Source organism: Lampris incognitus, chromosome 14 (assembly GCF_029633865.1).
Source record: "Lampris incognitus isolate fLamInc1 chromosome 14, fLamInc1.hap2, whole genome shotgun sequence".
NCBI lineage: Eukaryota > Metazoa > Chordata > Actinopteri > Lampriformes > Lampridae > Lampris > Lampris incognitus.
In genome coordinates this window covers 48,618,510-48,730,178 of record NC_079224.1, presented here as the reverse complement: position 1 = coordinate 48,730,178, position 111,669 = coordinate 48,618,510, and the positions used below count along the sequence as shown (strand labels likewise).

At 46.0% G+C, this 111,669-nt stretch overlaps 4 protein-coding genes across 7 annotated transcripts; 1 reads left to right on the top strand and 3 right to left on the bottom strand.

The window, feature by feature from the left end:
- Positions 1–7,331: 7,331 nt before the first annotated feature.
- Positions 7,332–8,524, bottom strand: dusp28 (dual specificity phosphatase 28). The gene is made up of 2 exons (XM_056293743.1): positions 8,177–8,524; positions 7,332–7,436 (listed from the first exon to the last, which is right to left on the bottom strand). Exons 1-2 carry the CDS (start codon positions 8,522–8,524, stop codon positions 7,332–7,334), a joined length of 453 nt encoding a protein of 150 aa, XP_056149718.1.
- A 5,410-nt stretch (positions 8,525–13,934) lies between these two features.
- Positions 13,935–60,695, top strand: wdr33 (WD repeat domain 33). Of its 3 annotated transcripts, none has more exons than XM_056292835.1 (21): positions 13,935–14,118; positions 20,600–20,817; positions 21,591–21,659; positions 21,910–22,014; positions 23,203–23,298; positions 24,136–24,287; positions 28,707–28,804; positions 30,911–31,037; positions 31,659–31,813; positions 32,816–32,894; positions 33,666–33,776; positions 34,010–34,104; positions 42,507–42,593; positions 42,722–42,861; positions 47,384–47,536; positions 47,749–48,396; positions 50,546–50,603; positions 54,388–54,706; positions 56,988–57,148; positions 59,163–59,351; positions 59,744–60,695. In XM_056292835.1, exons 2-21 carry the CDS (start codon positions 20,614–20,616, stop codon positions 59,890–59,892), a joined length of 3,195 nt encoding a protein of 1,064 aa, XP_056148810.1. In that variant the 5' UTR covers positions 13,935–14,118; positions 20,600–20,613; the 3' UTR covers positions 59,893–60,695. The 3 variants fall into 3 exon arrangements, with proteins under 3 accessions (XP_056148810.1, XP_056148808.1, XP_056148809.1); XM_056292833.1 differs by having other exon boundaries at positions 42,719–42,861; XM_056292834.1 differs by lacking the exon at positions 13,935–14,118 and adding an exon at positions 15,426–15,563 and having other exon boundaries at positions 42,719–42,861.
- A 375-nt stretch (positions 60,696–61,070) lies between these two features.
- Positions 61,071–62,896, bottom strand: sft2d3 (SFT2 domain containing 3). Of its 2 annotated transcripts, none has more exons than XM_056293541.1 (2): positions 61,494–62,896; positions 61,071–61,458 (listed from the first exon to the last, which is right to left on the bottom strand). In XM_056293541.1, exon 1 carries the CDS (start codon positions 62,824–62,826, stop codon positions 62,179–62,181), a length of 648 nt encoding a protein of 215 aa, XP_056149516.1. In that variant the 5' UTR covers positions 62,827–62,896; the 3' UTR covers positions 61,071–61,458; positions 61,494–62,178. The 2 variants fall into 2 exon arrangements, with proteins under 2 accessions (XP_056149516.1, XP_056149517.1); XM_056293542.1 differs by having other exon boundaries at positions 61,530–62,896.
- Positions 62,897–74,875: 11,979 nt separating this feature from the next.
- si:ch1073-184j22.1 (erythroferrone) lies at positions 74,876–99,923 on the bottom strand. Its single transcript, XM_056293409.1, has 8 exons — positions 99,067–99,923; positions 96,500–96,616; positions 92,532–92,646; positions 88,961–89,088; positions 87,943–88,054; positions 85,062–85,143; positions 80,238–80,316; positions 74,876–77,205 (listed from the first exon to the last, which is right to left on the bottom strand). Exons 1-8 carry the CDS (start codon positions 99,223–99,225, stop codon positions 77,107–77,109), a joined length of 891 nt encoding a protein of 296 aa, XP_056149384.1. The 5' UTR covers positions 99,226–99,923; the 3' UTR covers positions 74,876–77,106.
- Between the last annotated feature and the right edge of the window lie 11,746 nt (positions 99,924–111,669).

Sequence of the window (111,669 nt, the reverse complement as noted above, 5' to 3'; positions counted from 1 at the left end):
CGGTCAACTCCCTGGTCAGCTCCGCCACCGGCCTCTCGCCCTTTGAGGCATCCCTGGGTTACCAGCCGCCCGTCTTCTCTGCACAGGAGTCCGAAGTGGAGGTTCCCTCCGTGCAGACTCATCTGGACCGCTGTCGTCGTGTCTGGGAGATCACCAGGGCTGCGCTGCTCCGTGCTACGGAACGTGCCAGACGAGGAGCTAACCGTCGCCGATCCACAGCACCAGCTTACCAACCCGGACAGAGAGTCTGGCTGTCCACCAAGGATCTCCCCCTTCAGTCCTCTGCCAAGAAGCTGAATCCCCAGTTCGTTGGACCCTTCGAGATCCAGGAAGTACCCAGTCCTGCAGTTGTGCGTCTTAAGCTCCCGGCCTCCATGAAGATCCATCCGGTTTTTCATGTGTCCCGAGTAAAGCCTGTCTCCGAGAGCCCCCTTATGCCTCCGGCCCCAGCTCCGCCTCCCCCTGAGATTGTGGATGGGCATCCACAGTGGAAGGTCCGTCGGCTGATGGACGTCCGACGCAGGGGACGGGGGTTCCAGTATTTGGTTGACTGGGAGGGCTATGGGGTGGAGGAACGAAGCTGGGTATCCCGCAAGCTCATCATGGACCCTGGTCTGCTCGCTGAGTTCTATCGCCGTCACCCTGACAAGCCTGGCAGGTCGCCTGGTGGCTCCCGTAGAGGGGGGGGTACTGTTAGGGCTCGGTCTGTTGACCAACCTGGCAACCAGCAATGAGAGCGGGGGAAGGGCGCGTCTGAAACACCTGCAGCCTACCTACTCGTTAACCACTCTAGTATAAGTTTGTTTGCTTTCCAGAACTCGTCGCGAGTTCGTCCTGAACAGTCCCGTGAGTAAATTCTTCGTCTCGAGTTTTGTGACATTTCTGTGTCTCCCGGTGGAGTACAGATTGTAGTATTCTCCGTGTTTTTGCTTGTTTGATTATTCCCTTGTGTCAGTTCTCCTTGAGAGCTTGTTCGGAGAAGAACTCTCTTTGTGTTTTCCCCATTGGATTTTCCCATCGTGATTTTCTAGTTGAGATCATGTTTTTGATATTCTAATTTCTCCTCTCTCACTGTGGATCTTATTACTCGGTTGGACTTCTACCTTAAAGGAGCAGTTTGTGTTTTTTTTCCCTTTCGGACTTTAAAGGAGCAGTTTGTGTTTTTTTCCCTTTCGGACTTTAAAGGAGCAGTTTACGTTTTTTCCCTTTCGGACTTTAAAGGAGCAGTTTACGTTTTTTCCTTTTCGGATTAAGGGGGCAGTTTACGTTTTCCCATTTTTAAGAAGCTATTCTCAAGTTCCGCCTGAAGCGCCTCCCCCTTCTGTCCAGGCCCGGCCGGCTCTCCTCTACGAGTCCTGCCAGGTTGGTGCTTTACTTTGTCTTGTGTTGTCGCTATTGGGTTCGTTCTACAAACCTTAACACCATCTACGAAGTAGCACAAATCAGCACCCTCTATAGGTTTTAACCCATCATCGTCCCTGTAACAGGAGCCATCTACGAAGTAGCACAAATCAGCACCCTCTGTAGGTTTTAACCCATCATCGTCCCTATAACAGGAGCCATGTACGAAATAGCACAAATCAGCACCCCCTGTAGGTTTTAACCCATCATCGTCCCTATAACAGGAGCCATCTACGAAGTAGCACAAATCAGCACCCTCTATAGGTTTTAACCCATCATCGTACCTGTAACAGGAGCCATCTACGAAGTAGCACAAATCAGCACCCTCTGTAGGTTTTAACCCATCATCGTCCCTATAACAGGAGCCATGTACGAAGTAGCACAAATCAGCACCCTCTATAGGTTTTAACCCATCATAATCCCTATAACAGGAGCCATCTACAAAGTAGCACAAATTAGCACCCTCTGTAGGTTTTAACCCATCATCGTCCCTGTAACAGGAGCCATCTACGAAGTAGCACAAATCAGCACCCTCTGTAGGTTTTAACCCATCATCGTCCCTGTAACAGGAGCCATCTACGAAGTAGCACAAATCAGCACCCTCTGTAGGTTTTAACCCATCATCGTCCCTATAACAGGAGCCATCTACGAAGTAGCACAAATCAGCACCCTCTATAGGTTTTAACCCATCATCGTCCCTGTAACAGGAGCCATCTACGAAGTAGCACAAATCAGCACCCTCTGTAGGTTTTAACCCATCATCGTCCCTATAACAGGAGCCATGTACGAAGTAGCACAAATCAGCACCCTCTATAGGTTTTAACCCATCATAATCCCTATAACAGGAGCCATCTACAAAGTAGCACAAATTAGCACCCTCTGTAGGTTTTAACCCATCATCGTCCCTGTAACAGGAGCCATGTACGAAGTAGCACAAATCAGCACCCTCTGTAGGTTTTAACCCATCATCGTCCCTGTAACAGGAGCCATCTACGAAGTAGCACAAATCAGCACCCTCTGTAGGTTTTAACCCATCATCGTCCCTATAACAGGAGCCATCTACGAAGTAGCACAAATCAGCACCCTCTATAGGTTTTAACCCATCATCGTCCCTGTAACAGGAGCCATCTACGAAGTAGCACAAATCAGCACCCTCTGTAGGTTTTAACCCATCATCGTCCCTATAACAGGAGCCATCTACGAAGTAGCACAAATCAGCACCCTCTGTAGGTTTTAACCCATCATCGTCCCTATAACAGGAGCCATGTGCGAAGTAGCACAAATCAGCACCCTCTGTAGGTTTTAACCCATCATCGTCCCTATAACAGGAGCCATCTACGAAGTAGCACAAATCAGCACCCCCTGTAGGTTTTAACCCATCATCGTCCCTATAACAGGAGCCATGTGCGAAGTAGCACAAATCAGCACCCTCTGTAGGTTTTAACCCATCATCGTCCCTATAACAGGAGCCATCTACGAAGTAGCACAAATCAGCACCCCCTGTAGGTTTTAACCCATCATCGTCCCTATAACAGGAGCCATGTGCGAAGTAGCACAAATCAGCACCCTCTGTAGGTTTTAACCCATCATCGTCCCTATAACAGGAGCCATCTACGAAGTAGCACAAATCAGCACCCCCTGTAGGTTTTAACCCATCATCGTCCCTACGACAGGAGCACCCTCTTCTGACAATGTATTCACTTCTACATCACAGTCCTGCGGTATCCCGTCTGTTGGCAGCGGGATTGAATCAGCTGGGTTGACTGTCTGACAATGTTTAATTTTCACATCTGAGTACTGGAGCAGGTTGTAATAGGTTGTAATAGTTCTTCAATCTTTGGGTAGTTTGTACAAATTTGCCTTTCTCAATCAAATTTGCGAATTTTCATACGTGAGGTAGGTTGCAGCTAAACCCTGATAACAGGGTGGCAGTCCCTGTTCCGCCGGTGGTAATGCAGTGGAGTAACACGCTGCAGGTTGTTTTGTGTTTCCCACCCCTGTGTGCTGCATAAGAATAGCTGTTGCATGATTTTGCCTGTGGGAAACATACAGGTGAAATGATTTTGTATAATCTGGAAGTGCTAATGCCGGTCCCTGCTGTAGCAGTTGTTTTATAGTCACAAACGCCGGTTCCCCATCTATTAAACTATTAATCTATTAAACTATTAACCTATTAAACTCTTAATCTATCCAACTATTCATCTGTTAATCTATTAAACTATTAACCTATTAAACTCTTAATCTATCAATCTATCCAACTATGAATCTGTTAATCTATTAAACTATTAACCTATTAAACTCTTAATCTATCCAACTATTAATCTGTTAATCTATTTTCTAATAATCTATTAAACTCTTAATCTATTAAACTCTTAATCTATCAATCTATCAAACTATTAATCTATTAAACTGTTAATCTATTAAACTCTTAATCTATCAATCTATCAAACTATTAATCTATTAATCTATTAAACTATTAATCTATTAAACTATTAAACTATTAAACTCTTAATCTATCCAACTATTGATCTGTTAATCTATTAAACTATTAACCTATTAAACTCTTAATCTATCCAACTATTCATCTGTTAATCTATTTTTTAATAATCTATTAAACTGTTAATCTATTAAACTCTTAATCTATCAATCTATCAAACTATTAATCTATTAAACTGTTAATCTATTAAACTCTTAATCTATCAATCTATCAAACTATTAATCTATTAAACTGTTAATCTTGTTTTGTGTGTCAGTATGGAGGCTTTGTGTGTCAGTATGGAGGCTTTGTGTGTCAGTATGGAGGCTTTGTGTGTCAGTATGGAGGCTTTGAGACGTGTTTTGTGTGTCAGTATGGAGGCTTTGTGTGTCAGTATGGAGGCTTTGTGTGTCAGTATGGAGGCTTTGTGTGTCAGTATGGAGGCTTTGTGTGTCAGTATGGAGGCTTTGTGTGTCAGTATAGAGGCTTTGTGTGTCAGTATGGAGGCTTTGTGTGTCAGTATGGAGGCTTTGAGACGTGTTTTGTGTGTCAGTATGGAGGCTTTGTGTGTCAGTATGGAGGCTTTGTGTGTCAGTATAGAGGCTTTGAGACGTGTTTTGTGTGTCAGTATGGAGGCTTTGAGACGTGTGTTGTGTGTCAGTATGGAGGCTTTGTGTGTCAGTATGGAGGCTTTGTGTCAGTATGGAGGTTTTGCGTGTCAGTATGGAGGCTTTGAGGTGTTTTGTGTGTCAGTATGGAGGCTTTGTGTGTCAGTATGGAGGCTTTGTGTGTCAGTATGGAGGCTTTGAGACGTGTTTTGTGTGTCAGTATGGAGGCTTTGAGACGTGTTTTGTGTGTCAGTATGAAGGCTTTGAGACGTGTGTTGTGTGTCAGTATGGAGGCTTTGTGTGTCAGTATGGAGGCTTTGAGACGTGTTTTGTGTGTCAGTATGGAGGCTTTGAGACGTGTTTTGTGTGTCAGTATGGAGGCTTTGTGTGTCAGTATGGAGGCTTTGTGTGTCAGTATGGAGGCTTTGAGACGTGTTTTGTGTGTCAGTATGGAGTCTTTGTGTGTCAGTATGGAGGCTTTGTGTGTCAGTATGGAGGCTTTGAGACGTGTTTTGTGTGTCAGTATGGAGGCTTTGTGTGTCAGTATGGAGGCTTTGTGTGTCAGTATGGAGGCTTTGAGACGTGTTTTGTGTGTCAGTATGGAGGCTTTGTGTGTCAGTATGGAGGCTTTGAGACGTGTTTTGTGTGTCAGTATGGAGGCTTTGTGTGTCAGTATGGAGGCTTTGTGTGTCAGTATAGAGGCTTTGTGTGTCAGTATGGAGGCTTTGTGTGTCAGTATGGAGGCTTTGAGACATGTGGTGGTTTAAGTCACCTTAATGTTGTCCATATGTCTCTAAACTACACACACACACACAGGTTTAGAGATAAAATGCTACACATTCTTTTTAGACAAGAATAACTTAAATGAACTTCAATACTCAGTTTCTCAAAAATCTAGGGAATATTGTTGATAAATTGTTGCCTTTTTTATTTTACTGATTTCACTTATTTTTCTTATCATCTCCTAAAAAGCAGCGTTGTTTATTTGAACGTCGTGCTCTTAATACGTTTCCAAGTGTGACTCTATTTAAATGGAGGGGGGCAGCATTTCATCTCCTTTTTTTAACTTTAATTTGGGAGGTGGAGAGAAATGAGCAGCAGCTGTTTACAGGAAGTCTTCAGAAAGCGTTCCCCTTTCTTGAACCTTTCCCCATTTTATTCCTCTTCCTCATCAAATGTTTCATGGATCGAAATATTTATTTTTCCCTTCACACACATTTCAACACAACCCCCCCCCCCGTTCTCCCCAATTGTACTTGGCCAATTACCCCACTCTTCCGAGCCGTCCCTGTCTCTGCTCCACCCCCTCTGCTGATCTGGGGAGGGCTGCAGACTACCACATGCCTCCTCTGACCGACCAGAGGAGGCGCTAATGCAGCGATCAGGACACATACCCACATCCGGCTTCCCACCCGCAGACACGGCCAATTGTGTCTGTAGGGACGCCTGACCAAGCCGGAGGTAACACGGGGATTTGAACCGGTGATCCCTGTGTTGGTAGGTAACGGAGTAGACCGCCATGCCACCCGGACGCCCATCTCATCTACTTTAGTATAGAGGTTTTTAGTTTCTAGGTGACAACAATAATAAAATAGAGAGCACTAGATTATGTTTGTTTCTCCTGATTAACATGAATATAACATCACCTGGACTCATCTACTCATAAAGAGTATTATTCCAAGGTAGAGAGTATTATTCCAGAGTAGAGAGTATTATTCCAGAGTAGAGAGTATTATTCTAGAGTAGAGAGTATTATTCCAGAGTAAAGAGTATTATTCCAGAGTAAAGAGTATTATTCCAGAGTAGAGAGTATTATTCTAGAGTAGAGAGTATTATTCCAGAGTAGAGAGTATTATTCCAGAGTAAAGAGTATTATTCCAGAGTAGATAGTATTATTCCAGATTAGAGAGTATTATTCTAGAGTAGAGAGTATTATTCCAGAGTAAAGAGTATTATTCCAGAGTAAAGAGTATTATTCCAGAGTAGAGAGTATTATTCTAGAGTAGAGAGTATTATTCCAGAGTAGAGAGTATTATTCCAGAGTAAAGAGTATTATTCCAGAGTAGATAGTATTATTCCAGATTAGAGAGTATTATTCTAGAGTAGAGAGTATTATTCCAGAGTAAAGAGTGTTATTCCAGAGTAGAGAGTATTATTCCAGAGTAAAGAGTATTATTCCAGAGTAGAGAGTATTATTCCAGAGTAAAGAGTATTATCCCAGAGTAAAGAGTATTATTCCAGTATATACCACAGTTCTTAAAAAGCAAATTTTCTAGAAAGTTTTTTTCCCAGTTTTCCAGATGTCCATCAGAACCGGGGCTACAGGTCCGTTTCCTCCTGTGGAGACGCTTGTGTCTCCAGGTGAAAAGAGTGCAGTCTGTGATGTAGCACAAGAAAAACGGTCACCTGGGAAAAGTGAAGCCGCATCCAAAAGAGAAGGGGCCACCTCAAAGGGAACGTTATGGAGTTTTTTGGACATTTATTTAGTTTATTCTCGGTGGAAGAGTCAAGTTAACAGCTGTAGAGAATGTTGACATCTGTGACCCCCATAATTTAGACTGGTTTGTCACCAAAGTTAGCCTTTAGCTGTCCACTGCTAGCAAACAATACTACTGAGAAGAGTGAGACCAATTACACATTCATTTGTTCCTGAATTAAGACAAAGCGTAGAGGTGGTTGGCCCTACCGAGCATACAGATAAATGAAAGATGTTTTGAGGAGAAAACATAAAACTTCGTCCGTGGGTTAAAAAACTGCAGATCTGAAGGTTTAAGGTGAGGTACAGGGGATCAGGGTTGTATAAAAGATGAGGGTGAGGAGCTCTAGGCCTCAATGTTGACTGTCCTCTAGTTTAGGTCCCGGTCTTTCTTTTTAAGCTCCTGTTCATATCTCTCCAGCTGGGCCATGAAGCCCGGGTTGGGGTCGATCACCTGACGAGCTGTCTTCACTTTCTAAGAGTGAGAAGGAGAGAGAGAGAGGCGGGTTGCTATCTGGATGTTCACTCTCACAGAGTTGCACTTTTCAAATGGAGGACATTTTATCTCCTGGATAAAGAGGCTTCATTTCAAAGTGACTCCAAGAATAAAACAGAATAAAACAGAAAGCGCTAGATGCTGATTTTTTTTTGTTTAAATCTGAGCTAAAAGTTAGAACCCCATCTGGACAGTACGTCTCCGGACTGAGGATATGAACTCCAAACAGCTGACGACACGTTAACTTCTGCTGGACATCACAACATAATTCCTAGCACGGTGATAGTAAGGAATGAAACGCTTAAACCACTGCATAATTACATGAAATGCGATCTTCTCCTATTGTGTCTAACAACCACGTAATCCAGACATGACCTGGGAGCCCTCCCGTCAACACCGCCCGTAGCTTTGGCCCTCGTATCAATATCAATTCTCTGCACGACTGCACCTTATCACCTTGTCTTTCCCCTGTATAAGTCAGTCCTTGTGTATATGGTGAAGACTGTAGAGTTGTTATTCTATGTGAAGTACACTCAGAGAGCCACGAAGCCAGAGTCACAGCCATGTACGTGTGTGCAACTCTCCATGGCCAACCAACATGACTGTGACTCTGATGAACATGGGTCTGACTTGATCACCGTATATTCAGATGTTCTGGGGGGCCCTGATGGCCAGGGGTCATGAAATGACGTCACACAGTCAGTCTCCTCCTCACCCACCTGGAGGGCCTCCGTCAGTGACAGCTTGTGGTGTTTCATGAGGTACGCCACACACACGGTGGCAGAGCGGCTGCGGCCGTTCTTACAGTAGACGACACTCCGTCCACCGCGCCTCGCTTCCTCCTCGATGGCGTCAGCACAGCGATCAAAGTGGACGTACAGGTCCTCGTTGGGGTCGTCGTAGACGGGGACCCGCAGCGCGGCCATGTCAGATGCGGCGGGAAAGGGCTGTTGTCTAGACACATTGATGCACAGCGTGACAGCCTCGCACCGGATGAGCTCGCCGTCGCAGGCCGAGCGGGCGTTGCTGATGAACAGCGCCTCGGTGACTCGGCACAACTGGAGCATGTTGGCCGGTGGTGATGTCATAGAGGTTGATCTGCTTCAGATAACTGACCTTCACGGGTGGTCTTACTCTGTCGGAGTGGGAATAGAAATAAACTGCAGGAAGAATAGCCTTCTCTCTCGTCAGCAGTCAACATTAAAGGGATGGTGACTCCCACAATCCTCCCTCAGACAGCAGGAGGTGAAATTCCCCTTCTTTTATACACCGGAAGAAACCAAAACCTGTAGTTATGTAAAGGGTCAAACTGCCCAGGGAGAACCCTCTCTCACATTCTCCCTCCTACGTCCACATCAAGGACCTGTCTTCCTGTTGGACACCAGAAGTTACATTCTCATCACAGTCTGCCGCTTCCGTAGGAACTCCTTCTGTTTCTACGTTTCAAGGAGATCGTCAGTCAGTCTCTTCTTCCCTGCTCTTGACCTCGCAGTGGTCTATATTTACAGCGGGCGATAGGCGACCTACTCCTGCTGCTCCTGGGTCCTACTGCCCCTGCCGGTCAGCAGAGCTGCTCCTGTAGAGAACTTGCTGTAGCAGGAGTTGAAACAGGAGATCTTTCTGCTTTGATGAAAACAGAGGAGGCCTACACTGAATGCAGGAATTAGATACCAACAACCCAATACACGAAAACACGAGAAAATAGGCAGCTATTATTTGACATTATGCAGGTGGGCTGACCAGTATTCAGTTCAGTTCAGTTCAACTCTTTTCTATTTAATCCAGTTCTGTTGTCTCTGAACCAGCACATGTATGTGAACAACCAAAAGCTGAATACACTCTGTGCATAACTGCAGTCCACTGACTTCCGGTTTCTACTGCAGCGGTCGTACCACTTTCCTGTGTGTTGGCGTGTGTGCTGTTGACAGTGGCATATGTTTTGCGACGCCTGCCAGATTTACCATGGATACATGTCAACTGTCCGCTCACCCTCCTAACTGTGGACGTAACTTGATATGGACAAGCTGAAACTCTCCCCCCGTGTGCTGGGAGGTGCAGGTGGAAGTGTGTGGACAGTTGTGGGCATGTGGTTGACATTTATCCATGGTAAATCTTGCAGGCATCGCCACAAATATGCCACTATCAATAGCACGCGCCAACAAACAGGAAACTGGTACGACCGCCGCAGTAGAAACCGGAAGTCGGTGGACTGCAGTTATGCACAGGGCCGACTGCATGCTCACAGTGAAAACTACAGCGTTAGGAGGCGTTATTGGCTACCAATGCTACTTTTAACACAAACGCTATAGTTAAAATATAAATGTAATATAATGTGATATAAACTCTAATAAAAATATAACATTGATATAAATGGAGTGATGAACATTTAAACCAGAGTGAGTACTGACGTGAAAAATTGCAGATGGCTGGTTGAATTTGGACTAAATTTACAAACCATTTAGAATTATTCCGATCAAGTCAAGTAAAAAATCATTTGTTTTGCCCTAAATAACAATTCGGTCCCATAAGTCAAGTCAAGTCAAGTCAATTGTATAGCCCAATATCACAAATTACAAATTTGCCTCAAGGGGCTTCTCAGCAACACAACATGCTGTCCTAGGGCTTATAAATCACATTACATTTACATCCTCCAACAGGTAAAAAAAGCAATAGTCAACGTACAACAACAGCGCCTATCCTCAGACCCTCGACTCCGATCAGCAAAAACTCCACAGAATAAAAACAGATACAGTAGAGATTCGATTCAATTCAATTTTATTGTCATTAAAAACAATGTGCAGGAGGCACATGTTACAAATGAAATGAGGGCTGTGGCCTCACCAAACAGTGCAAGACAGACACACACAAACACAGCAAACACAGTAGAAGATACACACACATGAAGACCAAAGCTAAACATAAGTTAAAAGAGAGCTGGAGTACAAAACATTCAGACATTCAGTGGGTTGCCAGGCCCAGGTGGGCAACAGCTTGTGGATTGACCGGACCTGAACTATTCCCCAAGAGGATGTAAATCCTGTACATGGAACTTTCCCTGAAGCTGTTTTACACCTGCCAGGTCCTTTAATAACCTTCATCTGTATTAAGAATGTCCCAGAAAGTGAAGGATTCTGGGACTGATTGTCAGTTGGATGGTGTGGTTCGGTGGAGGGCGAACGTTTCAAAAACGACATTCACCTCTTAAACTGTAGTCACAGGCCAACAACATATCAACTGTGACAGAAGCTCATACAAGTTTCTTAGAAATAAAAAAACATGATTCGAGAGTTCAGCCTTAGAGACAGGGTGAGGAGCTCGGAGTAGAGCCACTGCTCCTTCATGTCGAAAGGAGCCAGTTGAGGTGGTTCAGGCATCTGATCAGGATGCCTCCTGGGCACCTCCCTCTGGAGGTTTACCGGGCACGGCCAACTGGGAGGAGGAGACCCCGGGGTAGACTCAGAACTCACTGGAGGGACTACATGTCCAATCTGGCCTGGGAACGCCTTGGGATCCCCCAGGAGGAGCTGGAGGGACTACATGTCCAGTCTGGCCTGGGAACGCCTTGGGATCCCCCAGGAGGAGCTGGAGGGACTACATGTCCAGTCTGGTCTGGGAACGCCTTGGGATCCCCCAGGAGGAGCTGGAGGGACTACATGTCCAGTCTGGCCTGGGAAGGCCCTGGGATCCCCCAGTAGGAGCTGGAGGGACTACATGTCCAGTCTGGTCTGGGAAGGCCTTGGGATCCCCCAGGAGGAGCTGGAGGGACTACATGTCCAGTCTGGCCTGGGAAGGCCCTGGGATCCCCCAGGAGGAGCTGGAGGGCGCTGCTGGGGAGAGGGAGGTCTGGAGTGTCCTACTTAGCTTGCTGCCACCGAGACCCCACCCCGGAGAAGCGGCTGAAGATGAATGATGAATATTTGAGAGTTTAGGAAAAAACGTGTCTCTGGTCGTATAGTTTAGTTTTGAATGTGTTAAGAATGAATTTTATCATAACATTCATTCACTTCAGTGTCCCGAACATGTCATATACTTCATGAACTTCAAGCCCAAAGAACACATTATGCATACCAGATTGTAGCAATCTATAACAGATTAATATTGATATGCTAATGTTCCTTGAATGACGTATATCCCATCTTGCCACTAAATCAAAGGGGATTGAAAGGGGGATGGCAGTTTTACAAATGGATGATTTGTGTTAATTTGAGATGGGGGGATGGAATCATCTTCCATCCCCCTCCAAAAAATATCAACCCGTTTATCATAAAATCTTTTATGAGGGTGTTGTTCTTTTCCATTTGTTTTTCCATTGTGCTGTTATTTTATATGTTTTCAGTGTGATTTAGTGTGATGTCATTTATGTAGTGTACCAGCTGTGAGCCGTTTTGTCGTCATTCACAGGCGTAATGAGTCAGCACCTGGCCCCAATGCAAGATGGTTGAAGCGGGCCCTGGCCTGCCCGTCACAGTCAGATGTACTACAACATCATATCAGGAGTCAGTTAAAGGAGTGAAAGCATGCGGCTTTAAAACAACCAGCTACAGTGACCTGCACTGCACAGCCGACACCTAAACCAAGCGACTACCAGGAAAATGGACCGCCGTGCTACGGAAGAAGAGTCATGGAGGCGGCACGGTGGCCCAGTGGTGCTGCCTCGCAGCAAGAAGGTCGTGGGTTTGAACCCCAGGCCGTCCCAGGTCCCTTCTGTGTGGAGTTTGCATGTTCTCCCCGTGTCTGCGTGGGTTTCCTCCGGGTGCTCCGGTTTCCTCCCACCATCAAAAAGACATGCATGTTTCTTTCCTATTTTCAAAAACGACCTTTCCAAATATTTAGTAAGCATTCAAAAAAATACCAAGGCCGGTAAGTTATTGCATCTACGAGAATCTTTTAACGTAGATTGTTAATTTGTTTCTGTAAAATAATGCTCCTTTACTTTTGTACTTCGCTTATTGTATGTTTTTATTATTTTTCACTCTTCTTGTGCCCTCTGTCTATGTTTTGTTCCTGCTGTTTTGTTCAATAAAAAAAAAGGATCTCGTTTTAATGGCAGCTCCCTTGTCCCATACAGTACTCGTTTATGTTGCCCCAAAATTATTGCCGAATAACGCCCCCCCCCCCCCCCATGTCACTATTAAAAACACCAGTCTTATTCACGGGCTCACAGTCAGTCAGTCAATAAAATGGTCGTCTACCCAGTCCGAGTCGAACACCCCAACAACACAACACAACAATAACCAAAACATGAACTAAAACAGCAATTTGTCTCCCCGTCTGCCGCCCAAAGACTGCTGGGATAGGCTGCAGCATCCCCGCGACCCTGAGAGCAGGACAAGCGGTTCGGATAATGGATGGATGGATGATGTTAACAGTCCCAGAATCCCTTGCGCTCCCCCAGCGCAGAACCGTCGCTAGTCAGAGCGACTGCCATGTCCGGTCGCTTTACCCAACAGAAGCATCGTATCAAGCTAAATATGAACAGGAACATTGTATCAAGCTAAATTAAACAGGAACATTGTATCAAGCTAGATATGAACAGGAACATTGTATCAAGCTAAATTAAACAGGAACATTGTATCAAGCTAAATTAAACAGTGACATTGTATCAAGCTAAATATGAACAGGAACATTGTATCAAGCTAAATTAAACAGGAACATTGTATCAAGCTATGTAAACAGGAACATTGTATCAAGCTAAATTAAACAGGGACATTGTATCAAGCTATATAAACAGGGACATTGTATCAAGCTTAATATGAACAGGAACATTGTATCAAGCTAAATTAAACAGGAACATTGTATCAAGCTATATAAACAGGAACATTGTATCAAGCTAAATTAAACAGGGACATTGTATCAAGCTATATAAACAGGGACATTGTATCAAGCTAAATATAAACAGGAACATTGTATCAAGCTAAAAGTAGACAGAGGCGACTTCTTGGTCCCCCGACAGGCAAGATGTGAATGTTTGAGTGTGTGTTTTTGTCTGTGTATATAAGATAAATTAGCTGTATTGAAAAAAAAATTAAATAATTAACTAAAATTAACTAATTAATTTATTAAAATTTAGAAAATGACATAATTAGGCATATTGAAATTATGTGTCGACATGAATTAGGTCTATTGAGGTTATGTATTGAAATAAAATGAATGAGGTGTATTGAAGTTATGTATTGAAATACATTTTTTGTCGATTATCTTAACGTTTGCGTTTTAATCTTTTTTCGGGTGCTATATGGAGCCCGAACAAGATATCTCCAAGAATGGTTAATAGCGTATTAGTGCCGCATTTTGATTATTTTTATTGTTGTTCGTTCTTATTTTTAGTGTCGTCCTCGCGGTTATTTGTTATTTGTTCGTTAACGTTGCGTAATAAAGTTTCAATAAAAAAAAGACTAAAAAAAAGACATCGTACGAACCAGCGGCCTAAGCGTGGTGACGTCATCTCCCGCCGTTGTAAAACCCCTTCCCATAAGTCTTTGCTCAGAACGAGAAGGGGGAAGCGCCAAGATGGAGGCCGCGGGTGGCTAAAGCGACTAAACCGTTACTATCGCAATAAACATTAAGACGTGTATGGTTCTTGAAAAAGAACGTTTTAAAGAAGAACCTGGCTCGCTGTTGATAGCTAGCTAGCTAGATAACTCTGCATTGGATATTGTTGGTGAGTTTTTTATTAGCAGCGCGTTGTTGTTCCGCCGGGCCGCCATTTTCATTCTGCCGTCAATCAAGAACAGAAACACGGGATGGGGAGCAAATCCCAGATCTGCCTGGCAGATGCCGTTATGTGTTATCCAACTAGCAACACTTGAGCCACAACGGCCCGATTTGGTTCGATAGGGTGACGGGGTTCACACGTCCCCTGGTGCAGCGCTAGCTAGCCGAGGCTAGCCCTGCGAGGCTAGCTAAGCTCCGTGCTAGCGGCAGCGTCCCGAGGAGGAAAGCGCTCTCGGGTCGGGTTGTTTGAATAAATGCTCCTCTCCGGTGTCAGACCACAGCAGACAGCTCGGGGGGTTAACTTGTTTCCTCGCATTCCCGTCATAATTCGGGCGGCCCCCTCATGGCTTGTGGTGCCGCTAGTGTCAGCGGAGAGCCCGGCAGCGGTAGCGGCGGCGGCGGGGAGCCCTCGTGTTGCTGTGTAACCAACCTGTCGTGTGTAGCGAAGCTTTATCCGAGTTCCTGCTTCTGGACGCCGAGGCGGCGTGGTAACGTCGCCACTCTCAGAGGGGCAGGCAGATTTCAAAGTTTACCTTTACGAATGATGGCGCAAGATAATTATTTCACTTTTCTTTTTTTGTGTCGTGTCGGTTGCATTAAACCGCTGTTCCCCTTAAAGCAGGGGTGGGCAGTCTTACCCAGGAAGGGCCGGTGTGGGTGCAGGTTGTTGTCCCAACCCAGCAGCGGGACGCGCCTGGTCCCCCGGACCAACCTGTAGACTCTGCCGAGGCACTGAGTAGGAGACGCAGGTGTGTAACTGCTTGGTTGCAACAACAACCCTCACCCTCACCGGCCCTTTCTGGGTAAGACTGCCCAGCCCTGCCTTAGGTAGAAGGTTTCCCAAGGATACAGTTACACCCGATATGTGAAAGCTGATTGTTTTCATAAAATTTGCTTTGTGTATTTTTGTCAGAAGCTTGTGCAAGGTAGCAGTACATCTGTCTGTCGATAGTTGTTGCTTCATTTGGAGATTAACCAAACCCGTTCATGCTAGCTTTCCACACTTTGCATTTAGCCACCCTGCCATAAATTACTGAAGTGGTCCAAAGCAGGGATGGGCAACATGGTCCAGAAAGGGCCGGCGTGGGTGCAGGTCTTTGTTCCGACCAAGCAGTTACACACCTGAGTCTACAAATCAAGGTCCTTAGCAACGACTGTCGGTTGACTAATAGACTCAGGTGTGTAACTGCTTGGTCGGAACAAAGACCTGCATCCACACCGGCCCTTTCTGAATCATGTTGCCCATCCCTGGTCCAAAGCCTTTAAAGTAGTGTTTTACATCGGGTGAAAATTGTTCCTTTTCCGTTGTGCACTCCTTTATAGACTACTACTTCCACCATCAGACGACCTGGGGATTATGACTATCTAAATTAAGGATACAATTACCGTTTGGTAGGTAACTACAAAGAGGCAAAATTATATCTTGAAGGGAGGTTCTACGCTCATGTTCGCTTAATATCACCTGGTGTAATAATGTTAGAATTACAGCTTTTGGATGTGAAAAAAATTCATAATAAATCGGTACCCCTAATATACCTAGAGACTTTGAACTGAACCAACTCCCGTGGAGGTATGTGCAGTTAAATCTGAATGTTTTCAAAGTGAAATGTATGTTTAAATGTGCCCCGAATCAGTGTATTAGTCAGATTTGCAGGTCTTAATATGAAGCTATTCTTTATGTGAACGGTCCCTGGCCTAGCTTTCCCTTTTAATGTAAACGTTTTTTGGATTTTTTTCCCCAAACCTAAATTGATTTGATTAGGCCTGTGTGACCTTTTGGGGGTAACAATGACCTGGTGGTCTCAAAGGCCAACACATCACTCTGATACAGTAAACTTAGAGCCAGTCTTTTCAGAAGTTTGTCATTAGCTGAAGTGTCATTGAACAGACACCAAAGCCCCGTGGCCTTCAAAGAAGCAGAATGTTTTAAATACATAAATTGATCGTTTTATATATATATGTAAATGTATGGTTCTAGGATGGCATAGAATTGTATCTGAAGTAACCTTTGTAAAGTTGTGTGCTCTGATATTCTCAACAGCGGTATACATAACATAACATAACATTTATGTACGGATTAGTACATAAATGTTATGTTGTATGCTAATATAGGGCAACATCACTCTGGTATAGGACAATTGGGTGACACGGTGGCCCAGTGGTTAGTGCTGTCGCCTCACAGCAAGACGGTCCTGGATTCGAACCCCCGGGTTGTCCAGCCTTGGGGGAGGGGGGGGGGGTGTCATCCCAGGTCATTCTGTGTGGAGTTTGCATGTTCTCCCCGTGTCTGCGGTGGGTTTTCTTCGGGCACTCCAGTTTCCTCCCACCATCAAAATAAATATGCATGTTGGGGTTTATACTCCTGTCTGTGCCCCTGAGCAAGGCAATGGGAAAAGAACTGGAGTTGGTCCCCGGGCACAGCATGGAGGTGGTACTGCTCCTAGCTACACAGACCACAGCTAGAATGGGTTGATTTGCAGTAACTGAATTTTCTCAAGGGGATTAATAAAGGAAACTTAATGAATTACACTCATTGTGCTCCTAAAACCATAACCCAGCAACATGGCTCAAAGTAAACGTGAGTGGTGTCAGGCTGTACCTTAAGGCCAGCATTCTAACACGGTCTAAGTTGAGGTTTTCCCTTCAAGATGCTATCTATCTGACCTCTTAACACAAGGCAAACTAAATTATTATGAAGTAGGATTACTACGTTGGCTGTTTGTAATTATGACACTTGGAGGTCAGTAGTCTATTAGCTTACCGGGGGGCATGACTGGTTAAAATGTTGAGGGAGGTGGCGAATCCCAACATTCATCAGTCACTGGGCGTTTGGGAAATAAAATCATCATGTGCTGTTCAGAACGTCTGTCTGACGGCTCTCTGGCTCACTGTGAGTGGTGAGGTAGCGGCAGCCGGGCCTTCCTGTATATCCAGACCTGTTTTTTCTACCGTATTGTCCCTGAGTTGCATAGACTGTTTGTTTTTGTGTGAATGAATGTTCTTTTTCCTGAAGAATTGGGGGATACACAGGCTTGTGTTGTAATACTTTGGAAAAACTGTTGTAGTAAAGAGAGTCCTTTATTGAACCCTCTTAGAGAGATTTAGGATTAAGGTATTTGGTAATTTTCCTCAACTTGATTTCATTTGATTGTCTTTCTGTCCATGGCTTGATAATTCACTGCCCTGGTTTTGTTTCTACATGTTTAGGTAGGCTGTGTTGGTATTTAAGGCTTGTGGTGCTGTGCAAAGCACACATCTTCTGTAGATACTCAGATGGATTTTACACAATTTTCATCTTTTGAGAGAAGATTGAAAGCTTTTTGCTAATCTTTACTTGAAGTTCTGGTTAAAGTCAATGTAGCCGACCTGTCTCAATTGGTTCTTTCAAACTTTTATTTGATGCTGTGCTAAATGCTATTTTATACCACAAGTATCACTGCTTACGTGCATATTTGTCTTCAGCTGGGTTTAAATGGACGGCGTTGGCTTGCTTTGACGGTGAGGGAAAGCAGGAGGCTGGTTCATAGGACCACACTTTTCTTCTCCATAACTTGTTGGATGTCATGAAAACTTGGGTCCATAGAGTAGCCTCGTAACGCGGAACTGAATGTAAACACATCCACTCAATGTTTCTTTTGCTAAATTATCACTTTTTCAGGAAGCGAAGTGACTCAAGAGAGTCCTCGTTCATGGCTGGACTGTATGATTTGTACACTTGGTACCTCGGACCTGTTCTCTGCATTTGAATTGCCCCTGATGGATTCACCTGGGGGTGGCGCCGTGGTTAGCGCGGTCACCTCACCGCAAGAAGGTCCTGGGTTCGAGCCCCGGGGTAGTCCAACCTTGGGGGTTATCCTGGGTGGTCCTCTGTGTGGAGTTTGCATGTTCTCCCCGTGTATGTGCGGGTTTCCTCCGGGGGCTCCGGTTTCCTCCCACAGTCCAAAGACATGTAGGTCAGGTGAATTGGCCGTACTAAAGTGTCCCTGTTTGTGTGTGTGTGTGTGTGTGTGTGTGTGTGTGTGTGTGTGTGTGTGTGTGTGTGTGTGTGTGTGTGTGTGTTGGTCGGCCGGCCGGCCGGCCGGCCCTATGATGGCCTGGTGGCCTGTCCAGGGTGTCTCCCTGCCTGCTGCCCAATGACTGCTGGGATAGGCTCCAGCATCCCCGTGACCCTGAGAGCAGGCAATGCGGTTTGGATAATGGATGGATGGATAGATAGTTGTTTCCCTTTGTTTGAGGAGAAATGTTGGGTGTGAAACTGATCTCCTGATGTCACAGTGGCTTAGAAGTTAGACCAGACCTTAAAACAACAACCTCAGAATGGGTCTTAGAATTATTTACCATTAAGAGCAAAAGCTGCCCCGAGTTCTGTTCTCCACCCCGGTCTAGATACCTTGCCCGAGCCTGCCGGTCAGCTGATAAGCTGTGAGTTTAGGTCTTTGTGAACTGATTGGAACTTGTGTGTTCAAATGTTTTGCACAACACAGTGTTGTTCAGCCCCGCGTGCACTCAGTCACCAAATCCTTTACAATGACTGTCAGCCCTGTGCACATCACACAGGTCCTCTACACTCTCATCACTGTACTGAGGCTGGTTACACAGTGCAGCATGTTCATGTGTTCTTGCTGACTGTTGTAGTAAATGGTGTTTAGGTGAATGTGTTGCAGAATAACAGGTCTTATGTTACCATTACAGAACATTATTGAGTGTTACCACACACGTGTTTGGTTTGAAAGCACTGTTTGTGTGTGTGTGTGTGTGTGTTGGCCCTGTGACGGCCTGGCGGCCTGTCCAGGGTGTCTCCCCGCCTGCCACCCAATGACTGCTGGAGTAGGCTCCAGCGTCCCTGTGATCCTGAGAGCAGGATAAGTGGTTCAGATAATGGATGGATGGACTTTGCTGGTTGCCGTGGGCCACCTGGTCAGATGAGGTGGAGGTGGCTGTCCACCATCATTGAAAATTACTGTAAAATAGTTGGATGGTTGCATTAAACGAGGGACTTGTTCATGGGCGATGCAGAATGAAAACCGAGTGTTCCCTCACTCAGGTGATGTAGTGATTGATTTTATGCAAAATGTCCTCCAAAATGGAAATGTCCTCACAATGGACTGATTTCTGGAAGCCATCATAACGTTGTGACAGTGGGAAATGTCATGATATTTGCATCTTCATTTAGAAAATCCTGTTTAGATTGTGATGTTTTTTATCATCCAGGCAAACATTTTAATGCATCATGTGGTTTGTAGGATACAGTTTACTGCAGTGCACGCCAACAGCCATTTAATGCATTCAGTAAAGTAATCTTGTGAGTTGTGTAATGATATAACCAGTGAGGGCGCCATTCCTGGTTGTTTGGACTTTATATTTTACTGAACAGAAATGATAAAGTAGATTAACTTTTATAAAAAGCTCTTAAAGGTTTTCGCTGAGGGGCGTCCGGGTAACATAGCGGTCTGTTCCGTTACCTAGCAACACGGGGGTTGCCGGTTCGAATCAGGTGTCCCTACAGACCTAATTGGCTGTGTCTGCGGGGGGGGGCTGGATGTGGGTATGTGTCCTGTTCGCTGCACTGGCGTCTCCTCTGGTCGTTCGGGGCGCCTGTTTGTGGGACTGGGGGGAATAGCGTGATCCTCTCACGCCCTACATCCCCCTGGTGAAACTCCTCACTGTGAGGTGAAAAGAAGTGGCTGGTGACTCCACATGTATCGGAGGAGACGTGGTAGTCTGCAGCCCCTCCCCAGATTAGCAGAGGGGGTGGAGCAGCGACCGAGATGGCTCGGAAGAGTGGGGTGATGGGCCAAGTACAATTGGGAGAAAAGGAGGAATAACACCCCTCCCCCAAAAAATTTTTTTTTTGCTTGAATGGACAAATCTTTAATTGATTTTGTGAAACTAACTGTGGAATACCGTGTGTAAGAAGTTGTCGGAACATGTGTCCTTCTGATTTAAAAGCTTGCTGCCACGTGTGAGTTGGGACATTGGAAGTGTGGGGTGCAGTTTTGGTGGATTTGTGGTGCCGCATACTGTCTGTGTTTGATCCTCCTGATTGTAACTTGTGCCACACTGTCTTCACAAATCCACACCACAGGTTGCTACATTACCTTTTATCCCTGCACACACACACACACACACACACACACACACACACACACACAGTCAGTCACCGGTCCTTTACAAAAAGACTCATCAAACTTGTTAAGTCTTGTGTTACAAACGAGTGTGTTGGTTTCATGATAATCTTAAAGCGATGTGTTTTTTTTCTTTTGCCTCTGTGTTTAGTGTTTCAAGGTGTTTGCACTGTTAACCCTTCTTAATGTCAGCTCATTGTGAAGCACTTTTGTGCTACATGAACCGTGCAACACAAAGTCAGAAATAATGATGTCAGAGGCTGTGAGCTGAGCGCCACTAACCGCCTGTCTCTCTGACTGTAGTTTAGCCAGTCACCATGGCGACGGACATCGGCTCCCCGCCGCGGTTCTTCCACATGCCACGGTTCCAGCATCAGGCACCCCGCCACCTCTTCTACAAACGGCCTGACTTTGCCCAGCAGCAGGCCATGCAGCAGCTCACCTTCGATGGTAAGCGCATGAGGAAGGCTGTCAACCGCAAGACCATCGACTACAACCCCTCCGTCATCAGATACCTGGAGGTATGCTCCCCTGTCCGCTTCAACAGTCACGCTTAGCCTTAATGGTTAGCCGGGCCTCAAAAGAAACACATCTTTCTGTTTGAATAGGTTATTTCTCCACCTTTTCAGCTGCCGCTGTCAAACCCCTGGCCGACAGTGGAAGACAGGGATTGTATGCGTCAGCTCCCAGTAGGGCTGCATGATTATGACTAATATCATCACAGTTGTTTTGCTTAATGTTGCAATCATGATTTGTCATGATAATTGGAACAGAATTTTTTTTTTTATCGAGCATTTTAAATCAACATTAAATTGCCAACACTTGATAATTTATTCTGCAAACCTATAAGGAAATAAACATTTGGATGTGCAACTCTTAAAATCAAAACAGTACTTTCTTCACACCGGGGCAACTAAACCCAGCGTGAATAATCACCCCGGCCGTGATCAGTTAATATGGAAGCCAGTATTAAGGTGGAAGCGCAGCCTTAGCTCCCAGGTTTGAATGTGTAAGTGTCTGGCTGAGAAGCGTGGTGCTATTGAAAGAGCTTACTGTATCTTCTCAGAAAAGCCTTCCCTCGATAGGAAAGGCTTTAAAATTGCCGTGTTTCATTTAGTCATAGTCTCGGAGCTCTGTCTCGGTCTGTTTTCAGGCTCTTCTGAATAGTTTTCGTGAGATTCACTGATTCTGTCAGTGTTTGTTTCTGAATTAAACCGTTCTGTCATCAACGTGTTAACCTGTTGAAGACAACACACACCAACGTTGTTTTATCCATCCCATGATTCCTCCACAGAATCGATTGTGGCAGCGAGACCATCGGGATTTTCGCGCCATCCAGCCTGACGCCGGATGTTACAATGACGTAAGTGCAGACTTGACCAGGAAACAGGCAGTGGTCTAAATCAGTTCAATAGCATTTAAAGAGCAACCTCACATTAAAAAGGGTTGGTAAAGGGTCTACGTGAGAGTTTCTGTCAGTCGTGTGAGTAGGTGACCAGCCATTTGGAGAGCTTCTCCTGTAATGAACACTTGGTCCATGAAAGCCGGCCGAAGAGGCGAGTCTTATTGGTCACTAGTTAACTGAACTCTCCTTCTGCTTTCTGTTCCTGTAGCTTGTTCCACCAGTTGGTATGCTGAATAATCCCATGAATGCTGTCACCACCAAGTTTGTCCGAACCTCCACTAACAAAGTTAAATGTCCTGTCTTTGTCATAAGGGTGAGTTTGTTTTTTTTTTGTTTTTGTTTTTTTTGTTATATCCTGACTGATTTACAGGTAGTGTATCTCAAAGGTTACAGGCAACATACAATCAAGAATACAAAGGTGTGAAAATAAACAATATTCATAGAAAATAGACACTTGCAGGGCGTCCGGGTAGCGTAGCGGTCTGTTCCGTTGCCTACCAACACAGGTATCGCCTGTACCTCCAGGTTGGCCGGGCGTCCCTACAGACACAGTTGCCGTGTCTGCGGGTGGGAAGCCGGATGTGGGTATGTTTCCTGGTCGCTGCACTAGCGCCTCCTCTGGTCGATCAGGGCACCTGTTTGGGGGAGAGGGGGAACTTGGGGGAGTAGCGTGATCCTCCCGCGTGCTACGTCCCCCTGGTGAAACTCCTCACTGTCAGGTGAAAAGAAGCGGCTGGTGACTCCACATGTATGGGAGGTGGCATGTGGTAGTCTGCAGCCCTCCCCGGAATAGCAGAGGGAGTGGAGCAGAGACCGGGACGGCTCGGAAGAGTGGGGTAATTGGCCAAGTACAACTTGGGAGAAAAATGGGAAAGAAATGGACACCTGTATGGGAATGAAGGCTAAGTAGAATGTATCCTTACCTGAACCTGTCCTAATCAATCAATCAATGAAGTTGCACTTTATACAGTGCTTTTCTAGCTCCAACAGCCACTCAAAGCGCCTTACAATTCTAGTCAAATCTCAATTTCCGACACCTGTTGTAACAGAACACAAGCCGTTTTCTGTACCATCGCTACCCATTTCTTATGCGCAAGGCCAGCGAAATGTGATTTACAACGATTAACTTATGTGATTATTGTTAGTCACTTCTTCCATGTGATATTTCTAGATATACAGATATGTAGATCCTCTTAGATTCCCAAATACTATTCTCTAGATGTTCTTAAGTAATCTAGGTCTTCCTACTTTACAATACTGCCTTATTTTTCCTGTCCATTTTGTGAGGCTCATGCCTAGTCAATTAAAGCTAAACATGTCAGCTAGTTTACTCTGTATGAGGGATGTGTCTTTGTGATGGAGGAGAGGGATGTGTCTGTATGAAGGATCTGCTGTAATACGTCACATGGTGATTTAACGCTGCATATTGTTTAATGTGTGATTCTTATCTTTCTCTGACACCATTTCCCACTCTCTCCTTGTCGTCCCTTTACTCCTCCAGTGGACTCCTGAGGGCCGGCGGCTGGTAACCGGGGCCTCCAGTGGAGAGTTTACGCTGTGGAATGGGCTGACCTTCAACTTTGAGACCATTTTACAGGTTAACATTAAACCCTCCATCTAGCATGTGAAACACCAGGGTTTCTACACAAGTCTGGAAAAATACAAGGAAGATCATATTCCATATTTGATGCAATCCTAAATCTTCTTTCATTTCACATATTGTGATACTAGTTCAGTTATAGCGTGATATGGTCTTGCAACAGTTGATATTGCATTGCCACAAATAACATAAATTACATTGAAATTTTACAGAAAAGAACAATTTTGTCTGAAAGTGGAGTTTCGGTGTTGCAAATCTATAAAAGCTGTCACAAACATGATCCTGTTGCTAATGCTGGTTTGGTAGTGAAAACCCATTCTAAAGTAAACAGTCTATGTACTGTGTTTGCTTTAATGTCCTTTACTCCTACCTATTTCATTCTAGCGCTGTATACCATATAAATTTTACATGGAGGGAGTGGAAGGAACCCTACAACTGTTGTCAGTACTCGATACTACATAACTGACCTCTACAAACCACAGCTTGTATGGGAAAAGCTGTGAAGTAGTGCTGATGTGTAAATTGTGTAAACACAACATCCGTTGCACGTGTGTCCATTTTGGGAGAGAGATCCTCTGTTGCTCTCCCTGAGGTTTCTTCCTATCTTTTCTCCCTGTTAAAAGGGTTTTGTTTTTTGGGGTTTTTTTTTTTTTTAGGGAGTTGTTCCTTAAGTGATGCGAGGGTCAAAGGACAGGGTGTTTTATTGCTGTAAAGCCCACTGAGGCTAATTTATGATAATGGGCTATACAAATAAAGTTGACTTGACTTAATGATAACTGATTATGATAAAAATTGACACACATGCGTCCATATCTGTCCCTTCCTCCTCTCCAGGCACATGACAGTCCGGTGCGTGCTATGACCTGGTCACACAATGACATGTGGATGCTGACGGCCGACCACGGAGGCTACGTGAAGTACTGGCAGTCCAACATGAACAACGTCAAGATGTTCCAGGCTCACAAGGAGGCCATTAGAGAAGCCAGGTTTATACACAATCTACCATTTTCTGTAGATAATCCAAGTCTGTTGTTGTTATTATTATTATTACTACTACTACTACTACTATTCTTGCCACCCTACCTGCAGTGTTGGGGTCTGGCCTTAGCGGGCCAGTGTAGGATATCCTCCACATCCCTACTTGGCTCCATGTTGTTGTCCTCCATATATATGACAGATGTAAGTGTGTGCTGTTGCAACACTGCATTAATCTGTTTTTGATATTCGTCCTATTGCTATCATTTCCTGTGGCTGATGAGCTGTTGTCTCTCAATGTTTTTTCTATACATAATTCCTATGTACAGAAAAGGTTGATTTTTATTTTTCACGCTCTTGTTGAATAAAGTTATTATATCCATTTAAGATAAAGAAATGCTGGTTTCCACGGCCAGGTCCAACGGGGTTCAGTTTGACAAATAAAGTTGAGTGGAGGGTTGTATTAATAACCAATAAAATCCCAGGCATTAACCAATAAAGTTGAGTTGAGGATTTTAGCAATGAACAATAAAAATGGAGCAGAGGGTTACCTGATAAATAAAGTGATCTCTACGATATTTTGGAAATATCTCCTCAGGTAGAGCTGTCCCAACACACACAAATTCACCAGAGACACTCCCACATGTAGTCACCAACCGAGTCACACTGCTGTTCAGAAGCTCCGTGTCCATTCTGTTCAAATTCAGTGTTTTGCTCTTCTTTTGATCCTAGACTTTAACCAATTAGCTGTAGCTTTTTAAATAAAGTTTAATTTTTTATGTTTTGCTGAAAACATGCTAAAATTGCCTCTTGGGTAGGAGCAGTTGGCTTGCTAACATTACACGCTTCAGTCTCAGTCGTCTCACACCACCAACACCGTCTCTATCTTCTCTTTACTACTTCTGAGATACGGGTCTTATCAAATAAAACCCTTTGCGCTTTGGTAACTACCATTTATGGTGGCCGTATGGGGGATTTTATTCACCGAGGCTGGGAAAGGCTGCTTTTCGCTCAGGGCCACCAAGCTCGGTAGCATTCTTGCCGTATCGCTCTTCACTCGTAGTGTCCCAATAAAACCACTTTGTTTGTTGCTGATCGTGAGACTTACCCTGATTGATTTTGTTTTTCATGTATAATTTGATCTACCAAGTCAACTAGAAGTGAAATGTACATCCTAGCAGAATGGCGCTTTTCTGTGAGGGGGTCGGTATGGACTCGGTGCCATGGCTAATGAATGACCATGGCAGTGATGAGGCTGGCCAAGTATGAAGATTGGATATATCTTCCTCTTGACTCAAGTTTGTGTTTTTGGTGTAAGGTCCTTGTGACATTGTGTCTCCAACTCTGGGTTGCATTTCTGCCATGCTGCATGATCACTGGTCACTCCACTAGAAGTCCAGCAGGTGGAGCTATTTTGTAGTCTTAATGTCAGTATCATTACTGTGGAATTGGATACAGTGTACGGGACAGCCATCAAAATTGTCCCAAGAAGACGACGTCCCCTTTGGAAAAAATTGCCCTTTTTCAGTACAACTGATTTAGGGCAAAGAAAGCTCCCTGATTAAGACTAACAAAGCAAAGTCTCCAGTATGTGTGTCAGTTGTCAGAATTATAAGGTAGGGCGTACAGGTGGCGTGGCAGTCTATTATGTTGCCTACCAACACAGGGATTGCTGGTTCGAATCCCTGTGTTACCTCCGGCTTGGTCGGGCGTCCCTACAAACACAATTGGCCGTGTCTGCGGGTGCGAAGCCGGATGTGGGTATGTGTCCTGGTCGCTGCACTAGCGCCTCCTCTGATCGGTCAGGGCTCCTGTTCGGGGGGGAAGGGGAACTGGGGGGAATAGCGTGATCCTCCCACATGCTACGTCCCCCCTGGTGAAACTCCTCACTGTCGAGTGAAAAGAAGCGGCTGGTGACTCCACATGTATGGGAGGAGACGTGGTAGTCTGCAGCCCTCCCTGGATCAGCAGAGGGGGTGGAGCAGAGACTGGGGCGGCTCGGAAGAGGGGGGTAATTTGCCGGGTGCAACTGGGGAGAAAAGGGGGGGTCTTTTTTTTTTTAAGTAAGGTACTGCATTATATCAGCATTTTGGAATTTAGTGCCTCATACAAAGCATTTTTCATTGAGGCTTGAATGAATCCTCACTTTGACCTCATCAAAGCCTCAGAGCAGCTTGTGTATATGTAGAACCGTATTTAATATAAACCGTTGTTCCACTGCAGGTCAGCCAGACTAGTGGAAACCAGCACTGAAACAGAACGTCGTCTTGACAGATGGACAGTTCTTCTTCAGCTAAGCTTTAGCTGGGTGCTGATGCTGTATTCTTATCAGGACAGTTCAGACGCAGTGATCACAGGACAAGGAGACTTGTCCTCCGAAACATGAATGCTGCCTTTTCACTCTGCGTCAATGCTGAGAGGTGGTTAAGCTGAGTACATAAATGAAATAAATCTGGCCAAAGTTTAGAGTTTAGCACTGGGATTTGGTCGTCCAACACAATGGAAGGTCCAGTTCTTCTGGTCATATAAATGACCTCACAAACCACTGGGAGGGCAAGAAAAAGTTCATTGGAAAACACCTCTCAAAGTTGACATCTTTTCTCACGCTGACATGTGGCAGTATCTCTGGAAACAAACGTTCTGCTTTGGAGAGTAACTTTGACACGTCAAAGTGGATTTGTTCGGAAGTGACACGTTCTTTTTGTCAGGCATCGGTTATATTAGTTGTGTTGTCAGCTTTGCCTAACAAGTAGAAAAGTGTGCTTCATAAAAGTGGTTCACAGCCCTGGCCAAGATTGGTTCTGTTTCCCTGTGGTCCGGGTTGGAAACCAGGAAGTCTCTTATTCCTATATGTCTCTCTGTCATTATACTCCCACTACAGTAGAACCCAGACATCGTCACATGCCCAGTACAAACAGGTAACATCCAGTGTACCACACCCAGTCTCACTGGGCGGGGGCGCTGTCCTGATAAAATCCATGTCATGTAAATAACAAAGTACATGGCCGATCAGTATAGAGTGTATCGTCTCTGCAGCAGAACATGCATTCTGCCACCAGATAAATACTTGTTTATTGGCATTTTATAAAGTCCTTCTCCTTTACCAGATACCGGCGGGGGTGACGCAGCAGTCAGCCCTTCTTTGCTGGAATTGATGTGGTTGGCAGGCAACCAGCTGCTGTTGTTCCACCCAACAGATTCCGTTTCAAATCTCTACTACACCCCCGACCGTTAGATGAACGTGATGGGTCATAGGAGGAATGAGTACCTGGTTGTGGAGATCAGTTGTTTGGTTTACCTTGAATTAATACAGGTTTTGCCCAAAGTCGTGGGATTTCCAGCAGTGGAAAATAACCCATTTGGTTTTGTTTAAATGTGGTTTTTGTGGTACAGTGACGTCTTGTTTCAAACCATAAAATTGAAAAATATCTCTGTCCACTGATGCCCAATTCTCGTTCAATTCAGCACATTTTGGGGGCGTCCGGGTGGCGTGGTGGTCTGTTCCGTTGTCTACCAACACAGGGATTGCAAGATAGAGTTTCCATGTTACCTCCGTCTTGGTCGGGCGTCCCTACAGACACAATTGGCCGTGTCTGTGGGTGGGACGCTGGATGTGGGTATGTGGCCTGGTCGCTGCACTAGCGCCTCGCGCCTCCTCTGGTCGGTTGGGGCGCCTGTTCAGGGGGGGGGGTAGCGTGATCCTCCCACGCACTACGTCCCCCTGGTGAAACTCTTCACTGTCAGGTGAAAAGAGGCGGCTGGCAACTCCACATGTATGGGAGGAGGCATGTGGTAGTCTGCAGCCCTCCCTGGATCAACAGAGGGGGTGGGGCAGCGACTGGGACGGCTCGGAAGAGTGGGGTAATTGGCCAGGTACAATTGGGGAGACAAAGGGGGAAAAAATTTTTCAGCACATTTTGGACCATAGAATCTCTCTTCTATCAACCATGATGTGGATTTTGGATTTATTCCCACTACAGATCCTTGCTGTTCAGAGCCGTGGTCAGTTGTGTTGATAGTTAGATGCACATGTGTTAGATGTCATTCAGAGTGTCGGGTCCTCCGCCTTTAGTACTGACCACAACATCCGTAGTGTGGTGTTTCTTGCAAGTGAACATTACTTGCTGACATGAAAGGAAATCTAACATCATCCTTTTCTTGTCGTTCAACCAATACTCAGAGGACCGTCAGTGTGTGATGGACTCGGTGGGCGTGGACGGTGGTGAAAGTGGTTGGTAGCTTTCAGGATGTCCGAGTGGGGGACAGTAGACCAGAGTGATGTTTCTGGCCAGCTGACAGCAGGAGGTTTGCTGCAGGGACCGAAGCTATTAGGCTGGCTCTGTACAGGTCTGCTGCTGTGAGCCCTGGTGGTGAGACGGGTTGTCTTCCTGCCTTGTTGATTGTCTTGCTCTCCCTGCCTATGTCTTCAGCTTCTCACCCACCGATAATAAATTTGCCACGTGCTCAGACGACGGGACTGTGCGAATCTGGGACTTCCTACGCTGTCATGAGGAGAGGATCCTCAGAGGTACGTGCCTGTCAACAAGTGAACTGTCACCTGACGAACACTGGACACACACACACTCACACTCACACACACACACACACTCACACTCACACTCTAAGAATGAACACACACTCTGTTTGGGCACTTTTGATTTAGGACGTATTACCAGAAGTCCTCAGCCAGTTTCAGTTTATCACAAGAAAAGTAGATTTGTAGGATGAGACGGGGCCTATATATTATATATGTTACACTTTCTGATCATGGAGAGACAAACTCTGAGCAGTGTTTAACTGCTGGCTCACCATGATTACACAAAGAGATGCCGTCCGGAGCGGATATTACCACCGCCTTTAAAACCAAGTGTTGTTTCTGTTTGGTTCCTTCTCCTGAACACTGGCAACACAAGGCAGCTTGTGGGTCTGTTCAGTAAAATTGTGGAAATAAGGGGCCAGACCTGCATACTGTCTTGCACTGAGACCTGTGGAGGAAAGTTTCCAAACCTCCTTCCTGGTGGACTTTTTTTTAACATTAAAGATGTGAGTTTTTCTGCATAATCAGTATTAATACTGCTGGCAGTATTAAAACAACATTGGGAAGACAAGTTCAATAGTTTTGTGCCTCAGGACTTATGACTGTTTGTTGTGTAGAAAGTATGACCAGGATAATGAGTGTCTTATTGCTGACAGTGCAGGAGCTCTAGGTTCTGGTTGACCTCATCAGGAATACAACTCAGTTTCTTGAAGCCATTTCTCCATCGCCTCTTAATGCCACGTCCACACCATTTGGAAAATATTTTAAAAATGCAGTTTCATTTCCTGGGTCAAACCAACGGCCTCTATAAGGGCGGTGTGTTTCCTGGTATCAGCAGTCGGCATACTTTGACCTGACATTGTCCAGCTGGTCAGTTATAAAGCGTCTCTTTAGCACGAGTAGTTTAACTTCATGTGGGGAAACTGAGCTGGTCCTATGTTTTGCTCCAGCTAAAATTAAAAAGCCGTGGTTTTGCTTTGGCTCATAACACACGGGTTGCTGCTCATCAGGTATTGAACAGTAAGGGGTGATATTGAGACACATGAGTAAATTTAATCTTGCTTTTTAAGAACTTAATGCAGGCATCGGGGTGGCGTGGTGGTCTGTTCCATTGCCTACTAACACGGGGAACGCCGGTTCGAATCCCCGTGTTACCTCCGGGTTGGTCGGGCGTCCCTAAAGACACGATTGGCTGTGTCTGTGGGTGGGAAGCCGGATGTGGGTATGTGTCCTGGTTGCTGCACTAGCGCCTCTGGTGGGTTGGGGCACCTGTTCAGGGGGGAGGGGGAACTGGAGGGAATAGCGTGATAGTGCCACGCGCTATGTCCCCCTGGTGAAACTCCACTGTCAGGTGATAAGAAGCCGTTGGTGACTCCACATGTATGGGAGGAGGCATGTGGTAGTCTGCAGCCCTCCCCGGATCAGCAGAGGGGGTAGAGCAGAGACCGGGATGGCTCGGAAGAGTGGGGTAATTGGCTGGATACAATTGGGGAGGAAAGGGGGGGGGATAAAAAAAAACCTTCATGCAGAACTTAGCTTGTTGTACTCCGGTTTAAACGTGGATGATTTGTCAGTGATCAGTTAGATGACTGATGAAAATAACCATACATAAAGGTTAAGCTGAGAGACGAGAAATGAGAAAAACGTAAAAAGAAATCTTTACCACCCTGACCACTTCATAGCGTTTCACTGAGTAAACCGTTACAGCCCATATTTACCACCTCCGTTCTCTTCTTGGCTGTTTGGTCTTGAAGGAGAGGGCTCGGCTCGGGTGCCTCTGAGGTTTCAGTCACTAAAGGATTACATGCAGTAGAAGAAACGTCGTGCTAAAACCATGGCCACCTAAACAGGCTGGAGTCGATGTCTCAGTGTCTCCTGTTTCCACCAAACCATTTTAGGGTAGAGAGTAGCTTAATGAACCAGAATCTACCATTGCCGTGGCAACTGTAAGCCCCAAACCTGATTTTAATACCTCAAACACAGGCACACTGGTGCAGACACATACATTTCCTGTCATGTTAAAATATTAAAAAAAGAATACTAATTTGACTGTGTTCCTGAGACATCAACACCAGTGCTTCCTGTCTTTCTTTGCAGGTCACGGTGCAGATGTGAAGTGTGTGGACTGGCATCCGACCAAGGGCCTGGTGGTCTCTGGCAGTAAAGACAGCCAACAGCCAATCAAGTTCTGGGACCCAAAGACAGGCCAGAGTTTGGCTACACTGTGAGTTCCTCAAATGGCTGCATATGAATGCACCGCCAGTGACACAGTGACGGTGACTGTTCTGCACTGCACGTGGACGTGAACACACCGCTCCATCAGATGCAGCACACGGGAGCCAGCCAGACGTGTTACTGGCTGTCTCGTATGTCAGAGCACTATCGCTGTCACTTGTTAAAATGGTGCAGCATTCCTCAATGTAGAGCCAGTCTCTGAACACATGATTTAATGGTGACTTCTTACTCTTTCCTACACTGCAGGATTTTATGCTTAAAAGTTTCACAAAATCATGAGCACATTCATTTGAAGCAAAGGTGGCCCACATGTGAATTTAACCCCTAATCCTGTCAGTGTTCATGACAGACAAGATTGTGTTGCATGACGACTTACGCTCATGTGGTATATGGCTCAGATTATAATCTTTTAGTCCTTTCTCTGAATTTAGAATGCCAATGTCCGTCAGCCTGCTAGGCTGAGCATTCAAGTCATGTTTTAGTAATTACGTGTATGTCATGTGGCTACGAGTTACATAAATGAATTGGTAAACACAAGCCAGGATCCTTTGGGTTCTTGTTGCTTGGAAAGGAGAACAGATTTGGAGTCATTGTCTCTGACCCTCCTCAGCCACGCCCATAAGAACACAGTGATGGAGGTGAAGTGGAACCTGAATGGTAATTGGCTGCTGACGGCATCACGTGACCACCTCTGTAAACTGTTTGACATCCGGAACCTGAAGGAAGAGCTCCAGGTGTTCAGGGGACACAAGAAAGAGGCTACAGGTAAGTTCAGACATGCAGGTACACAGTCTGTCATCAGACAATAAGAATATTAAATGTTCATGTATGTGCTGTCTAGAGGTAATAACCATTATCATACAGGTGCATACTTCATCTAGAAGTAATAAAAATGATCATACATATACACACTCTGTCTAGAGGTATTGATAATCACTATTTAGAAATATACATGGAGATTATAATCATATTAAAGGTTATTACAAGGGTGTGTGCTCTATGTAGAGAGAATGATCATTAACCCTGTTTGTAATGCACTTATTGTAAAAATATGCAAAATCTTTCAAAACAAAGTGAAGCAATAGACAAAAAAGTTAAGTCAGAGTATAGTCGTAGGTAAAATGTGAATCAGAATGACGTACGAGGTAAGCCCCCACTAAATGGATAACTATTACACAAAGCCGCTGCTTATTTTTACATTTCTTTTGTTCGTATTCTGTCCCCCTCGTGTGTTATGCCTTATGTAGAGCACTGTCAACTGGCTTTGTGTATGAAATGTGCTACACGGTTATATTTGCCTTACTGCATCACAAAGCAAGTTAGTCTTTAAGGTGGCTTTTAAGTTTTCAGTTGGTTCCCAAAGAAATTGTTGGATTCCCTTTTTCTCTGCCACCATTCTCAGCAGAAGGGTTCTCAAATAGATCTAGGACCCTGGCATTAGTACCACCTAAGGAGGTGTTCCTGGACCGACTGGGTGGAGCTAGCAGTGATGAACATCACTGATTGGTTGAATACTGTGTTAGCCTCCATCTTTAAACACAGATACTCTCTTTCTGGTATTAGTTATATATGTTTCCCAGGCACTGTGGCTCTTACCAGTGATGTGCTTTAGTCAAGGCTGAGCATGACAGACGTTCGTGTCAGTGTACTGTCTGAACATGTGAACATGTACCTTCAGTATCAGTAAATAAGAAAGATGTGATTCTGAATATGTGTATGTCAACTACTTACATTAATATATGTTAACTGTCTTCTCCCTGACTCTAGCTGTGGCCTGGCATCCTGTCCATGAAGGCCTGTTTGCTAGCGGAGGCTCTGATGGATCCCTCCTCTTCTGGCATACAGGGTAATGACATCTGCTCCCTTGTTAATAATAATAATGGGTGGCACGGCACGGTGGTGCAGTGGTTAGTGCGGTTGCCTAACAGCAAGAAGGTTCTGGGTTTGAGCCCCGGGGTAGTCCAACCTTGGGGGGTCGTCCCGGGTCGTCCTCTGTCAAAGACATGTAGGTCAGCTGAATTGGCTGTACTAAATTGCCCCTAGGTGTGAGTGTGTGTGTGTGTGGTGAGTGAGTGAGTGAGTGAGTGAGTGAGTGATCGATCCCTGTGTGATGGCCTGGCGGCATGTCCAGGGTGTCTCCCCGCCTGCTGCCCAATGACTGCTGGGATAGGCTCCAGCGACCCTGAGAGCAGGATAAGCGGTTTGGGTAATGGATGGATGGATAATAATTTTATTTATATAGCACTTTTCTGTTAGTGGAGTCATGTACATATGTCGAAGTGTGCTTGAGCAAGACACTGAACCCCCAACTGCTCCTGATGAGCAACTTGGCACCTTGCAGTGGCAGGCTCTGCCATCAGTGTATGAATGTGAAGCATACATTGCAAAGCGCTTTGAGTGGTCGGTAGACTAGAAAAGCGCTATATAAATGCAGTCTATTTATTTGTTTGTTTATATGGATGTCCTACTTAAGTCGAACTGTATTTAAACAACAGTCACCGTGAAAGCATCACAGTGTGCTGTGAAAACTGAACATGACTCAGTTAAACAGTCTACTGTTATTCTGATTTCCTGTGTTCCCCACCACCGTGGCGTCACCGTTGTTTCTGGCTGGCAGGGTGGAGAAAGAGGTGGGTGGTATGGAGATGGCTCATGAGGGAATGATCTGGAGTCTGGCCTGGCACCCACTGGGACACATCCTCTGCTCTGGCTCCAACGACCACACCAGGTAAACCAGCACAATGAGAACCATTGGGAAGACGTGGCAGTATTGTTGTGCTATTTTGTGTAAACATTGTTTCAAAACTGGGAAAAAGTCAAGAAAGTAGAGCAAATTAAACTTAATAATTATTTTTCTAAAGGATGATGGCTAACTTCTGTTCATTTGCCTAACTGGGCTGGATCCTATAGACTTTTTGTCACTCCAGTGTCCCTTACTTCACATTGTGTTTGGTACCTTAGTAAATTCTGGACGAGAAATAGACCAGGTGACAAGATGAGGGACCGATACAATCTCAACCTGTTGCCAGGAATGTCAGAGGACGGTGTGGAATATGGTGAGTGAAGAATATAGTTACATTAAAATGAGAAAGGGGAAGAAAAGTTTATTTATTTTTATTTCCCCCTTTTGTCCTCCCCAATTGCACCCATCCAATTACCCCACTCTTCCGAGCACGTCGGTGTAGTGGGTAGCACTGTCGCCTCACAACAAGAAGGTCCTGATTCGAACCCCGGGGTAGTCCAACCTTGAGAGTCGTCCCAGGTCGTCCTCTGTGTGGAGTTTGCATGTTCTCCCCGTGTCTGCAGTGGGTTTTCTCCGGGTGCTCCGGTTTCCCCCACCACCAAAAAGATTCAAGATCCTTTATTGTTACGTCTCAATATACAAGTACAGGAGAGTAAAATTCTTGTTTCTGCTCCTCAACACTGCAGCAACAATAGTAATAAAATAAAAACAAAACAACAAAAACGCAGTAATAATAATAAATAGTGTGTGGTGTATGTAGGGTGCTGTGTGTGTGTGTGTGTGTGTGTGTGTGTGTGTGTGGGCCCAGCCTTAATAAATCTGCATATGTGTATGTATGTAGTTGTTTGTATATTTGTGTGTTTGTGTATGCCAAGCTACGTCTGTGTGAGTGTGTTTGTGTGTAAACTGATGATCCACTGAAGACCATAGTTCAGTACCATCAGTCCGGCACCAGGCTTAGTGTCTTTAATGTTCTTTGTTCAAAAGCCTGGTTGCTTGGTGGAAGAAGCTGTTCTGGAGCCTACTGGTCTGGGCTTTGAGGCTGGGGTACCGCTTGCCTGACGGTAGCAGATGGAACAGTCCATAGTTCGGGTGGCTGGGGTCTTTGATAATCCTACGGGCTTTGCTGACACAGCATCCATTGTATATGTCCTGCATGGAGGGAAACTCGCATCCACTGATGTCCGGGGCCAGCCGCACAACCCTCTGCAGTGTTTTGTGGTTGCGAGCAAACACCACAGAGGGTTCCCATCACTGCCTGGCAGTTCCCATGCCAGGCTGTGATGCATCCAGTCAGGATGTTCTCAGTTGTGCCTCTGTAGAAGGCCCATAGAATCCTGGGCCCCATGCCGAACTTCTTCAGTTACCTGAGGTGAAAGAGGCGTTGCTGTGCCTTTTTCACCACAAGGCTGGTGTGTTCATCCCTGGTGAGGTCCTCAGTAATGTGGACACCGAGGAACTTGAAGCTGTTGATTCTCTACAGCAGTCCCATTGATGGTGATGGGGTCCAGCCTCCCCCCTCTCTTCCTGTAGTCCACAATCAGCTCCTTGGTTGTGTTGCCGTTGAGGGAGAGGTTATTCTCCTGGCACCACTGTGTTAGGTTGTTGACCTCTCCCTTGTAAGTGGTCTCATCATCATCGGTGATCAGGCCCATCACCATCATGTCGTCAGCAAACTTTTTTTAAAAAAAATAAATGTATTTCTAGTTTTTCCCCTTATCCCATCCGATTAACCCAGTGGCATATGGCTGGAGCTCTTGTCGAATAACTCCCCTGACTCACGTTTCCACAGGAAGGAGATAGTCGTACCACCAGCTTCCTTCAAAATCGTGTCAGCTGCTCTCACTATTTTACACGCTGAAGCCTCGCATGGATTGCATTATCTTCAGGCCGCGAAGGAGACGTAGGGAGAATGCTTTCGGTTGCTTGGCTGCAGGCGCCCGGCTGGACCAGAGGGGTCGCAGGAGAACAACGAGTCCCCGAACACTACACCGATCTACACCCACTATCCCTCGGGTAAGGGTGGCCTAATGATTGCCTTACCCCGTGGACGCTCTGGCCGTGACCGGTTACGGCGAGTCTGGGATACGAACCTCCCAGCCACATGACGAGCGGACTGGTCGTCAGCAAACTTTATCACCAAGTTGGAGCTATGTGTGGCCACGCAGTCATGGGTGTACAGGAAGTAGAGGGGGGGACTCAGGACGCAGCCCTGGGGGGCTCCTGTCTTGAGGGGCAGAAGTGCAGAGGTGTTGGAGCCCATCCTCACCACCTGGCGTTGGCTCAACAGGAAGTTCAGGATCCAGCTGCACAGGCTGGGGTTGAGTCCTAAGTCCCTGAGCTTGGTGTAGAGTTTGGAGGGGACTATGGTGTTGAATGCTGAGCTCTAGTCTACAAACAGCATTCTCACATAGGAGCTCCTTTTCTCCGGGTGGGTGAGGGCGGTATGGAGTGTAGTGGCTATTGCGTTGTCAGTGGATCTGTTTTGTCGGTAGGCAAATTGGTGGGGGTCGAGGGTGGGCGGTAACATGCTACAGATTAGTCCCTTAACAAGCCTCTCAAAGCATTTACTAACTGTGGGAGTGAATGCAACAGGACGCCAATCATTCAAGCATGTTACCTTGGTCTTCCTTGGCACCGGTACGATGACTGATGATTTAAAGCAGGAGGGGACTACACACAGGGAAAGGGAGAGGTTGAAAATATCCGTGAAGACACCCGCCAGCTGCGCTGCGCACGCTCTGATCATCTGGCCTGGAATGCCGTCCAGGCTGGTTGCTTTGCGGGTGTTCACGCGCATGAATGACCTGCGCATGTTGGACTCGGCAATGGCCAGTGTGCTGTTCATATCGGCAGCGGTGGGGGCTTCTCCCAGGAGGTTGGTGTCAAAAACCTCAAACCAAATGTACAAACTATTAAGCTCGTCTGGGAGGGAGGCAGCGGCGTTGGCTAAGCTGCTGGGTCTCCCTTTGAAGTCCAATATTGTGTGTAATCCCTGCCACATGTTAGGGGTAATACTCCTGTCTGTGCCCCTGACCGAGGCATGACAAGACGAACTGGAGTTGGTCCCCGGGTGCTGCACGGCGGCTGCCCACTGCTCCTAGCTACACAGCTAGGATGAGTTAAATGCAGAGGAAGATTTCCCTACAGGGATCAATAAAGTATCCCAAAATCAAAAACAAATCTTGAGTCGCCTAGCTCTGGTAGTGAGAGGTGCAACTGAATCTAGGAGAGTAGAGAGGGGCCACATTTAAGTGACTAGTCAACAGAGTCAGTCTCTACAGTGAAAGGAGCCAAGACTACAGTCAGCTGCTGGCCAAATGCAGCTAGAGTGGACGGACCAATGTGGAAAATGGCAGTTACATCTGTGCCGACATTAACGGGACAGGCCAGTAATGCTTGGTGGACGTAGAATAAGAGCCTCAACAGATGGGAATTTAGAATCCAGTTTAGAAGTTAAATTGAAAACAGACTTCTCTATTAACACTAGAACGAAAGTCTACCAGTCGTTCTAGTGTTAAGGCGACACCCCATCTGGTTTATTTGCCTGAGCTACATGGGCATAAGTATTGTCAGGTGGGGAAGCTTTATTTAACGCTACAATGACCAGGATTTCACTCCTACCTAAAACGACCATGGGCTGCCGGTTTTTAAACTCTATATTCTACCAAGATAAATACCCAGTTGAGATATTAATGCATTGCATATGTTAGTATGTCTGTTAAGAAATGACTGACACCAAAATTAACATTTTAACAACTTTAATACTATTTTTCAAACAATTTAAAATCACCGCTGTCTACGTTGGGCTTGGTCGGACGTCCCTACAGACACAATTAGTCGTGTCTGCGGGAGAGCAGCTGGGTGTGGGTATGTGTCGTGGTCACTGCAATAGCGCCTCCTCTGGTCGGACAATGTGCCTGTTTGGGGGGGGGGATTCGGGGGAAGAGCATGATCCTCCCATGTGCTACGTCCCCTTGGTGAAACTCCTCACTGTCAGGTGAAAAGAAGCGGCTGGTGACTCCACATGTATCGGAGGAGGTGTGTGGTAGTCTGCAGCCCTCCCCAGATCAACAGAGGGGGTGGAGCAGAGACTGGGACGGCTCGAAAGAGTGGGATAATTGGCCGGGTACAATTGGGAAGAAAAAGTGGGAAAAATACAATAAAATGGCCGCTGTCCAATGCCTGTAAATACTGCAGCACCTCGTTCATGGTGCATCTGTAACGGCGTCTGTAACCAGACATGTTGGACATAATCACACATCAAGTTTAGACTATTTCTCTACACTGCAGAACGCTAGTGTGTTTCTAGGACAGAGCAACAAACTTCACGAAGGAAATGACGCCACCAACACACGTCATAAATACTGACATGATGCACACGATCACACACACATTATGAGACGTCTTTTTGACAGCTCATGGTCGTTTTAGGTAGATCTTATAACTTTTTTTTTTTTATTCATTCATTCATTCATTCATTCATTCATTATCTTAACCTCTTTATCCTGCTCTCAGGGTCACAGGGACCCTGAGAGCAGGATACGCCATCACCCAGAGTTGATCAATTACAAAAAGTTTTTTTGTAACTGGTCTAAAACTCATTTTAATGCAAACATGCAATTTTAGGAGAGTTCAGGAGCGGCAGGTCTGTATCTTTTTTTTTCTGCAAAGTTATTAAACTTTGAAAATCCAAAACCGTGAAAATTATGGCCTTGGTCGTTCTAGTGTTAAGGGAAGGAAAACATTTGGTTTCAGCCATGTTTCACATAACTCAATCATATCAAAACCATCTTCAAGAATCAGATCATTTATTAGTAAGGCTTTGGTAGACAGTGATCTGATATTTAAGAAACCAAATGTAAGCATCTTGTGGAAGTGATCAGTAGCAGGCAGAACTTTAGAGCTACCAATAGGTGAGATATTAATTGAAATTAGACATCTTGTATTATTAGTTGACAATTTTGACGACCTACGCTTTGGATGATGTGTGGTCACACTTTTGATAACATCAGATGTTTGGTTCTGTAATTTATTAGATACTTTGTTGCACATTTCACCACCACCAGTGGTAGCAATTATTATTAGATTATTGTGATTCACATATTTAGGAGAGGAGAAGAGAGCTTGGGTAGGGAGACGGTCTCAATGTTATAGACCAAACTGTTAGTCTGATTATGAGTATACAAGTATAATCTGAGTACAGATTCGTACTATGAGAAATTCCCTGACTAAACACATAAACTAAACTAGTTGACTCCACATCTGCACTAGGTATAAACCTAGCAGGCTCTCTAATCATCTGCAACCTGCTGAATGATAAGTCCCTAGTGTCAAACTACATGTACACAGCGATATATGTTGCTCAACAAAAGAGCGGCGCCGTCCCCAATAGGGTGAATGCCATCTGCTTTCAGCAGGTAAGGGTGGTCCCAGAAAGAAGTCCAGTTATCAACAAAGCTGAATCCCTGCTCATTACAGTAACAAGCCAGCCAGCGGTTCTTTGAGGTGAGCCTCTACTGTCCATCTCATCATTACCCCTCACGGGTAAGAGACCAGAAACAATTGATGCCGACACATCTTTCTGCCCAACTTGAGCATCTGATTAGGCTGGCTTTTGTGATCTCTGATTGCTTCATCCTAGCATTATTGGTTTCGACATGAATAACAGTGTTGCTAAAAGTAGTGGTGCTGTGTGCCTGGGTTTCCTGTTTCTCCCTCCGTGATGCCAGCACCCTAAGATTATCCTCTATGTCGGAGACTTTGGCCCTGGCTAAACAGTGAACCAGGTTGGTGAAGCTAATCTGATATTGCGGTAATGGAGTCTCCTATCACTAGCGTGTGCTGCTGTACTCTGTCGACGGGCTGGGGAGTTATGCTGGCCGGTAGGACTACCAGCAGAGCTGGCGAGTGGTGAAAATCGGTTTGCAGTCAGGAGAGATGACTGCAGACCAGCCTACACGACCTATGGCTTGCTTTTGTGAGCCTTCCCATGCCGATTAACAGAAACAAACTGCCACATCTGCCGATGAGGCTGAGCTACTGCTACCAATAGCAGGTCTGCTGTCAGGCTTGGGGCTAAAGCTATCGGGTGTGTTTGTCAGGTCTAATTTAATCCTAACCGAAAGAAGCTGCTCTAACTCACAGATGCGTCTCTCTAGTAGATAGAACTTTTCTGTAACTGCGGAACAGTCACCACATACCGTCGTTTTAACGAGGCTGCTTTCACTGCAACCGCAATAGAGTTAACTGCTAGGCTAAGCTCGAAGCTAGTAAGCAGACTAGGAATGAAAGGTTGCCTACTAAACACAAGAGTCATTTGATAAAGAAAACTAGAGAATTTAGTGATAAGGGAACTACGCACAGAAAGTAGTGAATCAGTAGGACAAATGTGAAGCGGTTAGGGCAGAATGTAGTGAAGAGATAAGAGAGTAAACAATAGCCATCGATCTCATGAAGCTGAATCTTACGAAGGCGGAGGCTGGAAACAGCTGGCAGTGATGAGCGAAGCAGGAGATGGTCAGCTCTCCCTCCTTCTCTCCAGATGACAGACCTTCCTAGCTGTCAGCTGTCTCCCTCACTATTTCCGCAGTAGTTGCCCAGCCATTCGGAAATTCTTCACTACCACCCGGTGCCGGTTTTAACTCCTCTCTGAACTCCACACAACAGTCTTGCTTCTTCAACTTCCACCATTTGATTCTTGGCTCTGCTTTCACACTCTTCCTCCTCTTCATCTCCAAAGTCATCCTACAGACCGCCATCCGATGTTGCCTAGCAACGTTCTCCCCTGTCACCACCTTGCAGTCTCCAATCTCTTTCAGATTGTGCCTCCTGCATAAGATATAGTCCACCTGTGTGCACCTCCCTCCACTCTAATGTCACACTGTGTTCCTCCCTCTTCTTGAAATAGTATGTATTCACCACAGCCATTTCCATCCTTTTCGCAGAATCCACCATCTGTCCTTCCACATTCCTCTCCTTGACACCATACCTACCCATCACCTCCTCATCACCTCTGTTCCCTTCACCAACATGTCCATTGACGTCTCTTCCAATCACCACTCTCCTCCTTGGGTACAACCTCCACAACTTCATCCTGCTTGCTCCAGAATTCTTCTTTCTCTTCCATCTCACACCCAACTTGCGGGGCATATGCGTAGATAACATTCATCATCACACCTTCGATTTCCATCTTCATACTCATCTCTCTGTCTAACACTCTCTTCACCTCCACCACACTCTTGACATACTATTCCTTCAGAATTACCTCTACCCCATTTCTCCTCCTATCGCTCCTGGCCTTACTCCCCTTCCACCTGGTCTCTTGCACACACAGTATATCTACCATCCTTCTCTCCATCATATCAGCCAGCTCTCTCCCTTTACCAGTCATAGTGCCAACATTTAAAGTTCTGATTCTCACCTCCACACTCTTACCCTTCCTCCTCTCCTGCTGCCTCTGCGCATTCCTTCCCCCTCTCCTTCTCCTAACAGTAGCATAATTTCCACCGGTACCCTGGGCCTCTACTGTTCCAGTATGGAAATCTGATTTATGATCCGCATATTTGATTTAGCAAAGGTTTTACGCCGGATGCCCTTCCTGACGCAACCCTCCCCATTTATCCAGGTTTGGCACTGGCACTAACAATGCACTGGCTTGTGCATCCCCAGTGGCTGGGTTGGATATCTGGCCAAGAACAGTTCCCCCAAAATGTCCTCAGATTGCCTTATACACATCCTGAAGTATTTCCTGAAGCAAAGGTTGCAGAGCCTTCATTCTTGGATGAGATGGTGAAAGTTACCATACTCTCATCTCTCAAAAATAGGTGTACCCAGTATTTTCTCTATTTTCTAAAACAAAAAAAACAAGAGATCATTATGTGTGCTGACTGAACTTCTAATTTGTGGCCAAGATAAAACAAAATAGTACATGAAAATTATTTGGCATCAGACTTAAGATGGTCACAGACTGCTCCCAAACTCTACAGTATCACCAGTGTCTGAGCATTACTTGTCTTTGAAGGTTAAAGGATGAGAATTGCAAGCTAACTTTATAGCCACCGTCTGATGGATTCCATTAATCACAGAATCACTCTTTTATTAGACTAATGGGATTTTTTTTGTGGCTTCCCCCCCCCTTTTCCCCCCAATTGCCCTTGGCCAATTACCCTGCTCTTCCGAGCCGTCCCGGTCTCTGCTTCACCCCCTCTGCTGATCCGGGGAGGGCTGCAGACTACCACATGCCTCCTCCCATAAACGTGGAGTTCCCAGCCGCTTCTTTTCACTTGACAGTGAGGAGTTTCACCAGGGGGACGTAGCACATGGGAGGATCACACTATTCCCCCCAGTTCCCCCTCCCCCCTGAACAGGCACCCCAACCGACCAGAGGAGGCGCTAGTGCAGTGACCAGGACACATACCCACATCTGGTTTCCCACCCACAGACACGGCCAATTGTGTCTGTAGGGCGAACTGGCGATCCCTGTGTTGATAGGCAACGGAATAGACTGCTACGCTACCCAGATGTCCCCCCCCCCCCCCAATTAGATATTTTAGAGTGGAACAAGATGTCCAAATGATGTTTCTGGAAGAGTAACCTAACCAACCACAAACAGATCCCTATCTTCAAATAATCTGATTTTTGTGTGTGTGTGTGTGTGTGTGCGCGCGCGCGTGTGCGTGTGCACGGATGTGATTCCCCCTCCTCCTCCCCCAGATGACCTGGAGCCAAACAGCATAGCGTCCATTCCTGGCATGGGGATCCCAGAGCAGCTGAAAGTTGCCATGGAACAGGAACAGAGTGGTAGGAACACACACCCTCAGTGAAGTCTCACTGAACTCAGAATTCACCTGCATCAGACAAATGAAATGCAGTGATGAGAAGTTGCATGCATCAATCTCATGAACGCACACTGTGTTTTTTGTAAGCAGGCAAAGAGGCTGCTCCTGAGGTTGAGATGTCCATCCCAGGTCTGGACTGGGGCATGGAGGAGGTCATGAATAAAGACATGAAAAAAGTCCCACAGAAGAAGGTTCCCTATGCCAAGCCAATCCCCGCCCAATTCCAACAGGTAAACACACCTGTTCTCATACTGACCAATAGTTTCAGGACTGTTACTGATAGGGGTGGGGAAAAAATCAATTCACGTAAGAATCGCAGTTCTTATCGTCTATGATTCTGAATAGAGTAAATTGACTGTTAAAAACTTTTTTTCAGTCTTAATTAGCCTCCTCGCTGCTGGCAACGTTGACTTGCCGTGCACCTGTTCCGGCTTCCGGAAAACATGATAGTGGCTAGTCAGTCGCTGCTAACGTTAGCTCTTGCTAGCCTTTCTAAACACGGAGCAGCAGCAAATTCAGCCAGTCAGTTCCGTCATCACTGAAGGCAAGCATTTGGTCGCATTTTGGATTTTACAACCTCCTGGGGAAGAAGGAGCTCAACATGACTCATTCAATATGCAAGATTTGCAAAACCAAAGTTAAGTATTTGGGGAACTCTACAGATGTTAGGGCTCACATCACACACCATCACCCAGAGTTGAAAGAAGTGGAACAACGACCTCCTGCAGCATGAACAAACAACCAGCGCACACTGCACCACTTCACCAAACTCCCAGCCGATTCTGAACGGGCAAAGAACAAAATACAACAAAAAACTAGATTCATCACCTGTTTCATTTCAAAAGTCCTGCGCTCCTACAGCGTAGTCCATAATGAAGGCTTTAGAGTTATGATCCAGACCAGGGGTGGCCACAATTTTTTGACTCGTGAGCTACTTTTAAAATGACCAGGTCAAAATGATCTACTCATATTAAAAATAATAATAATAAAAATACTCAATACATGTTTTACATATATATGAACACTTATATGCAGTGTGTGTATTTATATACATGTTGTGTTACATATACAGTATTGCAATGGATTTGCATTCATATTGAACCTTACACAGGCAATAATCATACCAAGCATTTGCTACTACACTATGTTGAAATTGCATCACTGCATGAACCTTTACAGCTGTGTTAAATAGATTTGTGATCTCTACCTCTCTACTCTGAGGATGACCTGCACTGGAGGGAGTCAGACAGGGTTGCATAGTTCGGACAGTAGCTGCTGGTAGCCAGCCTCAAGCGGGCCTCCAAATGATCATCTGTCATGGTGGAACGGTATTTGGCCTTGATAATCTTCATGTGAGAAAAGGCTGACTCACACAAAGAAGTACAGCCGAATAATGCCGTCAAGGAGGTTACACATTTCCTCATGTTTGGGTACTTGTCCTCTGTAAGTAAGTTCCAAAACTCTCCATGCGCCGTGGACTTAAGCTGAATGTCAGCCTGTACTGTCAGCATCTCATCCTCCACTGCAGACGAGTTCAGGTGAAACAGTGTTGCCATTTTTGAGGCGAGGGAATCCACCTCTGTATCTTCCCCAAATGGGTAGCACATAAATGTAGCGATTGGCTCAAGCAAAGCAAAGTCTTGAAACCGTTTGTCAAAGTCTGACCGGACATTTTCAATCTGCTCTGTGTAGCGTGCACTGTCAAGTTGTGCACACGCCCTCCCTTGCTTCTCCAGCTCTGCTGCGAGGTTTCGGAAGTTTCCCAAATCACGGCGCTGCAACTTTGAGGACAGAAGTTGCATTTTCCGTTTGAAAGCGTTAACTGAGCTGATCATGTTTACCACGCTTTTGTCTTTTCCTTGCAGCTCTAAATTAAGCTCGTTCAACATGTTGGTTAAATCAGTTAAAAACGCCAAGTCTAGCAGCCACTGATTGTCATTAAGTTGCTTGTGTTCCGCATGTTTAGTGATAAGGAGAAACTCCTTAATCTCCGCACAGAGCTCTCGAAATCTCTGCAAGAATCTCCCTCTACTAAGCCTTCTCACGTCAGTGTGTAGCAAGAGGCCAGAGTAGTTACAGTCGGCCTCTTCCAAATGTGTACCAAACAACCGTCTTTGAAGAGACCTTGCTCGAATAGAACAGGCGGGTTTGGTTGCCACATCCATGATCTCTTTCATGTTTAGCATTTTTGCACATAATGCTTGTTGGTGTATTATGCAATGGTAATTAAGGAAGTCAGGGAAAGCATCGTCCTCCCTGTACTTGGCAATAAATCCATTGGAGCGGCCAACCATAGCAGGTGCACCGTCCGTGGTGATTGACACCAGTTTACACACTGAGAGCTGGATTTTATCCACAAAGTTTTTGAAGATCTGAAAAATGTCCTCTCCCCGCGTGTGTTCCTTCATGGCTAGTATTGTTTACAGCTCCTCTTTTGCTGACATATCTTGAAACACCATCCGAATGAAAATTCACAATTGGGCCGAATCACTTATGTCCGTAGACTCGTCCAATTGTAGTGAGAAACACTTGCAGTCCACGATGTCCCTCCAAAGCTGCTGTGTCAAATCATCGCCCATCACTTCACAGCGCCTTGTGACTGAATCTCTTGATAACTGGAGAGCTTTGATTGAAGATATTATTTCTGATTTGTTTTTAATGTCCCGAAACAACGAATCTGCTGCCTCAAGGAAGGCCTCTTTCATCATCTCTCCATCTTGGAAGGCCTTCTTATGCTTAATGATGGAGTGACTCACCCGTAAAGATGCTTCGGTGGCTGCCTTTACCTTTGAATTTGGCTGCGTGAAAAGTGACTGCTGGGCTGCGATTTTAGTTCCCTCACCTTTCTCTTTCTCAGCTCGCTTTTCGGAGGGAAGTCATTGTCATAGTTTTTATGAACAGTTCGAAAGTGCCTCTCCTCATTTCCTTTTTTTGGGATAGCAATGCTAGACTGACAGATGAGACAAACGCATTTGGAATAAGAAATGGTGAAAAAAAAGTCCTCCTCCCATTCCACATGGAAATGGTACGTTTTTTGTTTCTTTCTAGGTCCGGCTCCCCCACTCATTTTTGTTTTGTTTCACTTTTTAGTAGAATTTTTTTTAGAGAGTTGAACTAGCTAGCTCGATGCAGCTCTACATTAGCTCACGTTGTGGGCATGTGAACTTCAACGTACATTAGAGAAGGGCTCTGGTTGTTATGGTAACCTAATGTGACAAAGTTTCAGGTTCCACTCTAGAATCTTTGGTTTTAGGCAACAGCAGACTGGCCGTCCTTTACGTCAATCAAAAGGCAAATGCCAAATGGAGGACAGATGATAGGCTAATGTCTTGAAAAAAAAAGTTTTTTTTTTTTTTTTTTTTTTTTGGAATGTCATGGAGATCTACCAGCACTGCCTTCGCGATCTACTGGTCGTTCGCGATCGACGTAGTGGGCATCCCTGATCCAGACAGTTGAGCCAAAGTACCACATACCATCGTGTCGGTTTGTTACTGAGAAAGGTTAGGTTTGCCTTTGTGTGTTCACAGTATTGCAATCAATTGATATAACTGGTTCAATATAAAAACTACACAATCTTATACACACTTTAGTCTGCTTTCATGCCATAGTTTGCCACACCGCCTTTCTTAGCGCACAGCGGGCTGGAGTAGATCATGAAATTAGCACCCCTATGTACCAAATCTAAAATTGATTTTGAATCGGGCATCCTTCTGAATGGAATCGAATCGTGGCCCCAAGAATCGAAATCAAATCGAATCATGAGATTCCGAAAGATTCCCGCCCCTAGTTGCTGGAAGGTTCAACAGGTAAATGCACATCACTGGGCCATTTCCTTTATTCCAAAGGTCTTGGAAATCCCTGAACAACCCTGGAATTTGGGAATTAGTGTTGTTGGAAGTAATGGATGTCATAAATGTTTTGTGTAAGTGAAGAGTTAAACAATGGCAATAACAATTGTAGCTTTTTTGTGTGAGGGATATTAATAAAAATAACTCACTAATAGCTAACATGATGCATACTATAGTCATGTTAGATGTGAGACAAAGAAATGTGCGTCGTATGAAATAATATCACTGACATTGAATACAAACCTTGTCAAACTCAGTGCTCTGTATCCTGCCTTACCTTCCAATAGAGGTGGAGGTGATGATGGTGTGTATCCTTTCACAGCCCCACCTGCTTCACATTCATATAGGTCCATACATTCACATCAATAGTCATCCAGTAAAACCATTATTTTCTATTGTTGGCCACTGGGAGCTGCCCAAAGGTTCTTCCTCATCCCTTGGGGTGACCCGGTGGCTCACCTGGTAGAGCACGTACCACATAAGGCTGAGTCCTTTTCGCAGCAGCTTGAGTTTTAATCTGGCCTGTGCTCTTGGCTGCATGTCAACCCTTTTTGGACAGCACGGTGACCCAGTGGTTAGCACTGTTGCCTCACAGCAAGAAGGTCCTGGGTTTGAACCCCAGGCCGTCCCAGGTCCTATCTGTGTGGAGTTTGCATGTTCTCCTTGTGTCAGCGTGGGTTTCCTCTAGGTGCTCCGGTTTCCTCTCACCATCAAACAGTCATGCATGTTAGGGTTAATACTCCTGCCTGTGCCCCTGATCAAGACAGTGGAAAGAAGAACTGGAGTTGGTCCCCGGGCGCTGCAGCTGCCCACTGCTAGGCTGGGTTAAATGCAGAAGACAGATTTCGTTGTAACCATACAATGACAAAATAAAGTGGCTTTCTTTCTTGTCTCCTCCTGTCAGGCTTGGGCTGAGAATAAGGTTCCTGTGCTGCCCCCTGGTAGTGAGTTGCCCAAAGAACGTAAAGTGGAGCAGAAGGTGGATGGAAAGAAGACCCAGGCAGAGATAGAGCAGGAGATGGCTGCCCTGCAGTACACAAACCCCATGCTGTTAGAGGTCAGTCCAATCAGCCAATCACCCGGTTTAACCCTGTTAACGCATCATTTTTGATAAAGGGATCCACCAGTTGACATAGGTTAAACCTTTTTTTATTTTATTTATTTTATTATTTTGATTACCTTCATGAAGTATAATCTAAAGAACAATTTAAAAGTCTTAATTATGTAGTATAGTTTATCACAATGTTTAATGTCTTTCTCTGTGTGCAGCAAATGAAGATGGACAGGATGAACCAGATGAACTCAGACAGCAGCATGGCTCCTCCCTCAGGACAAGGCCCTATGGCCCCTTTCTCTGGTCCCGGGGGCCCCATGGCTCCTCCCCCCCAAGGCTTCCCTCAGAACATGCCGCCTCAACAGATGGCCCACAACATGGGTCCTCCCATGGGCCTGCAGCCCCCTTTCATGCCCCCTCAACAGATGGGACCGCCCTCTGGGCCTCCTCCTCACCAAGGGCCCCCTCAGGGTATGATGGGGCCCCCAGACATGCATGGACCACAAGGGATGCAGAGGCATTCTGGCCCCCACAGAAACATGGGCCCTCAGGGGCCACATGGCATGGCCCCAGGACCCAGGGGAATGCAAGGGCCTCCTGGGGGAATGATAGGACCACCTCCACGGGGAATGGGTCCTCGGGATCCCCAAGGGCCACCTCCTCAGGGGAGCATGATGCCTCCCCAAGGGAACATGATGGGCCCCCAAGCCTCTATGCAGGGTGGGATGATGGGCCCTCTTCCAAGGACACACGGCAACATGCCAAACAATTATGGGATGGGCAGCATGCAGGGCCCGCTCCCAGGAGGGATGCATGGACCTCCAGGAAATATGCAGCCCCCACCCTCATACATGCAACATCAGGTGAGTGGGTGAACATGACTGGTTAGCAAGGCTAACAGAGTTAGCGTTAGCTTCTTCCAAATGACCAGAATGCTTTACAATGTCTGTACAAGTAATGAGTGCTGTATTTTAATGCCTTTCAGTAATTCCATGTTGAAACAGGATCATCACAAAGTGCGGCTCTTGGTTTATCCTTACCAGACAGTTTATGTTTTGTGACATTAGTAAGAATTGTTGGGTGATTTTTCTTCATAGACTGTGCTAAATATTCATCTTACCAGGGTAACAGCATATTAGTGAAATGACAACAAATCCTCTCAATGATTTTGCACTGTGAGCAGCTGGTTATCCAGTGTTAACTAAACTCACCTCTGGAAAGATTATAACATCACCCCGCTGTAGCTAACCACATATTAGAATTACTTCATGTCCAGTCTACGAGTGTTGACCCAGTTGGCAGTCAGCCACCACACAGTAATACGGTTTGATTGGTCACTGTTTGAAGAGTTGGATTCTATGTTGACCATAGTGGAGCGAGAAGAGTTTTCCTCTTAGTCTTTTGGTTTCTTCTCATACTCCAAACACATACAGCACAGATTATTGGGAGACCCTAAACTGTATATGTATGAATGGTGTGTGAGCTAATGTGTGTGTCTTCTAAATGGTGTTGATCTGTACCAGGTGTCTTTGTGCATGCTCAATAATTCAGGTAAGAAAATCAAAGAAGTTTGAATCGGTTCATCTGGATACATTTATTGACAAATATGTTTCATCACTCATCTAATGGCCCAGACACACCAAACCGACAAGCGGCGACGAAGGTTGACTGTTGCTTCGCCTCACGTCGCCTGCCATCTGGGCCAAAAAGTAACACTTGAACACACTGCAAAGACTACAGCCGATGGCCAACTAGCATGTACATTCTGCACTGATTCGCTAATCGGAGTGATCTCTCTCACCGACAGGCTCCGCCGATTCAACATGCTGAATTGGCCGAAAAGCTGCCGACAGGGGTCTGACTAGTGCTGATAGGGTTACCAACAGCCCGGTGTGTCAGGGCCCTATGTGACCACTTCAGTCCACGCTGACTGCAGGTATCCCTACCCTTATAAACAATACAGTTGCATAATGACCGAAACCAACGACCAGTTTCATATGCAGTGTTTCAGGCACAAACAGAGCAATATAGTGTAGCTGTTAAGTGCCTGGAGGGTTGCACTGACTTGTACATTGGGGAAACTAAACAGACGCTGGCTAAGAGGGTGGCACAACACAGGAGAGCTAACACGTCAGACCAGGACTCCAGAGTCTACACCATCTACAGGCCAGGACACCACAGTCTATACCATCTACAGGCCAGTGGCCACTCTTTCAGGGATGAGGATGTGACCATCCTTGATAGGGAGGAACACTGGTTTGAATGGGGAGTCGAAAGGGGCCATGTATTACCCTTTTCCCACTGGCCAAAAAACCCCCCGCTAACATCCGCCTTTTTACATTGACCAAAGGCGAACATTAGCGGGGGATTTTGGCCAGTGGGGAAAGGGTTTATGTGAAGAGGGAATGGTCCCTGAAGGGGGGGGGGGCTAAGAGTACATCTGTCACCATCTTGCAATGCTGTGATTGCAACCATTCCCAAATCCTCTGAATAGTACACATGGCCACTGAAAGTCTAGTTAACAATCATGCCCATATTTGCATATGAAACTGGTGGTTGGTTTGGGTGGTTATACCACTGTATTGTTTATAAGGGTGGGGTACCTGCAGTCAGATGAGGATGAAGAGGTCACTTAGATGATGATGAAACGTTTCTGTCAGTAAACGTTGTGTGCTGATGAACTGATTCAACCTTCTCTGATCTGTCCAGGGTGTTTCCTTGCCCTCCTTCCATTGCATTCTAGAATAGACTGCAGTTTCCCTGTATCCTGAATTGGATTAACAGATATAGCAAGTGAACAGTAGTTCAGTATTTCTGTTGGGTTCCATGGCTTTCTACCTGAGGACCAGTGTCCTGATTAAGCTTGGTTCAGATGAGCATTTGATGTGTGTGACAGCAAGTAATTTTATTGCCCTTTAATGATTGGTTGAATATTTGCAAAACTCTTTATGACACTGTTGTTCGATGTGCCATATGATGTGACTGGTAATTATTATAATTTGATTGTGACAGGGCCAGAACTCTGGGCCTATGATGCATGGGATGGGACAGCAAGGCCCCAGCAGTAAAGGTAGGCCATCTTGTTGAACGGATTCATTCCATTGTATGTTTACATGAGCTCTTTCCCTGAGTAGTGTTTACTGTTGTGGGCATGGTAACGTAGGCTTGAGAGTGCTGTTTCTCAACTGCTGGGTCGCAGACACGTTCTGAATGGGTCACAGAGTGTTTGGTCAAAAACTGAACAATTTTTCTTTCAACTCTAGAAAAGCCAACCCTTTTAATTCCACATCAGCAACCAGGCAAACGTGAATATGTGCCTGTCAGCGGGGGTGCTGTTGCAGCAAATGTTTGCAGTCAAAATATCTCCTACACACTTTTAATGCAAAAGTATTAAACACCATGCTTTTAAGCTGTAATATACATATAAATCCTGTTGTTTTTTACAACACAAAAAACAACCAAATCAGTGTCAACACTGTTGTAGCAGACAGGTTTATATGCTAATTTATCAGCCAAGAGACGCTCAGGCCCCTCCTGTCTGTAGTCAACGAAGATGCCTCATGATTTCTGTGAAGCAGTGCCTTGCCGTTGTTTCTCTGATAAAACCTCTGACCAGAAGCTGTCAACGTCCAGGTTTCTTCCACCATATATTCCACGAGCATATACAATCCCAACGAAAGCTTCATTCATACACAATCACAGACGCTGTGTGCTCGGTCACAGTACAGTCCCTGACGTGTGTCAGTGTGCCCATTTCAAATGAAGAAAGAAAGCTGTCAAGCTTACTGGATGTTTTGTGTTGGCATGGAGCTGTCTCTGTCTGAATAATATGCGACTACATCCTACCAGGTCCCACACTGACTGTCTGTTTAACCCAGATCATGCTATCGCCCCGTCTCATGTCTCGTGTCATGTCGTGCTGCTGATCCATCAGTATCTAGCAGCTGACTGAGGACTTCTTATGGATATGTTCGTTTTGTTGTAGCCACGACAAAGTGTTATTCAACAAATTGTTTACTCCTAAGTGTGTCCCCTGCTAACGTAGGTGAATGCACAGCGCTTTACCTCTGAAATTCCATCTACAACTATGCGTTTTCTCACAAGCAGTCTTTATCATCATCATCACACTATGTCAGTCATCATTTGTGTGAAGTTACTTTCAGTGGCTGGCGATTTAGACCATCGGCACTTATGGCCATGCAGCTTTTCAATAGTGCACTGAATGAAGGAGGAGCTCAAACCTGTTCATATTTTTTGTGCGATATATATTGCGGTATGGGCAAATATAGGAATTTTCACCAGATGACTTGAATAGCTCTGTCTGGAAAGAATGAATCATTCTAGAATGATTGGGTGCTTTTGTAGGGCAGTTGTTAAAAGTGAGCGGTGCCAGGCGTCCGGGTAGCGTAGTGGTCTATTCCATTGCCTACCAACGTCGGGACCTCTGGTTCGAAGCCCCGTGTTAATTCCGGCTTGGTCGGGTGTCCCCTACAGACACAATTGGACGCTGCACTAGCACCTCCTCTGGACGGTCTGGGTGTCTGATTGGGGGGGAATAGTGTGATCCTCCCATGCGCTACGTCCTCCTGGTGAAACTCCTCACTGTCAGGTGAATAGAAGCAGCTGGTGACTCCATATATATGGGAGGAGGCATGTGGTAGTCTGCAGCTCTCCCCGGATCAGCGGGGGTGGGGGGGCTGACAGCAACCGGGACGACTCGGAAGAGTGGGGTAATAGGCCGGGTACAATTGGGGAGAAAAGGGGGGGATCCAAAAAAAAAAAAGTGAACGATGCCTTTTTCACCATTCGTACGGGAGTAGGAGGAGGTGGCGTCTGATAGACGATGCCGCGCAGCAGCCGAGTGTAGTCATGCATGAATCGGCTCTGACGTCATCCGACTCTGCATGTACACATAAATCATCCACCCGCCCAAACAAATTATTTTTCTCCGGGTGTCCGGGTAGTGTAGTGGTCTATTCCGTGGCCTAATCGTCGGTTTGAATCCCCGTATTACCTCCGGCTTGGTCAGGCGTCCCCTACGGACACAATGGGCCGTGTCTACGGGTGGGAAACTGGATGTTAGTATGTGTCCTGGTCACCGTGCTAGCGCCTCCTGTGGTCGATCCACATGTATCGGAGGAGGCATTGTGGTAGTCTGCAGCCCTCTTCAGATCGGCAGAGGGGTTGGAGCAGTGACCAGGGAGTGGGATAATTGGCCAAGTATAATTGGGGAGAAAAAGGAGGAAAAATCCAAAAATAAAACAGAAATGTCTCTGATTTAGAGACCGGCAGCCGATCACACGTTGTTTTCATCCCTCAGGAGGGCGTACGCATGCAGGGTGATGGGTAACGTGGTCCGCCATGTTTGAGGTGCCAGTTTTGTAGCTGTCATGCACATAAACACTTGGCAGCTGTTGCATGTGACATACCCAGCCCGTCTCACGTCATGCTGAAGTATTTCACTAAAACTTCCTGCCGTTCCTTTTTTTTGTTTATAATTCTCCTTTTTAAATTTTCTCTGGGATCTGCTAATTCATCCACATTTTAGACAGTGTAATTAAATGTTCCAGCTTAATGATGTATTATTTCACCTACCCGCAACACAGCCATTATCACTAGGGATGTTTTTTTATGCCTCGGTCCGCCATGAGGATGTAACTGAGCAGCGTGTCTTTAGCCGGGACACAGACGAACACGTCAGTGTGTCAGTAGTCCAACCGGAGTGAAATGGGCCTACATGATGTTCTGTCAGGCAGGCGTCTCTTGTAGAGTAGTCATGGAAAATGAAAACCGTGCCAGTTTTCCTTCAGTATCAAGCAGCACAAAGTTGTATAATGAGGTGTGTGAGTTCATTCGCCTTGCGTCACATCGCAGTTACGATGCTGAAACGGTACGTCGTGCAGCCCTACCACCACTGCACAGTCACCTGTTGTGTAGCTGAGGTGGGTGTCAGTCGTGGAAGTCAATCTATCCTCATTTTAAAAACACAGGCACTTGAATCACAAGTATTTGGGGGAAGCCATGGAAGATCGAGTCTCTTGCATTTTTAGTGTTTGGAGAAAAAAAAAATTTTAATGGCCACATACATTAAGTGAAAACACCCCATTTAGTAGGCCTACTCGGAGAGGTTGTCATATTATGTGTGTCAACAGACGTGCAGTTATGATCATTTTGTTCATATTCAGCAGGATCAGCAACATGCAGTTGTGTTCATGGTCATCATCAGGACCAGTTTCTTACTGCTAGAGTAACGTGCTGTGACCGCGGGGAGGAAAATATAATCTGTGTTAAAAAAGATCATGATGACATTGTGTATGTGTGTTTACTAGCCCCATTTTGAGAAATTTGATTGGTTTGAATTCTATAAAAGTGGGTCGCGACTTAATGACCAAAGGAAAATGTGGATTCCAAGGCCAGACCAGTTGAGAACTGCTGTTCTAGAGTATACCCATGGTTAGAACAGTTCTGTCCTCAGAACTTGAGGACTGCTCGTCTATTGGACAGGCTAGATTGTTGTTTCAGCTCTGACAACTGCCTCATTAGACAGCTGCGATACCTGACAGATTAAAAACCAGCAGTGCTGTGGGGCCACTGCCTGAGGGCACTAAGAATGCCTGGCTGGGTCACTTCAGTGCCAACACAACCAGTAAACCCAACGCTTCCGTTCATTACTGTTTGATTTCGGTATGTAATCACATGACTCATCTCTCCATAAATCTTATGGGCGGTCTTTGTCCTCTGTTGCTAGTTAGCTAGTTGGTGTGCCTAAAGCAACCCAAACGTCCTACTGTCAACCCACAATGCACTGCAGCGTTATCATAACTATTTGTTTCCTTTCCACCTTTTCATCCAAGGCGAATCCCGTGGGCCTCCACCCAACCATCACATTGGTCCCCCTTCAGACCGCCAGGGGCCTGGGGGTGCTGGTGGGCCAGGGGCTCCAGACCAGGGCTCGGGGTCTTATTGGGGAGATGGCCAGCAGGGGCGGCGTGGGCAGCAGGACTTTGAGGGAGGACAGGAGTTTCACAGTCGGGGCGAGGAGGGCTGGCGACAGGGACCCAGCCAGAGCTACCAGGGTGGAGGTCACAGGGGAGGAGGGAATGGAGGAAGCTGGGGTGGAGAAGAGAGATTCCCCCGTGAGAGCGGAGAGTTCCGTGGGCGCAGGGATGAGAGGTGACTGTTTTTCACTCATATTTCTTTTTAGTTTACTTTGGTTTTAGTCATGACTTTTGTATATTAGTTTATCTAAATGTTGTCATCCTAAGTAAGAAGTGCACTGCTTGGGGGGGCATGGCTCAGGAGGTAGAGCGGGTCGTCTGGTAATCGGAAGGTTCCTGGTTCAATCCCTGGATCCTCCAGAGAGCGTGCCGAAGTGTCCTTGAGCAAGACTCTGAACCCCTAACTGCTCCTGATGAGCAGGTTGGTGCCTTGAATAGCAGCATTCACCGTCAGTGTGTAACTGTGAGGCATCCATTGTAAAAGTGCTTTGAGTGGTCGGTAGACTAGAAGAGCGCTGTATAAAGTCATCCATTTACCACCTTGATTCCTGGTAATGTGACAACAAACCGATTTTGGTTCTGATAGTCAGATGATGTCTGACTGTAGCGTGTCAGTCTCTTTAGGATCTCACAGCCCCCCACTGACAGACTTACCCCCCCCTTTTCTCCCCAATTGTATCCGGCCAATTACCCCACTCTTCCAACCCTCCCCACCCCCTCTGCCAATCTGGGGAGGGCTGCAGACTACCAAATGTCTCTTCTGATACTTGAGGAGTCGCCAGCTGCTTCTTTTCACCTGACAGTGAGGAGTTTCACCAGGGTGACGTTGCGCGTGAGAGTCACGCTATTCCCCCCAGCCCCCCCCCCCAAACAAGCACCCCAAATGACCAGAGGAGGCGCTAGAGCAGTGGCTAGGACACATACCCACATCCGGCTTCCCACCCGCAGACACGGCCAATTGTGTCTGTAGGGGCGCCCAACCAAGCAGGAGGTAACACGGGGATTTGAACCGGCGAGCCCCATGTTGGTAGGCAACGGAATAGACCGCCACGCCACCCGGACGCCCTGACAGACTTACTTTTTGTCGCCCCCCCAAGATCTGTGTATATACATAGTTTGCCAACATTATTGGTGTCCCTGATTATTTTTTTTTTCCGTTCATCATCTTTTTTTCTTTCTGTATTATCATTTGCAATACCTTAAGAAATAAATTCAAGTACATGTCCTTTTTCAAAACAAGCCCCAGTCCCTCCCCCATTGACTGTAATTTTCAGAAGTTATTTTTCAAATGTTTCCTCTCCTCCCCTTTGTTGTTGTGCACTGCAACTAGGGGCGTGGCGCTGGGCAGCATGGTATTTATTGGCTGTGTTTCTTCTTTGTTGTTTCACCACCGTGGCAGCTGGTGAGTGCGTGGCACATGAAACAGGCTTGTTCTGCTATGGATTCGTTTTTCCCTGCATCTGTCTTTACTACATGTAAAATCCAGTGACTCAAGTAATTCTTTACTTGACAGTACAAGCCCCTTTCATGCCATAAGCAATCATCAGCTGTCATATTTTTTTTCACATACTTATTTTATTGTTATTTTATCTTGTTTTATTCAACTTTATTTCACACAAAAATGAAAAAATACAAGTTATACAAATACAATACACAAAATGGTGTGAAAAGGGACACTCCAAGGAAGCTCAGCAGAGCTTATGAACGGGGGCCCATACTTTAATCAAAGTCATTTACATAAAGAGTAGCAGATATGAAAGGAAAGAAAAGAAATAAAACCTACAAAGAAAAATAAATCTAAAGTCCTAGCCCTATAGTTAGCCAGTTTTGGGTATATCAGTCAGCAGTATATTTCTGAATTGATTTATGTTTTCATTTCGTATGGATGATGACATTTTCAAATCGTCACTTAACTCGTTCCACACCTGTCGGCCTTTACACGCCACACCAAGGTCCGTGCATCTAAGCCTGCGCCACGTACCCGCCATAAGGTTCTTATTTCTGGTGCTAACTGCATGCGGAGGGAGGCAGGTTATGCCAAAAACACCACGCTAAAGTCCCAGTGCATGTAGTGCACACAGCAATAAAAGAGGTTCTGGTTCTGGTAAATAAAACCTACTGGGTTATTTGTATGTTGTGGCTATTTCCATAATATGTAACTCTCCTCCTGTCAAACTCAGACAAACCAAGTCCCTGGCTTCCTTTAAATCTCGTCTTAAAACTGTTCTTTTTATGAAAGCTTTTACAAATGTTTGATTTTTGTTTTTATTTGTTTATTCTGTTTTTATTTTTACTCTTACTTCTTTGGTCTTACTCGTTTTTGCTTTGCCTCGTTTTATTTCTTTGTAATATTGTTGTAGAAAAGTGCTATATGAATAAAGTTGTTGTTATTTGCTAGAAACGTGTGTTTGTGGATAACGAGCAAGGTTTGACAGAGGACCTGTCGTCTCTTCCAGGTTCAGAGGAAGTGGGCCCGGGCGTCCCGGGAGCCGAGGGTATACTGATGAATATGGCAGCCAGGAGGAGAGCTTTGACTCCTCTGACGAGATGGGACGAGGCTGGGATGGCGGTGGCAGGGGGAGGCCGTCCCGTGCTGGGGGTCCACCCAGAGGAGGAGGTGAGTGAAGCACTCGTACAGACCTCCACAAATGATCTTTGATCAGTTTCCTGCTGACGTTCTCTTTTAAAGTTCTGAACCCATCTGTTTTCTCGCTGCATTTGTCTCTTCAGAAGAGGTCTACAGAAACACAGGCTAATGAAGCTGAGCCACCTGCCGTAGCTCAGCTGACCATTCTGTTTGTTCAAGTAGCATTTCCTGTTGAATAATGTGAAGATTCTCAGTTCTTTTGGTCGCGCTCTGTGCTGTCACACACAGAATTGGAGAACTTATTTGGCTTGTTGTTGATCTTTGAACAGCAAAGCTTCACATTCAGCAGCTGACTCAGCGGACAAAAAATTGCTAAACTGAACTTTCGTAAAATTCCTTCAACTTGACAAACTATGATCCACAACTTTTCCAGGCTTGGAAAAGAGATTTCATGAATATTCCAGGTGTGATTTTTTTTTTTCGAAAACCAAACAAGAGTGGAAGCGACTTCAATGTAGAAAGTGAATGGATTTGAACATGTTTTTGAAGTGTTGATATGAAGCGTTAATATGAAGTATGCCATCTCTCTGAAACACCATACAGAAATACAGAAGGCTTTACGTAGAATACAGATTCCAACACGGCAGCAGGTTTCAGGTGCAGCGGTTGAAATAATTGAATATTTCAACATTATCCACTTTTTCACCTCTCTGCATTGAATTAGTTTCCACTATCTCTAATCCTGTGATTTCGCTACCTGTTACCTGTCTCTGCACCCGTCTACCTGCATCTCTTTCCCCGTACCTACCCATCTGCCTGTCTCTGCCTGCTTGTATCTCTCTGTATCTGTCGATCTGTACCTCTCTGTCTACATAAACCTGTTCCTGTCTCTATTTACCTGTCTCCATCTGTCCATATCTCCCTGTACCTGTCGCTCTGTTGACCTTTGTCTGTCCCTCTATCTCTACCTTTCTACTGATTTCTGTCTCCTTGGATTTTTTCTTTGATGTGGTCCTCCCCTCCTCCCCGCTAGTTGTTGTCCCAGGTGGGGGTCGACAGGGACTGCTCCCCATCCCTGATGAGTTCCCCCCCCACTATGAGGGAGGCAGGAGTCAGGACTCCTGGGAGGGCAGGAGAGATCCAGGTAAAGGGGTGTCTAATTATCCAGCTGTTCTTTCAGGGGGTTAGACCAGTCAGACCCCTGAAACCAGCAGGAACCTCTGTAGGGCTGGTTGTGCTTGGTGTTTCAGTGGCTAGCCCTGTCCACCTCACAGTCAGAGGATCCTGGCTTTACTCCTGTCCTGTCTGGAGTTCATTTGGGTCCACAGACATGCATACCAGGTGAACTGGAGACTTTTAGTTGTTCATAGGAATGATGAACAACAAGGAATGGTGTGAGAGGGGTTGTATGTTGGGGCTCTGTGATGCCCAATGCCTACTGAGACTGGACCCACCACAACCCTGAATGTGATCAAGCTGGTTCCGAGAGTGAATGAATGAACGAGAGCACTGGGAAGCACTTGATGCTGTTCCTGCTGTCATGATGCTGTCGTCAGAATCCTGCCATTGGACCAGTAGTACAGAACTTATGACTTTTGGTGCTAAAAGCAAGCTAGGCTCCAAGTACCATCATGAACACACAGCATCCATTTGACTGTAGAGAGGTTCCTGGTGGATTCAGAGACTCTAGGAACTGATTCTTAGTCCGACACCCCTGAGAGGAGGCAGCAAGAGGGCGACGGGCAGATAACCAACACCCCAGTATCCCCACAGGACTTAATAAAGTATCCACTGAAGTAAAGTCACACATCCAGCCTTTGTACATAGACTTGGCGATAAATTCACAGAAGCATCCTGACACCAGCCAAAAGCAGTTCGTTTTGGCTGATAGGCTGCTCAGTCCTCCAGCCACAAGGGGGCAACCAACCCTGTTATTTTCTGTTCTTAAAACATTCTATCTAACAGTAAAATTAATGCTGGTTAAAATGGTTTGTTCCCTTTCCTCTTGGCGTCTCCATACCAAAACTCATGTGTTTTCTCAAAGGTCATGAAGGTTACCGGGAAGGTCAGACCATGCATGACGGCTCCTCCCCTGCCAGCCGGGAGCGCTCTTCCTCCCTTCAGGGAATGGACATGGCCTCACTCCCCCCACGCAAACGCCCCTGGCTTGACGGCCCTGGCACTGGAGACCCACGAGACAGAGAATCCCCTGGGTCAGGACCTGACGGACAAGGTAAACTGGTTATGTGTTTCCAATGGCAGGTAGTTCTTTGGGGGGGGGGGTGAAAACCAGCGAGGGATAAAAAGTTGAAGCCCACTCAGACAGCCATATTTCACCACTTTACAATCGTAGTACACATGTTTCTAGGTATGGGTCTAGGCTCGTAGAACTGGTGGCCCTGATGATGAATTCAACTAAAAACGAGAGGCATCACACAGCTGCTCTGAAGGAGAAAATCTGCTCTTATGTACACATGACCATTTCCCTTCTGCTATTTTGTTTGTTTTTTTCCTGGTGGAGGACTGCTTGTTGGTTGCCTGTTTCTGTTGTCTTTGATTTACTGTCCAGCAATAACTGTCTATACACAGAATACATAACAGCTCGCTCGCTCTCTTTCTGTGAAGGTCGCTCCTCGATGCGGGATGAGGGAGGCTATGGACCATCAGGACGAGGGGGTCGAGGGAGCTGGGGTTCGGGTGGGGGTGGTGGCTCAGGACCGACGCCCAGGAGAAGCATGACCAGAGGAGCAGCTAGGGGAGGCCGAGGTCGGTAGTTCTGGAGAAAGACTCCCCCAAACCCCCTCCTCCTCTTCCATACAGAGACCAGAGGATGGAGAGCTGAAGCAGAGACTTCTGTCTGTGGGATCCCGGTGGAGGCTCCACTGATGTGTATTGGGCTGGAGAGAAGAGACAACAACTCTGTGGATGTGTTTAACGATCACTATGGCGATAAGCCCTGCCCACAGAGCTGTGATTTGACTCTTACTTGTCTCCGTGGGGGTGGTGATCTTAACTGATTGACATGGGAAGTAACAACAATGACCTGCCAGAAGGGACGATGTTTCTCCGTCAGTAAAATTGTTTGTCACCAGTTTGGGCAGGACTCTATGAGATACGAGACTGTCCGAAAATGTACCAACCACGACCACTTTCTTTGTGTTTCACCAGCCGAGTAGATCGTTCCTTTTTTATCAGAGTAGCACCTCCACAGAGTGGCTGGTTCCCTGTCAGTGGTTATCTGGTAGACTAGACAAACGTATCAGCCACGACCAAACCGTACCAGCGTTTGACTGGTGGCCGGTAGTTACCCATCCCTCCTGACGGGGACCAAGTTTGGAAACCAAACTGTTGACTGGCAGTAAAAACAGAACCGTGGCTTTGAATGTGTCATTCCCAGCGCCCTCGGCTCCATTCATGTAATTTTTAATACTGGAGAGAATTATCACTGTCATTGACAGGCACCCTCAGATCTCAAGGTTTTCTTCTTCCTGTGTTTCTAAATGTACAGTTTGTCTTGAGATTGTTCCTGTTTTTGTCCATTTTTGTATAAGGCCTATAATAGAGTTTGTGCAAAGTTTACTGAATTCAGTGTGTTGTTTCTTGTGCTGGCGAGTTGTGTTGTTTGGCCTTCCTAGGTAAAGAAAGGTCTTGTACCAGCTTGTTCATACCTGCATGAACACAAGTCTTCTCTTCACACGCAGCACTGTCTGCCGCCGACCAAGACGGAAAGCACTACACCCCGTCGTTTTCCCTGGCAAACTCCACCACAGCCCAACTGTCACACCAAATGCTACTAAACTTAATTGGGATGTTTTTTAATTGTTGTGTTAAATACACCATAGAGAGACAGGAACACTTGCTGGCATGAAGAGCTTCAAAAATGAAGTTTGAACTTCCGACCGTGGCAACACAGGACCAGAAGAAACGAACTGAAGATATCACACGCTGAAACTGCAGATCAGCACATTTCTTTATTTCCTGGTTACGGGAATTAACCATCTTAACATGGTAGCAGACAAGCCCCGATTCCTTGATAAGCAACCAGTGGGGAAGGTCAGAGGTCAGAGCCACAGCACTCAGTTACAGTAATTGTTTGTTTTTAGTAAAGAGGTGGAAAATCTCTTTTCCTACATGAAAAACTTCAGTTCTGCTTTACACCTCGACCCACTCAGACCACACAACACACTCCCACAACTCGACCCACTCAGACCACACAACACACCGGCTCCCACAACTCGACCCACTCAGACCACACAACACACTCCCACAACTCGACCCACTCAGACCACACAACACACCGGCTCCCACAACTCGACCCACTCAGACCACACAACACACAGCTCCCACAACTCGACCCACTCAGACCACACAACACACTCCCACAACTCGACCCACTCAGACCACACAACACACTCCCACAACTCGACCCACTCAGACCACACAACACACCGGCTCCCACAACTCGACCCACTCAGACCACACAACACACCGGCTTGACCCACTCAGACCACACAACACACCGGCACCCACAAGTCGACCCACTCAGACCACACAACACACCGGCTTGACCCACTCAGACCACACAACACACCGGCACCCACAAGTCGACCCACTCAGACCACACAACACACCAGCTCCCACAAGTCGACCCACTCAGACCACACAATACACAGCTCCCACAAGTCGACCCACTCAGACCACACAATACACAGCTCCCACAACTCGACCCACTCAGACCACACAACACACAGCTCCCACAACTCGACCCACTCAGACCACACAACACACAGCTCCCACAACTCGACCCACTCAGACCACACAACACACAGCTCCCACAAGTCGGAGCTTTTCCATCCAAGTAGATGTTGTCAAAGTCACACTAGGGGAGGGGGAGGAGATTCCAGTCTCCCTGGCTGGAATGCGGTTGCTCCCCACGACATAATCTGAACTATGTGAACTGGTCCCTCTGAACCGCAGAGTTCTTTGGAATGTCTTGGTAATACCGACGGACCTGCCAGGAACGTCCAGTACCGTCGGTCATTCACTGCCGTCTGCAAGGGTCATATCGGCATCGTTTTCCCAGAGACGGTCCTTTTGATGGCGGACGCAGCCATGCCCCCCATGAAGCGGATGCCTGCGCTCCCGCCGGGCAACAGGGACACCAGGGCGGCGGCGATGACCGCCACCTGGAGCAGCGCCCCGGCGGCGGTGAGCACGGTGCTGTGGAGGTGCAGGGCCGCGTACAGAGTCCCGGCCAGAGAACACAGGTACACGGCGGCCCCCGGGGTAGGAAAGCCGATAAGCCTGCTGGGCCCCCGCAGCACCGCCGCGGCCGTTATGGCGAAGAGGGACCCGAGGGACCAGAGGAGGGCGAACTTCCGCGCGTAGAGCAGCAGCAGCGGCGCGTACAGCGCCGAGAGGCCGAAACACGCCGCGGAGAACGCCACGCAAACCCCGAAGGCGACCAGCCGCTGTTTCCGGCTCATGCCCGGCAGACAGGGGTCCGGCTCCGGGGACCAGGGCCACGCAAAGGCGCCGCTGGAGCTGTGGCCCGCGGGGAACGGGCTGGACCACCTCCCGAACCAGCTTCCCTGTACGGAGTCGCCTTCATCCACGTTTACCGTCGTACTGGAGCTGGACTGGGAAATGGTTTTGGCTCCTTTGGACTGCGCCAAATACTCCTGAAGCTGTCGGTTGAGTTCGGTCATGGCGAGACCGGCTGGAAAACCCAAACAGGAAGTGAGCCGTCTTCATCCTCGTTGTACTGGCGGAGCCAAACCGGCTTTAAAGGTGCACACCGCCCCCTGCTGTATCGGAATGAGTATGTTCATGGCATGCGGTTAGCTCCGTCCCATCCATCCGTCATCCATACCGAGAATCATCATCATCATCATTCTATTTATGGAGCACTTTTCTAAAACAATGCCACAAAGTGCTTCACACAAAGAAGAGAGAAAGTCGCGGGGGTGCTGGAGCCTATCCCAGCAGTCATTGGGCGGCAGGCGGGGAGACCCCTGGACAGATCAGGGGTCTCCAGTTACCGGCCCGCACTGTGTTTTCGATGTATTATGGGATCCGAGCCGCGACCCATTTTGCATCACACTTCCTGTTTTGTTTTCTTTTTGTTAAACGTTCCTGTGTTTCTACTTTACCCACTTAAGATTAGCAGGGGGGCAGCTGCAGATGAGCCAGCCTACTGTCAGTTTACAGCTCCCTCCCACTCTCTCTCTCTCTCCCACTCTCTCTCTCTTTCACTCTCTCTCTCTCTCTCTCTCTCTCTCTCCCTCTCTCTTTCACTCACTCTCTCTCTCTCTCTCTCTCCCACTCTCTCTCCCTCTCCCTCTCTCTCCCACTCTCTCTCCCTCTCTCTCCCACTCTCTCTCTCTCTCTCCCACTCTCTCTCTCTCCCTCTCTCTTTCACTCTCTCTCTCTCCCACTCTCTCTCTCTCTCTCTCTCTCTCTCTCTCTCTCTCTCCCTCTCTCTTTCACTCTCTCTCTCTCTCTCTCTCCCCCACTCTCTCTCCCTCTCCCTCTCTCTCCCACTCTCTCTCTCTCTCTCCCACTCTCTCTCTCTTTCACTCTCTCTCTCCCCCACTCTCTCTCCCTCTCTCTTACACTCTCTCTCTCCCTCTCTCTCCCACTCTCTCTCTCTCTCTCCCACTCTCTCTCTCTCTCTCTCCCTCTCTCTCCCACTCTCGCTCTCTCTCTCCCACTCTCTCTCTCTCCCTCTCTCTTTCACTCTCTCTCTCTCTCTCCCACTCTCTCTCTCTCTCTCAGACCATAAAGGCTAAGCTGGTTTTTCTGCAGAGCTTGGATAAAAGGGGTCTTGCCTGTTTGTTGTGTTGTGAGTTGTTGGTGAATGGTTGATTTTTGGGATTGTTAAAAGTTGCTTATTGAGTGTTTGTACTTTGATGAGTATTGTTTATGTTTAGAAAGATTTCAAGTCTGTTTTTTGTTAATTTTTTTGTTAAACAAAGACTTGCTTTAAAATTCAAATTCTGTCTCTCTCTCAGACACACTCACACTTGCTTGCTTGCTGGTTGTCCATGGTGCCCGATGATGACCATCTTCTTCTATTTGTGGGTCCTTTGAGGACTCAGATAGCAGAAGATACCTGCGCAGCAGAGATGGTTTTTAAAGTGGCATGGGGGGTGCACTTCTCCCAAAGCCACATGACTTGATTGTAGAGGAGATGGTTCCGATGGCAAGGGGGATCCCTAGACGACCGGCACCTCCACACAACTGCAGGGGGCTGCCGGAAATCCAGTTTTTTGGAAACCGCCTCGAAGCGTGCCGCCACAGCTTGCTTTTCTGTTGGGGTGAGCTCCCTTAGCCTTATGTCTTCCAGACTCACCCACAAGGCAGCGGGGCAGTGGTTGATAGGTGCCAGGGTGTGTTCACCAGGGTGGGCCTGCACACCGTATCTCTGGGGCCCACTGCTGCTCCGAGATCCCCTGCCGAGTTAGCCTGGGGCCGCAAGACCCCAGTTACCATGTGTGGCCACGGGGAGGCCTGGCAGGAGTCTTGGTGAAGGAGAGGCTATGTACTGGCAAGGGAAGGCTTACACGCTAGGATGCTGCCCTATTAGCCACAAAGGCTAGCCAGCGGCAGCAAGCTAAGGGCAGGAAGGACACAAGCGGGTTGGAAGAACACGTGCACCTTCCCTCGAACTACACACTGCTGCACTAGACGCATCACAACACTCTGTGTGTATGTACACACACACACACAAATATTGTAGCGAATTCGGGGGGCAGTCCGAGATACCGTCGCCACAGCCGGGACGCGAACCCGTATCTTCAGCACCGCAAGCGACAACGTTAACCAGTCGACTAAAGGGTCCGACCCAACACTCACACACACACACACACACACACACACACACACACACACACACACACACACACACACACACACACACACACACACACACACACACACACACACACACACACACACACACACACACACACACACAATCCAGGCAACGTGAGTACGTAAACCCAGCAGGCTAGTCCTGCTGTCAGTGCTTGCAGATGTTTGGTAAAAACGTCGCTTTGAAACCCAGAAGAAAAGCTGAGCAGCAGTACCGACGGTTCCAAGAGACGTGGCCACGCGACCACTGCCTCGCTGGGTTCAGCGCGTCTGTGGTCTGCTGATCAGCCTGGGAGAGTCGCCGTCCTGGAGGAGGTCAGTCTGGAGCGACCTTACACCACCAGGCAGGCAGAGCAGGGTGCGGGCTGTTGACTGGTTTTATTTCCAACATGTTAAAATAACAAAACAAGATATAAGACCATAACATAAGATCATAATATAATAATATAAGATCATAACATAAGATAATATAAGATCATAACATAAGATCATAATATAAAATAATAACAAGATAACAAGATAATAATATAAGATCATAAAATAATATAAGATCATAACAAGATAACATAATATAATATGATAATAATATAAGATAATGACATAAGATAATAACATAGGATCATAATATAGTGTCATCGGCATAACAATGGTACGAGAAGTCATGCGAGCGAATAACAGAACCCAGGGATGTTGTGTATAGGGAGAACAGGAGAGGACCCAGAACCGAACCCTGTGGAACGCCTGTAGTCAGTCTGCGAGGCTCCGACACAGATCCCCTCCATGTCACCTAGTAGGAGTGACCCGTCAGGTAGGTTGCAAACACTGAGAGTGCAGAGCCTGTGACACCCAGCCCCTCGAGGGTAGAGAGGAGGATCTGGTGGTTCACTGTGTCGAATGCAGCTGGCAGGTCCAGGAGTATCAGGACAGAGCAGAGAGAGTTTGTTCTCGCAGAGCGCAGCGATTCTGTCACTGCAAGGGGGGCTGCCTCTGCCCAGTGACCCACCCTGAACCCAGACTGGTTGGGGTCCAGGAGGTTGTTCTGGTGGAGGTACAAAGAAAGTTGGTTAAAGACAGCACGTTCAAAAGTTTTGGATAGAAAGGGTAGAAGGGAAACTGGTCTGTAGTTTTTGACATCAGAGGGGTTAAGTGGTGGTTTCTTGAGAAGGGGGGTGACTCTAGCAGTCTTGAAAGCAGATGGAAAGCATCCTGCCTGGAGGGAGGTGTTGATGAGGTGGGTTAGATAGGGAAGGAGTTCAGGTGCTATAGACTGAAGAAGAGGGGAGGGGACTGGGTCAGGGGAGCATGTGGTGGGGCGACTGGATGTGATGAGGTTTAGAACCTCGTCAGGGGAGAGGGGAGCGAGGTGGGATAGGGTGGGACATGGAGAGGTGAAGGAGGGTGCAGAGGGTGGGCTAGTGCAAGCAGCACTAACTGGGTGGTGAGAAAAGGAGGATCTGTGTCATTTACCTTCTTGTCAAAGAAGTTAGCAAAGTCATCAGGGAGAAGGGAGGAAGTAGGAGGAGGATGTGGGGTTGAAGAAGTCTAGAGAAGGTTTCAAAGAGTTTCTTAGGATTAGAGGCAGAGGATAGGATTTTGGAGTGATAGAAGGCAGCTTTAGCAGCAGAAAGGGAGGAGGAGAAAGTGGAAAGAAGAGACTGGAAGTTGATAAGGTCCTCTGGGAGTTTGCCTTTTCTCCATTTGCGTTCTGCCCCTCTCAGGCGCCGTCTGTCAGTACGTACTGAGTTGGTCAACCAAGGGGCAGGTGGAGTTGGGCATGCAGGCCTGGAGGTGAGGGGACAGAGATTGTCCAGAGAAGAGGAGAGGGTAGAGAGAAGAAGATCAGTAGCAGTGTCAAGGGGTAAGGAGAGAGAAAGATTCAGGTGTAGGCAGGATAGAGGTAACAGAGGAAGAAAGATCAGTGGTGGAGAGAGAGCAGAGGTGTCTACGGGTGGAAACCATGTAGGTAGGGGGAGGGGCTGAGGGGGTGAAGAGAGGGAGAGAGAGTAGGACATGAAATAGTGGTCAGAAAGCTGGAGGGGAGTAATAGAGAGATTGGAAATAGGACAGTGTCTAGTAAAGATAAGGTCCAGCTAGTTGCTGGCCTTGTGGGTAGGAGGAGAGGGTGAGAGGTGAAGGTCAAAGGAGGAGAGGAAATAGAGAAGAGGATCTAGCTTGTCAGTGTGGATGTTGAAGTCACCGAGAAGGATAAGTGCAGAGTCATCAAGAGGGAAGTGCGAGACAAGTGTGTCAAGCTCCTCCAGAAACTCACCAAGGGGGCCTGGTGGGCGGTACACAACCACGATGGTGAGTTTGACTGGATAAGAGACAGTAACAGCATGAAATTCAAAAGAGGGCGGAGAAAATTGTGGAATGGAAACGAGAGTATTTCCATTTCAGGGAGATTAGCAGGCCAGTACCACCACCTCGACTCCCAGCTCTGGGAGTGTGAGAACAAGAGTACACATCAGACAGAGCTGCGGGTGTGGTAGTGTTTTCTGGCATGATCCAAGTCTCAGTTAGAGCAAGAAAGATGAGGGAGAGCAAGGATGTGTAGCCTGAGATAAACTCAGCTTTCGGCACTGCAGACTGGCAATTCCAGAGCCCTCCCATCACCACTTGCTCAACATGAGTGGAGAGAGTGAGATAGATGAGATTGGTAGGGTCACAGCGCCTAGGAGTGACCCAACGTCTATGCCAGCCTCGGGAAGAGGAAAGGACAGGTATGCGAAGGAAACACATAGTCTATACTAGGTACACAAAATACAGATGACTGACCGGATCTAAAAAGAGCAGTCCTTGCTTGATGAAGTCTTGGCTTGAAAAAGTCACGCTTGCCTTTGTTCACTCTAGCCTTCATTCAACCTAGGCTTGTTTGCCTGATGCTTGGAAGCATTAGCTTCCAAGTAGCAGCAGTGATTTAAAGAACACTGATTGCTAATTGTCTGCCATGAGTGCAGGCCACACCCTGGCCACTTAACACCAAATTGGCCAAAGAGGTACACTGAAAATAGGCTTATTGCCCAGAAACTGGACACTTGTGTAAAACTTTATCAAACCTCACACAATACTATTAAACCTGCAAACAAAGTTACAAAGGAATATATTTATAAGCTAAAAGGATAACTAAGTCAAAACAGCTAGGCAACAAGAAATATTTCAGGATACACTAGGTGAAAAACAGATACAGCTAGAATAAGATCCCACTAGGAAGCAGCAGCAGACGTATAGACAAAAGCACTAATACTCAAGCAGCTGGAATAAGACTAATAGCAACTTGTTAAGCAAGAAAGATGATACTTACTCTATACTAGATGAACTAGCAATTCAGAATGACTCCAGAAGTTAAAATGCACATAAGATCATATAAGATCATATAAGACCATAGCATATAAGATCATAACATATACGAGCATAACATAAGATCATAAGATCATAATATAAGATAATAACATAAGATCATAATATAAGATCATAATATAATATAAGATCATAACATAAGATCATAACATAAGATCATAACATAAGATCATAATATAAGATAATAACATAAGATAATAATATAAGATAATATAAGATAATAATATAAGGTCACAACATAAGATCATAATATAATAATATGGAAGAGCGGAAGATCCTCCACAGCAACACAAGCAAATACATCTGCCACTCTTGCATTGCGGCACAATGTCACAGGTCTTTATGTTGGGTTCAGGATCTTCATTGGGAACCAGCGATCTCCCCACATGGGTGCCACAACCCGTCCAATAATGATGTCTTTAGGAGACGAACGGGAAGAGGTGGGCTCAACAACGATGGTGCTCCCAGGTGACACAGGGACACTACTGGGCAACTTTCCCCATACAAGATACTCCTGCTGTGGTGCAAGGGTGACAGCCTGTCGTAGCCTAACAGTGCCAACTCTGTTGGGCATTTCAGCACCAGTCCAACGAGTGATGCAACTGAGCAACTGAAGAAACTGCTCACACTCCGGGTCCGAGGTGTTGGAGCGGATAAGCTCCCAGTACTTCTCATCAGACTTCATCCTCTGTATTATGGGCCTGATAACATTGCTTCCAATGATAAGCTCATCTCTCTGCCCTGGAACAAGGAAAGTTAGCACATTGAGCTTGGATCCATAAATCTCAATGTCCAAGTCATAGATACAACTGGGTTGTGTCGCAAGGCCACCACAGCCAACAAGGACCACCTTCTCGGGCACAAGCTGAAGACTAGGGAGAACACCAGTGGCTCTAAGCTTGGACTCTGCCTTTACACTGAGCATGCATGACATGCTCCCTGAATCGAGCATCCCCTTCAAAGAAGACTGGCCCCCAATGGACACTGGAGCATAGGTCGCTAGCTCCTCCACCCTATGCGACCCCACAACAATTACTGTTTTGTCATCAGAAAGAGTACTACAGCAGTTCACGTAAGTTGACTGCAAATCCTCTTCTTCACTCAGGGTGTCACCAGCACTGCCCATGCTACTCCTCTCACAACATGGGCGGGCTAGTTTAAATCAGCATTGTAGGGAGAAGCGGTTGGCATGGCTGGGGAACGGGAGGTCTGCGGGCACTCGTGTCTCATTTGACCGGGACCGAAGCAGTTGAGGCACAATCTATAAAGTCTACAGTGTGTGTAGGTGGAGTGGTCCCTGGAACCACAAACTCTGCATGTTAATGGCTCAGAATCTTGCTGGTTACGGGGCTGGCCAGCCTCACGGCAGACCGGCTGACGGTTGATTGGGCGATGGCTGCCTGGCCTTTGACTGATTGCATGGGAGGCGCTGCACTGGGACAGAACCTTGTCAAACATAGTTACGACCTGTTGAACACCAGGCTCGGTAGCTGGCGTTGAACTTGAAACAGCAGTGGGAGGTATGGACAAGGAGGCAGGGCTGCATGGGTTCACCATCATGTTGTCTGACCGAGGATGACTGCAAGCCAGGGCAGAAGAGGCAGAAAGGTAGGTGGGGGCTGTTGCCGATATGCCACCGAGGCAGCTTGAGACATGCCAGTCTCGTAAAGGTGAAAGGAATCAGCCACAGGGCTCTGACTGTAAGCTGACAAACCCACAGTGTGTCAGGATTGGGCTGCTGTCTTTCTCACATTTCTCATGTGACTGTCCAGACGCTCCTGAACCTCAGCTGCGGTCCACTGCTCAGGTGCCTTCCGCTGGAATGACATGACGAGACTGGGCTCGGGACAATGAGGTCCTTCATCTGCTGGAAAGCGGAGTTCTACGTTCCATCCCATAAAAACTCACTGCTTTGCTTCAGGAGCTGGTGGAGGAGTGCGTTTACTTCGGACAGCCTGGGGGCGAATCCAGTCAGGTAGTTCGCCATCCCCAGAATGGTCTCCAGCTCAGCCTTGTTCCGTGGTGGCTCCATCTCCTTCACGGCTTTTACCTTTTCGGGGTCCGGTTTGATGCCGTCGCGTGTGAGCCTGTATCCAAAGTAACTGACCTCTATGACACGGATCTTGCTCTTTTCCGGGTTGAGACGCACTCTCACCTCTCTGGTCCTCTCCAGTGTGGATTGCAGGTTGGCGTCATGCTCCTCCTTGGTCCGGCCATAGACCAGGATGTCATCGACGATTGCAGTGACACCACTACTCCCACTGAAACTCTGGGAGTAGTACACATGGCCACTGAAACTCTGGGAGTAGTACACATGGCCACTGAAACTCTGGGAGTAGTACACATGACCACTGAAACTCTGGGAGTAGTACACATGACCACTGAAACTGTGAGTAGTACACATGACCACTGAAACTCTGGGAGTAGTACACATGACCACTGAAACTGTGAGTAGTACACATGACCACTGAAACTCTGGGAGTAGTACACATGACCACTGAAACTGTGAGTAGTACACATGACCACTGAAACTGTGAGTAGTACACATGACAACTGAAACTCTGGGAGTAGTACACATGACCACTGAAACTCTGTGAGTAGTACACATGACCACGAAACTGGAAACGTATCTCTCAATACACGTTGTGTCCACATGAAGCGATTCAACCTTCTGTGATTTCTGACTTGGATTACTGAGCAGGCATGACGTCGGCTATGGAAGGTGTTTCAGACCCAGCAGGCCTACATGTGGTCTCTCTCAGTGTGTAAGAGGGTCCATGCATTTGATATTTAACACCTATGTACTCCGCTCAAGACCAGTATCAAATAGAATAGAATGGAGCAGCAGCAGCAGTAGCAGTAGTAGTAGTAGTGGTGGTGGTGGTAGTAGCAGTAGCAGTATAGTACTAGTAGTAGTAGTAATAGTAGTAGTGGTAGCACTAGTAGCAATAGCAGAATAGAAGTAGTTGTAGTAATAGTAATAGTAGTAGTGGTAGTAGCAGTATACTAGTGGTAGTTGTGGTTGTAGTACTAGTAGCAGTAGCAGTAGTAGTAGTGGTGGTGGTAGTAGCAGTAGTAGTAATAGTAATAGTAGTAGTTGTAGTACTAGTAGCAGTAGCAGTGTAGTAGCAGTAGTAGTGGTGGTAGTACTAGTAGCAGTAGCAGTAATAATAGTAGTAGTAGTAGTGGTAGTACTAGTAGCAGTAGCAGTAGTGGTAGTAGTAGTAGTAGTGGTGGTGTTAGTAGTAGTAGCAGTAGCAGTATAGTAGCAGTAGTAGTGGTAGCAGCAATAGTAGTAGTGGTGGTAGTACTAGTAGCAGTAGTAGTAGTAGTAGCAGTAGCATTGTAGCAGTAGTAGTAGAGTAGTAGTAGTAGTGGTGGTAGTACTAGTAGCAGTAGCAGTAGTAGTAGTAGTAGCAGTAGCAGTAATAGTAGTAGTGTTGGTAGTACTAGTAGTAGTAGTACTAGCAGTAGCATTGTAGTAGTAGTAGTAGTTGTGGTGGTGGTGGTAGTACTAGTAGTAGTAGTAGTACAAGAGCAGCTTAGCTGATCTGGGATGAATATATGTATCTGCTGCCATATTCTGATCCCTTTGCGATGCTACCAAACTCAGCTGTGCTCTACAGGTGAGCAGGAAAGCGGCATACCGTGGAGCGATTAAGAGCGCCGTGCTCTTGTCTGCCAGCAGGGGGAGACAGACAGCGTGGAGGTGGGTGTACCGTTGAGTTTTAAGGTTTAAATTTGTCTTAACAGAGTGAAAGAAGAAAAGCTAAGCAATCACCAAAGAACCCTGCAGTTTCAGTGAGGAACAAGAGCCGAACTGTGCTCCATAACTTGTGTAGACCAGGCTCTTTACAGTTCATCAGGAGGTGCAGTTCATCAGGAGGCACAGTTCATCAGGAGGTACAGTTCATCAGGAGGCACAGTTCATCAGGAGGTACAGTTCATCAGGAGATACAGTTCATCAGGAGGCACACTTCATCAGGAGGCACAGTTCATACAGTTCATCAGGAGGCACAGTTCACCAGGAGGCACAGTTCATCAGGAGGCACAGTTCATCAGGAGGTACAGTTCACCAGGAGGTACAGTTCATCAGGAGGCACAGTTCATCAGGAGGTACAGTTCATCAGGAGGCACAGTTCATCAGGAGGCACAGTTCATCAGGAGGCACAGTTCATCAGGAGGTACAGTTCATCAGGAGGCACAGTTCATCAGGAGGTACAGTTCATCAGGAGGTACAGTTCATCAGGAGGTACAGTTCATCAGGAGGCACAGTTCATCCATCAGGAGGTACAGTTCATCAGGAGGTACAGTTCATCAGGAGGTACAGTTCATATTTTGGAGGTGTCTTCATGCTCAATAACCCAGGTGAGGAACCCAAAGAAGGTTGACTCAGTTCATGTGGACACAACTGGAGTCAGCCTGAAGATGAAGAGGTCACGTAGGTGAGTGATGAAGCATGTCTGTCCATGAACGTTGTGTCAGATGAAGTGACTCAACCTGCTCTGGTTTTGGAGGTGTTTGGGTCAAACCGTGTTCCATCATCTCCAGAGATGGCAGCCAGGCTACACACGGTTCTCGGCTGAGCTTCTTCTCGGCTGAGCTTCTTCTCGGCTGTTTGGATCCTGAACACAACGTCTTCCAACATGTCTGTACTTCTGCTGGCCTGTGTCGTCAGTTATTTACTAGGGTTCTTTTTCTTTTTACTCATTTAGTGCTTTTTTGTTTTTCACATGTTTATTTAGCTATGTGTGACTTGTCTGAAGACAAAAACAATGTTTGAGACAGAGCACCAGGGGGCGCTGCAGTTTTGGAAGCTGACTCTTCATGCTCTCTAAAGAGGTCTGTCCACTGAAACCAGCGGTGTATTCCTGCTTTCAATCTCCATTGTTTCCACGCGCTGTAATTCGGTGTGTGTGTGTGTGTGTGTGTGTGTGTGTGTGTGTGTGTGTGTGTGTGTGTGTGTGTGTGTGTGTGTGTGTAACATGTCCCGAAGACATTTCTGCAGAATTCGGTGTCGTGTCGATAAATAAAGCTTCTTCACCTTCAGCCCAGGACGCCAGAGAAAGGTAGAAATGAAGCGAAGCGGTTCTGCTGGTTTTCCTGAGCTGACGACTTGTCGGACCGCCGTGATGGAAACTGTGACTCAGCAGCCGTCTGAAAACCTTTCAGGCTCGCTGTTCAACAGATTCCTCTGACTGCACGTCCCAGGTCTTCTGCACGTCCCAGGTCTTCTGCACGTCCCAGGTCTTCTGCACACCCCTGGTCTTCTGCACACGCCTGGTCTTCTGCACACGCCTGGTCTTCTGCACACCCCTGGTCTTCTGCACACCCCTGGTCTTCTGCACGTCCCAGGTCTTCTGCACACGCCTGGTCTTCTGCACACGCCTGGTCTTCTGCACGTCCCAGGTCTTCTGCACACCCCTGGTCTTCTGCACACCCCTGGTCTTCTGCACGTCCCAGGTCTTCTGCACGTCCCAGGTCTTCTGCACACCCCTGGTCTTCTGCACACCCCTGGTCTTCTGCACGTCCCAGGTCTTCTGCACACGCCTGGTCTTCTGCACACCCCTGGTCATCTGCATACGGCTGGTCGTCTGCACCCCCCTGGTCGTCTGCACGTCCCTGGTCGTCTGCACACCCCTGGTCGTCTGCACATCCCAGGTCTTCTGCATGTCCCTGGTCTTCTGCATGTCCCTGGTCTTCTGCACACCCCTGGTCTTCTGCATGTCCCTGGTCTGCTGCATGTCCCTGGTCTTCTGCACATCCCAGGTCTTCTGCATGTCCCTGGTCTTCTGCATGTCCCAGGTCTTCTGCACCCCCCTGGTCTTCTGCATGTCCCTGGTCTGCTGCATGTCCCTGGTCTTCTGCACACCCCTGGTCTTCTGCACACCCCTGGTCTTCTGCACCCCCCTGGTCTTCTGCATGTCCCTGGTCTTCTGCACACCCCTGGTCTTCTGCACCCCCCTGGTCATCTGCATACGGCTGGTCGTCTGCACACCCCTGGTCGTCTGCACCCCCCTGGTCTTCTGCATGTCCCTGGTCTTCTGCATGTCCCTGGTCTTCTGCACCCCCCTGGTCTTCTGCATGTCCCTGGTCTTCTGCACACCCCTGGTCTTCTGCACGCCTGGGCTGTGAGTGCAGAAGACCAGAAGGCTGTAATGAGCCGTGTCGTTATGTATTATTCTGTTAGCACTCTGTCAGTGTGTATGCTGCTAGAAGAGATAATGTAGGGTAGCGTTGTGTGTGTGCGCGTGCATGTGTGTGTGCGTGCATGTGTGTGTGCGTGCATGTGTGTGTGTGTGTGTGTGTGTGTGCGCTCTGTGTGTGTGTGTGTTTGACTGAGACTATGTGGCCCGTTGCCAAGTGTAAGGCGCCACTTTATGAGCATGCAATGATCTCACCTCAACCCACCCCGAAAAGAAGTGTATATTCAACTACATGTGTGTGTGCGTGTAGGCTACGTGTGCGTGCGTATGTGTGCGTCTGCGTGTCCATGATGGTCCATGAAAAACTCTCACAGCAGTTAAAAATGTTTTATTACAAGTAAAATTATTCACAACTTTGTCATCACATCCAGAAGAGAATAAATATTAATCTCATAACAGACTGAGAAGAGAAACGGTCGAGCTGTACACATGACACTGAAATGTATATCCTGGACATTTCCCTGGGCAGACAGGAGCGTGTGCCTGGCTTAAAGCCACTACGGCAGCGTGTGGCTGCTGACCGGTGCCCTGGAGGAGATCGGACCTGTGACTGTCTGCGGACAGGACAGCGTGTCCGTGTGCTCCCTGTCTGAGCCTGGCCGAGTGGTGGAAGTCAGAGAGAAGTTCCGTCACAGAAGGAGCAGACTGACCAGGACGTTTGTGTTCTACAAAGAGCCTCTGGAGGTTCTGCTTTTCAAACCATTTTAACATTTGCTATTACATGTTGTTCCTCTTGTGGAGGTGCACAGGAGGGATCTGTCCCAACAGCAAACATGACAACTGCTGCAAACATCTACATGTGTAATTAGAATGGTGTTTAAGTTTGGCCTGGTGGTGCGTTGTCTGACGGCCCAGCAAATAAAACCAGTTAGGACCATCAGAAGGCTCATCGTGGTTCATTCAGACCATCAGAAGGCTCATCGTGGTTCATTCAGACCATCAGAAGGCTCATCGTGGTTCATTCAGACCATCAGAAGGCTCCTCGTGGTTCATTCAGACCATCAGAAGGCTCATCGTGGTTCATTCAGACCATCAGAAGGCTCATCGTGATTCATTCAGACCATCAGAAGGCTCATCGTGGTTCATTCAGACCATCAGAAGGCTCATCGTGGTTCATTCAGACCATCAGACGGCTCATCGTGGTTCATTCAGACCATCAGAAGGCTCATCGTGGTTCATTCAGACCATCAGAAGGCTCATTGTGGTTCATTCAGACCATCAGAAGGCTTATCGTGGTTCATTCAGACCATCAGAAGGCTCATCGTGGTTCATTCAGACCATCAGAAGGCTCATCGTGGTTCATTCAGACCATCAGAAGGCTCATCGTGATTCATTCAGACCATCAGAAGGCTCATCGTGGTTAATTCAGACCATCAGAAGGCTCATCGTGGTTCATTCAGACCATCAGACGGCTCATCGTGGTTCATTCAGACCATCAGAAGGCTCATCGTGGTTCATTCAGACCATCAGAAGGCTCATCGTGGTTCATTCAGACCATCAGAAGGCTCATCGTGGTTCATTCAGACCATCAGAAGGCTCATCATGGTTCATTCAGACACCAATCTGCTGCACGCTCAGTCTCCCATCTCTGACACGCTGTGTTTCTGTCCCATTGAAGACAGAATGTGAACTTGTCTTCTTTTGATGATGTCATCAGCTCACAGCCTATAGAAGTTTGGCAGGTGCGAGGCTGGGCGTGGCTCAGTCAGTGGCCTGGAACATCTTCACATGGAACATCTGTCACATGTGGAACATCTGTCACACGTGGAGCATTTTCACTTGTGGAACATCTGTCGCATGCGGAACACCTGTCACATGTGGATCATCTGTCACATGTGGATCATCTGTCACATGTGGAACATCTGTCGCATGTGGAACACCTGTCGCATGTGGAACACCTGTCACATGTGGATCATCTGTCACATGTGGATCATCTGTCACATGTGGAACACGTGGAGCATCTTCACTTGTGGAACATTCTGTCACGTGGCTCATCTGTCACATGTGGAACATCTGTCACTTCTGGAACATCTGTCACATGTGGAACATCTGTCACATGTGGATCATCTGTCACTTGTGGAACATCTGTGACTTGTGGATCATCTGTCACATGTGGAACATCTGTCACTTGTGGATCATCTGTCACTTGTGGATCATCTGTTAAATGTGGATCATCTGTCACATGTGGATCATCTGTCACATGTGGAACATCTGCACTTGTGGATCATCTGTCACATGTGGAACATCTGCACATGTGGATCATCTGTCACTTGTGGATCATCTGTCACATGTGGAAAATCTGTCACATGTGGAACATCTGTCACATGTGGATCATCTGTCACATGTGGAATATCTGTCACATGTGGATCATCTGTCACATGTGGAACATCTGTCACATGTGGAGGTGTGGAAGGAAGGAGCTCACTGACATACTTCTTATCAATGGAACTCAATAAATCCTTTGTGTTTTGTATTGTTTTAGTGTGTGCGTGTGCGTGTGTGTGCGTGTGTGTGTGTGTGTGTGTGTGTGTGTGTGTGTGTGAGCCTCCCTCACACCCCCAGCAGTATTCCAGAGAAGAGGGATTGTGGGAGAACCGCGACAGTGGATCCAGTGGCGTTGTCCACAAACACGGAGATGTACTCGCCCACCTGGAGAAACACACAGACACACACACACAGACACACACACACACACACAGACACACACACACACACACACACACACACACACACACACACACACACATCACTGTCTGAGTCCACATGCAGGTCCAACAGATTCTACTCATTTTCAAATGAAGGTTGTCTGTAGGCCACGTTCCACAGACTCCTCTCTGCTGTCTGACTGCTCAGATCATAAAAGTGCACGTGTTAGAGTCCGCTGGTCTAGAGACTACAGCTGAACTCACAACCCAGTTTCCAAACGGACACTCCGCTCTCACAGAGTGCTGAGAACAGAGCAGCCATTCTTCCAGATGCAACAGATGTTTGTCTTCACAGACGAGAAGACAAGATGACGTCACTGATCAGCAGGTCCACTGCTGTCCAGCCTCATGGTGACCACCCTGTGCACCTTTAACAGCCATGCAGAAGGTGGAAACACACACATGCACACACGGTAAACACACACACACATGCACACACGGTAAACACACACACACATGCACACAACGTGCACTGGAAGAGCTGCTGAAGTGCACGTGGACACAGCTGTGAGCAGCCCAGTCCATCAGGCCAGATGTGTTTTATGGCAGCTGTCATTAAGCCAGGCTCTACCGTGTTCATGTTACACCACGGACACCAGACAGATTGACAAGCTGGTTCTGGTTCTCTGTTCGGACCCTGCAGCATTAGAAACGTTCACTGGGTTTCAAAACAGTATTTCTGTTTATTCTCAAACTGTGAGTCCTGTCTGCTTCAGCTTTAATGTGGCAGTTTTCTTCTGTCTGTCCAGCTCTGACTTGATCTGGTTTGATTTGACTTGATCTGGTTTGATTTGATCTGGTTTGATTTGACTTGATCTGGTTTGGTTTGATCTGCTTTGATTTGACTTGATCTGGTTTGGTTTGATCTGATTTGGTTTGATTTGACTTGATCTGGTTTGATTTTATTTGATCTGGTTTGATTTTATTTGATCTGCTTTGATTTGACTTGATCTGCTTTGATTTGACTTGATCTGCTTTGATTTGACTTGATCTGGTTTGATTTGATTTGATCTGGTTTGACTTGACTTGATCTGGTTTGATTTAATCTGGTTTGATTCGACTTGACCTGGTTTGGTTTGCTCTGGTTTGATTTGATCTGGTTTGATTTGATTCGATCTGGTTTGGTTTGATCTGGTTTGATTTGATTTGATCTGGTTTGATTTAATCTGGTTTGATTTGATCTGGTTTGATTTGATCTGGCTTGATTTGACTTGATCTGGTTTGATTTAATCTGGTTTGATTTGACTTGATCTGGTTTGATTTGATCTGGCTTGATTTAATCTGGTTTGATTTGACTTGATCTGGTTTGGTTTGATCTGGTTTGATTTGACTTGATCTGGTTTGATTTAATCTGGTTTGATTCGACTTGACCTGGTTTGGTTTGCTCTGGTTTGATTTGATCTGGTTTGATTTGATTCGATCTGGTTTGGTTTGATCTGGTTTGATTTGATTTGATCTGGTTTGATTTAATCTGGTTTGATTTGACTTGATCTGGTTTGGCTGCCAAGTCAAACTCCTACGTCCGTGTGCGTTTGGTGAATAAAGTGATTCTGATGTCTCCCCACTGGGGGGATGGGATCTTGTCATCTTGTGGTTGGATGGTCAGTCAGGTTGCAGGTTGTGAGAAAATGCCTTGCTCATGGACACATCAGCAGGTAGAGGAACAGTGCTGGTTAACAAACTCACTACATGTCTCTTTTTATGACTTCCATATCTTTTAGATGGTTGTGAATGCTTCACGTGGACTCTGGTCGGAGCCAAACTAGTCCGAAAGGGTTCCGGGGAAATGGAGAGTCCCAGTGTTACGGGATCGTGTCGCACACGCCACTGTTGTGGAAGTAATTTGAGTCCGAGCCAAAATAAGGAAATGATCTTGTGGATCTGTGCAGGGCACGTTCTCAGTGAGCAGTTCTGATCCCTTCAGCGATGCCCTCAGACTATGCCTCCGTGCCCTCCGTGGACGATGATGTTTGTGGATGACACTGTGCTCTGTAGTGACAGTACCAGAGGTGTAAAAACCAGGTCCAGAAAGTAAAAGTCCAAACCATGTATTTGCTCCACTCGTGCACTACACCAGCAGATTCTAGTCAACACCGCTCCTCCACTAGGTAGGGGAGCTAGCTAATGACATCAGCTGCTTTAGTAACATGGTTGGCGCAAATACACGGTTTTGACATTTACTTTCTTGACCTGGTTTTTACAACTCTGGACAGTAGGGTGCAGGTTGAGGAGCGCCCGGAGAGGTGGAGGTATGCACTGGAGAGAAGAGGAAGGAAATTCAGTAGGAGAAAGACGGAATACCTATGCGTGAACAAGAGGGAGGACAGTGGAATGATGAGGATGCAAGGAGCAGAGGTGACGAAGCTGGATGAGTTTAAATACTTGGGGTCAATGTAGAGTAGTAGTAGTAGTAGTAGTAGTAGTAGTATTAGCAGTAGAGATGCCCTCAGACCTCCCAGCATCAGGACCATTTAGTCCTGAGTCCGGATGATAAAGACACCTCATGGCTTCATAAGAGCCCACGACTGATAAATCCTGTGCTCCATCTTTCTGTCAAAGCTTGTTAGCAAACTACAAATGACCAAAATGTTCCACTGGAATCCCACAATGCACTGCGTCCATCTTCCTGGTTCTTGAGTTATTGGTATGGTATTGGAGTTGGTACAGTTCTGATTCTTTAAAGAGGAATGAGACCAACTGACATTCCTCCACAGCCATGTTCACTCTGGAGCGCCGAGCTGCCGCCTCGTCACTCGTCACTCCACTATCAGTCCTGTCAGCACCACCCGTCACTCAGGGAGACGCTGGCTGCCCTGGCCGCATAATTACACCACGTAATCAAAGAATATCCAATTATCTGTGGGTTGGCTGATGATGTGAGAGATGTTAATCTATTTCTTTGACTAGACAGACAGAACTTTGTGTGTGTGTGTGTGTGTGTGTGTCTGCGTGTGTGTGTCTGCGTGTGTGTGTTACCTGTAGGTAGAGAGTTCCTGTCAGAAGGATGCTGAACACTCCACCTCCAGTCCCCACCCCCCTCACCGACTCTACAGATCTGCAGCACACACACACACACACACACACACACACACACACACACACACACACACACACACACACACACACACACACATGTCACCACTCTACCTATGTCTGGCTGAGTGTTTAGAGGGAAGAGACAGATAGAAATAGACAGGAAGACACAGAAATAGGGAGGAAGAGACAGATAGAGATAGACAGGAAGAGACAGATAGAAATAGAGACGAAGACACAGATAGAAATAGGGAGGAAGAGACAGGTAGAAATAGGGAGGAAGAGACAGATAGAAATAGGGAGGAAGAGACAGATAGAGATAGACAGGAAGAGACAGATAGAAATAGAGACGAAGACACAGATAGAAATAGGGAGGAAGAGACAGATAGAAATAGAGACGAAGACACAGATAGAAATAGGGAGGAAGAGACAGGTAGAAATAGGGAGGAAGAGACAGATAGAAATAGGGAGGAAGAGACAGATAGAGATAGACAGGAAGAGACAGATAGAAATAGAGACGAAGACACAGATAGAAATAGGGAGGAAGAGACAGGTAGAAATAGGGAGGAAGAGACAGATAGAAATAGGGAGGAAGAGACAGATAGAGATAGACAGGATGAGACAGCTAGAAATAGGGACGAAGAGACAGATAGAAATAGGGAGGAAGAGACAGATAAAAAGAGAGAGGAAGAGACAGAAATAGGGAGGAGGGGACAGATAAAAAGAGGGAGGAAGAGAAAGATAGAAATAGAGAGAAAGAGACAGAAATAGGGAGGAAGAGACAGCTAGAAATAGGGAGGAAGAGACAGACAGAAATAGGGAGGAGGAGACAGACAGAAATAGAGAGGAAGAGACATAAAATAGGGAAGAAGAGACAGATAGAAATAGAGAGGAAGAAACAGAAATAGGGAGGAAGAGACAGATAGAGATAGACAGGAAGAGACAGATAGAAATAGAGAGGAAGAGACAGAAATAGGGAGGAAGAGACGGATAGATATAGACAGGAAGAGACAGACAGAAATAGGGAGGAAGAGACATAAAATAGGGATGAAGAGACAGATAGAAATAGGGAGGAAGAGACAGATAGAAATAGGGAGGAAGAGACAGATAGAAATAGGGAGGAAGAGACAGCTAGAAATAGGGAGGAAGAGACAGATAGAAATAGGGAGGAAGAGACAGCTAGAAATAGGGATGAAGAGACAGCTAGAAATAGGGACGAAGAGACAGATAGAAATAGGGAGGAAGAGACAGATAGAAATAGGGAGGAAGAGACAGATAGAAATAGGGATGAAGAGACAGCTAGAAATAGGGAGGAAGAGACAGATAGAAATAGGGACGAAGAGACAGCTAGAAATAGGGAGGAAGAGACAGATAGAAATAGGGAGGCAGAAAGAAATAGGGAGGAAGAGACTGATAGAAATAGGGAGGAAGAGACAGATAGAAATAGGGAAGAAGAGACAGATAGAAATAGAGACGAAGAGACAGATAGAAATAGGGAGGAAGAGACTGATAGAAATAGGGAGGAAGAGACAGATAGAAATAGGGAGGAAGAGACAGCTAGAAATAGGGAGGAAGAGATAGATAGAAATAGGGACAAAGAAACAGAAATAGGGAGGAAGAGACAGATAGAGATAGACAGGAAGAGACAGCTGGAAATAGGGACGAAGAAACAGAAATAGGGAGGAAGAGACAGATAGATATAGACAGGAAGAGACAGATAGATATAGACAGGAAGAGACAGATAGAAATAGAGAGGAAGAGACAGATAGAAATAGGGAGGAAGAGACAGCTAGAAATAGGGAGGAAGAGACAGATAGAAATAGGGAGGAGGAGACAGATAGAAATGGAGAGGAAGAGACAGACAGAAATAGGGAGGAAGAGACAGACAGAAATAGAGAGGAAGAGACATAAAATAGGGAGGAAGAGACAGATAGAAATAGAGAGGAAGAAACAGAAATAGGGAGGAAGAGACAGATAGAAATGGAGAGGAAGAGACAGACAGAAATAGGGAGGAAGAGACAGACAGAAATAGAGAGGAAGAGACAGATAGAAATGGAGAGGAAGAGACAGACAGAAATAGGGAGGAGGAGACAGATAGAAATGGAGAGGAAGAGACAGACAGAAATAGGGAGGAAGAGACAGACAGAAATAGAGAGGAAGAGACATAAAATAGGGAGGAAGAGACAGATAGAAATAGAGAGGAAGAAACAGAAATAGGGAGGAAGAGACAGATAGAGATAGACAGGAAGAGACAGATAGAAATAGAGAGGAAGAAACAGAAATAGGGAGGAAGAGACAGATAGATATAGACAGGAAGAGACAGATAGATATAGACAGGAAGAGACAGATAGAAATAGAGAGGAAGAGACAGATAGAAATAGGGAGGAAGAGACAGCTAGAAATAGGGAGGAAGAGACAGATAGAAATAGGGAGGAAGAGACAGATAGAAATAGGGAGGAAGAGACAGCTAGAAATAGGGAGGAAGAGAGCTAGAAATAGGGATGAAGAGACAGCTAGAAATAGGGACGAAGAGACAGATAGAAATAGGGAGGAAGAGACAGATAGAAATAGGGAGGAAGAGACAGATAGAAATAGGGACGAAGAGACAGATAGAAATAGGGAGGAAGAGACAGATAGAAATAGGGAGGAAGAGACAGATAGAAATAAGGAGGAAGAGACAGAGAGAAATAGGGAGGAAGAGACAGATAGAAATAGGGAGGAAGAGACAGATAGAAATAGGGAGGAAGAGACAGCTAGAAATAGGGAGGAAGAGACAGATAGAAATAGGGACGAAGAGACAGATAGAAATAGGGACGAAGACACAGATAGAAATAGGGAGGAAGAGACAGCTAGAAATAGGGACGAAGAGACAGATAGAAATAGGGATGAAGAGACAGCTAGAAATAGGGACGAAGAGACAGATAGAAATAGGGAGGAAGAGACAGATAGAAATAGGGAGGAAGAGACAGATAGAAATAGGGACGAAGAGACAGATAGAAATAGGGAGGAAGAGACAGATAGAAATAGGGACGAAGAGACAGCTAGAAATAGGGAGGAAGAGACAGATAGAAATAGGGACGAAGAGACAGCTAGAAATAGGGAGGAAGAGACAGATAGAAATAGGGAGGCAGAAAGAAATAGGGAGGAAGAGACTGATAGAAATAGGGAGGAAGAGACAGATAGAAATAGGGAAGAAGAGACAGATAGAAATAGGGACGAAGAGACAGATAGAAATAGGGAGGAAGAGACTGATAGAAATAGGGAGGAAGAGACAGATAGAAATAGGGAGGAAGAGACAGCTAGAAATAGGGAGGAAGAGACAGATAGAAATAGGGAGGAAGAGATAGATAGAAATAGGGAGGAAGAGACAGCTAGAAATAGGGAGGAAGAGACAGATAGAAATAGGGAGGAAGAGACAGAGAGAAATAGGGAGGAAGAGACAGATAGAAATAGGGAGGAAGAGACAGATAGAAATAGGGAGGAGGAGACAGCTAGAAATAGGGATGAAGAGACAGCTAGAAATAGGGAGGAGGAGACAGATAGAAATAGGGAGGAGGAGACAGCTAGAAATAGGGAGGAAGAGACAGATAGAAATAGGGAGGAAGAGATAGATAGAAATAGGGACAAAGAAACAGAAATAGGGAGGAAGAGACAGATAGAGATAGACAGGAAGAGACAGATAGAAATAGAGAGGAAGAGACAGACAGAAATAGGGAGGAGGAGGCAGATAGAAATGGAGAGGAAGAGACAGACAGAAATAGGGAGGAAGAGACAGACAGAAATAGAGAGGAAGAAACAGAAATAGGGAGGAAGAGACAGATAGAGATAGACAGGAAGAGACAGATAGAAATAGAGAGGAAGAAACAGAAATAGGGAGGAAGAGACAGATAGATATAGACAGGAAGAGACAGATAGATATAGACAGGAAGAGACAGATAGAAATAGAGAGGAAGAGACAGACAGAAATAGGGAGGAAGAGACATAAAATAGGGAGGAAGAGACAGATAGAAATAGGGAGGCAGAGACAGATAGAAATAGGGAGGAAGAGACAGCTAGAAATAGGGGGGAAGAGACAGATAGAAATAGGGAGGAAGAGACAGATAGAAATAGGGACGAAGAGACAGATAGAAATAGGGAGGAAGAGACAGATAGAAATAGGGAGGAAGAGACAGCTAGAAATAGGGAGGAAGAGACAGCTAGAAATAGGGATGAAGAGACAGATAGAAATAGGGACGAAGAGACAGATAGAAATAGGGACGAAGATACACATAGAAATAGGGAGGAAGAGACAGCTAGAAATAGGGAGGAAGAGACAGCTAGAAATAGGGATGAAGAGACAGCTAGAAATAGGGATGAAGAGACAGCTAGAAATAGGGACGAAGAGACAGATAGAAATAGGGAGGAAGAGACAGATAGAAATAGGGAGGAAGAGACAGATAGAAATAGGGACGAAGAGACAGATAGAAATAGGGAGGAAGAGACAGATAGAAATAGGGAGGAAGAGACAGATAGAAATAGGGAGGAAGAGACAGCTAGAAATAGGGATGAAGAGACAGCTAGAAATAGGGACGAAGAGACAGATAGAAATAGGGAGGAAGAGACAGATAGAAATAGGGACGAAGAGACAGCTAGAAATAGGGAGGAAGAGACAGATAGAAATAGGGACGAAGAGACAGCTAGAAATAGGGAGGAAGAGACAGATAGAAATCGGGAGGAAGAGACAGATAGAAATAGGGAGGAAGAGACAGAGAGATGTTCAATACTCACATGTTGCCTTGACACAGAGACTCAATGCAGATTGAAGCTCTGACACTGTCCCTCAGTCTGGCCTGGGCTCTCTCACTGGGCTCTGAGACACACACACACACACACACACACACACACACACACACACACACACACACACACACACACACACACACACACACACACACATGTGGTTAGCTCAGTGTGTGTCCTTGGCTCAGTGTGTCTTTGCTGTTTTGAACTTGCCATGGAAGGCCCCTTGCTCCACCCTCCTCATGAAGCATGCTCAGTTTTAGCTCAGCCTGACATCTGATTGGTTCAGCTAACTCAAAGGTCACATCTGGCTGGTCCAAGGTGGTGACCCGCCCCGTCCACCAACCTCCTGGTAGCGTAGTAAGTACTTGCAATCATGAAGATTAACAAGCTAACAAATACAACCTTTAAATAAATATCCCGTACTATTTTTAAGACTACTTTTAGATACTAGCATACTGCCAGTACAACTACTACTACTACTACTACTACTACCAATAATAATACAACTACCACAATGACTAATCAAGTGAAGTCACGTTTGATTTGTATTGCCCTACATGCCAGTTCAGAGTCAGAGGGCATTATGCTGCAGCCACCTTCCACAGCCACGATCCGCAGCTACGTTCTGCAGCCACGATCCGCAGCTACGTTCTGCAGCCACGATCCGCAGCTACGTTCTGCAGCCATGATCCGCAGCTACGTTCTGCAGCCACGATCCGTAGCTACGTTCTGCAGCCACGATCCGCAGCTACGTTCTGCAGCCACGATCCGCAGCTACGTTCTGCAGCCTCGATCCGCAGCTACGTTCTGCAGCCACGATCCGCAGCTACGTTCTGCAGCCACGATCCGCAGCTACGTTCTGCAGCCACGATCCGTAGCTACGTTCTGCAGCCACGATCCGCAGCTACGTTCTGCAGCCACGATCCGCAGCTACGTTCTGCAGCCACGATCCGCAGCTACGTTCTGCAGCCACGATCCGCAGCTACGTTCTGCAGCCACGATCCGCAGCTACGTTCTGCAGCCACGATCCGTAGCTACGTTCTGCAGCCACGATCCGTAGCTACGTTCTGCAGCCACGATCCACAGCTACGTTCTGCAGCCACGATCCGCAGCTACGTTCTGCAGCCACGATCTACAGCTACGTTCTGCAGCCACGATCCGCAGCTACGTTCTGCAGCCACGATCTACAGCTACGTTCTGCAGCCACGATCCGTAGCTACGTTCTGCAGCCACGATCCGCAGCTACGTTCTGCAGCCACGATCTACAGCTACGTTCCACAGCCATGATCTGCATCCATGATCCGCAGCCACAATCCGCAGCCACGATCTGCAGCTACGATTCGCAGCCACGATCTACAGCACGACCCGCAGCCATGTTCCGCAACCCCAATCTGCAGCCACGATCTGAAGCCACGATCCGCAGCAGCCACGTTCCACAACCATGATCTGCAACAACATTCAGCAGCCACGTTCCGCAGCCACGATCCGTAGCCACGATCTGCAGCTACAATCCGTAGCTGCAGATCCGCAGCCACGATCCGTAGCCACGATCCGTAGTCACAATTCGCAGCCACGATCCGCAGCTACGTTCTGCAGCCTCGATCCACAGCCACGATCTGCAGCTACATTCTGCAGCCACGATCCGTAGCTACGTTCTGCAGCCACGATCCGTAGCCACGATCCGCAGCTATGATCCGTAGCCACGATCCGTAGGCACGATCCGCAGCTACGTTCTGCAACCACGATCTGAAGCTACATTCTGCAGCCACGATCTGAAGCCACAATCCGCAGTAGCCACATTCCGTAGCCACGATCCACAACCATGATCTGCAGCAACATTCAGCAGCCACGTTCTGTAGCCACGATCCGTAGCCACGATCCGTAGCTACGTTCTGCAGCCACGATCCGTAGCCACGATCCGTAGCCACGTTCCGTAGGCACGATCCGCAGCTACGTTCTGCAGCCTCGATCCACAGCCACGATCTACAGCTACGTTCTGCAACCACGATCTGAAGCTACATTCTGCAGCCATGATCCGTAGCCACGATCCACAACCATGATCTGCAGCAACATTCAGCAGCCACGTTCTGTAGCCACGATCCGTAGCCACGATCCGTAGCCACGATCCACAACCATGATCTGCAGCAACATTCAGCAGCCACGTTCTGTAGCCACGATCCGTAGCCACGATCCGTAGCCACGATCCACAACCATGATCTGCAGCAACATTCAGCAGCCATGTTCTGTAGCCACGATCCGTAGCCACGATCCGTAGCCACGATCTGTAGCACACATGAACAGAATACGTGAACATGTATGACAGCCTTATCCTCATGAGGAAAAACTCCACACAACAAAAACTTATCGGGAACTACAACAACTACTACTATTACTACACCATATACCTAGTTACAAAATTTAGATCTATTCATATTATCTATTTTCTATTCATTCTATTTTTTTATTTTTATCTCGTGTTTCTTGCAGTGTTTTTATGTTGAGAAAGCAACGTGCCAAACCACATTCCTGGTACCTGTATATCTGAACCTACTGGCTGAATTAAGGATTCTGATTCTTATACTAGTACTACTATTACTTCTACTACCACTATTAACACTACTACTGCTAGTACTACTACTTCTACTACTACTACTGGTACTAGTACTATTACTACTAGTGCCATTACTCTAATAATAATACTAGTAATGCCAATACTATTATACTAAGTACTACTACCACTACTCCTCCTCCTCCTTGTCTTCCTCCAGCTTTGTCATATTGTTTTCATTTCAGAGGTATCAGGTGTTGGCTAAACACCGGATGTGTTGCAGTGCTCCGTGTTTCTGGCCGGTTGGTTTGTTCTCACCGATCAGGAGGTTGGCGGTGAGTTGGTAGAAGCCGGAGACGGGGGCGACGTAGCGGCCACTGCTGGCATTGAAGCTCTGGCCCCTCTGCAGGCTTTGCTCAGAGTCTGAGGGCTAAACGGTCACACAGAGGTCACATAGGGTCACATAGTGGGGGTCACATAATATTTACATTGTCCTCTTGCATTTTAAGAGGATTAAGCGGTTAGCAGAGTAGAACTATTTGCGTAATGTCTCTTGTCACAGGTAACTGTGTTTGAAACGTGCTCTCCAGACTGCAGTGCTGTTAAGTTCTATCAGTCCACTTTGTTTCACGTTACCAAACACCAAGACAAACTCCTGCTGAACTGAACCAAAAGAAGGAAGTTGTGACATGGTGCAGTGCATTGTGGGTTCACTGGAGGATGACGTGGTTGCTTTTAGTTTGCTGACAAGCTACAGAAGAGGAGTTTGTCAGAAAGACGGAAAACCATCATAAGTTAGCAGAGGTGGACGGCCCGACTTCAGAAAGTAAAGCTCCTGCATGAAACCACCTTGTTAAGTGAATGGCTAGAACATGGTAGGGCTTTTATTTTCTTAAGCCGGGGTGTCCGCCTCTGCAAGCTAGCAGTGATTCTCCATCTGGTCCTTCTGTTCCTCGAGTTTCTGGATCTCTACGGCGTTCAGAAGACCCTGCCATGAGGCCACCGTGCACTGCAGTACATCATCACTTCATTCATTTCAATTACTTTACCATCAGAACCAGTCAGCACCACAGCCCCACCGGATGTGGACCGACACCTGGTTCACAGTGGACCTTTTCTTGTTTGGTTCACCCCAGAGTGCACAAGCAGATTCACACCAGATCTGAACTTCACAAAATGTTAGTAGAGACAGAGTGTGTGTGTGTGTTTGTATCTGTGTGTGTGTGTGTGTGTGCTTGTGTGTGTGTGTGTGTGTGTGTGTGTGTGTTTGTATCTGTAAGGGTGTGTGTGCGCGTGTTTGTATCTGTGTGTGTGTGTGTGTGTCCTGTCTTCTGACCTCTGTGAAGGGCATGATCTCCTGCAGACTACGGCGGGGGACGTTAATCGATTGCTGTAGTCGGCTGTGGAAGGCCGTGAGCACATGGGGGGCGTGGTCACACCGCTCACAGGCTCCGCCCACCATGTCTGACCGGAAGAGACAGCGAGAGGTGGAGAGAGACAGACAGACAGGCAGGCAGACAGACAGAGATCAGTGATGTTCAGCCATGTGTTATAGTCGTATGTGTGCATCTTTTCCACCAGCACAACACAACACAACACAACACAACCACACCACACCACAACACAACCACACCACACCACAACACAACACAACCACACCACACCACAACACAACACAACCACACCACAACACAACCACACCACACCACAACACAACACAACCACACCACAACACAACCACACCACACCACAACACAACCACACCACACCACAACACAACCACACCACACCACACCACAACACAACCACACCACAACCACACCACACCACACCACAACCACAACACAACACAACCACACCACACCACAACACAACACAACCACACCAGAACACAACACAACGCAACAACACAACCCAACCATACCACAACAAAACACACCACACCACAACACAACCACACCACAACCACACCACACCACAACCACAACACAACCACACCACACCACAACACAACACAACCACACCAGAACACAACACAACGCAACAACACAACCCAACCATACCACAACAAAACACAACACAACACAACCACACCACAACACAACACAACACAAGACAGCACCTGACTTCACTGATTAACACACATTCAACCACACGAGGCAGTGAAATCAGATGGTGAAGTGTTGAGCTGGAAAGAAAACCTGTACACACACGACTCTTCATGGACTCTGTGTGTGTGTGTGTGTGTGTGTGTGTGCGCGCGTGTGATTTACATAAATGTGTAGAGGTATGCTAGTGTTTTTGTGTTACTGTTTATATGAATATGTGAGGTATGATTTAGTTTGTTCAAGAATGTCTGGATATTTCAATCCGTGTGTGTGTGTGTGTGTGTGTGTGTGTGTGTGTGTGTGTGTGTGTGTGTGTGTGTCTGTGTGTCTGTGTGTGCGTGAGTGTGTGTGCGTGCGTGTGTGTGTGGTTGTGTGTTGGCGTGCTGCCAGTGGATCATACACAGGTCTGTTTGTCTCTGAGGAGCTGCAGACTGTTCTGACAGATCGCTACAACATAAAGACTCTTATTTACACACAGCCAAGCAGGCTGGCGCCACACACACACACACACACACACACACACACACACACAGACGTAGACACACACACACACACACACACACAGACGTAGACACACACACTTACACACACACACACAGACGTAGACACACACACTTACACACACACACACACACACACACACACACACACACACACACAGACATAGACACACACACACACACACACACACACACACACATACACAGCAGCAGACTTATTACCAGACACACGCAAGCATGTGCACTTATGTAGACACAAATACACACAACACACACACCACACCACACACAACAGACACACAAACAGATTAACAAAGCGGCAGCAGGTCTGGAGGAATCTCAAGAATTCTGTATCACAGCCAAGTCTCATCGCGCACCGCAATGCTGCCTGACTTACAGTCCACACACACACACACACACACACACACACACACACACACACACACACACACACACACACACACACACACACATATATAAAAACAACTTTTTTCTGTGAAAATGGTGATCTTTGTAAATTAACTTTAACACTCCATGTTGTGTACAATGTACTAGTGTTAGAATATGAAGTGTAAATGATGATATGTGCCTCAGAGCTGGTGACACATGAGTCCCACTGTAAAAGATAGAGGGCTACTCTTGTTGAGATACAGATGAGTCCCCACTGTAAAAGATAGAGGGCTACTCTTGTTGAGATACAGATGAGTCCCCACTGTAAAAGATAGAGGGCTACTCTTGTTGAGATACAGATGAGTCCCTACTGTAAAAGATAGAGGGCTACTCTTGTTGAGGATACAGATGAGTCCCCACTGTAAAAGATAGAGGGCTACTCTTGTTGAGATACAGATGAGTCCCCACTGTAAAAGATAGAGGGCTACTCTTGTTGAGGATACAGATGAGTCCCCACTGTAAAAGATAGAGGGCTACTCTTGTTGAGGATACAGATGAGTCCCCACTGTAAAAGATAGAGGGCTACTCTTGTTGAGATACAGATGAGTCCCCACTGTAAAAGATAGAGGACTACTCTTGTTGAGATACAGATGAGTCCCCACTGTAAAAGATAGAGGTCTACTCTTGCTGAGATACAGATGAGTCCCCACTGTAAAAGATGGAGGTCTACTCCTGTTGAGATACAGATGAGTCCCCACTGTAAAAGATAGAGGTCTACTCTTGTTGAGCGACAGCTGAGTCTCCACTGTAAAAGATGAAGGTCTACTCTTGTTGACATACAGATGAGTCCCCGCTGTAAAAGATGGAGGTCTACTCTTGTTGAGATACAGATGAGTCCCCACTGTAAAAGATGGAGGTCTACTCTTGTTGAGCGACAGCTGAGTCTCCACTGTAAAAGATGGAGGTCTACTCTTGTTGAGATACAGATGAGTCCCCGCTGTAAAAGATGGAGGTCTACTCTTGTTGAGATACAGATGAGTACCCACTGTAAAAGATGGAGGTCTACTCTTGTTGAGATACAGATGAGTACCCACTGTAAAAGATGGAGGTCTACTCTTGTTGGTCAACGACTTACCACCCGGCAGCGTTTCCAAGGACGCGGCTGAGTGAACCAACATATGCGGAGAGAATTTGGTTATGGTTTATCTGAATGGTGTTGTATTTGAGTGTTCATCGTTCACACTGATGGTAGGATGGAGAGTGGACCCACTGGACAGCAGTGCTGGATCTGAACCAATAGATCTGTACCACCATCAGATTTGAACCATCAGATGAGCCGTTCTCAGCTCTCCCCTTGGTAGGAACAGAATCTAATGTTGAATGTGGGAGCAGATCCACTGATGCTGTTTTAACACCCGTTTTCTGTCCCTTCTTACCGCTTCCTCTGCTGAACAGAGTGGATGGTTTACTTGTGGCATCGCTGAAGACCAACAATACTCACAGTTTTCTCTTTAGCATTGTTCTCTTCAAAACTTTGGACCAATCCAACGTACTTCAGCTAGTCTTACATACTTTAACTAATCCTTCATACGTTAACCGCACTAAAATAGTTGTCCTACATATTCCATCTAGTTCTATGTATGTTAAATAGTCCTACACATTTTAACTATGCCTATGTATATTACCTCGTCCTATATACTTACACTTAGCAAACCTCTTCAAACTTTAAAATGTTCGGCTGCTTTTCTGCCACTGAACTGAATGACAGGATTTCGAATTTTGTGGGTGGATTGTTGTTGATCTACTGGTTGTGACTGGCTGATTAGCGTACCAACACTTTAAGCTAGCCTACATGTCCTGGAAATGATGAGTCTAACTGTGACACTGTGCTGTCAGTCTGTTTTCTCACCTTTCACCTTCAGATTGAGTTCCTGTAGGAGCTCCTCCTGTCCGGGCAGCAGGGGGGCAGGAGGCCCCGGGGGGCCCTGAGGGCCAGGAGGACCTGGAGGACCTGGCAGTCCATGCTAGAGGGAGAGAGAATATGTATAGGTACTGTCTATACATAGTAATATGTATAATGTACTGTCTATTCAAGCTATTACAATTTCAGTGTTAGAGAGTACAGTCTCCAATATGAACTCTTGCGCCTACATCCTAGACATCATTCCTACTAAGCTGCTCAAGGAAGTATCAGCTCTGTTGTTCTGCAAATTCTTAATAATTCTCTGGCCTCTGGTTCTTTTCCAGACCGTTTTAAAGTTGCCTTTGTTTAGCCATTACCGAATAATAACATTTAATAATTGCATTAATAATACATTTTATTTGTGGGCGCCTTTCAGAGCACTCAAGGACACCTTACTCAAGGACACCTTACAGAACAGAGTTAAAAACAAGCAGCACTGTATCAGACAGCATAAAGTCAAAACACAGCAGGTAGACAATAAAAAGTTAAGTATAAAATCATCATCTGCACAAAACTCAGTGCAGCATGGATCAGACTGAATATGCCAGTTTGAAAAGGTGCGTTTTGAGATGGGATTTGAAGGTTGAAAGAGAGTCAGTGTTGTGAATGTCTTGTGGGAGAGAGTTCCATAGGCGGGGGCAGAACAACTGAAGGCTGTAGACCCCATGGTAGTCAAGCGGGCTGATGGTGTAGTGAGTAGGAGAGCAGAAGAAGATCTGAGAGTGCGGGAGGGCGTGTGGATATGAAGGAGTTCAGAAAGATATGAAGGAGCTAGGTTATTACGGGCCTTAAAGGTGAGGAGCAGGATCTTGAAGTCAGTATGGTATATAACAGGGAGCCAATGGAGTTGCTGAAGAACAGGAGTGATATTATCTATGGAAGGAGTTCTGGTACTGATACAGGCAGCTGAATTCTGGACCAACTGAAGTTTATGAAGACACTTGAGGGGAAGACCAAAGAGGATAGCACTGCAGTAGTCAATACAAGATGTAACCATCGTGTGATTGAGTATAGCAGTGCTTTTAGGTGTGAGTGACGAGCGAAGATGATTAATATTGCGTAGGTGGAAGTATGCAGACCGAGTAACATTGTTGATGTGGGCTTCAAAAGATAATGTGCTGTCCAAGATGACACCCAGCCTCTTAACCTGAGGCGATGGAGGAACTATAGAATTGTCAATAGTCAGCGAAAACCTATCAGGTTAAGCCAAAGTAGATTTAGTCCCTACTAGGAGGATCTCAGTTTTATCACAGTTAAGTTTGATGAAGTGGTATCCTCACCCTCATAATTGTGGACATAAGTTGATATGTAAAACTTGGAACTTTTCACCCGTTTGCTGGGAGGTGCAGGTGAAAGTGTGTGGACAGTTGTGTGCGTGTGGTTGACATTTATCCATGGTAAATCTTGCAGGCATCGCGAAAAATATGCCATTGTCGATAGCGCGCGCCAACAAACAGGAAACTGGTATGACCGCTGCAGTAGAAACCGGAAGTCAGTGGACTACAGTTATGCACAGAGTGGACTACACGGGGGAGGGGGGGTTAGGTGGCCAGATGGAGAGAGGGAAGCTCTGAATGTGGTGAATGTCTAGCTCTTTATAATTTATTTTTTTTGGACTGTTAGAAACGTAGCAAAATGTAACCACAAGGCGCCGTTGAGCCAGAGGATTCAGTCTTTACATTACATAGATGTGAGGACTGTTGTATCGTTAATAGTTGTAGCCTAATTGGGCATAACTGTTTAGAATGGGAATATTTACAGTGACTTAATAGTTAATGGCTACATTTAATTACAGGTGGTTCACCGTTTATTTTTGCTGAAAAAAATTTAAATGTTATTTACTGTATTTCAGTAAGGCGTTTAATTGTGCCAGCTACGGGTGAGGACCCGGGTGTCGGAAAAGACCTGGAGGAAAAACAAGGTTTAGCCGTTGGCTTGCTAGCGCCTAACTTTTACGGTTCACAACGACGGAGGGTTTTTTAATTTAACCTTTTCTTCGTCAAGAAGTTTTCGACTCATACTGCAGTTGGCGTCGTTTGATTGAACACAGCTAGCTTACGTTTCTGGCGCCGAACCCGGAAGCTGTTTAACGGCGACGCTTAACGTTTAACCCCGGAAGAAGGACCCAACAACGGGGGGCGCGAGCGCGACGAAAGCGCGGGAAAAACGGGGAGTTCCGCAACGCGACGGCTGCACCAAGCCGAGCGGAAGGTTGAAAATGAGCCCCGGATGTCGGAAGTAACTGTTACCGGTGCGTTCCGCTGAAGAGGGCAGTCCGGTGGAGCTGGACCAGATGACCGAAGAGGAAAACCCGACAAGGGCAGAAAGCGCCGATTGAATGGGGTGGTGGGTTCAATACTGTTCTCCCGCTCGCTTCCCTCGCGCCTCTCTCTGGCTGTCGGCGGTTCTGCGCTGGGGGAGCGCAATGGCTGATGGGAGCGTTAAAAACGCTTTCGTTTATGATGGTAAAAAACACACCAGCCTTATTTAATTTGAGAATATACGATTGCTAAACTGATACACCTTACAAAGCCAATGTACGGTGGTAGTGTTAAGCTAGTGCAACCGGTTATGTTCTTGCCCGGTGCGGGATTCGATAAGGGGTGTACTGCACCACAAGGCGACGTCACTAACCGCTCGGCTAAAGGGTCAGACCCGTTAGCTAACGGGTCAGACCCCCTAGTTAACGGGTCAGACCCGTTAGCTAGGGGCTAAACGGGTCTTTTTATTAGTTAACATTAGCTACCAGTGAACTAACATAGCTAGCTGGCGATGGAAAAATTCGCCAAGTAGTTTAACAAAAGATGTTTTGGCAACCTACTACAGCAAAAAAGTTAAATCATCATCAGTGAGCAAAGAAAAGTGGGAGGTGTACTTTTGAAACTGGCACCCATTTTAAATACCAAATTGCCTTGTAATTGTAATGACGACAACGATGATAATTTTCATTATATAAGCTATTTTATTGAGTTACCTTTAAGTCACGGGCTCTTATTGTGAAGGGTAAAAACGGAAGTAGTGTATATGCTCGGTTACATTATAATATGCTGTAATATTTATAATGTCTTGTGTATATGTAGTAATATGTGTAGTGTACTGTCTATACATAGAAACATGTATAATGTACTGTCTATATGTAGTAATATGTATAATGTACTGTCTATATGTAGTAATGTGTATAATGTACTGTCTGTATGTAGTAATATGTGTAATGTACTGTCTATATGTAGTAATGTGTATAATGTACTGTCTATAGGTAGTAATATGTAAAATCTACTGTCTATCTAGTAATATGTCTATATTTAGTAGTATGTATAGTGTACTGACTATATGTAGCTCTTTCGGTATTTCTTCGTGTCTAAGCTGCTAAATTTATTTTAGAGACATTAACAGTAGACACAGTCAAATATGTGAAAATCAACACAACCAATGTTACAACAGCTTTACAAAGAAATGAGCTAGATGTTGGTAAGGCAAATTTTCCAGCTCTACCTGTGTTTGTGTGTGTGTGTGTGTGTGTGTTTTGCTATCCTTGTGCGGACCAAATGTCCACACAAGGATAGCAAAACCTGACAGCACATACCTTGTGTGGACCTTTCAGAGGTCCGCACAAGGAAAAGGGTCTATTTTAGGGTTACGGTTAGAATTAGGGTTAGGGTAAGGGTTAGGGTAAGGGTTAGGGTTAGGCATGTACTTTGCGTGGGTAAGGTTAGGGTTAAGGGCTAGGAAATGAATGTAGTCAATGAGGGGTCTGCACAAGGATAGTGAAACACGACTGTGTGTGTGTGTGTGTGTGTGTGTGTGTGTGTGTGTGTGTGTGTGTGTGTGTGTGTGTGTGTGTGTGTGTGTGTGTGAACAGATCCCAGGTCAGCTGAAGGTCAGACTGATAGAAGACTGTAAGGATGGAAACGGACCTTGGAGCCTCTCTTGGAGGACTTGCTCCTCCTGTTGTCTCCTTTGTTGGAGTTTCGTCTGAAGATGAACCAGGAGCTTTGAGGAGAGACGCGGGGTAGCTCTGAGGAGACGGTTTCCTAGGAGACACATTTCCAAGGAAAGGAGGTGAGGATGATGCCCATCATCACAGTTCATGTAAAGGGATGCTACCACAACAGAAACGCCACACAAACTTGACAAACACCACAGTATTTGTCCAGTACACAGGTTTGTGTAATATTTGTCAGGTTTGTGTTGTGTTTCGTAAATTTGTATACAAATCTAACCAATACTACACAAACATGACAGATACTACACAAACTGCACACTGAATGCAGTGTGGAAAAAAAAGTTTCCTGACATCATCAGATATGTTTCTGTTTTGCTCACCAAGGTTAATTTTACAGTGTTGTTGTTAGCTAAACAAAAACATCAGATGATGATCATTTGTGTAGGTGCAGAGATTTTCCTTTAGCTGAAACTGTTGACTTAAACATCTCAAGTTTTGAGTTGAATGAATAAGGCAAAATATAATAAGTAATTCAATTATAGAGCTTGATTTATTACTGGTGACAGCTTTTCCACATGTCCCAATATATTTGCCAGAGTGTAAATTGGACATCCTGGTCCATTACAACACGGTCTACTGGACCAATGCCCAAATCCACAATACTAGGATCTGAATACCAAAAGTCTGTCTAAAGTACTTTGTACCGGACATCAGGAACAAATCTCAGGATGCTCTCAGGTTCACGTCTGCCTCTCTCACTGCAGTTTTACCACAGACAGGACGTGAAAACTTCAGAACTAATGCCTTTTACAGGATGAACAATTCAGCAAAAAGCGGGAAGGATCAGGTCCCCGGCACAAACGGAGCATTACAGTGTATGCTGTTAGGTGCCAGGAGGACTGCTGTGACTTGTATACCGGGAAAACTAAACAGACGCTGGCCAAGAGGATGGCACAACGCAGGAGTGCTAACACGCCAGACCAGGACTCCACAGACTACACCATCTACAGACCAGGACTCCACAGACTACACCATCTACAGGCCAGGACTCCACAGTCTACACCATCTACAGAACAGGACTCCACAGTCTACACCATCTACAGGCCAGGACTCCACAGTCTACATTATCTACAGGCCAGGACTCCACAGTCTACATCATCTACAGACCAGGACTCCACAGTCTACATAATCTACAGACCAGGACTCTACAGTCTACACCATCTACAGGCCAGACTCCACAGTCTACACCATCTACAGACCAGGACTCCACAGTCTACACCATCTACAGGCCAGTGGCCACTCTTTCAAGGATGAGGATGTGACCATCCTTGATAGGACCCTGACGCACCGACCATCGGCCAATGTCGGGCCGTCGGTGAGCGTCTGCGACCCTAGTTTTTGTGGCGTGTCCTGCACTGTCGGCACTAGTCGGACCCCTGTCGGCAGCTTTTCAGCCGATTCAGCATGTTGACTCGGCGGAGGCCGTCGGTGAGAGAGATCACTCTGATTGGGAGAGGTCACTTAGATGATGATGAAACGTTTCTCTTCATAAACGCTGTGTCCAGATGAACTGATTCAGCTTTCTGTGACACATTTAAAACCACATGAAACATAACGAACAAAATTAATTCAAACATATAAAATCACAGCCTACCTGAAGTCACTGAAAATAAACTCACACAACGATTCAACTTTCTGTCTGTGAATTCAGCGAAACATTCACAACAAAACTAACACAACTAAAATATCCATGTACTGTGGTACCATATTAGTACTGTTAGAGGTACTGTTGTCTGTGTACCATGTGTATCAGTATGTACTGGGGTACCATATTAGTACTGTTAGAGGTACTGTTGTCTGTGTACCATGTGTATCAGTATGTACTGTGGTACTATGTTAGTACTGTTAGAGGTACTGTTGTCTGTGTACCATGTGTATCAGTATGTACTGTGGTACTATGTTAGTACTGTTAGAGGTACTGCTCTCTGTGTACCATGTGTATCAGTATGTGCTGTGGTACTATGTTAGTCTGTTAGAGGTACTGTTGTCTGTGTACCATGTGTATCAGTATGAACTGTGGTATTATGTTAGTACTGTTAGAGGTACTGTTGTCTGTGTACCATGTGTAAAAAAGGAGAAAGTCGGACATTATGTATTTAACAAATAACATGTAGGTACTTCAGAATAACAAAGTATCAAAACATTCACATTTCAGGTAGAACTCCATCACGAGGTGAGGGATCTCAGTACACAGTGACGTGAGAACTAACAGTCATAACTAGCTCCTATATGTACATATACATATGTACAGATATACTTGTACATATCCATGTACAGATTCAGAGATACATGTGTGTCCATGTGTAGCTATGTGTACTACATGTTTTCATATATACACATATATACATGTGTGTACTCCATGTGTACTACATGTTTTGATACAGATGGAGCAGTGCTGTGTTGTTTGTGTGGAGGGTATTTTCTGGTGCAGTTGTGTATTTGTTGGACTGAACAAATGGAATCAGGTCAGGGACTTACGGGCATCTCGGTGCTGGCCATGTTAAACTCCCACAGGATCTCCTGGCTCTCTTCGCTGTCTGCAGCCGATGCTCCCACCACCAGCAGGAGGAGAGGGAGGAGGAGGCGCCCGCTCGCCCCGCCCGCCACAGTTCTGGCCCGAGCTCGGCTGGCCCGCATGACGCTTGTTCAGGATGCAGTCCAGCGGTCTGTCTTACTACTGACCAGAGGTTCCCATCGCCTTGTGCAGGACTGATGGACCCACCGTTTCTCCTCAGGTTTTCCACAATCCTCCTCTTCTCTCCCTGTTAGCAGTCCTACAGTGATACCAGGACTCTGCGGTCTCTCTCGAGCCGTCTGGTTCTGAAGTGAACTCTGTGGTGTTGGCTTTTTAAAGTTCAGCTGCAGAGTTCACTGCTGCCACAGAGTGTGTGTGTCTGACAGGCGTAAATACTCTGTGTGTGGCTCAGACGGTGTGTGTGCATGTGTGTGTGCGTGAAGCAGCACTGTGGGTGGTATGTGTTTGTTTTATCCCTCATGCCCTCCTTCCCCTCCAGGTCCCGCTCTCTCTCCTCCCTCACTCACTTTTTCCACTCCTCTGTCTATCTGTGTGTGTGTGTGTGTGTGTGTGTGTGTGTGTGTGTGTGTGTGTGTGTGTGTGCGTGCGTGTGTGTGTGTGTGAGCACACAGACGTTGCTCCTCTGTCTGATGTCGTTTCTCCTCCACACAGAACTCTTGCTGTTCACGTCGATCTGAGGAGGGACACCCCAGACTCTCCTGCTGATCCTCTTCTCTGTACTTCTCTTTTCTTTCTCCTTTTTTCGTCTTGTCCTTCGTTTTTTCTCCCCTTTAATCCTCCTTTGTTCCCCTGTCTTCTTTTGACCTCTCCTCTCCTCTTCTCTCGCTCTCTTCCTCCGCTGAGTCCTATTTATTCCCCTCCTCCAGACTCCGCCCCTCCCCCTGCAGTTCCTCCTCTCTCCCTCCGCTCGCTCCGGAAGCCGCTGTGCTCCATGTTGCCGAGCACCTCCCCACCTCCCCACAGAGAACAGCTTCTGCTCTTTAACACAACTATTTACTGTCTTCTCCACATCAGCACAACTGCTGCAGTATTGATCCTGAAGAACAGTCTGTGTACACACCCACTCATCCCCCTCCCAGCTTTACATTTAATAAAAGTACATGGCAACAGATGGATGGATGGATGGATGGATAAAATAAAACTGCAGTAATCAAAACAAAAACATTTACACATACCAGTGATTTGCCTCTGAAACTAACACAACGGTTTAAAGGCCGAAAACTGACCATGAAGATAAACATGATCTGTAAAACCTAAAAACATCCATTTTCCAAAGTACAAGTACCACAGTACATACTGATACACGTGGTACACAGACAACAGTACCTCTAACAGTACTAACATAGTACCACAGAACATACTGATACACATGGTACACAGACATGAGTACCTCTAACAGACTAACATAGTACCACAGTACATACTGATACACATGGTACACAGACAACAGTACCTCTAACAGTACTAACATAGTACCACAGTACATTAGTACATGCTGACAGGCCAGTACAGGGATTCTATTTGTAGTCCGCTACATTTATAGTAATAATACATTTACTTTTCTGTGATTCATGCTGTTCATTACGGTACAACTTTCCTTTCCTGTAGAGACAATAATGAACCAGTTAGCTTCCTCTGGTAGATACTGAAGGTTCAGTAGAAACATCTTAGAGCCACCAGAAGTTGCAGGACACACACACACACACACACACACACACACACACACACACACACACACACACACACACACACACACACACACACACACACACACAGACCGGGCAGAGATAAGACAGGGAGGGGTCTTAGCATTGACTGTGTTGCCAAGATGATGACACTGGTCAGGCGCGTGTGTGTGTGTGTGTGTGTGTGTGTGTGTGTGTGTGTGTGTGTGTGTGTGTGTGTGTGTGTGTGTGTGTGCGTGCGTGTGTGTGTGTGTGTGCGTGTGCGTGCGTGCGTGCGTGCGTGCGTGTGTGCGTGTGTGTGTGTGTGTGTGTGTGTGTGTGTCCTCTCTGGTCTGATGTAATGTTAGTTGGAGGTTGGGTGAGTTTAGTTGGTAGCGACTCCCTTTTCCAACGAAGTTTCCCAAACTACATCTGTCTCCATCGTGATACCGGTTATCAGCTCTGGTGTGATGCGCCATTTCCAAAACACTAAAATACGACCTCCAGGCCATCACAAAACACTAAAACACAACCTGCAGGTCATCACAAAACACTAAAACACAACCTGCAGGTCATCACAAAACACTAAAATACAACCTCCAGGTTATCACAAAACACTAAAATAATACCTCCAGGTCATCACAAAACACTAAAACACGACCTCCAGGTCATCACAAAACACTAAAATATGACCTCCAGGTCATCACAAAACACTAAAATACGACCTCCAGGTCATCACAAAACACTAAAACACAACCTGCAGGTCATCACAAAATACTAAAACACGACCTCCAGGTCATCACAAAACACTAAAATAATACCTCCAGGTCATCACAAAACATTAAAACGCGACCTCCAGGTCATCACAAAACACTAAAATACGACCTGCAGGTCATCACAAAACACTAAAACACAACCTGTAGGTCATCACAAAACACTAAAACACAACCTGCAGGTCATCACAAAACACTAAAACACAACCTCCAGGTTATCACAAAACACTAAAATAATACCTCCAGGTCATCACAAAACACTAAAACACGACCTCCAGGTCATCACAAAACACTAAAATATGACCTCCAGGCCATCACAAAACACTAAAATACGACCTCCAGGTCATCACAAAACACTAAAACACAACCTGCAGGTCATCACAAAACACTAAAACACGACCTCCAGGTCATCACAAAACACTAAAATAATACCTCCAGGTCATCACAAAACACTAAAATAATACCTCCAGGTCATCACAAAACATTAAAATGCGACCTCCAGGTCATCACAAAACACTAAAATACGACCTGCAGGTCATCACAAAACACTAAAACACAACCTGCAGGTCATCACAAAACACTAAAATACAACCTCCAGGTCATCACAAAACACTAAAATACGACCTCCAGGTCATCACAAAACACTAAAATAATACCTCCAGGTCATCACAAAACACTAAAACACGACCTCCAGGTCATCACAAAACACTAAAATACGACCTCCAGGTCATCACAAAACACTAAAACACGACCTCCAGGTCATCACAAAACACTAAAATACAACCTCCAAGTCATCACAAAACACTAAAATATGACCTCCGGGTCATCACAAAACTAAAATACGACCTCCAGGTCATCACAAAACACTAAAATATGACCTCTGGGTCATCACAAAACTAAAATACGACCTCCATGTCATCACAAAACACTAAAACACAACCTCCAGGTCATCACAAAACTAAAATACGACCTCCAGGTCATCACAAAACACTAAATCACGACCTCCAGGTCATCACAAAACACTAAAACACAACCTGCAGGTCATCACAAAACACTAAAACACAACCTGCAGGTCATCACAAAACACTAAAACACAACCTGCAGGTCATCACAAAACACTAAAATACAACCTCCAGGTTATCACAAAACACTAAAATAATGCCTCCAGGTCATCACAAAACACTAAAACACGACCTCCAGGTCATCACAAAACACTAAAACACGACCTCCAGGTCATCACAAAACACTAAAATAATACCTCCAGGTCATCACAAAACATTAAAACGCGACCTCCAGGTCATCACAAAACACTAAAATAATACCTCCAGGTCATCACAAAACATTAAAACGCGACCTCCAGGTCATCACAAAACACTAAAATACGACCTGCAGGTCATCACAAAACACTAAAACACAACCTGCAGGTCATCACAAAACACTAAAACACAACCTGCAGGTCATCACAAAACACTAAAACACAACCTCCAGGTTATCACAAAACACTAAAATAATACCTCCAGGTCATCACAAAACACTAAAACACGACCTCCAGGTCATCACAAAACACTAAAATATGACCTCCAGGCCATCACAAAACACTAAAATACGACCTCCAGGTCATCACAAAACACTAAAACACAACCTGCAGGTCATCACAAAACACTAAAACACGACCTCCAGGTCATCACAAAACACTAAAATAATACCTCCAGGTCATCACAAAACATTAAAACGCGACCTCCAGGTCATCACAAAACACTAAAATACGACCTGCAGGTCATCACAAAACACTAAAACACAACCTGCAGGTCATCACAAAACACTAAAATACAACCTCCAGGTCATCACAAAACACTAAAATACGACCTCCAGGTCATCACAAAACACTAAAATAATACCTCCAGGTCATCACAAAACACTAAAACACGACCTCCAGGTCATCACAAAACACTAAAATACGACCTCCAGGTCATCACAAAACACTAAAACACGACCTCCAGGTCATCACAAAACACTAAAATACAACCTCCAGGTCATCACAAAACACTAAAATACGACCTCCAGGTCATCACAAAACACTAAAATATGACCTCCGGGTCATCACAAAACTAAAATACGACCTCCAGGTCATCACAAAACACTAAAATATGACCTCTGGGTCATCACAAAACTAAAATACGACCTCCATGTCATCACAAAACACTAAAACGCAACCTCCAGGTCATCACAAAACTAAAATACGACCTCCAGGTCATCACAAAACACTAAATCACGACCTCCAGGTCATCACAAAACACTAAAATACGACATCCAGGTCATCACAAAACACGAAAACAAGACCTCCAGAACATCACAAATCACTAAAACACAACTTCCAGGTCATCACAAAACACTAAAATATGACCTCCAGGTCATCACAAAACACTAAAATACGACCTCCAGGTCATCACAAAACTAAAATAATACCGCCAGGTCATCACAAAACACTAAAATACAACCGCCAGGTCATCACAAAACACTAAAATAATACCTCCAGGTCATCTCAAAACACTAAAATAATACCTCCAGGTCATCACAAAACACTAAAATACGACCTCCGGGTCATCACAAAACACTAAAATAATACCTCCGGGTCATCACAAAACACTAAAATACGACCTCCGGGTCATCACAAAACACTAAAATAATACCTCCAGGTCATCACAAAACACTAAAATACGACCTCCGGGTCATCACAAAACGCTAAAATACAACCTGCAGGTCATCACAAAACACTAAAAGACGACCTCCAGATCGTTACAAAACACTAAAATACGACCTCCAGGTCATCACAAAACACTAGAACTCGACATCCAGGTCATCACAAAACACTAAAACACGACCTCCAGGTCATCAGAAAACACTAAAATATTACCTCCGGGTCATCACAAAACTAAAATACGACCTCCATGTCATCACAAAACACTAAAACATGACCTCCAGGTCATCAGAAAACACTAAAATATGACCTCCGGGTCATCACAAAACTAAAATACGACCTCCATGTCATCACAAAACACTAAAACATGACCTCCAGGTCATCACAAAACACTAAAACACAACCTCCTGGTCATCACAAAACACTAAAATACAACCTCCAGATCATCACAAAACTAAAATACGACCTCCATGTCATCACAAAACACTAAAACATGACCTCCAGGTCATCACAAAACACTAAAACACAACCTCCAGGTCATCACAAAACACTAAAATACAACCTCCAGATCATCACAAAACTAAAATACGACCTCCATGTCATCACAAAACACTAAAACATGACCTCCAGGTCATCACAAAACACTAAAACACAACCTCCAGGTCATCACAAAACTAAAATACGACCTCCAGGTCATCACAAAACACTAAAACACAACCTCCAGGTCATCACAAAACTAAAATATGACCTCCAGGTCATCACAAAACACTAAATCACGACCTCCAGGTCATCACAAAACACTAAAATACGACCTCCAGGTCATCACAAGACAAAAAGTGTTGACTAAAGAGGAGGTACACTTTCAGAAGGGAGACATTTTTTGGTTTCCTCTGACCATATGTTCATTTAACTTAGAACAGTTTGATTTTTGTCACTGTGGTGTATTATGAATTTAATGCTACCGATATCATACAGTTTTGTAAGCTTCACTTCGAAAATACAAACAATGACACATGCGTTACTTTGGCCATTTCAGGTATATATATATATATATATATATATATATACACTACCGTTCAAAAGTTTGGGATCACCCAAACAATTTCGTGTTTTCCATGAAAAGTCACACTTATTCACCACCATATGTTGTGAAATGAATAGAAAATAGAGTCAAGACATTGACAAGGTTAGAAATAATGATTTGTATTTGAAATAAGATTTTTTTTACATCAAACTTTGCTTTCGTCAAAGAATCCTCCATTTGCAGCAATTACAGCATTGCAGACCTTTGGCATTCTAGCTGTTAATTTGTTGAGGTAATCTGGAGAAATTGCACCCCACGCTTCCAGAAGCAGCTCCCACAAGTTGGATTGGTTGGATGGGCACTTCTTTGAGCAGGTTGAGTTTCTGGAGCATCACATTTGTGGGGTCAATTAAACGCTCAAAATGGCCAGAAAAAGAGAACTTTCATCTGAAACTCGACAGTCTATTCTTGTTCTTAGAAATGAAGGTTATTCCATGCGAGAAATTGCTAAGAAATTGAAGATTTCCTACACCGGTGTGTACTACTCCCTTCAGAGGACAGCACAAACAGGCTCTAACCAGAGTAGAAAAAGAAGTGGGAGGCCGCGTTGCACAACTGAGCAAGAAGATAAGTACATTAGAGTCTCTAGTTTGAGAAACAGACGCCTCACAGGTCCCCAACTGGCATCTTCATTAAATAGTACCTGTTAGAGCCTGTTTGTGCTGTCCTCTGAAGGGAGTAGTACACACCGGTGTAGGAAATCTTCAATTTCTTAGCAATTTCTCGCATGGAATAGCCTTCATTTCTAAGAACAAGAATAGACTGTCGAGTTTCAGATGAAAGTTCTCTTTTTCTGGCCATTTTGAGCGTTTAATTGACCCCACAAATGTGATGCTCCAGAAACTCAATCTGCTCAAAGAAGTGCCCATCCAACCAATCCAACTTGTGGGAGCTGCTTCTGGAAGCGTGGGGTGCAATTTCTCCAGATTACCTCAACAAATTAACAGCTAGAATGCCAAAGGTCTGCAATGCTGTAATTGCTGCAAATGGAGGATTCTTTGACGAAAGCAAAGTTTGATGTAAAAAAAATCTTATTTCAAATACAAATCATTATTTCTAACCTTGTCAATGTCTTGACTCTATTTTCTATTCATTTCACAACATATGGTGGTGAATAAGTGTGACTTTTCATGGAAAACACGAAATTGTTTGGGTGATCCCAAACTTTTGAACGGTAGTGTATATATATATATATATATATAGTGAGTAAATTTCCATAACTGCTTCCTTAGAGAATCAGAATCAGAGTCATGTTTGTTGGCCATGTAGGTTTGCACATACATGGAATGTGACTCTGGTTTTGTGGCTCTCTCAGTGTACTTAACATAGAATAACAACACTACAACACAACAATCTTCACATATATACACAAGGATCGACTTATACAGGTGAAACAAAAGGTGATAAGGTGCAGTGGTGCAGAGAATATGTCAGAGATGCTGAAATAGATGTTAACAGGTTACTTATATACATGCCTGAGGTAGATGGACATGACAGAGTGTACCAGTATACACACAATGTACAGTACAGTATCTACAACATGTACAGTACAGTATATACAACATGGTTGGATTTATTGGCAATGTTAAGTATTCATTTGAATGACAGCCTGTGGAAAGAAACTGTTTTATATCTGGTTGTTTTGGGGTAAAGTGCTCTGTAGCACCTACCAGAGGGGAGGAGTTGAAACAGGTGACCAGGGTGTGATGGATCTGCAGTGATGTTGCCTGCCCATTTCCTGAGTCTGGAGGTGTATAAGTCCTGAATGGAGGGAAGGTTGGCACCAATGATTTTCTCCGCAGACCATTGTAGTCTGTCCCTGTCCTGTTTGGTGACTGATCCAAACCAGACAGTGATGGATGTGCAGAGGACAGACTAGATTATTGCAGTGTAGAACTGAATCAGCAGTTCCTGAGGCAGATTGAATTTCTTGAACTGGTGGAAAAAGTATATCCTCTGCTGGGCCTTTTTAATGATTGTGTCTATGTTGTGGAACTCAAAAATCTGTAGGTTTTTACCACAGACACCGTGTTGTTGAGTATGGTAAGGGGGGCCATGTTGGCAGGCTGCTCCTGAAGTCCGCTGTCATCGCCACTGTTTTGAGTGGTTGTTATGTCTGCACCAGAGCGCCAGCTGATCAACCTCCTGTCTGTATGCAGACTCGTCACCATCCCGGATAAGGCCAATGGTGGTTTGGTCATCCGCAAACTTCAGGAGTTTAACAGACGGTTACCTGAGGTGCAGTCATTTGTGTAGAGGGAGAAGAGTAGAGGGAAGAGAACATGTCCCTGGGGGGCGCCAGTGCTGATGGTCCGGGTGCTGGATGTGATTTTCCCCAGCCTCACCAGCTGCCTCCTGTCTGTCAGGAAGTTTTTCAATCCACTGGCACATGGGAGCTGGTACAGTGAGTCAGGTGAGTTTGGGCTGAAAGATATCTCGGACGATGGTGTTGAACGCTGAGCTGAAGTCCACAAACAGGACCCTTGTGTATGTCCCTGGGGAGTCGAGGTGTTGGAAGATGTGGTGCAATCCCATGTTGACTGCATCCTCCACTGACCTGTTTGCTCGGTAGGCAAACTGCAGGGGGTCGGGCAGGGGGCCTGTGATTTCCTTCAGGTGGGCCAACACCAGTCTCTTGAAGGATTTCGTGACCACAGACATTAGGGCAATGGGCCTGTAGTCATATAATCCTGTGATACTGGGTTTCTTGGGGACCAGGATGATAGTGGCGCTCTTGAAGCAGGAGGGGACTTCACACAGCTCCAGTGATCTGTTGAAGATCAGTGTGAAAATGGGGGCCAGCTGGTCAGCACAGACTTTAAGACAGGAGGGTGACACGCCATCTGGGCCTGGTGCCTCCCTGGTGTGTTCTGTCTCTGGAAGAGCTGGTGCATGTCCCCAAAACAGATCCTGAGTGTGGGTGGGGATTCGGTGGGGAGGGGGAGGGGAGTGGCTTGCAGGGAGTACAGCTGGTTGTGTGTTGTGGCCGTAGAGGGTGAGGGGTGTGAAAGTTTGCTTTTCAAACCTGCAGTAAAACCCATTTAAATTGTCAGCCAGTTGATGGTCTCCTGTAGTTTGTAATGTCTTTCAAACCTCTCCAGACCGATGATGGGTCGTTGGCAGAAAACCTGTTTTTCAACTTTCAGAGTCGCACCTTTTTGCCACTCTGATCACCTAAGTGAGTGTATACCTGGCTTTGTAATACCGGATCCTATATCTCCACCCCTGTAGGCTTCGTTTTTGGCCTGATGAAGCTGTCTGAGTTTTGATGTGAACCAGGGCTTATTGTTGTTGAAGGTACAAAAGGTTTTGGTGGCCACACACATGTCCTCACAAAAGCTGATGCAAGATGTCACAGTGTCAGTAAGTTTGTCCAGGTCTGTATATGCAGCCTCAAAAACACTCCAGTCAGTGCTGTCGAGGCAGGCCTGGAGCTCCAGTTTTGACTCATTGGTCCGTCTCCTCACAGTTTTAACCACAGGCTTTGCAGATTTTAGTTTCTGCCTGTAGGATGGGATAATATGAAACAGACAGTGATCAGAGTCCCAAGGCTGCACAGGGGACAGAGCAATAAGCGTCCTTTAATATTGTGTAGCAATGATCCAGTGTTTTTGTCCCTGGTGGGACATTTAACATGCTGTCTGTATTCTGGCAGTTTGTGGCTGAGGTTTGTTCTGTTAAAATCCCCAAGGATAATGAGCAGGGAGTCTGGATATTTGCACTCCATGTTTGCAATTTGATCAGCCAGGTGTTTTAACACCTCTTTAACACAGGCCTGGGGTGGGATATAGATACCGACCAGAATACATGATGAAAATTCCCACGGTGAATAGAATGGTTTATGTCTTGGCTAAACACTTGTGTAAAGTAATAAAAATAACAGGACTGCTGGAGAGAAACTGATGCAACTTTATTAACCTCGTGCAATGCAAGCCACAACTCCCAGCCAGGACCTCTGGGCACTACTATATACAAGCAATAGGTGTCCATACACATATGTTATGTAAATTACAGGGGCTAATTCAATATAATTCAGTATGTCATCTCATACGAATATTGAATCCCCCTTCCTCTAAAAAAAAAGTGCTGTGTAGCAGTGGAACTCCTTGCAGCATAAATGGGTAGGTAAATCTCATTGCTGCATAAACATTCTTTTAACCTGAACAGGTAAACAAACTTCCATCAATCCATCCATCCATTATCCAAACCACTTATCCTGCTCTCAGGGTCGTGGGATGCTGAAGCCTATCCCAGCAGTCATTGGGCGGCAGGCGGGGAGACACCCTGGACATACCGAATACTGCAACTTAAAAATATATAAGTACTCTTTAAGACTTTTGTTATTGCATCGCAGGTATTTCTGACCAGACCCAGGATTTCACCTGCAATGAACATTCCAGCAGTATATCAAATAATTTCAAACCAAGTGTCGTCTCAACGATACATGGAGTATAAAGTATCTTCACAACAGTTTACAATTTCAATTGCTATATCCAGCAGTTGCAATGAGCATTTTCCATTTCAGACAATTTTTTTTATGTATAGGGCAGTGATACACCTCCACCCTTTACATTTCACAGGTCCAGGACAGCCCATGGCTTGACCTCTCGTCATTACATTACATTACATTACATTACAGTCATTTAGCCGACGCTTTTATCCAAAGCAACTTACAATAAGTGTATTTACTGTAGGAAATCAGGAGAACTACTAGTCATTAGAGGTCATAAATGCATCTTCTCTCTAAACAAGCATCTAAGAGTAAAACCAGTGCTAAAGTAAAAGTGCAAGTGTAAGGACCTCTAAAATCTATTGTACATACGTTGTGGTACTTCATTTACCAGCATGCTTTATGTCTTGGATATTTCCTATGTTCGTGTGGTTTCCAAACATGTGGACCAATGGAATGTGTTTGTTCTTTGTATTTGTGTTTGAATTTTGTTATTAGCCAATGATGTGGTGTGGAGTTATTATGCCCGCGAAATCGCGAGGTTCACAACGGTCGATCTCCTCACGGGAAGGGAGGAGTTTGGGATTTGAGGCAAGACTCTGAGGAGAGACGTCCATTTTTCTCTACTGCTCTGTCTGAGTACCCGTTTCGCGGAGACTTTATACACAGCCGTGTACTAGGCCTGCATTTGAAGACAGGAGGGTTGCGATTGGCCCGCGGTCGTATGCTTGCTGGTGGGGTTTGATTTAGTCCGATTATTTTGTTTCTGCCCCATAGCCAGTGTCGCCGCTAGCTAGCTAAGTGGATTTAGCATCCAGTGCTAGTGTTAGCCGACTAGAATTGTGGAGGCTACCCAGAAGTCATCGGGCTGTGCTGGACGTTGATCTAACTAGGGGAGCCGCTCTGCTCCATTCCTGGGACCTGTCTGCTGTCCAAAGAGGACTCGCTTCATCTGCTATCCGGCGCTGGCCCACCGGAGGACCATTATCTTCGCCAGGGTTGTCTGAACATTGCAACCTGTGGCCATCTTGCGGGTGGAGGCCGCTACCGGGGAGCCGACAGCTAGCACTACGCCTTCCATCCTCTGGACTGCACACAGCCTCCTGGTTGAGGGAGCGATGGCTTGTGAGTAACCCGAAAATGTCGTTTATACTGACACACACACTTTTATCTCGTCGCCTGGGCATCGTAGCGGTGGCTGCCTTGCCCTCCTCTCAGAGAACTGCTTTAATGTGCACCAACGGGCCCCAACAGAAAGCACTGGGTAATTTTGTGTTCTTTCTGTTTATTGTGACCGGTTGTCACACCCTGTGTAATTTTAATTAATGTTTATTTGATCAACAATACTACATGCTCTCTCTCTTTCTCTCTCTCAGTATTATCAAATAAATCCTATTATTATTAATTATATTTCGGGTGTATTGGCAGCTCATTTACTTTTAGAGTGCTGGTAATAAGCTTGTACAGTACTTCAGTACACAGCAGGGTTATAAGATCTGCATTAACCACCTGTTTGTTTAATTCTGGGAAGATACACCATTCACTAGCCTTAGGTAAGTGTAGTATTTTCACAGTGGAGGCACTGTGCTACTAAATTTATTATTATCTTGGTTAATTATTTATATTATCAATTATCACTAATATTGTCATTAGTGGCACTAGCCTACTAGTACACAGGAGGTTCAGCCAGTTCACTATTCCACCGCTGAGAAGTCAGGATCCGGTTGTGCTATTGATTTGTATAGTAACACTTTAGTAACTGGTAGCATTAGGCTTTTGTCTTGTTTAAATGTGCTTGGCGTTGCCCGCCAGTGAAAAAGGGGTTACACAAGAATTTTTTTTTTTAAATGAGTGAATACAATAAGTGATAAGAGCA

Excerpts from the sequence above, each read along its gene's own strand:
- dusp28 (XM_056293743.1), bottom strand. The coding sequence starts at position 8,524 with ATGCTCCAGTTGTGCCGAGTCACCGAGGCGCTGTTCATCAGCAACGCC. Across the intron at positions 7,437-8,176 it reads CACTGACGGAGGCCCTCCAG|AAAGTGAAGACAGCTCGTCA; the intron begins GTGGGTGAGGAG and ends TCTCACTCTTAG.
- sft2d3 (XM_056293541.1), bottom strand. The coding sequence starts at position 62,826 with ATGACCGAACTCAACCGACAGCTTCAGGAGTATTTGGCGCAGTCCAAA.
- si:ch1073-184j22.1 (XM_056293409.1), bottom strand. The coding sequence starts at position 99,225 with ATGCGGGCCAGCCGAGCTCGGGCCAGAACTGTGGCGGGCGGGGCGAGC. Across the intron at positions 89,089-92,531 it reads ACTCAATCTGAAGGTGAAAG|ACATGGTGGGCGGAGCCTGT; the intron begins GTGAGAAAACAG and ends TCTTCCGGTCAG. Across the intron at positions 85,144-87,942 it reads CACCGCCAACCTCCTGATCG|AGCCCAGTGAGAGAGCCCAG; the intron begins GTGAGAACAAAC and ends TGTGTGTCTCAG.
- wdr33 (XM_056292833.1), top strand. The coding sequence starts at position 20,614 with ATGGCGACGGACATCGGCTCCCCGCCGCGGTTCTTCCACATGCCACGG. Across the intron at positions 21,660-21,909 it reads ACGCCGGATGTTACAATGAC|CTTGTTCCACCAGTTGGTAT; the intron begins GTAAGTGCAGAC and ends CTGTTCCTGTAG. Across the intron at positions 57,149-59,162 it reads GGGTCCACCCAGAGGAGGAG|GTCATGAAGGTTACCGGGAA; the intron begins GTGAGTGAAGCA and ends GTTTTCTCAAAG.